At 45.1% G+C, this 143065-nt stretch overlaps 2 protein-coding genes and 1 long non-coding RNA gene across 8 annotated transcripts; 2 read left to right on the top strand and 1 right to left on the bottom strand.

Moving 5' to 3' along the window:
- The first annotated feature begins 30909 nt into the window (after positions 1-30909).
- PRKAR1A (protein kinase cAMP-dependent type I regulatory subunit alpha) lies at positions 30910-52389 on the top strand. 5 transcript variants are annotated; one of them, XM_059380439.1, is made up of 11 exons: positions 30910-30930; positions 34500-34682; positions 40003-40173; positions 41024-41115; positions 41317-41378; positions 45102-45148; positions 46060-46218; positions 47466-47526; positions 48704-48825; positions 49986-50067; positions 50385-52389. In XM_059380439.1, exons 2-11 carry the CDS (start codon positions 34506-34508, stop codon positions 50555-50557), a joined length of 1146 nt encoding a protein of 381 aa, XP_059236422.1. In that variant the 5' UTR covers positions 30910-30930; positions 34500-34505; the 3' UTR covers positions 50558-52389. The 5 variants fall into 5 exon arrangements, with proteins under 5 accessions (XP_059236422.1, XP_059236424.1, XP_059236423.1 ...); XM_059380441.1 differs by lacking the exon at positions 30910-30930 and adding an exon at positions 31134-31251; XM_059380440.1 differs by lacking the exon at positions 30910-30930 and adding an exon at positions 31459-31616.
- Positions 52390-56997: 4608 nt separating this feature from the next.
- On the bottom strand, positions 56998-104612 carry FAM20A (FAM20A golgi associated secretory pathway pseudokinase). 2 transcript variants are annotated; one of them, XM_059378995.1, is made up of 11 exons: positions 104211-104612; positions 66726-66910; positions 65953-66003; positions 64413-64560; positions 62357-62449; positions 61451-61566; positions 60764-60944; positions 60163-60272; positions 59693-59774; positions 59221-59280; positions 56998-57610 (listed from the first exon to the last, which is right to left on the bottom strand). In XM_059378995.1, exons 1-11 carry the CDS (start codon positions 104600-104602, stop codon positions 57346-57348), a joined length of 1683 nt encoding a protein of 560 aa, XP_059234978.1. In that variant the 5' UTR covers positions 104603-104612; the 3' UTR covers positions 56998-57345. The 2 variants fall into 2 exon arrangements, with proteins under 2 accessions (XP_059234978.1, XP_059234979.1); XM_059378996.1 differs by having other exon boundaries at positions 64413-64491.
- LOC132003452 (uncharacterized) lies at positions 87698-91518 on the top strand. Its single transcript, XR_009400202.1, has 3 exons — positions 87698-88442; positions 90202-90344; positions 91299-91518. It is a non-coding gene; the product is annotated as an uncharacterized LOC132003452 (long non-coding RNA).
- Positions 104613-143065: the final 38453 nt, after the last annotated feature.

Here is a 143065-nt window from a genome sequence, read left to right as displayed (position 1 = left end):
CTCAGACTAGGGTGCCTCAAAGCTCACAACAGAACTGGTGTCTTAACCTGTATTCAGTTTTCTAAAGGGACAGAGAGGCGGGAATGGAGACGTGGAGGCAGGATTGTGCCAAGAGGGCCACAAGCCAAGTGCAAGCGGCAGGGCATCAAGCCCGGAGCTTTTCAAAGGGGGCAGAAGCTTTGCTTAGTTTTGGCGCAGATACTACTAGACTTACCTAGAAACAACTTTTGCTCCTAGGCCTAAGGGTTAACCTGTGCTCATGGGCGAGGGTAGTTAGTTAATAAATGTTGGCTCTAGGTTTCTTCCTGGTCTGGAGAGCTGGTATGAAGAATGGTAACCACTCCTGAGAATTTTTCACCTCAGGGGGAAAGGTGATTTCAAAGGCCTTAGGGGAGCCCAGGAGAGGAGTGAGAATCTCATGTTTCTTGGTGAACAGTGCCATCTAGTGACCTGTGGTATTCGGGTCCAGGCTGGTGGGTAGACCTGGAAGCCGAGACTGACTTGAATGAGAAGATGCAGGGAGCGAATTCTGAAAGCCTGGAAGAGTCTCGGACTTTCCATGCGTTCTTCCAAAACCTCTTTACCACCTGTGCATGGAAAATACAGAGGCCTGCCTCACCCCTCTCTTGCAGAAGGTGCAGTTTGGAAGGGGTTGGGCCATTCATTCATTCATTTGATCCATTTTTATTCAGGGCCTGTTATGTGCCTGCCAGGTTCCAGGTCCTGGGGTTGCAACATGGAGAAAAAAAATTTTTAAAACAAAAAACAAAAAACAAAACCCAAAAAAACAAAACCTGCTTAAATGGGCAGAGAGACCACAGGCAAGAAAAAGAGAATGGAGAGTAGTTCAGATGGCCATGAGTGCCAAGAAGAAAAATAAAGCCTTTGAGGGTTTGGGGTGGGGGGGGAGGATTTCATGAAGAATGGGCAGGGAAGGCATCACTGGAAGGTTCCATTCAAAGGAAGACCTGAAGCAGAGAAGGGAACGTGTGGGGAAAAGCATTCTATGCTGGACCGCGGAGGAGGTGCGGATGGCTGGGAGAGAAAGAGGCGGGGTCCATAAACAGGAAAAGAGTCAGAATGATGGTGCCCGGGCAGGTGGGGGAGGGGCGAGAAACCGCTGGGCATTTTTTTTAAAAAGATTTTATTTATTTATTTGACAGACAGACAGAGATCACAAGTAGGCAGAGAGGCAGGCAGAGAGAGGAGGAAGCAGGCTCCCTGCTGAGCAGAGAGCCTGATGTGGGACTCGATCCCAGGACCCTGAGATCATGACCTGAGCTGAAGGCAGCCACCCAGGCGCCCCAACTGCTGGGCATTTTGACTTAGATGAACAGAATCATTCAGGGAGAATAAATGAAAGGTGTCTTGGTAGATTGGCAATTCCCTTCAGCATGTTTAAAAACTCCAGGAAGCCCAGTTTATTGTTTAATGAGGTTTAACAAATACTTTCCAGGCTTAAGCCGATGTCCTTCTTCTAGGGGGGCAGCCACTAACTTCTGGTGGGACCCGAGAAAATGAAAGTCAGCCCTGATAAGCAGACTGTGATGTTCCCAACAGTCATAAAGGAGGCCAGTGCAAAGTCAACAGAAAACTGTTTTTCCCAAGGCCACACCACAGCCACAAAGAAACTAACACTGAGTGATTAAGTCTTTCTTATCAGTGTCTTCCGCAGACGACCTCCATGCGTCCCACCTGCTAGACAAAGATTGGTGAGATGCCCAGTTGTTAAACCATCCCTCTCCGTGACCACCACCAACCCTGGCCTGGTGTCTGTTCCCCTACCCTTCCCACCTTAGAATCCCTTAGTGGAAACCCAAACCTTACAAAAAGCCTCTTCCTAGAGCCTCGTACTGAGATACCCCATGGTCCATTGGGTTTATGCTCTCCCTGGTTGCACCAAGTTAAAAAATTGGCATCAACGGTGCAAACTTGGGGGTCTTTACCTATAACTTTATCTGCCCCCAGTATTTTGGAGAACAAAGTTTAAGACAAGTCAGACAAGGAGCGCCTGCATGGCTCAGCCTGCATGGTGAAGCGTCTGCCTTCAGCTCGGGTCCTGATCCCCGGGTCCTGGGATTGAGTCCCACATCGGGCTCCCTTCCCAGCAGGGAGCCTGCTTCTCCCTCTCCCTCGGCCTGCCATTCCCCCTGTTTGTGTTCGCTCTGTCTCTCTCTGTCAAATAAATAAATAAAATCTTAAAAAAAAAAAGGAAAAGACTGATGAATCAGACCTGTATCCTTGAGACAAATTATACATATATAAAAATAAATAATAAAAAATAGATTAAAAAATTAAAAAAAATTAAAATTAAATTATATAAACTTATGTAATTTATATAAATTACATTAAAATAAATAAAAGTTTTAAAAATAAGGGGCGCCTGGGTGGCTCAGTGGGTTAAAGACTCTGCCTTTGGCTCAGGTCATGATTCCAGGGTCCTGGGATCGAGCCCTGCATCGGGCTCTCTGCTCAGCGGGGAACCTGCTTCCCCCACCCCTGCTTGCCTCTCTGCCTACTTGTGATTTCTGTTTGTCAAATAAATAAATAAAATATTTTTTAAAAATTAATTAATTAATTAATTAATTAGGCAGACAGAGATCACAAGTAGGCAGAGAGGAGGAAGCAGGCTCCCTGCTGAGCGGAGAGCCCGATGTGGGGCCTGATCCCAGGACTCCGGGATTATGACCTGAGCTGAAGGCAGAGGCTTTAACCCACTGAGCCACCCAGGCACCCCAATAAATAAAATCTTAAAATTTTTTTTTTTTTAAATAAAAGCTGACCAAAAAAAAAAAAAGGAAAATCAGACCAAATAATTACTTGCTGTAACATTATGTGACTCTAAAGCTGAGATCTTGCACCCTGCCTGAAATGTCTTGTGTACCAGTGTGTGATCAAAGTAAGCGCAGAGGACTATATTGTCAAATCTTTTTTTTTTTTTTTTTTAATGTTCTGGATGTTTCCTATAAATCAGGTGATATGATATGTGACCTTCTGTGTCTGGCTTCTTTCATGTAGCATAATACTTTCAAGGCTCATCTTACATGGATGTTATAGCCTGTGTCACCAGCAGTTCATTTTTTATGGCTGAATAATATTCCGTTGAGGGTATATCCCTCCCCTTATTTGTCCGTTTGTCAGCTGATGGACATTTGAGTTGTTTCTACCTCTTGGCTGTTGTGAAGAGTGCTACTATGAACCTGTGTGTACAGGTGATGATCTGAGTGCCTGTTTCCAGTTGTCTTGGGTATATATCTCTCTCTCTCAGAGTAGAATTGCTGGACTATATGGTAATTCCATATTTAACTTTTTAAAAAATTCATTTGTGAGAGAGAGCGAGCGAGCACCAGTAGGGGGAACAGCAGAGGGAGAAGGAGAAGCAAATTCTCCATCGAGCAGGGAACCCTATGCAGGGCTCGATCCCAGGACCCCAAGAGAATGATCTGAGTTGAAGGCAGACACTGAACCGACTGAGCCACCCAAGCACCCCTAATTTTTTGAGGCACTGAAAAACCGTTTTCCCCCTAGGCTGAACCATATTTTGTTCCCGTAGCAATGAACAAGGGCTCCAGCCTCTCCACATCCTTGCCAACATTCGCTAGTTTCCCTTTTTCATTTTTGCCATTACTAGAGCCATCCCAGTGGGTGTGAAAAACACTGAGTTTTATGCCATGTCTGCAAAGTTGCAAATTCTTGAGCACCCAAGTCGTTCTGAGTCCTTCAGTGCTTGCAGTGAGCCAAAGCCATGCTTTATTTTCAAGGCTCCCACACCCATCCTAGGTCACACTCTGACAGCTGGGCAATAAAGCTTTGTACCCTATAGACACACATTCAGGTTCAACATATAAAGGTGAAACATGAGTCCACCAGGTCAAGTCAAGGGGGCAATGTCTGAAGCAGACCCTGGGCTGCCCCTTCTGGCCTGTTCTTTCTGTATTTTATTCTTCTAGCTAAAACCTGTTGATGCTGCAACATGGTCTTCAGCTGGGGCCGGACATGATTATATCCCCCCTCCCTGCTTCAATTCAGCTGGCGTACGCCAACCAGGCTTCTTGTTAGGGTGAAAAGGGGTGCGAACCCCATAACTAACAACATGCAGGACAGAGTTGTTCCTTTGACTGTGAAGATCCCGTGTGACATCAAAGAGGACATGTCTCAGGGGCATATGTGGCATATCTTGGAATAGGGTCGCTGTATGGGACTGAGAGAGAGGGAGAGAGATCCAGGGTCACTGGTGAAGACGTAGTCGCCGAAGCCACGAGAGGAGGTCAAATGTAATGAAAACTGTGTCAGTTGGTGAAGAAAGGGAGCAAAATGTCCTGGTTTGATGTCTGGAGCATTCCTTTAATTTTAGGAACGCTACCGGAAAGGAGGCTGGAGTGTGCGCGCAGAGCCGGCAGCAGCTCTATGTTCCACATTGCCAATGAGTGAGAACCTCCGTTATAAATGGAAACCTGAACTGGCAAGCGCTCATTGGCTAAAGCTGAATGCACCAGTTTATTTTGGTACCTATCACCTCCACGATCTCCTATTTTGCTTATTGATTGCAAATACGCATGAGGATTAGAAAGCTGGCATGTTTTCCTAAAACGGGACTGAGAGTTGTCACTGCTGCGTATCTGAAGTAGTAGAACTCAGACTTTTCATCTTTTGTCTGTGGTCAGAGACGTCTTTTAGTGGGTTTCTAACTTTTTACAGAAGTTTGGCTTCTGAGGCTGTTGAAGATACCAAGTGGATGAGACTTACCTTAAAATATTTGAGAGAGCTATTTCCTAGACCCTCAGCTCTTCTTTCTCCACTTTCTCCCTGAGGCATCTGTTCCCATACATGGAGGTTGAAGTCAGCCTCTATCTATAGATGACCTTTGTCTGACCTCACTCTCTGGAATGCTCTGCCTGCCCCTGTCTTTCATCCCAGAGCACATCAACACCAACTTCCACTGGCATTCCTGATAGGATCTCTTTCTCCTGAGCTCTTAAAAGAATCCTGCCTCAGCAACTCCCAGGGAATGGTGGGAGAGTTCATTTTTTAAAAAAGAAATTTATCCCACACCAAAGGCAGGAGTCACTTACTTTGCACTATTGTGTGCATTGGCTCTGTGGGGTAGGCTACGCTTCTTCTTTTCTCTCAATCCATGAACATAGTATAGATTCTTAGGTCCTCTTGACCCAGGCATACAATTTCTCATGACACCGTAGACCTACTCCTTCTGTTCCCAAGGGATTTTTAAAAAGATTTAATTAATTAATTAATTTGGAGAGCACGAGTTGGGTGAGGAGAGGCAGAGCGAGATGGAGAGAGAGAATCTCATGCAGACTCGTCACTGAGCTTGGGGCTCAACACAGAGCTAGATCCCCTGATCCTGAGACCACGGCCGACCCAAAATCAAGAGTCAGATGCTTAACCAACTGAGCCACTCTTAACCAACTGAGCCACTGGATCCCCATTCCCAGGGATTCTGGTCACATTAACCTGTATATTTACTTCAAAACAGCCCTCAGATGACTGAAATTATCTGGTTTGTTTATTCATTTCCATATTTACCATGTATCTCCTTTATCTAGAAGGTAAGCTCTGTGATAGCAGGGTCTCATGTGTCTTCTCCCAGCATCTAGAGCAATGCTTGACCATATAGTAGGTACTCATGGAATATTTGCCAACTGAATGACTTAGACAATCAGTAATTGAAAAATCAGTACAAAATTAGCTTTCCATGAACTCTTCATAAGTGTTATTTTCTTGACTTTCTTGAACAATGATATTGCCCAAAGCTAACTAGTATTATGACCAAATGTCAATTAACTATATTAGTGCCTTTCAAAATTTTTGGACCCTCTTTATACCCTTAAAAATTGTTGAAAAACCCCAAAGAGCTGTTGTTCTTAAGAGTCGTATCTACCATTATTTAGTGTGATAGAAATGAAAATTGAGGAAGAGTTCAGAATATTTATTAATTCATTAAAAATAATAAACACATTACCTGTCAACATCAATACCGTATTTTTTTTTTCTGTTTCAAAAACCCCCAAATTAACAGGGAGAAGAGAGGCATTGTTTTACATTAAATAAAACATTTTGATGTCTGGCTTGATAGAAGGCAGCTGGATTCTCATATTGGTTTCCACACTCAATGAGTGGTGATATCACACATCACAAAGGCTTTGTGCACTTGTGAAAGAATAGGAGTGAAAAAAAGCAAATAATATCTTAGTGTTACTTAAAAAATAGTTTTGACTTCCCAGATGACCTGAAGTCCCAGGGATCTTTGCAGAACACTGTGGGAATGAGTGATTGATATTATTGGAGAAGAATACTTTTCTTTACCTTTTAACCATTAACCACATTGCCTTTAAGCACTATATCTCCTTCTTTAACTTCCTTTGCTTAGCTTACTATTAAAACGTTTATATTTCTCGAAACTGTATCATTGCCAAAGGCAGTCAAGATGCATAGTTAGTGATGAGTGATGGAAAAGCAAACCAAAGTTAATAATTTGTTACACTCAAAACGCATCCTCACACAAACAAGAATGACACTAACAAAAACGGCACTTTTACTGAGCACTTACCATAGGCTCCATATTTTCCAAAGATCATCTCTATTCTTTATAATAACACTTTCAGGTATGAATTATTAACCTCATTTCAAAGAGGAAGAAATGAAAGCTCAGGAAACTTAAACAATTTATTCAAGGTCACCAAGCTAATAAGTGACAGAGAAGCGATGGCTGTACTCAACTCTTTTACCCTCAAATGCTAGGTTAGCACGACATGGAAAAAATGAAGATTTCACTGTACAAATTAACCTTGCTGTTTTGTACAGATGAAACAAGGAATCAAACAATGCAGGGTTTTTTTTTTCTTTCAGTGATGTACAGCTAAAGAAGTTAATGCATTTTTTTTTTGTGATATGAAAGGAGTACATTTACAGCAAAAGACAGGAGAACAGTGACATATCCATCAGTAGAGGACAGGTTACATTAGTTGTATCCCATAGATGGAATACTACACAGTCATAAAAAAGAATAAGGCAGCCCCTTTGGTACTGAAACCAGCTTAAGATATGTTGTTATATGAAAATGTAGAGTGGCACCAGGTCTATTTCTATTTTAAAAATGTGTGCATGAAGGTACACATGGAACTGGTGTCTTCCATGAACTCGATGGAAGGATGAACAGAAGACAGTTTATTTTTCTGGAATCACACCACCTCGAAGGGAGGCAGGGGCACATCCCCTAACTTTTCAAGTCCTTCCAGCCAGGAGAGGGGATTAGCAAGAGAGGGGTGACGTTTTCATCAGTGACATGCCTGTACTCCTTTCTTGCCTAACACTTTCCCATTAGGACAGCTCTCTAGATGTCTCCTAAAGCCTGTCGCTCCCATGGGTCCCAGGTGTGGTTATTCAGAGGGCTCTCAGGGGACCCTCTGTGTTGCCTAGCTCCTGATTTGGGGATGTGCTCTCTGGTGGACCTCTGTGGCTCTCCTCCTAAGCTCCTTTACCCAGTGTCCACCCACAGACTCTGTTCTGTCACACTGGCGGGTGGCAGGTGAGGCTCTTCAAAGTGGCTCTAGCCTTGAGAATTCCTCCAGCCTCTGTTACTTGGGAAGATGATGAATCCTTACCTTGTCAAGGCTGGGGTAGACCCTTCCCTACTGCTACCCTCTCCCTTCACCCTGCTGGAGCGGAGTAAGCACTAGGTTCCACCTTCACATCTTTCCCTCCCACATTCCAGGGACACAGGACAAAATCCGCCCACCTTCCTGATATCTCTGCTCAGGGGCACTGGGCTGGGTCTGTGAGTCTTTAGAGGGTAATAGACCTTCCAACAGGGGCCGACTACATGATTTACAGGGTTCAGTGCAGAACAGAAACTCAGGGTTTCTTGTTCAAAAAAGCAGGAAAAAGTGATGCTAAACCACTTATATATATATATATATATATATATAATATTATAAATATACAAATATATCTATCCAAAATATAAATATAGATAATAAAATATAATATACAATATTTTATAATGAAAAAGTATATATTTTATAACTAAAATATGTTATTACTTATAAGATAGGCGTAAGAAAGATACTTGAGTACCAACATAAACTTACAAATTGCAAAACATAACATTTTGTATGTAACGAAATAAATTGTAATTTGTTTATGTGATTATCTTGAGTCATCATTCAGTTTTTCTGGCTCATTTTTATGCAAATTCATTTATTAGGTGACCAAAATGTATACCTTTAGCAACCTCCTTTTTAATCGATGGAAATGAAAATGATGTAGGTCACTCACGGCAAATGCCAGATTGTAAATAATTTTTAATTTTGAGAAGGACTGTTCTGTGGATGCAAGTTTCGTGTTCTTATATGACTTGCATATGTTACAGGAGATGTCAGAGGAAACGTTCAAAATGGCACGTACAGATTTACATTTAAACTTAAATTTGGGGCCGCCTGGCTGGCTCAGTTGGAAGAGCATGTGAATCTTGGGGTCGTGCGTTCAAGCCCAAGATCCAGTTAGGTGTAGAGATTACTAAAAAAAAAAACACAACAAAAAACAAAAAACAAAAACAAAAACAAAAACCAACCTTAAAAAAAACCTTCAATTCAGAGTTACACAGAATTTTTTAATATGAAGAGATAGAACCATTCATTCGGCTACTGATCCAATCAACTGATTTCTCTAGCAAATTTCATCGTCAGTTTCTGGAAAGTTGGAACTAGAAAGGGTGATTTCCCACTCCCAAAGCCTTTGAAATTGGGGGAATGTGGTAGGAAGGCGCTTACTCTGAATTTGTATAATTTGCTACTGTTTGGCTTTTTATTTTTATTTATCTATTTTTAAGGTTTTATTTTTAAGTAATCTCTACATCCAACCTGGGGCTGAAACTCCACCTTGGAGATCAAGAATCACGTGGTCCACAGAAAAAATGAAGTACATTTTGGGGGCCACACATTTACTTGAGTGGGTAAATAGAGATGAGAAATGTCCTTCTGACTGTCAGCTCCATGTTTCTTCCAATAGATGACAGAGCCTCAGTTATAAATTCCACATTTACAAACCAGGGGATATTTTCTTACTGTGTTCATGTGTAACAAAATTGAAATGCTATGTTTCTTTTTTCTGATACGTAGGTCCTAGTCCTTTCTCTTTCATTCAGCAATTATCTTATTTGGGGCAAATCATTGAACTTCTCTGGGCTCCCTTTTGTCACTTGTAAAAGTAAACAAGTTAGATGTCATTGCTATGAATTCCCTCTTTTACCTCCTATAATTTATTATTTTACAGTGCCTATCCTTTAGCTTTGTGTTTTTCTGCCTTCTTTCTCTTGTTACATGGCAACAACGTGCAAAATATCCTTAAAAACTTTGGGAGTGGAACTCTCTTAAATAAGCCTCTACAAAGGAAAATATAAAAAATGAGACTATAAATCTTCTGTTTTATGTAACAGAATATCATATATGGATATAGAGTAAGACAGGGTATATTTATTTGGAAATGTTCAGGATATGGAAAGTATTTTTTGGCTTTGAGTTGGGATTATACTAGACAAAAAGTTAAGAAGAGTTGGGGGAAATTGGAAGGGGAGGTGAACCATGAGAGATTATGGCCTCTGAAAAACAATCTGAGGGGTTTGAAGCGGCGGGGGTGGGAGGTTGGGGTACCAGGTGGTGGGTATTAGAGAGGGCACGGATTGCATGGAGCACTGGGTGTGGTGCAAAAACAATGAATATCGTTATGCTGAAAAAAAAATAAAAAGAATCACGTGGTCCACCAACTGAGCCAGTCAAGCGCCCCGTGCCCTGGTTTGGCTCTCTAAACACAGGCATGTATTCATCATTCGATTTTAAAACTTGTTAACAAGAAGAGGAAGTCTCCAAAGGGGAAAAAAAAAAAAAAAGGAATGCATGTCAGCCCTTGGTTGCTCATTGGTAATGTTTTAATTCTTGCCAATCTTTCCAAAGCTGTTCAATACATTTTCATATTCATTTTATATTATACACAGTTATGTATAGTTTAGCATTCTTCAATTCAGCTAGAGAATTTGAAGCCTGGAAAATGTTTAGATTTAGGACATGAAGTCGGATCCAGTCTGCTCTTTTTTCTTTTCTTTTTTTTTTTCTCTTTTTCCTCCCCTAAGTTTTTGGAAAGGGAGGGAGTCAGCTGTCATTTGTTGGCTGTTTTTAAAAAGATGAGGTGTGCTTCCTAAGGGTTGAATTGAATGCCAGCAGAATAGTACATCTTGCGTTGGACATCTGTGCATGAACAGGACGAGCTGAGCGCTGGAGGACTTGGACAGCAGTGCCCCAGGGGTCTGCTTGATCGCCTGCTGCCTGATGTTACATAGAGTGACAGCAAGCAGGCAGGGCTGCCTCCGGTCCCGTGATGAATGTTCAGCAGAGCGGGATGTCAGGTGGTGCCTCTTGTAGCTCCCCAGCCAGCTTCTCAATCTGCTCATCAGATAAAAACCAAAGAACACCAACGTTCAAAATCAAGACCTCCGAGTTTTCCTATGTACTTAGTGAAGGAACTAAGACATTTAAAAAAGGTCTTAGAAATTCCAAAATCTAAGTTGGATTTGTTTCTATAAAGAAAGGGTGGTTTAACACTCAAAAATCACTTTCTACATGTGATGTGATTTTAATGTATTAATGGATGAAGGAAGAAAACACAATCTTCTCAATAGATCTCTTCGAGGATTGACAAATTTCAAAAGCATTCACAATAGAACTTCTCAGCCAGCTGAGAATAGAAGGGAACTCCCTTCACCTCGTATGTAAACTCTACCAACAACTTCTAGAAAATTGTTTATGTATTGCTTATGTATTGCAGAAACATATCCTGTGCACCCTGCGTTTCTACATAGCACTTAAAGGGGGCAATTAAATCTTCACGTGCCAATAACATATCCAGAAACATAATATTGAGCAAAAAAACCAAAAACAACAGAAGGATATACATAGCATGAGATTTTTCCCTGGGAGTCCTGCTTTAGCGTCAGCCCAGCCATTCTGATGCACTTTTTTCATTGCTGCTTTCACCTACATATTTTCTAATTTCTGATTTCCACAATGGTGGAAGTGTCTGTGTGTGTGTGTGTGTGTGTGTGTAATATTTCAAAATTTCTGCATATGTAAAGTTTTTGTTATTGTTGTTACTATCCTTAAATTTGATTTCAAGTTTCCCAGAGAACATGTTGAGTTTTGGGTTATTTGATTTTGTCGTCAATGCTCTTCCTTTGCAACCTAATGCCTTTGTGTGTGTGTGTGTGTGTGTGTGTGTGCGTGCACACGCATGCACGTGTGTGTGTGTGGATGTGTGTGTGGCCTGGTCAGTTCTGGTAAATGATCTATAGTGGTTAAAGAATAATGTCAATGTAATAATTGTTGGATGCTGAGCTCTCTCCAGTTTCTATTAGATTCGACTTTTAAGTTATGTTGTTCAAATCTTGAATCTTCTTGATAATGGTTTGGGTCATTTTTGGATAATTACTGTCATTTTATTTTGTGCTTTTTCTCTGCTATGTGTGCCTATGCATCTGTTTATCTCACTGATTAATATTTTTTAAAGATTTTATTTATTTATTTGAGAGAGAGAGCGCGCGATTGGGGGTGGGAGTAGGAGCAGAGGGAGAGGGACAAGAAGACTTTGCACTGAGTGTGGAACCCAAGGTGTGGCTCGATCCCATGACCTTGAGATTTTGAACTGAGCTGAGATTAAGAGTCAGGTGCCCAACAGACTGAGCCACCCAGGTGACCCTCATTGATTAATATTCATGATTGCCTACCTCACCCCCCTTTTAACTTGTTTTGATTTGGAAGTTATACATCTTGACTATTCTTTTAGAGATTATCCTACAGTGGGTTTTTTTTTAAGCTTATTTTAAGTTTTAATAGAAGTGATACATGTGCAGAATTCAAAAATCAAATGATACAAAGTAACTTCTGAGAGGGAGCTGACCAGTAACTTACATTTCCTTGTCCTAAGCTCAACACACCATCAGCATTTACTTTCAAAGTGCTTTGTTTCCCAAAATTTCTCCTAAATTCTCAATATATCAAAATAACATGCCCTTTGTTATTTATTCATTTATAAATTTTAGACAATGCCTTCAGTTGTTTGGTGTGGTGATGGAATCTTTATCACACTCTTCCTCAATAATATAGTAATATGAAAATCCTCCCTGATCATCTTTGTATATAACAGCAATGGTCATATCATAAACCTTTATTTCTTTTCCTATTATCATAAAATCTCACAGACTATCAGAGGGTATTAGATACCCTTCCATCTACTACTTCCGGTTTGTCTCTCTTCCTTCACTGTAATTTTATTTTTACATTTTCTGCCATTACTTCATAATGACCATGTAAATTTTGTTCACTTCAGAACCAAAACTCATTATAAGACAGCATTTCCTATTATTATTCAATTTTACTATCTTAATGCCACTCAGTGGAGAACTATCCAATAGCTTAGGGAAACAGAGAAGCGTGTCTTTATCTGAGTTCTGGGTAAAATAGAAAATCTCTAGAGACACTGAGATTTCCAGACTGTACTACAAATGGGTTTGGGCCTCAAATGTACAGTAGCTGGGTTGTTCGTGAACCCTTGAACTGATGCATTAACATTTTTAAAAGTCCCAGGATAATGATAGCTCTGGGGTACCTAGCAGAAGAAACAAATAGCTTTCTGGAGGCATACACTGTAACTCAGACCACAAAGGATTCCCACGGACAGCTCTATTGTGAAAATGAGCTCACAATAGAAAATTAGCTCACAAGAGCTAATGATACAGAGTTTGAAAAAGAATTTCACGTATGCTTAAATAAGGATAGACGTTGAAGAGAGACTCAAAATGAAGGGAGTGGCCCCTGGGTGGCTTAATCAGTTGAATGGCCGGCTTTTGATTTTGGCTCAGGTCACGATTTTGGGGTCCTTGGATGGAGCCCTGAGTGAGGCTCCATGTTTTGCAAGGAGTCTGCATGGGATTCTCTTTGTCTCTCCCTCTCTGCCCCTCCCCCTGCTAGTGCTCTTTCTGTCTCTCTAAAAATAAACGAATGAATCTTTTTTAAAAAGAGAAGGGAAAATAGCCAAGATACTAGAATTTAAAAAGATTGATCTATGTTTAAAAGAATCGAGTAACTTCCAAAAACAAAAAACAGGGTCATTGAAAGTACAAGCTCATAGACTGGTTCAAGAGCATGTTAAGAGCAGCAAAAGAGAAAATTTGTTAATTTGAAGAAAAAAAAAATCATGATAACACTAGGTGGAACACAGCCCAGAGAGAGCTAAGAAAAAACTCAATTAATGTGGTCGAAGATGTCGGTTTTATGTAGGGGTCTCAGTTTAATTTCCTGCCACAGCTGGGTCCAAAGCTTCATTTCTCCTGTCTATATAGTGCAATCTGAGCCTGTCATTTACCAAGTCTGACGGCCGTAGCTCTCCTCACCCAGTTATGGCATCAGCTCACGTCCCCCGTAGGTCTGGTTTTTGATACTTTTTTGTTTGTACTTTTTCCCTGCCTATGTTTGTGTCTGTCTTTGCAGGTCAGGCATGATCACTGGTTTTGGCTCCTGAGGTTTCCTTTTCCTCTTGAAGAACTTAGCTATGCATTAAGAACCTTATTATATTTGATCCCAAACAGAATGTTTCCTCTTTATCACAGTCTCCATCTTTTTTTTTTTTTAAGGATTTTATTTATTGGACAGAGAGAGACACAGCAAGAGGGGGAGCAAAGCAGGGGCAGAGGGAGCAAAACAGGGGCAGAGGGAGAGGGAGAAGCGGGCTTCCTGCTGAGCACAGAACCTGACGCAGGGCTCGGTCCCAGGACCCCAGGAACATGAACCTGAGCCAAAGGCAGATGCCTTAATGACTGAGCCCCCCAGGCGCCCCTCACAGTCTCCATCTTGATAAAGACTCATCACACCAATCGCTCATTCATTTATTCACGTGGCATCGCTGAAGTACTTCCTATGTGTTAAGCACAGGTGATACGAAGATGACTAAAACATGTAGAAACCAATAACACCACACACACACACACACACACACACACACACACGTGCGTGTGCACGGTAGCTATGTGGAGTGATGTAACTAGCTTGATTGAAGCAATCATTATATAAGGTATACTTACATCAAAACATCACTTTGGATACCTTAAATGTACACATCTTTAAAATGTCTAGGATGAACTGTAAGTTCCATGCAGCTGGAGAGTCAGAGACCATGACCGAGTTCACCATCACAGAGCGTGACCAATGCCAAGTGACCTCCAGACCCAGCTCTGGCTGCACAGGATATTAACTTAGACTTCCGAGTTACTCAGTGTGCTTGGATTATGTTGTATTAGTAGAGCAGTAAGTTTGCTTTGTAAAAGGGGGCAAAGTAAAAAGAAGACACCTGTTACTTCCCCTGAGTTAAACCTTCTAAAAATATTTCCCTTCAAGTGACCGCTTGTTATTCTGACCCTTTGACCTTTTATTCTGGAGGCGAGATCTTCTAAACTCTCCTCCTTCTCCGTGTTTGTAAAACAGTGATCATGCCTGACCTGCAAAGACAGAGACTTCATTTTGTACCCACAGATTTTTGGGCACTGTGAATAAAGGGGGAAACATCATTCCAATTATTCTTGCAAAGTCTAAAAGAGCTACATCTTTTGTACTTAAAAATTCTGTTCCTCTCATTGATTCTAAACATATATGCTTTAAGCTCAATGATCAAGTGCTCTGGTCCATTGCACACTTAGTGTTTCACTGAAACTCTGATTGATCAAAATGGAAAAAAAGATTCTCTCAGGAAACAGCCGACTTTGCCATCAATTTTGCATTAGTCAGACTGACGTCTGGACTAGGCAGAAAAGACCCCGAGAGATTTTTTTCAATGTCTGCATGATTAGGAAGTCTTGAAAACTAATGGCTTTCCAGGGGACTGTTTAATGAAAAATCATCAGGCTGAAGTTTGCTCTACTGTCAGGGGACCCGAGCTCTGGATCCGGAGATATTTCTTCTTCTTCCACCTCCTCGCTTTCTCCTTCTCTTCCTCCACGTCCTCCGTTTTTCCTTTTATTATTGGTTTTAAAAATATTTATTTATTTATTCCAGAGAAAGAGCAGGTGCGAGCATAAGTTGGGGAGGGGCAGAGGAAGAGAATCTCAAGCAGACTCCTCGCTGAGCGTGGAGCCCGGTGGGGGGCTCTGTCCCACTGACTCTGAGATCTTGACTCGAGCTGAAACCGGGAGTCAAATACTTCACCGACTGGGCCACCCGTGTATTCTCTCTTTTTTCCTTTTAAATAAGCTTTTCCCTCCCTCTTCCAAAGAGAAGAAGAAATTAAGCTCACTATAGAAAGTAAGAATGTAGTGTGGCTGTACCTCTTCTCTGGAATCAAACCAAAGTTTGAAATCTGGTTCTACCACTGGGTACAGTAATCCCAGAGCTGATGCGTGCATTTCCCAAGATGTTCATGCACACGTGAATGGGCTGGGCATATGGTGGGAACTCAAAACACTGTTTTACTAATAAAAGTCAGAAAAACATAAATAACCAAAATGACCCACAGTTCCCCTGCTGGGAAATAAACTTTACCTCCAGGTACATTTTATACTCTAGAGCTTTCAAATGAAAGTCGCCAAATTAGTTCATCAATATTTTTTGGACCTACGCTATGTTCTACAGGGAGATGCACCTGGTTATAATTTAAGTCAACATTTTCTGACTTTCTCTTGTGCCAATACTCTTTCTAGTATTCATTCATCCATCATTGCATCATTCAAATATATTTCTTAGCACGTTTATATGCCAGATACTATTCTAGGTCTTGGAGGTTATACAGCGATCAGAGCAAAAGCTCTGCTCTCATGAAGCTTACATTTCTTTCTCTCTCTCTCTTTCATTCATTCATTCATTCATTCTTTCTTTGTTTCTTTCCTCCTTTCTTTCTTTCTTTTGTTCTTTTGAATTTTTTGTTTTTCTGGTAAATTCTACACTGCATGTGGGGCTTGAACTCACAACCCCAAGATCAGGAGTTGTGTGTTTTACTGACTGTACCTGCCAGGCACCCCTGAGGCTTACATTTCTGTCTGTGTGTGTGTGTGTAGGTGTGAGAGAGAGAGAGAGAAAAGGAAGGATAGAGAATAAACAAACAGTAAGATACATACAATATGTCATAAAGTGATAAATATGGAGTAAGGGAGAATATGGGGGGGTTAGGTGGCATTTGGGCACAGATCTGAAGGAGGTGGGGCCATGGGGCCTGAGGCTGTCTGGGGAAGTCCATGTTTCAGGGGGAGAGAAAAGCCCTGAGGTGGTGGGCCTGACTTGTTTGCTAACCAGCCAGGACATCATCGTGCCTGGAAAAGTGCATGATCAGGATGTTCAAAGGGTTCAGATCAGAGGCTGACAGCAACCACACCATAAGGTCTTGTGGGCCATCGCAAGTCTTCTCTGCACTATGTACAATCTTGTCATCCTGTGATTGGCCTTGACAGAGAAATGCAGGAAGGACTGAGATGTGTCCCTCCTTGGTGGAATCTTTAAGGGCCAGCGTGTGCTTCTCCAACATTTCTTTCCCTCTGCCACAGTGCTCGACTAAGAGGTCACTTTTTAAACCTGAGACTGGTGTGTACCAGATTTCAGGCCCCCCGCTGGAGAGGTGTGGTGAGAGCAAGGGGTAAATTTTCAGATGGCTCTTTTTCCAGCCTGTTTCTGGATTGGGCTTGTCTTGAAGTTATATTTGTGAAGCACTTTATATAATATTTGTTGAAGTTAAATTGCCCATATCAAAAATGAAATGAGGAGAAACTCCTGGAAGGGCCGAACTCCCCCTGTGCCCCCCCAGCCTTGCAGGGCCCCTGTCTCCATTATAGCAATAGCCGTCCAGTTGGTCTCCCTGCCAAGCTACTTTCTGCACCGACGCCAAAGTAACGTTTTGACAAGCAAATTAATAATATCCATTTCCTATCTAACATCTTTCAGTGGAAAAGTACAAAAACATATGGAGAGTCTGAAGAGATGGAACATCTAAAATACTGACAGAGAATTCTTCACAATGTTTTGTTAGTTTCTGGGTGGTGGGATTGTGGATGATTTTAATTTTTTTTGGTATTTTTCCATATAATGTTGAAAGAATCCACATAATCCCTTCACCCCCAATAAAGCCCTTTACTGGCTCCCCTACCTCTAGTATGGCAGATTCAAGGTGGTCAAGGAGCTTTGGTATTCCTTCACTGAAAGTTTGGGTTCAATGCCCTTCCCTTTGACTCCGGGCTGGCTGAAGACATTTGTTGGATGAAGAGAATGTGGCAGGAATAATGTTCTGGGACTTCAAGGTTCGGTCACAAAAAGCTATGCAGCTTTGGCATGGTGGTCTTGAGACTGTGGGGGCTCTGGGCTGTCATGGAAGACATCTTGAGACTTCCTTGTTGCCAGTGCCCCTGCCAATAGCTGAAGCGCGGTCCATTCACTGAATCATCCCCACCAGAGTAGCTGACACGTGAGGGAAAAACCATTTGAACCCTTCAGACCTGCCCACCCTCCAGCTGAATACCACCTGAGACCTCAGCTGATACCACATGGAGCAGAAGAATGATCCAATTGAGTTTTGTCAAAGTTCCTGATCCACAAAATCACGAGATGTAATACAGTAATTGTTGCTTTTAATGTTGGGTCAACTTGTTAGGTGGTAATAGATACCTGTAATTGTAGTAGATAAAGAAAGTCTTCTCAGTGGGGCTAAGGGCTTCCCAGATCTGGCCTCTGCCTACCTTTCCTCGCATACCCATCCCCTCCCATTGTGCTCTCCTGTAATCTCAGACTCCTTACAGGTTCCTCAGACCACCATGGTCTTCACCCTCTGTGCCTTTGTCCATGCCCGGGCTCTTTTCCTTTTCCTTTTTTTTTTTTTTTAAAGAGTTTTATTAAATTATAATTGGTGCCCAAGACCCCCACAAAACTACACATGCTTATATATGCAATTTGATGAACCTGGACTTACACACACACCTGTGGTGCTATCGCCACCATCGAGGTAGGAAACATAGCCATCACCTCCAAAAGTGTGCTTGGGTCCCTTTGCATGTATGAGAGTGTGTGGCAAGAATACTTAACATGACACCTACCCACTTGATAGATTCTTAAGGGCAAAATAAATACTCCATTAACTCCAGACACAATGTTGTACACCGGATCCCCACAACTTGTTCATCTTGCAGGACAGAAACTTCATACTCATTGAGCAGCGTCTCCTCATGTCCCCCTCTTGTAGACCCTGGACACCACCACTCTATTCTCTGCTTCTAGGGGTCTGACTATGTTAGAGACCCCGTATCAGTGGAATTTTACACGTGAAGTGAAATAAGCCAGTTTCAGAAGGACAAACGCCATAGGATTCCACTTACATGCTGGGCCTCTTTTCTCGTGTATTCCATTGGCCCGGACCACTTGTGCTAATGTTGTCCATCGTGCCTGCCCCTCTGGTGTTCCTCTACTCATCACATTTGCTCCCTGTCTGTCTTTTCTGCTAGTTTGTGTGTTAGTTTCCTCTTGCTCCTATAACAAATGGCCACAAACTTCCTGTCTTAGAGCCACAAAAATTCATTATCCGGAGCTCCTGACATCAGAAGTCTTCAGTGGGTCTTACTAGGCTGAAATCAAGGTGTTGGTTAGGGCTGCATTCTTTTTCTGAAGGCTCCAGGGAAGAACTTGCTTTCTTCAATCTTATGTTGTCTAGAGCTCACACATTCTTTGATTTCCCCCTCCCCCTTCGAAATCAGCAATGACCAGGGAAGTCTTTGTCCCATCACATCACTCTGACACCCGCTCTTCTGTCTTCCTCTTTCACATTTAAGGACTCTTGTGATAACATTGGGGCCACCTAGATAATCTAGGATAATCTCCCTATCCTAAAGTCATTTGATTAGCATCCCAATGCCATCTCCAACCTTAATTCACCAGGTAATATAGCAATCGTGGGTTCTGGGGAGTGCGTGGACATCTTTGGGGGCCCTTATTCTGCTGACTCTAGTCTGTGAACTCTTATGATACAGAGGCTGTGACTTATGCATGACTCTTTTCCAGTGTGTACCGAGGGCCTGCTATGTGCTGCGTAGCAGGATCTCAGGGGTAGGCATTCCAGAATATGGAGCTGTGAATGAGATGGGAGTTTTTCTAGAAGGAGCTTATACTCAAGAGCGCAGGTCAGGTCATCCAACTATGGTCCACCTATGGTTTTTCTACAGCTCACAAGCTAAGAATGATTTTTATATGCTTAAGAGGTTGAAAAAATTCAGTTGCCTTGTGAAATAAAAAAATCATGGAGATTCAGCTTTAAGTGCCTATAAAGTTTTCTGGAACACAGCCAGGCCCTTTCATCTATGCATTTATGCATTGTCTATAGCTGCGTTCATGCTACGCCGATGAGGCAGAGTAGTTACGACAGAGACCATATGGCTGCAAAGCCTGAAATAATCACTATCTGGCCCTTTTCAGGAAAATACGCCAATCTTTGCTCTAGACCTCTACTGTCCAATAGAACTTTTGTGATAATGGAAATGTCCTATATCTGTCCAAGGTGGGAGCCACTAGCTGCATGAGGCAGGCTAGTGTCACTGATACGTGAGTGTTTTTTTCTTTTTTTTACACTTTATTGATTATTCAAAAGATTTTATTTATTTATTTATTTGATCAAGCAAGGGGGGAGAAGCAGAGGGAGACATAGAGAGAAAATCTCAAGCAGAGACCGACTTAAGGCTCGATTTCACGACACTGAGATCACGACCTGAGGCAAAATCAAGAGTCCGAGGCTTAATTGCTTGAGCCGCCCAGACACCCCTAGACTTTTACACTCTAATGATAACTGATATCAATTTAAGGAGCCTGCTGTGGCTAGTGGCTACTGCAGTGGACAGCTCAGCCTTAGGGGAGATGATGATTATGAAGATGCTGTCACCATGTGCCATGTGCCAGGAGCCACGCTAACAGAGCAAGGGCAATGCTCTTACCGTTCCCACTTTACAGATGAGAAAACTGGAGTGTAGGGAGTTTGAGTGATTTGCTGACGGTCAGGCAGCTGGTGGGTGGCAGAGGTGGAACCCGGGTAGATAGACTCCAGAGCTGTCACTCTAACCAAGAAGCAGTACTGCCTCAGTAAGGTAAGACCTAGACACATTGAACTATGACATCTAGGAGAATATGACAGGTCCTGTGGATTTCATGTAGACAAGGCAGGGAAATGCATGAGAGAAGAACATCTGACCAGGGAGGAAAGAGACATCTTTGTACGTGCCGGACTCTTGAATCTGGTCTTTGACATTCAGGCAGGATTTGGACTATTAGCGATGCGCTTGTAAAGTAGGAGGGTCCAATGACCTGAACCTGGGTGTGACATTGGGAAAACGGAGGGGCTCTCAAAGAACTAGAGAGCAGTCCAGTTCGGAAACCCATGTCAGAGCTTTGTCAGCCAAGGACACAAACGTTTTCTTGACAGATGGGTGCATTTCCTCTTTTCTATCAATAGCAACCATGTAAGTGACCTTGTCTCTCTTTTCTCTTGCTGGGAAGCTTCGCCTCACACTTGAACTTGATGATAGCAATAGTTAGGAAAGTCTTAGGGCTTGAATATTTATGTTTCCTCTTCCATCCTGCCCCCAGCTTGATTTCTGCTCTTATTTATGTTTTTTTTTTTTTCTGATCTTACTATTTATTCTTATTCGTGTTTTAACCTAATTTTATTTTAAGCTTATTTATTCTAATGCTCCTCGGTCCTTTTATGAATGTGTCTGGGTATACATAAGAAAGTAGGTTCTGGGGGCGCCTGGGTGGCTCAGTGGGTTAAAGCCTCTGTCTTTGGCTCAGGTCATGATCTCAGGGTCCTGGGATTGAGCCCCGCATCAGGCTCTCTGCTCAGCAGGAAGCCCGCTTCCTCCCTTCTCTCTCTCTGCCTACTTGTGATCTGTCAAATAAATAAATAAAATTAAAAAAAAAAAAAAAGAAAGTAGGTTCTGGTCGGGTGAGTATCTCAGGTGAGTGCAGGCAGGTAAGTCTGAAAATATAAGAGGACTGTCTGAAAAGACATGGTGTTGGGCATTGGGCAGTCACGGTCAGGTGCAATCCCCATGCCCTCTTCTCCGGCAGCCTTGGCTAGCATCCTGGCAGCTCGTTACTCAGTTCTCGGAAACCTGGCAACTGACCTTAATTCCATCCCGTGCTGTTGCCCCCTCGCTTCCTGGACTGGCTGATATGTGTTGATATCTCCCCCGAGTGTTAACTCCCAAACATCCTTGGTGCCAGGAACATGCTGGCATCCTGTGACCTTTCTTTCTTTCTTTTCTTTTTTTTTTTTTTTTTAAAGATTTTATTTATTTATTTGACAGAGAGAGATCACAAGTAGATGGAGAGGCAGGAAGAGAGAGAGAGAGAGAGGAGGAAGCAGACTCCCTGCTGAGCAGAGAGCCCGATGCGGGACTCGATCCCACGACCCTGGGATCATGACCTGAGCCGAAGGCAGCGGCTTAACCCACTGAGCCACCCAGGCGCCCCTCCTGTGACCTTTCTAAAGCAACCTTGATTGAGGTCCTCTTCCCCTTGAGGTCTTCAGTTGCTCAGAAGGTAAAAACCCAGGTGCATTGGCTTGGCTCCAGGTCCAGGTTCACACCTCAGCTCTACCTCTTCCTATCTCTATGACTTGAGCAAGTTCCTTAGCATCTCCATGCCCCAGACTCATCTGTAAAATGGAAATGACAATAGCATCTACCTTAGGAAACTGTGGTGAGGGATGGGCTGAGTTAGTATGTGTAAAACATGGGGGTCGTTCCAGACACAAGTAAACACTGTGTGTGTGAGTGCTAGCCTTATCGTCATGAGCTCTTCAGACTCATCTTCAGCCAGTTGTCCTCATGCGGCGTCTGGGTTCCCATGTCTGGAGCTACTTGCAATTTCCTAAGTGCCATCCAGAATATTCCCTCGTACCTCTGGGTGTTTTGCACACGTTTCCTCTGTCTGAAAGCATTCCTTTCCCCCACTTCACCAACTCTTCCTCATTCTTCTTGCATTAGTTTAGATGCCGCCTCCTCCAGGAAGCCCTCCCTGCCTACCCTCCATCCTCCCTCCCCCACTTGTAATTTTCTTGTCTCTCTCCCTCAAGACCAGAAACTGTGTTTGGCTCACCCTTGGAGGGATAATCACAGTTCCTGGTAGAAGAGCTACACATTAATCTGTTAATGAGTGCTTGGATGACTCGGTGGTCAAGTCAAGACACAGTCCAGACAAAAATGTATGCAATTGGAAATGAGACGATGTCCATTTCCAGCCGCAGAATTTCAAAGCTGGCAGGACTCCTAACCCCTGTTTATACCACTGCCACTGGGTGGCGCCACTTTAGCCGTGAATAACGATCAGCCTTCCTCAGGATCAGTCTTAAATAATGAGTGCTTCTGGAACTTGTACTTTGCGTACAAGGCTAACGCCTTGTACTCCTGATCAAGGCTGAACGGCAAGTGCATGCTGTGATGGGTAGTAAGAAGATGGGGAAGGTCAAGGGAATACTGAGACAGGGAGTTCGACCCCATCAGGGGATGGGGAGTTAAGAAGGGTTTCTGAGAGCCTGGGGGTGTAGACAGGAGGCCCGTTGCAAATCCGGAATGCTGGACTCAGTTCAGAGAGCAAGGGTGTCATGGAGGTGGGAGAAAGGAGAGGAGAGGGATAGAAGTAGGTAAGGCCCACTTGGCAAGAATTGATGAGAAAACATTCAGAAATGGGGCACTGAATTCTATCCTGGAATCCAAATCTAGAAGCAGGCAGGGGTGGGGCAGCAAGCTAAGAGTTGGGCCAGAAGGACCAGCCTTAAGATCTGCTTCATTAAGCCTCACCAACAGCCATCATTAAGATGAGCGCAAATAAGATGTTTATTTCAAAGTGGAAAAGGCCCATAGGTTTTCCCAGTGCAGAAATTTGTCTATGCTTTTCTCCAGCTTGCAGCAGAGAATTTTTTTAATGGTTCTCTACAGTTGAGATGACCACTGCACTGTACAGTGTTGAGTTGTAAGTGATAGCCATGGAGCCGAGCCCCAGGCTCTGGGCTCCCACCTTCAGGCATGGCTGCATCAAGGTGGTCAAAGTGTGGCTAGCCAGCCTGGGCTTTCCACATGGCTGTAATTTTGACTGGGTGAGTATCTCACTCCCTGACCTGCTCACCCGCTGCTGTCTCACGGTCTTCCTTTCTTGAATGACATAAAGACTGCACTTGAAATAACATGTTGCTTTATAATTATCCGCACTTGATCTTAGCCAAAAGGCTGAGAAGTGATTGCTTTATAATTATCCAAATAGAAGTTTAGAGACTTTTATACTGTTGTTTTCCAGAAATTTATATCAGTCAGTGTTCTCACATGTAAGCAAAGAAATAAAGGCTGGGTGACCTAAGTAGGAAAGGAATTTATTGAACGGCTATTGGGTAACTCGTAGAAGTTCTGGGAAGGCATGACGACCAGGTTTGGGGAAGGTGCCAGTTGGGGCAACACTCAAAATGACACTGCGGAAATAGTTGGGTAAGGACACCATTCAGGATTCACTCTATGGGATGTGACTAGAAAAGCAGTTAATGAAAGCAATGCAGTCTTGACATTCTGTGTGGTTTCCTTGTGCCTTTGATACAGATCGCAAATGAACATTAAGTAGCCTGACGGCTTCCTGATTATTTATTCTTTAATCTCTCCCCGGCTGGTCAATGCAAATGAGTTCGTGTGGAGAGGCAGCCCAGAGCATACTTCCTCCCTGATGGCAGATCAGAAGTGGCATCTTGGTTTCCGGTGTCCCACCTGTGCTGTGAATTGTCTCAACTTTTCACGTCTCGCGCCATCGCTTTGTAGCCTTGGTTTCCTTCTGGAAACACTTGTTTCCTTCGGTTTCTGTGACTCCATTCTCTCCTGGTGTGCTGCCTGCTTTCTAAATGTTCCTTCTGGATCCCCCCTCTTCCCTAACCTCTCAACCTTGGTCCTTCTCAGGCCACCTTCCTTCTTCCCTTTCCTTCTCTCAAAACACCTCCACCCCCATGGTTTTGTAATGAATAAGCTGGTGATTTCCAACCAGCACCTGGATGGTCCCTCACAGGTGTCCCAAGGTCCCCGCACACTCCGTGTGTTCCCACACACCTTCGCTGTCCCACCTGTGTTCTCTGAATCAGTGAATGGCAACAGCATTAACCATTGTCTAAGTCAGAAACCTCGGCGTCATCTCTGGATGCCCTCCTGGGTTCCCACACATCAGTCCCTGGGTTCTGTGCCTCTTGTTTCCTTAATATCTCCGGAACCTGCCCAGCTCTGCTTACCTGTATCGACACTTTTTTTTTTTTAAGATTTTATTTATTTATTGGACACACACACACACACACAGAGATCACAAGTAGGCAGAGAGGCAGGCAGAGAGAGAGGAGGAAGCAGGCTCCCCGCTGAGCCGAGAGCCTGATGCGGGGCTCGATCCCAGGATCCTGAGATCATGACCTGAGCTGAAGGCGGAAGCTTAACCCACTGAGCCACCCAGGCACCTCATCAACTTTTTTAAAATTTAAGCCATCACCATCTTTCACCTGGATCACTGCAACAAAACCCCTAATAGGTGTCCTTGCTCCAGGCTCCTCATACTTCCTACTTCTTCCCTTGCTTCATTACAAGCAGAGTGATTAAGTGGATAGTGGGCCACTTCTCTTTACTGCACGTGACCTTTCAGTGAATCTCCAGAGGCTCTAAGAAGAAAACCCAACTTCTGCAGCAGAGGTTGGCCCATGCCAGGCCTGTGGGTTGAATCTGTCTCACCGCGTGTTTTCGTATGGCCCACAAGCTGACAATTACTGCAATTTTAGTTTATTTTTTATTTAAATTCAATTAATTAATGTATAATGTATTATTGGCTTCTGAGGTAGAGATCAGAGGTTCATCAGTCTCGTATAGTATCCAGTGCTCATTACGTCACCTGCCCTTCTTAATGCCCGTCACCCAGGTACCCCATCCCCCCCCACCTCCCCTCCAGCGACCCTGTTTGTTTCCTGATTAAGAGTCTTGTATGGTTTGTCTCCGTCTCTGCTGTCATCTTGTTTTATTTTTAGCTCTCTTCCCCTATGATCCTCTGTTTTGTTTCTTAAACTCCACATATAAGTGAGATCACACGATAATCTTCTTTTTCTGATTTTTACATTTTTAAATTGTTGAAAAAAAAATCCAAGGAATGTGACACGTGAAAAGGATGTGAACTTTGTTTAAAATATACAAAAAACTCTTAGAACTCAACAAATAGAAAACAAACAATTGAATTTAAAACTGGGCAAAAGGTCTTAACAGACATACCTTGCCAAAATACAAAGATGGCAAATAAACATACAGAAAGATGTTTAATGTCATACGCTATGAGGGAATTGCAAACACAAACAATGGAGAGATGTCGCTACACACCTAACAGAATACCTGACATCCCAAACACTGAAAACATGGAATGCTACTGAGGACATGGAGGGGCAGGAACTATCATTCACTGCTAGGGGGAATGCAAAATGGTGCGGCCGCTTTGGAAGACAATTGGGTGGTTTCTTACAACACTAAACATACTCTTATCCTATGATTCAGCAGTTGTGCTCTTTGGTATTTATCCGAATGAGCTGAAACATGTCCACATAAAAATCTACACAAGATGGGCACCTGGGTGCCTCAGTTGGTTAAGTGTCTGACTCTTGGTTTCGGTCCAGGTCATGATCTGAGGGTCATGAGATCTGCGTCTACCTCTGCGCTTGACATGGAGCCTGCTTGGGATTTTCTCTTCTCTTCTCCCTCTACCCTTGCCCCCCAAAATACCCTGTACATGAATGTTTATTGCCAAGTCATAATTGCCAAGACTTGACAGCAAGACGTCCCTCAACAGGTGAATGCATAAATAAACTGTGGTCTGGCCACACAATGGGAAGTGATCGGTGCCAAAAAGAAATGAGCTATGAAGTCATGAAAAGATATCAAAGAACCTTATGCATAATATCATGTGAAAGAAGCCCATCTGAAAAGGCTACATGCTGTAGGTTTCCACCTGTATGACGACGTGCAAAAGGCAAAGCTCTGGAGACAGTAAAAAGATCAGGGTTTGCTAACAGCTCAGGGAAGGCAAGGAGGGATAAACCGAATCTGGTGGACCTTTAGGGCAGTGAAACTTTCTATATGAAAACATTCTATAGGATACTATAATAGCAGACGCCTGTCATTATACATTTGTTAAAACCCATGGAATGTGCAACACCAAAAGTGAATCTTAATATAAACAGTGGATTCCAGCTGATAATATTGTATCAATATTGGCTCATAATTTGCTACAAATGTCCCACACTAATGCAAAATGTTGATAGGGGAAAATGTATGGTGGGTGGGGGTAAGATGCTATCTGGGAATTCTCTGGATTTCACACTCAATTTTTTTTGTAGACCTAAAACTCAAAAACTAAAGATTATGGATTTAAAAATTACATCAATTTCAGTGTTCCCAATGTATTATTGGAACCTGTGCATGTCATTCATTTACATGTTATCTATGGCTGTCTTTGGGCTACAAAGTCCACCTTGAGAAGTTACCATAGTGACCAGATAACTAGAAAAGCCTAAATCAGTTACTTCCTTGCTCTTTTTGGGAAAGAACGGGCTGACCCTTGGTCTAAGCCTTTCTGCGTGAGGCTGTCATTTACTCTTCCAGCTCCCTCCGCACCCTGCTGCCTCCCATCTCATCCTTCAGTCATCCGGAAAAATATTTTCCCTAAGAACCCAAACACTCTCTTGTCCATCAGTTTCCTCTACTGGAAAGACCAGGCAGGACTCCAGCAGAATTTTATGTGTCGCAGCATCTCTTTGGGGCAGCCTTCTCTGACCTCCTGAGTTTGAGTTAGGTGCCCCTTTGGTGCTCCTTACCCTCTCTCACAATTCACCCTGTCTTTGAAAAATGTTATGTTCTTGCTGATTCCATGAGACTGTGAGCTTTTGAGGGTGGGGCCATGGCTCATTCTTCTCTGCATCCTTGGCGCCCGAGTGCCTGCTGTGTGGATGCCAAGGGAACATTTTTCAAGACTTCTGAACCTGGCATGCATGCATGGATGGGCTTCAGAGTATGTGAAATCAGGTGGTAAATGTCATATGTGTGTCTGTTTAGGCATATTTTCTGGGCAGGAAGCCTGTTGTTTTATGAGCTCCTCCAAAGGGGTCAAGACCAAAAAATTTTAAATTAAAAAAATTAGATTTCCTGGAAGAGGTCTGGATACATGGTTAGCAAATTGCCAATAGGGATACATTAACAAGATTTGTTGACTTCATTCATTTGAGAGAATGAAAGTTCCTGACCCAACTCAACACAGCCAAAAGGTCTTTGTGGATGAAGGACCCACCACTGTTTTTTGTTAAGCCCCATATTCATGACCTATTGATATAAAGTTAGCATTAGTTAAAAATAACATAGGCATAGGAGATGGATGTCCAGAGGAAGAATATTTAGAAGAGATATATACAGATATCTGGGCTGAACTTGATTCATGTTTATGATGATTAATTTTACATGTCAAGTTGGCTAGTCCCTGAAGCCCAATTTTTGGCTAAACGTTAAGTCTGTTTGTTGTTGAGAGGGTATTTAAGGTATTTTCCAGATATGATTAACCTTTAAATTATAGACTTTAAGGAAAGCAGATTACCTTCCGTACCATGGGTGGGCCTCACCCAATCAGTTGAAGGTCTTCAATGAAAAGATTGAGGTTCACTGAGAAAGGAGTTTGGCCTCCAGGCTGCCTTGACACTCAAGGCTAAAACATCAACTTTCTCTGGGGGTTTCTATCCTGTTGGTGTACCCTGCAGACATTGGATTTGCCAGCCCCCCACTATTATCCAAGCCAATTCCTTACAATAAATCTCTGTACCTTACTTAATACAACTCTCTCTCTCTCTCATTGAAATTCATGGATTTAAATACACTACTTTGGATAAAGCTATGTTTTGGATGAAGCTGTTTTCACTTGGAAAACTCTTTATTAGACCCAGGATTGCCACTCCTCTGGTTTTGTGTTTCATTATTTTCAATTAGTGCTCAAGGTAAACACCCCTCCTGAGTTTACATAAGCATTTGCCAGTGAGAAAAAGTAGGAAAACTTTTGTCATTTGAATGCTTGCTGGATTTGGGTTATGTTTGAAATCACAACCTTGAGTTCTTTCGGAAGCACAAATACTCAGCCCTCCCGTGTACTACAAATAGGATTTTTTTAGTCTGAAAAGTTCTCCTTGGAGATCTGAACTATGTGGATCTGTCCTGAGCCACTGGAAACTAAGCATAAGAAACAGGAAGAAATGGGCTGCCAAAATATTCCTTCCTTCTACATATAGGCTTTCTTGGTTCTACTTCTGCTTCCTGAATGTACCACTGATATTTATTTTGCTTTTAAAATTGTTTGCAATCATTTTGCAAACATTGTAATGGCAACTAATGGGTTTTTCTTTTTTTAAAGAGAAAAATTTAACTGTAACTGCCTTAGAACCCGCTTTTTAAAATTTATTTTTATTTTTTAAAAGATTTTTATTTATTTATTTGACACAGAGAGAGAGATCACAAGTAGGCAGAGAGGCAGGCAGAGAGACAGAGAGGGAAGCAGGCTCCCCGCCGAGCAGAGAGCCTGATGAGGGGCTCCATCCCAGGACCCTGAGACCATGACCTGAGCCGAAGGCAGCGGCTTAACCCACTGAGCCACCCAGGCGCCCCTAGAACCCGCTTTTGTTGTATTTTTCAGGGACATAGGCCAATGGAAAGGCTGACAGACCTTGGAATCAAGGGCAAGAGGCCTCTGGAGGAGAGAAAGTGGCACAGAAACTATGGTGGGACAAGTGTCACTTCCGAAGTATAATTTACAAGTTGTTCCTCTCCCAGCTTCGTGGCGTCACCAAAAGAGCATTTGCACGATTTGGAAACCATGGATGCTGTTTAGTTTTTCAGAACAGCTGTCTCCGTGACCTCTCCCCAGGCTCAACTATCTACTGCCCGTTTCCCTTTTTGTCTTTTAAAGCCCCAGCATCTAAGGATTTGGCAGCCCGCACAGGGTTGAGCACCACTGACACAGGAAATGGTCCATGGCTGGACTGGTGCCTGAATGCAGCTGAATGGGGACACACACCCAGGCCTTAGCAAGGAAGCAGCTGTCACTCAAAGCACTCAGCGGCTCAATGTCACCAGCTTGCTCATCTCCCTGTTGGAAGTGTCTTGACTGTCTTAGGAAGGTAACACTAATGACGGGACGCAGGATAGCTTGGGCTTTGCCTTGTAGTTTGGGTGGCTCTTTGGATAGGAGAGAAGAACGTGGGAGATACACTTGCACTTATTCATTGTATCCCACACTGTGCTGGGCACTTAATCCCCTATGTTCTGCAAAGGCAGAGATCCTTGCCTGGGTGTGAGCCACAACAGCCGCGTGGTCTTGGGCATGTCACTGCACTTCTCTGGGCCTCATTTTCCTTCTGCAGCACAAGCACCAGCACCTACACCACAGAGTTATTATGAGGACTAAGGTAACTATCATGTGGGAAGCACTCAGGGCAGTGCTGGGAACATGTGTGCCATTATGAGCTTTCTGGGTTAATTTCAATACAGCCCTGCTGATTTGTTTAAGATTGGGGAAACTGAGGCTCATGGAGATTAAGTCAATTGCCGGAGGTGGCAAAGCCTGCAACCAAGCTCAGATTTATCTGCCTGCCGTGTTTTCTTCTCATAACATGACTGGGCCTGCTCGGTGCTATCGAATTCCCTCTCCTGCCTGCCAGCTCAGCATTCAGTTTATTAAGCCGTTCTTTGTACCGACAAGGGTGAAATCCTATATGACTGAAGCTCTGTCTTTAATCTCCCATTCCACCCATCCCTGGTGAAAGGCCAGTGGCCCCCCAGTGGGGGCCCTGCGGGGGAGGAGACACTTACCTTCTACATTTCCCTCCTGCAGGCCTCATTAGCCCTTTCCCATGGTGCCTATGCTGCTACGATTTTCTGAATAAAAGACATATTCTGATGAGCAGGACCCTTCCTTATCAGCCTGGTGGATTTAGGAGAGCGGATGGCCCAAACCAGAACACACACACACACACACACACACACAACACAAAACTAAATAAAAAGTAACAAACAAAGGTGAAATTAATTTTCATACTATTTAGTCTATCCAAAAGTTACCATTTCAACCTGAATCTATATAAAAATCATTGAGATCTCTGTGTATATTGTGTCAATACAGTTAAATCCACTGTATTTTACACACACAGCCCTAGAGCTATATACCATGTGAATACAACAGGTACCAGACAGGAGGATACGTGTTCCCCAAGGGCCTTCTTTATCCATTTACGGATTTTATGTCTAAAACTGCCTCCCACTGCCCCTTCCTTCCTCTCCGGGCAGATACCCCGAAGGAAAACATGGCTGAAGCGGTAGAGGAGGCGCCTTTTCAGCCCCCTCGAATCCGCATCATCCTTGATGAGTGGTTTTTACAGGCAGCTGGGATTTCTCGGGGGTTCACAGAGAGGGCTGCGTCTATCTGCTCCCTTTGTACTGGTCACCACGCCGGCTCAGGCGTCCTGATGGAGGGGGGCAGTGCGGGTTCTACAAGTGCCCTGACAAGTCCTCTGCAGTGTCTCGGGCCCACAGGGACGTTGAGACCTCCACTGGCCACAGCACCCCCGGAGGGGAGAGCGGCCCGATCGGCCAAGCAGACACTTGGCACGGCTCGGATTTCCTGGACCGGATGGCGGGCCCGAGCCCGGAGGCGGGCGAGGAGAAGGCCGGGCACAGGATGCGCTGGCCGGGCGTGCGCATCCTGCGCACCCGCCCGCGCTCGGCCCGCGCCGCAGCTGCCGCAGATCCGCCGGGGCCGCCGCCTCCTCCGGGGCCTGGAAAAGGCAGGAATCTCCCCACCCCGGCCCCGCGTCCTCCCCCGGCGGGGGCCGCCGGGCGGAGTCGCCCACCTGTCATCCGAGACGCCCCACGTGGGGCGGCCCGGCTGGGGGGGAGGGAGGGGGTGGGGGTTGAAAAGGGAGGGAGAGACCGAGGCCGAGGCGGCGAGGGTGGGGGGAAGGCCGGAGCGCGAGCGGGGCGGAGCGGAGCGAGGCGTGGAGGCCCGGGGCCGGGGAGGGAGAGCCGGGGGCTCCCACAGCCGCGCCGAGAAGGGGCGAAGAGCGGAGGGAGAATCAAGGGGACCCGCGGCGTCCAGGGCGGGACTGGTAAGGGGGCAGCGCCGGGCTGGAGAGAGCGGAATGGATGACAGGCGGCCGAGAGCAAGGGGCTGAGAACAGGGACGGGGTTAGAGGGAAAGAAGAGCAGAAGAACGATTCCAGGGCGTGGAGGGGCGGAAGGGGAGCTCGGGCCGCCGCGCCTTTAAGGTTGCCAAGGCGACGGCTCTGGCCAGAGCGAGGCGCATTGACGTCAGCAGCCGAGCGCTGATTGGCTGCGGCAGGGTCGTTTCCGGTGGAGCCGCCGCCGAGCCGCTATCGCTGAGTAGAGCTGGGCTGGGAGGGAAGCGCCGGGACAGCTCAGCTAGCCGTAGCCTCGCACCCGCTGCCCCGTGTCCGCCGCAGCCCGTCCCCAGGTGAGTGGGGTCGGTGGGGAGCCCCGACGCGCCCCGCTTCGCCACCCCGCCACCCGTTCGGGGGCGCTGGACCGATCCAAGATGGCGTCACGGGGAGCGACCTGCAGTGGGACGGCCGCACCCCCCTGCCCCTCCCCGGCCCCGGCGGGCGCCTCCCCGCGGGCCTCACGCCCCGGGCCGCGCCCCCGACCCCGAGTCCGCGGCCCCGAGGGCCCCAGGCCGCCGGGGCTGCTGCTCGGGTGCCGGGCTCACCGGCCGCCCGGGCCGTGCGCCCTCCCCGCGCTCCGCGGCGCTCGGGCCCCCGGCCCTCTGCGGCCCTCGCGCCCCGGCCGCCTCCGCCCCCGCGCGCAGCGGCCTCTGCGCTCGCCCTCCCCCATTTCCTGAAGGACATCCCTTCGATTTTACTGGAATCCGCCATCGTGTTCCCCAGCCCTGCTGGCTGGTCTTGAGACCCGGCTGTTGTCGTTTTTCTTTCTAGAGAGTGTCTCCTTGTCATCTCCAGCAGGGGCTTGGCCTCTCCTGCGTGGGGTTCCACCCCCCTCCCCCCCCCCCCCCCCCCGCCACCCCCCCCCCCCGGATTGCAGCCGGCCTCCTAAATTTGTCCCTGTTCGCCTCCCCTTTCCCGATCGGCCCCTCCCTCCCCCTTCTCCGTCCCCCCGTCTTTTCGCCACCATTGTGGCCGTCCGACTAGAGGAGGATGAAGGAAGGATAGGCCTCCCTTCTTCGCTCTGTGGCCACGACTGTGGCAGGAGTGAAGCGAAGGGCACTCTGCTGTCCTTCCTCTCGAAAAGAAGTACGTGGTACCTCTTAACCCCTGCAGCGCAGCGCAGGTGAGATACCAAACCGCGACTCTGAGAGGTTCTCAGGAGCCTGGGCTTTCCGACCGGAGGAAGGAAAAGAGAACAGTTCCTCGGGAGGACCCCAGAGGAGGTGGTCCTGGCAGGTCTGAAGGGGCTGCGCTCTGAATCAGCACGTTTCTCGAAAGTGTGCTAGGTATTTCCTCGCGTGAAATCCCTCTGCAGCTGATTCGGATCGCCGTTGAACTGACGAAAGAAAAGATCGGAGTTGTCCTCTTGGGAGTAGATACAATGCAGTGAAAGTTTGAAAGTAGTTACGTAATTTTGGGGGGGTTGGGGAGAAGCTACAATGTTGAGCTCTTTAGTTTTATGAACAAGTACGGAGTTTATCTAGGTGTATTCGATTAAAAGTATTCAGTCTGTTAAATTTGGATTAAGGGGTTCACATGATGACTGCGTTAATCTTGGGGCATTTTTTTGTTAAGGTGCTGCCTTAAGAAACCATTGTGTTCTTTTTTAATACATAATTTTGTTTCAAACAAAAAGCCAATTTCACTTCTTAGACACGGTTCTCTCATTTCTACCAGCACAAAACCTGATCTTTGAACGGTTTCTCTGATCAGTTGAATAAATGTATTGGTATTCGGGAAATACGTCTGAGTATTTTGAAGCATAAAAGGTCTGATTTATCATTGTTGTTGGTGGGCTTTGGTATTTGAAATGCAGAAAATTCTACTGAAGTGGATTATTAGTTCATAGGATTGTCTGACCTGGAAAAGTGTCTGGTATAAATCCAAAGTAAATGAAGCTTTTTTTTTTTTTTTTTTTTGATTGTATATTTTTGAAGTAGCATGATTCTTTTTCTGTGACTTTTAGTTTAGTTGCTTGTCAGGGAGCTACAGACTTTCTCATGGTCATTTAGTCTGTTATCACCTTTATCATGAAAGTTGTCAAAACAAAATGAGTAACAGTGTAGCACTTTGGCTTTTGACCCTGGTATTTTATATCTTTTTTCTTTCAAATTTACAATTTCATCTCTGATTTTGAGTGCATTGTATTTCGAAAAGACTGATGCGTATTGAATTCAGTTAGGGGGAGAGGACCTCACTTTTATTTTCTAATCTCAGTTGCTTAATAATAAGGAGTTGCAAGGAAGGTAATTTATGACTGTTAAATTATTATGTTTTTAATTCCAGGGTAAAGTCTGCTGCTCACTCTTCTATTTTTACATCAAGGTAGTTTGAATCCTCTAAAATTCATTAAATGCAATTTATCTGTTGACTCTTCATGTAAGTTTAAAATTTAACCTATTCTAGCATTTTTCTGTCCAGTTGAAGAAAATGTTTTGACATTTACCTCTCCAAATCTTTTATGATTTTTACTTGGTAAGGTTTTTTTGTTTGCTTTGTTTTATTTATTTTTTTTTCCCGTTAAGGATTTTTTTCTCTTACCAGTGTGTTAGTGCAATGTTATTTAGGGCTGGAATTTTATAGAAGTGTCTGGAATAAAAGGCTGCTTTTATTGGGGGTTCCTTTTTTGTTTTTAAAATTTTTGATTATGCTTGTAGTTGGCTAATCAGATCCTTTGCTCCAGTGGTTTGCTGGGTGACAGTAGGACACTCCCCCAGGATAGGAGGTACATACAGGGAATGTCAGATGCTCTTCATTGTGCTTACTTGCTTTCACTTAGAGCCAGCTTGTGAGCCCTTGTAATTCTCAGTCCTGTTTACCATTTACACACTTCCTACGTCATCATGATTTCTTTTGCAGGGGGAGAACTGAATGAAATTCCCTTAAGGGCCTCACTCCTCAGCAGTTCACCTCTGCAGGGGATAGTGGCTCATACTTCCTCCCAGGAGCTCAGGTTCTTGCCTTTTACTGTTGCTTCCTGCAGAACCCAAGTGAAACCCTTCTTTGGGAGAATGCTGTTTTCCCAAGTATTTTATTCCTGAGCCCCCACTTCCTGTGTTAGGAAAAAAAAAATCTTCTTAATCAGTTGGCTGATGAATTTATTAAGCCAAAGGCCAAATTGGCATTTGCTCTTTATAAATAGTTCACACAAGCATATGTGTGTTTCTTCCTTGTAGAGAACCATGGCGTCTGGCAGCACCACCGCCAGCGAGGAGGAGCGCAGCCTCCGGGAATGCGAGCTCTATGTCCAGAAGCACAACATTCAGGCGCTGCTCAAGGATTCTATTGTGCAGTTGTGCACTGCCCGACCTGAGAGACCCATGGCATTCCTCAGGGAATACTTTGAGAGGCTGGAGAAGGTAAAAATAAATGCTGGGAGAAGATGACCCTGGCAATTGTTAAACGTGATGCTGTAGAATGTTGTTAATCTGTACCATTTGGCAGAAAAGAATTCTGACCAAATAGGAAATCTGAAACAGAATTTCCAAAAAGAAATGCAGTTAAGGCATTTGTAGTGACTTTTAACTTTGTGATCAATAGAATTTATCAGAAAACAAACCCATATGCTAAGTTTAGTTGGGTAACAGAGGGCTTCTGCATGTAGTTCCTTGTAACTATTTTAATCCATAAAATTGATTAAAATAACTAATTAGATACAATTGACCAGAAGTAGCAGTTGTATGACAAGAAATTCTACAGTACTTGAAAGCAGTGAATGCTTCAGCAAAACAAGTAAACTGGGTAAACCTTATCTCACCTTTTAAAACCAATGTAATGAAGCATTTGAGTCCAGTTTCTGACTGATACATCAGAAATTCTGAATTAGAGATGTCCATATTAGTACAGATACCAATTTATCTCAGATGAGTCCACTCTAAGGCAGAGACGTTAAGATTGATGGTTGTCAGAATTTTACTTTATTTACAATTTGGGTCAGGACGTGATTCCTCTTGAAAAAAAATTAATTCAGTTTTTATTCTTTGTTCATCCTCATTGTGTGTATGTCACTGTGACCTAAGCATATAGCTTAAGCTTTTCTAAGCAAAATGATAATCAAGAGCAATGCTTCAATTCACTTCCCTTAAGAAATGATGAATGAGAAAGTCTGGAATGTTAAATGTTTTGAGTAGTTTGATTTGTTTTTTTGTGAATCAACAAGATGAAGTTTTGATGTGGTTCATAATAATTGTGAACCAATAGGGATGCATTTCTTAGGTATATGATCATTAATTATCTAATTGTATAATAGAAATGTTTGTAATACATCCGCTCTGTTTGGACAATCTTTTAAGTAGCGTACTTTATTACTGAAAGAATCTGTTTATACTGGGATTTAAAAAATGTTTGATAGCTCCCTGATCAGACATTTGCTACTGTTTTCTTGAAAAGCTGTTTGTTAAAATTGGTGTTTAGTAAATGATTAAAATAATTAACAACAAAAAACAACTATTCAGCCCCCATAAATATAGCCTTGCTGTCTTAGAATTGTGGTAGAAAGTCTGTTTTTCTCCTTTTTAAGCAATTTCCAAATAGTTAGTGAAATACTGTAGAGCCAGGCTGCAGTGGGCGTTCCCTGTTTTGAAATAAAGTGTGTTCCTGGAGATCTGGTCCTGAAATGGGTCACTGTAAGGTGATCCCTCTTCCTTTCGGACATCAATAGAAACCATTAAATGAGGGAATGAAGTTGGTGAGACATTAAGTGTGTGTCTTTTTATAGGGAGTGTTGAATGTGTGGTGCTAGTTTCAAAGCCTGGGCTTAACTAATGCTGTTTAAGCACTAACCAGCAGGGAAGGCAAGAAATCATTATTAAATAGTTTTTTTGCGCATGGGATTTTTACATTTAACGTATTTTATTTGGCTTCCCTACCTTTTTAACAAAAGTCAGAGCTGAACATACTCTTTCCTGTAACTCCAGGATCTTGATTCACTCGCGCACATTCCTTTAGCGGGGCTTGAATGTTGCTATCTGGGCTTTCAAGCAACCAGATTTTTAGCTTTTCAGCAGATCATTGTTCTGTACATTAGGTGTTAGGTGTATATGTCTGAAAATATACAATCACGTTCTTGTCCCCTCCTTTCCTGTGTTAGCCATGGGTCATGTACCCTCAGCTACTCAATGAGAACTGTGCCAAAAGAGTCACAGTTGGTCCATTGAAAGTGTCTGCATTTTGCTTTAGGCTTTCTCCTGGAATTTAAATTCTCATTTCCTCATATATTGGCACTTTGCCTGTCTGATAGATCAGAGGAATTTTAATAGCTGTGTCCACTGAGTGGCTCCTATGGGCCAGGTACTGTCTGAAGTGCTTTGCATACACACATACTCATTATTTTAAATGTGTGAGGTAGGTGATCACCACCATTTTGAGAGGTAGCAGTTAAAACTAAGAAATGAAGTAATGTGGTTGTGGTCTTGCGGTGTAGAGTTAGACCTTGTGGCAGCATACAGGCACCCCCCCCCCCCGCCCCCCAGTGGCTCACTACAAAAGATCTTATTTCTGTATCACGTGTAGCCCTTCTGGGCTCAGCCCATCCTGTCTTCTTGACTCCACAGGTCTTGTTCTGGGGCTGAGTGGAAGGAGCAGTCGCTCTATAGAGCACGCTGTTGTCAAGGCAGGGAAGGACCTGAAGCTCAAGGGGGCAGACCGTAGAAGGGGACAGTGTGGCATGTCTGCTTATATTCCATGGCCAAGGCAAGTCATATGGCCAAGCCCCAAGTCCATTTGGAAGTTTATTTCATCTGCAGGGTAGAGTGGAATGGCAGTGGCAGAGAGGGAACGAGTAATTGTTGAGAACATGTTAAGTGAGTGTTGAGGGGAGTGTGAACTTAGAACTCGAGAACTTCAGAAGTGCCGGTGTCTAGTTTGTTTGTGTCTAGTGTTTTTTGTTTTTTGTTTTTTTTATTGCTTTTGTTTTAATAAGTGGGACAACTAAAGAGGGAAGAGACTGACAGCCGAATGACAACAGCAAGAAAAAGGATATAAAAATGTATCATAATCTGTACTAGAATGTGCTCTCAGTTAATGGCTCTGAGTGGTCAAGATGAGGTTGTATCTGATTGCCGTTTAAAGATAATCCATGAAACAGTTAAAAATCACCATGCTTTCAGTACTTGAAAATTATTTTAAAAATTCACTTAGGTGTAGTTCCAAATGAGATGTTATTTGTATAATTTTTCATGATATTTTTATGAAATGCCAATGCCTGGTTTTGAGGGATAGAGTGTGTTTTACTTATGGTCTTAAACTAAATTTGGGGAAACTGGATTTTTACAGCTATAGCTACAGTTTTAGAGTATGAAATGGGAGAATCTTACTGGTGTTGGCATCACCAACATTGGAAAATGAAGTGAGTTTTCTGAAAAATGTATTTCAAAATATTGGTTACATATTTGCTCATGGTTCAGAATTTTACAGGTACAAAGGGTATGACAATTAAATAGAATGGAATATATGCAATATACTGCATTTTCTATTTAACTGTGTGTTAACATAGCATATAATATGTAAGATATGTTTTATATATGTACAAATTATACATTATTATATAATAATATATAAAATATTTTTAAAAAAGTCTCCTTCCCACTCCATTGTCTTCCTTGAATATAGCCAGTTTTCCATAGATTATATAAAGGCATTTACCTACAAATTCAGTTATAAAAGAGCTGCTTACTTTCCCAACAGGTGCATGGCATTCCATTGTATGGGTAGACTATAGTTTATTTAATCACTCCTCTGAAGATCATTTTGTTTCTACTGTTTTACTATTATAAACAACGATATGATGAATAACTTTGTACGTATCTTTCCATATCTTGAAATAAATTTCCAGAAGTAGAATTAACGGATTATTTGGTCAAAAAGTAGACTCAGGCATGCCTGGGTGGCTTTAATTTGTTAAGTGTGTGCCTTCTGCTCAGGTCACGATTCCAGGAACCTGGGATTGAGCCCTGCATCCGGCTTCCTGATCCGTGGAGAGCCCCCCTCTCCCTGTCCCTCAGCCTTTCCCCTCTGCTTGTGTGCCCCGCGCCTGCTCACTCTCTATAAATGAAAATAAATATCTTTTAAAAAAAGAAGTCAATGCATTTGTAATTAAGTAGACAAATGTATTAACTGTTTCATTATATGTTTTTCTTATGGTGGTTTCTTTTTCTTAATTTGAAAATTAGAAAATCCAGAGAAAAGAGAAAAATAAATCCAAACCTTCCTTCCAGAAAAGAATAAAAATCAGGCATGATTTTACTAATAGAAACTAACATCATTAATACCTTAATGGTTATCATCCTAGGCTTTGTTCCTGCATGTATAAGTTCTTTTCTTTGTCTTGATGCCTAAAGCAGGGCTAAATACCATGTAGGAGAAAAAGTAAGCATCTTAATTTCTTTTATTATTATTACAAGTTTTTTTTTAAAAAGACTATTAGAGAGAGTGCTTGTGCACAAACCAGCGGAGGGGTGGAGAGAAAGGGGAACCGATTTTGTGGCCGAGCAGGGAGCCCACATGAGGGGCTCGGCCTCACGACCGGGAGATTATGACCTGAACCAAAACCAAGAGTCTGATGCTTAACTGAGAACCCAGGCACCCTTCTTTTAATTTAAAAGAAATTAAAAAAAAATTTTTTTTTGTCAAAACGTTTTCTGAAATTATCAGTGAATGCTAGTAAGTTCATTTAGAATTTGAAAGATGGTTTAGAAATTCTGGAGAATGAGTTAAGTGAATGAGCGTATAGTAGAGAACATAATCTTATTTATAGGAGGCACAATAACCCGTTCTTTACTGCAGAGTTAAGAGGGATTTCTAAGCCCTAGATCTGAAAAAGAAGAATGTTAGAGTTTATTTCAGTTTTTATATGAATTGGTTTAATGAGTTCGAAGACAACTAAACTTCTCTTGGTTTTAATTTTGTCATAAACTCTGATAATAAGAAGGCTTCCAGTTCTCTAGGAGAAGTATTGGTAGATCTAATCTTATTTAAATTCTTGGTTACCATCACATCATTTCATTGTTTGTTTCTCTTTGAGACTCCAGCAAGAATATAAATTCCACAGGCTTAGGACTCTTTCCTGTTAGTTTTGACAATATTTTCCTAGCATATACTTGACATGGCAGATCTAGAGACTTCTTCCTGAGTTAATGAAATAATCCAGTAACCCCAACATTCTTCTATCACTTTGCTGTAGCTTAGTGGTTATTTCTAGGTAATATGCTTCTTGTGTGTGTGTGTGTGTGTGTGTGTGTGGTATGTGTATGTTTGGGGGGGGGTGGTTCATGCTTCATGCTGTCTGTAGCAGCATACAAAACCCCCAAGATTTTGTTTTCAGTTTTGTTACTATTATGTACATTATAAAGCCTTGTTGTCAATCTGTTACCATAACAAGTGTCCCATTTTTTATTTGTGGGTTGAGTCTGTATTAATGGCTTTTCATTAAAAAGTACAGTATCTGTTACTGTCTGAGGAAACAGTATGTCCTTTCAGAGTATCTCTTTTCAAACTTGACTCACTGTTTTTGCATTTGGAATTGGTATTTCCCGCTTTCACATCGGTAACAGAGGAAGAGCTTTGAAGTGATGGACATTGGTTCTTACTGTGATAGGAGAATACCAGGTTTACATCCTGAATGATCTTGTTTTATAAGCTGGCAATGTTTTTGTTTTGTTTTTTGTTTTTTGTTTTTTTCAGGAGGAGGCAAAACAGATTCAGAATCTGCAGAAAGCCAGCTCCCGTGCGGATTCGAGGGAGGATGAAATCTCTCCTCCTCCGCCGAACCCCGTGGTTAAGGGCCGGAGGCGCCGCGGTGCTATCAGCGCGGAAGTGTACACGGAGGAAGATGCCGCATCCTACGTTAGGAAGGTAGGCTTGCCGCCCTCGCCCTGGGGAGGCTTGCCCAGGACCCCGTGGTCTCAGCTGACCTCCGTGGGTGAATGCAAGTGCTGTTTTGAAGAGTAAAGCGTGGACAGGATGGGCTGTGCTTCACGCTTCACAGTTCTTGGGTACTGGCGAACAGGCTTGCTGTAATAACGTGCTGTCCGAGCAAGTGACTAACGGTGATGGTCAGACAGTGAGTAATGGCGTTTGGGGGGTTTCCCTTTCCATGTGAGGTTGCAGTAGAAGAAGCAGGCAGTACTCTTTTTTTCTCTTGAGTCCTGGTTGGTTTTTTGACATCCTATAATTCATGTTGTGACTTTTTTTTAACCGTTTATCATCTAAGTTTCATTCTTTTGACTCTGCTTTAGAGTTAGCCATCCATTTCGAGTTACGGTGTTAAGTCAAATGGGGAAGAGAATTGTGCTGGCAAGAGGCTTACGAAACTAGTAGTACGTGATCACGGTTAAGAAATGGCTAAGTGTCATAAAATGCTTAGTGCTGCTGCAGAATAGTCACCTTGGTTAAGGTGCCGATGGTTTGTTTATTTGTTGACTGGAACCCAAACATCAGCCTTTAAATACAGGCTTGGTTGTAGGCAAGGGGATTAATTAGTCAATATTTATTGAGTACTTTAATATTTAATAAAGTACTTTAATATTGAATAAAGTATCGAGTACTTTATAGATCAAAGATATTACAAGTGTGTTGTGTTAAATACTTAACACAAAGTGGAGTTGTTTAAATACCGTAATGTATCTTGACATTCAGTTGAAATGCATGTTCAAACATGCTCTGCTTTTGATTTATGGAATTGTTACTGGACCTTCTTTTCTAGGTTATACCAAAAGATTATAAGACGATGGCTGCTTTGGCCAAAGCCATTGAGAAGAATGTGCTCTTTTCTCATCTTGATGATAATGAGAGAAGGTATGTGCAGGTTCTTTTTATTTCAGTACAGTGGTGGCCCCACACTAGTCGCATCATTGTTGCAAGTTTTAAGACTCTTAATAATTGTTTTCCTGAGGACAGTCCAGGCTGAAAATCTGGACGCTTTAAGTCTAAAGTTAATATTTGCAATCTGTAGAAGACGCAGATGGGGTCTAACTTGAGGCCTTCTCTCTCTTGCAGTGATATTTTTGATGCCATGTTTCCGGTTTCCTTTATTGCTGGAGAGACTGTTATTCAGCAAGGTAAGGGCTTAGTGCCTCCCCTGTGTCCTGTAGTGCTGTGGGAAGTTGGTATTCCTCCTTCAGTCTACCATTTTCTTCTGTCTTAATACTACTGGGTTTTCCTATTTTTATTTCTTTCCTTTTTTTTTTTTTTCTGTGAGTATAGTTGACACACAGTGTTATTTTAGTTTCAGGTGTGCAACTTAGTGGTTTGACAAGTTTATACATGATGCTGTGTTCACCGCATTTATAGTATCATCTGTTCCTTTATCAGTATTATAGTATTGTTGATTGTATTCCTTATGCTGTCTCTTTTATTTGTATGATTTATTCATTCCTTAACTGGAAGCCTGTACCTCCCACTCCCCTTCACCCATTTGCCCAACCCCCCACTACCTTTCTCTTCTGGCAACCATCAGTTTGTTCTCTATTTATGGGCCTGATTCTGCTTTTTGATTGTTTATTCATTTGTAGGTGTGTGTGTTTGCTTTTGGTTTTTTCTTTTTTTAAAATCCCGCTTAGGAGTGGAATCATGTGGTATTTATCTTTCTCAGTCTGACTTATTTTGCTTAGCATAGTACCCTTTGGGTCCATCCATGCTGTTTAATATGGCACCATCTCATCCATTTTTATGGTTGTATAATATTTCATTGTGTATATACGCCAAGTTTTCCTAGTCCATTCATCTATTGATGGCCGCTTCGGTTACTTCCGTATCTTGGTTATTGTAAACAGAGCTACAGTAAATAATAGGGGTCCATATATCTTTTCAAATTAGTGTTTTCATTTTTTTCTGGTTAATACCCAATAGTGGGATTATTGGATTATATGGTATTTCTATTTATAGTTTTTTTTTTTTTAAGATTTTATTTATTTATTTATTTATTTGTCAGAGCGCGCGTGCTCGCACGCTGCGCGAGCGAGTACACAGGCAGGCAGAGCAGAGAAGCAGGCTCCCTGCTGAGCAAGGAGCCCAATGCGGGACTCGATCCCAGGACCCTGGGATCATGACCTGAGCCAAAGGCAGCAGCTTAACCGACTGAGCCACCCAGGCATCCCTAATTTTTTGAGAAACGTCCATACCTTTTAAAATAGTGGCTGTACCAATTTATATTTCCCCCAACAGTGCAGTGATATTGTGTCATCTGCAACGAGGGGTCCTTTTTCTCTGCATCCTCCCCAGCACTTCTTATTTCTTGTCATTTTGATTTTAGCTGTTATAACTGGTATTAGGTGAAACTTCCTTGTGGTTTTGATTTGTATTTCCCTGATGATTAGTGATGTTGAACATCTTTTCATGAGCCTATTGTTCATGTATATGTCTTTGGGAGAATGTCTGTTCAGATCCCCTACCCCATTTTTTAATCAGATTGTATCTTTTTTGGTGTAGAGTTTATAAGTTCTTAATGTATTTCAGATATTAACCCTTTATTGGAAATATGATTTGCACATATCTTCTCTTGTTCGGTAGATTGTTTTTTTGTTAGTGATTTCCTTTGCTGTGCAAAAGCTTTTTATTTCGATATAGTCCCTTGCTTTAGGAGACATATCTAGAAAAATGTTGTTACAGCCAATGGTAGAGAAATTATTACCTGTATTACACTCTCTTACAGGATTTTTATGGTTTCAGATCTCACATGTAGGTCTTTAATCCATTTCGTGTTTATTTTTGTGTATGGTGTAAGAAAATGGTCCACTTTCGTTCTTTTCCATGGAGCTGTCCAGTTTTCCCAGCGTAATTTTTTGAAGAACCTGTCCTTCCCCCAGTATACATTCTCACTTCTTTTGTCATAGATCAGTTGGTCATATACTTGTGGGTTTATTTCTGGGCTCTCACTTCTGTTCTATTGATGGGTGTGTCCCTTTTTTTGCTGTACTACACTATTTGGATCACTACAGCTTTGTAGTGTATCTTGGAATCTATCTGGTATTGTGATACCTCCAGCTTTGTTGTTTTTTTCTTCAGGATTGCTTTGGTTATTTGGGATTTTCTGTGGTTCCATACAGATTTTAGTATTACTTGTTCTAGTTTTGTGAAGAATGCTGTGTTGGTATTTTGATAGGCATTATATTGAGTCTGTAGATTGCTTTGGGTGGTAGGGGCAGTTTAGCAGTGTAACTCTTCCGGTCTATGATGAAATATCTTTGTTTTTGTCATCTTCAATTTCATTCATTAGTGTTTTATAGTTTTTGGAGTATAGCTCTTTCACCTCTTTGGTTTATTCCTTGGTATTTTGTTCTTTTTTGGTGCAATTGTAAATGGTGTTTTTAAAATTTCTCTTCCGGCTTTGTTGTTACTGTGTGGAAAGGCTATTTATTTCTGGCTTTTAATTTTGTATCCTGCCACTTTACTGAATTCATTTATTACTTCTGATAGTTTTTTGTTGGCGTCTTTAGGATTTTCTGTATATAATATTGTGTCATCTGCAAATAGTGACAGTTTAAATTTCTTTACCCATATAGATGCCTCATTTGTTTTTCTTGTCTGATTGCTGTGGCTAGGACTTCCAGTACTGTGTTAGAAAAAGTGGTGAGAGTGGACATCTTTGTCGTGTTCCTGACCTTAGAGGGAAGCTGTCAGTTTTTCACCATTGAGTATGATGTTAGCTTAGCTGTGGGTTTTCATATATGGCCTTGAATATATTGAGGTATGTTCCCTGTAGAGTTCATACCTCCTCAAACTATTCCAAAAAGTAGAAGAGGAAGAAAAGCTTCCAGATACATGCTATAAGGCCAGCATTACCCTGATACCAGAACCAGACAAAGACACCACCAAAAAAGAGAACTATAGTCCAATCTCACTGAGAATGTAGTTGCAGCAATCCTAAACAAAGTAATAGCATGAAGCAATGCATTAAAAAGACTGTTCACCACAATCAGATGGATTTATTCTGTGGATGTGAGGATGGGTCAGGATTCACAAATCAATCAATATCAGCAAAATGACGAAAGTCATATCATCAAACTAAGTGATCCTATTTTTTTTAAAGTTAAAATCCTTTGAAATAAAAGGTACAATTTCCCTTAAGGACTACTATTTTTCTAATATCTGATACAGTTTTGTTTATACTAACGCTTAAAAAATATTCTTATGTTTTAATTTTGAATGTCGTGTGGGATTTCAGAACCATATGTCTTCCATATATCCTTTATATTCGTTATTAAGCACGTACAGAGTAAAATAAAGTAGGAAGTAGCAAAGCATTTGCATTCTTAATCATACAGCCCATCTATTTATAAGGTTCTGGGCCTTCTACTGATTCTTAACCTTTTTGCCCGGTATATGGACATGGATCTAACTTTATGGGTATCTGCCTGTCCCCCTCCCCACCCCAGCCTTTTAAAATGCCTTTTAAAATTTATTCTCGAATACTTTCATCATGGGTCTCCGTAATCCATGTCTTCTCCAGGTTGGTGACAGTCTGATGTTTTGTTACTTTCTGAGTTGTTTCTTGTTTTGTGGTTACAAATGACGTAGCAATTAAAATATTTGTACACATGTGGCTTTTTTTTCCCCCAGAGATATTCTTCAATAGGAGATGACTAAAAACATTGATCAGTTTTATGGCTTTAAAAACATATTGCTGGACTTTTTTTCCCCTGAAAGGTTATGTTAGTGTATAACACAGTTTCTCTCATCACCTGTATAAAATAAGTTTATTTATTATTTTATATTAACTTGGTAGTTCTAATATATGTTTCTTTAATTTATATTGCACATCTGACATTTTTACTCTCTTTTAGGTGACGAAGGTGATAACTTCTATGTGATTGATCAAGGAGAGATGGATGTAAGATTTAATAATAGCAAAAATATATTGATGATTGTAGAAGTTAATGTGCTGATATTTATTACTATTAAGAGTTTCTGAAGGGCTTGTATAACTCTTACATGTCAAATTCCATCAACATTTTTGCTAAATATTTTAATGATACAGAGAAACTTTAAACTACTGAAGATAATTTCTTTAGCTAGACATTAGTTTTTTTTTTTTTTTTTTTGGAGAGAGAAAGCATGCATGCATGCTTGAGAGTCGGGGGAGGAGGAGGGGCAGAGGGAGAGAGAGGCAGATTATGTGCCCAGCACCTATGTGGAGCTCTGTCTCACAACCCTGAGATCATGACCCAACCAGAACTCAAGAGTCAGACATTGAACCAGCAGCCACCCAGGTGCCTCTTGGTTTAAATCTTGCTGGAGTCACGGTTGAGGTGTTTGTGTGTGCTCTGTGGTAAGACAGATGAGAGAGTCTCAGTCCTACGTGGTCATTAGCTCTGAGACTTGGTATAGCTTTCTCGATTCTGTGAGTCTTGTTTACAAGTGAAATGCGGATAATAACAGCATTGCTGTCAAGGATTATTAGACAGTTCAGTGCTTCCTGCAGGTGAGATGCTTAGCACAGTTCCGTGACGCAGCACTCTGAGTGTACGTGATGGTTAATGCTGTTTACCTTTTTGTCCTCGTCATCCCTATGGGAACCTTTTTCTTATCTGGTAATTAAACCAGGTAATTCACAGACACTCTGGGTTTATTTAATTCACCCTCAAACAGCAACTGCTTTGCTATGCTTTCTCAAAACCATATATTCTATTCTTTGAAACAAAGTTCAAGATTCTGCGCCCTTAGAAAGTTTTGTGGATTTTTAATAGTCCTTTGTTTGCTGTGTATGTGGAAAAAACTCATTCTTTGTCATTTGTGTTTTAGGTCTATGTCAACAATGAATGGGCAACCAGTGTTGGGGAGGGAGGGAGCTTTGGGGAACTTGCTTTGATCTATGGAACACCTAGAGCCGCCACTGTCAAAGCAAAGACGAATGTGAAATTGTGGGGAATTGACCGAGACAGCTACAGAAGAATCCTCATGGTGAGACAGCGTGGATTTTCGCGTGCAATTTAGGATTTCAGTCTGTGTAACTGATGTTTGAGTAATATCACCAGATCTTGTAGAACGAATGTCTGGCCAGAAAAGCATAGGAAACAATTGTGTAATGGCCAGGTCCCACTTGGAGGTCTGTCCAGTTGCCGATCTTTACTTATTTGATCTTTGCGCAGAGATAGCTTGATAGGTGTTACTTCTAAGTGCATCAAGTGACTTAAAGCTAGTCAGAAGTAATCCGCTTCCCTAAACTGCCAGTGAGTTATCTGTAGTGCAGATGTCCCCTTTCACTGAAGGAGTAAACAAATAATAAAACCACTGGAATATTCTGCTGATGTAGGCAGACTTTTTGAGAACTTCTCCGTGGATTTATAGAGTAGCTGTAGATTTAAGTGCCAGCTAATGGCATGAGTCCTCTTGAGTGATTTCTGTAAATTTGCGCAGTGCCTGTCTGGCTGTTTGACAATATGCACTTGAGTGTATTCTGAATATTTGTGTTTTTGGGGAATATGTGTGGACAGTTAAATGTATACGTGCGTGTGACGACGTTGCAGAGGACGGTGTTTCCCTCTCACCTTCCCCCAGGTGTATTTAACCTCACAGATAAGACACCTAGGGTTAGGTTTGGGTGATGGCACTGTTTTTGGTGGGAGGTCTAGAAGTGGTAGCAGTTTTATTTCCTCACTTCTGTGGAGGGTTGGGGTTGTGGGGAAGAACCCTGGGCTAGAAATATGTTCAGCTATAGTCACACATATAACTTTTTTTTTTTTAAACTGATTATTTATTTGGCATTTCACTAATTGGTGATTTTAGGCACCTTCTTTGGCCATGTGCCTGATGTTATACTTTTTTTTGAGGAGGGGAGTGATGAGGGGGAAGGAACAGGTAGAGAGAGAATCCCAAGCAGGCTCCCTGCCCAGCACACAGAGCCTGACCTGGGGCTCGATCTCACAACCCCAACATTACGGCCTGAACCAAAATCAGGAGTCGGACTCGACTGAGCCATCCAGGTTCCCCAGCTTGGTGTTACTTTGAAGAATGAGATACTAAGCTTTTTATTGAGCTGAACAGAGGATTTACCATCAGCAACCAGAAGAAAAATAATCATGTATCAAGAAGCAACAGCAAGTGTTAACTTTTTTTTTAAGTTTACTTAATACTCAGTATTTATTAGCTCACAGCATTATGTGATAATTAACACATTTTTGAGATGACTTTGTTTTTTTCGTTTATAGGGAAGCACTCTGAGAAAGCGGAAGATGTATGAGGAGTTTCTTAGTAAAGTATCTATTTTAGGTGAGTTTTGGAAGATTGCACAGACAATCAGTAAATTGAAGTGTTGGTGATAGTTAAGAAGAACCTATTGCATTTCATAAAAACTGCTCTGGTTATCAAGTCACCTCCCCCCCCCCCCTTTTTTTCTTTCTTTCTTTCTTTCTTTTTTTTGCTAATAGTAATGAAAAACACATGGGATACAAAGTTGAAGTTTGACTAAGTTAGAAGTAATTTTACAGCGTTTTTAATTTGATAGTATATGACAGACCTCTTAATTAGAAATGGTGGGCCTGAGAAAAGCTTCTTGGATTTGTGTGCTCTGCATTCCTCTAGGAGAGGCAGAGAGGCTGAAAGTGTCCTCCTTTGACAGTGGACACTAGTAATCGTTCCCCCTGCGGTGTCTGTCTCTTTCCCTCCATTGGTGAGTTTATTGATAGGTTCAGGACAGTGAGTATTGCTAAGAATGCCTTTTCCCTGTAGAAAGATTAGGTGCCATTTTTTGACTTTTCTCTGAAAAAGTGCTAGAATTGTGAAGTTTAGAGTAAAGCAGGTTAACTTGAGATAATTGTATATATTTTCTTTTGTGGCCTTAGGGTGTGGTTACAACTTGTTCTTCCCTGGGAGGGGTTGTGTGCTGATTCTTAGGTAATAGCCTTCTGCCATTGTTTTGTTAGAGCAAATGGACTTTTCCCCCTTATTTTTCCTTTCTCCAAAAGGATTACATTTCGTTCGTGACTTGAGTTTCAGTTTGGCCTTTGAGAGCTGATATCACTGTCAGTTCTCCTTGTTGGCTTCATAAGTAAATTCAACTTGGGATTTAAATAGATAAGTTATTTCCGTGAACCTTTGGAATAGTACAGTTGATACTTTCACTTCTGGGTCTTGTAGGTTAGATTCGCATTGATGGTATTCATTAGGAAGACTTACTGATTACATTTTTTAAACTCCTTTACCATTGAGTGCAGTTGGTACAAATTAAAATGGCCACTGGACTACTGAAGTAAGGGTCTGAGGGTCGTCTGTAAGTAAGAGGAAGATCTGGCTGAGATTTGAGGTAATTGAAGAGAGGTCCTGTGTTTAATCTGTAACACTGGATATCGAATGGGCATGGCTGTTTGATTGATTCTCCTTGTAGTTTATTTTTTGACATTTTTAGCAGTGACAGTGTAGAGAAATTCTTTTGATTCTTGCCTTTCAGAATCTCTGGACAAGTGGGAACGTCTCACGGTAGCCGACGCACTGGAACCGGTTCAGTTTGAAGATGGGCAGAAGATTGTGGTGCAGGGAGAGCCAGGGGATGAGTTCTTCATTATTTTAGAGGTAAAGGGATCTGTGTTTGATGCTTAAAAAAAAAGAAAAGAAAAATTGTAAGAGATTTTGTAAAATTATAAAATTATAAGAGAAAAAAAGGGCCCAATTCTGATTTATAGTTTGATTTTTTTAAAAGAATACCTGACAGTTTTATTTAAAAATTATCTTTCACTTTGAAGTGGTGCTGTTTGGTTTTCTTCCAGGTCACGACATTTTATTTCATTTATTAATTTTTAAAAAGATTTTTAAAAATTTTTTTGAGAGGGAGAGAGAGGGGAGTGGGGTAGGCAGAAGCTGACTCCCTGCTGAGCAGGGAGCCTGATGTGGGGCTCCATCCCAGGACCCTGGGACCATGACCTGAGCTAAAGGCAGACACCTGATGGACTGAGCCACCTAGGCGCCCAAGTCACCACGTTTTAAATGAGTTTGAGTCAGAATTCTGGAAGGGATATTCATGAAGTAATAGCCAAATTCTGACCTACTCAGTCCTTATGCAAGCCAAATGAAACTCAGCCATGTAGCTTAACTCTTACGGATCTGTACCATCCTTGTTAAAATCCTATGTTTGGACTGTTTGGCAAACAAGGATTAAAGGCAGGTATTTCAGTTGTAATAGTTACTGTGTTTTATATCTTCACAATTCATGGAAGTGTGTAACAGTTGCTCTCGCCTGCCAAGCAGAGCCAAAGAGCAGATTTTCTGTGACAGTGGCGCAGTAGGTGCTGACGGATAATTCAGGAGTTGCCCTCTTTCTCTGGAGGGCCAGTTGGGAAGTCATCGACGCTTTTGTGAACCTTCGGGTTTGTATTGCAAAGACTCCGCTCTTGTTAGAGTGCCAAAGTGACAGACAGTGTGTAATGAATGGGTATGCTGTTCCTTGTAACATTTTATTTATAAAAACTGACCTTGGTTCTGGCCCTCTGGCCGCAGTTTGCTAACCTGAGTCTGAGCCCCCGGGGTTCCTCCGTGTGATGAGGAGACCCTCCCAGTGGGGGCTCCTGGTGTGACGCTTCGCAGTCGTCTTTTATATGGGTGGGAAGATGGAAATCGCTGCTGAATCATTTTTTTGGATTTTTAAGTTTTTTTTTAACAAAGTAGCCGGAATTGCATTGGACATTGTCACCCTGGTTTTAAAGTATTTGTTTTGCTGTTTGGTGATTGTATTGTAGGGTTCAGCTGCTGTGCTGCAGCGTCGGTCAGAAAACGAAGAGTTTGTTGAAGTGGGAAGACTCGGGCCTTCTGATTATTTCGGTATGTGGATTTCCTTGAACTAAATACATAGTTAAGTCACCTTTCAGTGAGATAGCGGTCTTCATAGTCTTTCTTAGTTTTGTTGAAGTTTATTTTTTAATCGCAGTCTCTCAGAGAGAGGTTTTGGAGTGCCTGCCTTTAACCTGTTAATACTCAAGTTACTGATTGTCTTCTGTCTACCAGGTTGTTTTTTTTTTTAAGTGCAGATGTGTGGTTTGTCCTAGTTTACTGAGTCATTAAGACAGAGAAGCCTGGCTTTCTCACTGCTGGCGGTCCGTGTCGGTGCTTACCGGCCCCGTGTCTTCTCCCCTCGCCAGGTGAGATCGCGCTCCTGATGAACCGCCCTCGCGCCGCCACGGTGGTGGCTCGTGGCCCTCTGAAGTGCGTGAAGCTGGACCGACCCAGATTCGAACGTGTTCTCGGCCCGTGCTCAGATATCCTCAAACGAAACATCCAGCAGTACAACAGTTTCGTGTCTCTGTCTGTCTGAGATCGGCCTCCTGTGCCTCCCTTTCCTCCTCCCCCACCCCCGGTCCGGGCTTCACCCCTGCAGACTGCTTTCTCTTCTTCGCAGCGCCACGTGGCCGCTGGTACCGCAGCTTCTCGTCTGTTTCTATTCAAAGTTGCTTTTATTGCACCGTTTTTAATTTGGAGCATTGATTGAATGCTCAGGCACAGTTAAATAAATAGAAAGAGTTCTGTGGAGACCTCGCTGTTACTGCTTCTCTGTGTGCAGTGTTAGTGTTCGACCTAGGCAGCGCGTGCCCTGCTTTCCGGTGAGGGCGCAGCCCTGCGCTGCGCGGAGTACCGTAGAGTAACGGTGTCCCAGTGCAAGATTTGTTTTTTTAAGTGACATGATTTTCCAGTTATCATAAGCATATTTTAGACTGTGGCCATATATGCTGTGTTTCTTTATAGAATAAATGATTTCTCATTAAGCTCTGAGGATTAGGAAAAACAGATCTGGAAAAATCTTAGTATAGTAGAAAGACATCTGCCTGTGTTTAAACTAGTTTAAGGGTGGAAAAGTGCCCATTTTTGCTAGTTATTGGATGGATAATGGTCTATTGAGTTTTGTTTTTTGTTTTTGTTTTTTTTTTTCCTCTTAAGCAGAATTTTTGTCAAGCTCATCCGCCTGGTTTTGTCTGTCTCCTGTTCGTGTTTCCTCCAATTCTGAAACGTGTGGGTGTGGCTATCTGTGCCTGCCTTTGGAGTTTGAAACCAAATCGTAGACTGCAAATACTGAGTTGTGATTTAACTGTGTCTGCCTCAGCTCAAATATTGCGATTAGACCTTTCTTTATCCAGCTAGTGCCAAATATTGATCACCAGATGCTGAATCGGGAGTGAGAATTTGAGGTCTACAGTCTAGGTTAACTTAGAGCTTTGGCTGAGTGTATGACGTCCTTCAGTTGGCTCCAGGATTCTCTCCTGTGCTCCCTGGACGCTGGCTGCCGGAGATGGAGTTGGCTGGGAGAGGGCAGGACAGATGAAACAGACGTCCCAACAGAAGAATGGAGGTGATGTTGGTGAAGGAGAAATGCCGGGGGGACAAAGTTCAGTGTTGGGGACTCTGTCCCACTAACTTCATTGGGACACGAGATTTGGGAAGAAGTGTTTTATTTTGGTTTTCCCTTTTTCCTTTTTTATGTCAGCTAGAATTTGTGGTGGTTGGGGGGTGGGGGTGGGTGTGTCTGTGTTGTTTCAGAGTGGTCTACAAGGCCATCCTGCTGAAAAGGTCTGCTTTTCTATTTAGCGTTTATTTTCTGTGGCAAACTTCTTTTGTAAAAAACTTGTTTTGAGTCTTAATTGTTTTCCAGTATTTTCCAGCCTTATCATCCTTATATGTTACATTATTCCATGTGCACCAATGATACCCAGCAGTTTATTTTTATTATTGTTGATTTTTTTTTTTTAAATTTTCAAAATTTCACTGTTCTGTAACGTTAGGCACTTTTATTTTCATTATGATTTATATATAATGTAGGGGTTATATTTGGGAGTGACTGCAAGCATTTTTTTCCATTTGTGTGCAACTGGCTCTGATTATTAATCCTCTCTCCTACCCTGTCCTGGGTCATTTAAATTGGTCGTGATTTAGTTTCATAGATTTGAACAGTTTTAGGTTGTTAATAAGTTTGGAGGATAGATCTGGGAAAGAGGTTTTATTTACATTTTAGTGTGAGATAGAAAGCCGCCTTATTACAAATTCTTTTATGTTTCAAAATAATCTATATTAAATGAGGGTTTTCTGACCTGTACTTTGTGTTTAGCTACCTTTTTCTATTTAAAAAAATTAAGAATAAAAGTTATGTTCTTATTAGCTTAAAGCTTGATTTGATCTTTGTTTAAATGCCAAAACTGTACTTAAATGAATTATTTAGAATGCCATAAATTTGCACAGTTCTCATATGTGTATATAATCATGTTCATGTATATTTAGATACATTTAATGCTTTCTAAATGAGTTTTGCTCTTAAATCATTTGGCTTGCTGTTTACTCCCTTTTGTAGTTTTTAATCTAAGGAATTTTAAGTCTAAATTTAATAATTAATCACATTTAAAGCTTTCTCTTTGTGCAATCTAAGAAAATGTGAGAAATCACAATTGGTGTAGTTTGTCTTAGTTGATATTCAGGGCTTTAGAAGTCATTATTTCTGGGCGTGGTGAGTGAATTTAAGAGACCTACTGCTCTAGAAAGTATAGATGGCCAAAGGACCATTTTGTATCGTTTCCTGGTTACTAGTCTGATTATACTGTGTGTGCTAATATACTCTATTCTTTTTGTTATAGATTGTCTTAACGGTAGGTGAAGTAATAAAAAAAGATTAAATAATTTAAATCCTTAAATGAATCAGTTTTCTTCCCCTCTTCCTTTCTTTCTTGTCTTCTGCCCCTTCACCCCCAGAAACTTTGAATCTGGTGGGCAAGAATGAAAATCAAGAGTGAATTATGGGGTTAGTGTTTTGAAAGAATGTTTGTTTTCAGTGTTTTCCAATCCATTCCAAAGAATGAATCTCAGATCCTTACCTGAAGTGTGATTGAGTTGAAGCAGATCTCTTTACTAGTAATGGAAGGAAAAGATTAAATCAGAAGCCAAAAGAGTGCCTTTTTATTCCAGATGGACTGGTTCTCTGGTCTCAGAACTTTGCCAGACTTCATGGGAGCTGTCATTTCTGGATCAGCATACTTTGTGGTTTAAATTTAATACATGCCTTTGGGTATTTTTTACGTATATTTTACATTCATGAAGTCTTACTTCTGATAGTCTTTGTATTTCTGAGATGATTAAGTTGTACTCATTAGTTAGTTGGTATTCATTCCTTCATATCCAGTGAAGTTGGAGATGTGTCGTATTCTAGAACATTCTTTAATTTGTGCTGCTTTGTAACAGATGTACTTTTGTCTGGATTTAGTAGCCCCTTCCCTTAGCTCACTGGAGGGGGGAACATTCAGAGCCACCACAGAATATAACTGAGGAGAACTTCTTCAGATTGACTGTCCTGGTTCTAATTTTATTCTCCCTAGAACTCTGGCTCACGTGGAGTTGTTTTTTGTTTTTTAATGACTTAAATATTGACATTTATTTATTTATTTTTAAATATTGACATTTTAAAATTGAAGTAGCATGATGTTTATTTCCTTAGTACTGCTTTATCTCCATAACCACAAATTAATAACTGAACATTTTTGTATTTTTGTTCCGCCCAGGCAGAGTATTTCTAAATGGGCGAGGACACCATCGAGAGGCAGTGGCCAGAACACCATTTAATGTGTCCCCCAAAGTCATGTCATACCGCTGCCAGTGAAGGCTGTAGCTAGGAGATTGTGAAAGGGAGTCTTAAAGCTCCCTTCTAACCTTGTGGAGCTTACACGTAGAAATCAATATTATTGTGTACATTTAATGTTAGAATTTGTTAACATTAAGTTCAGAGCTGTGACTTCATCCTGAGTCGACCTAAATCTCAAACCCCTAATGAGTTTAATTTTTTCGTTGTGTGACAATTTCTGCCAATTTAGCTCAAGTAGCTTTGTGATTCTCGAAGCCACCACTAGATGGAGGGTGTTTGTTTTTATCCTCTTGGTGAACTCAAAGGAGTTACAGTTCATCATCCTCACTCATGGTGTTGTCTTTGCGAATTCTGTGAATTTGTCTACCTGCTAAAACTTATTAGTAACCCCCAAATCAGTACTCGGAGCACTTTCCCTGTTCCCCACATGTGGGCGGAGCGGCAGAGACTTTGATTCTCCGGACCTGACACGCGCATCCGTCTGCGCTCCGAACAGCGCCGCTCTGCCCTGTGCTTCCGGCGCTGCTGCTGCCATCGCGGTCCGCCTCGCAGCGGTCTGTCCGGGGCTACGCCAGCATTTTTGCACTTCCTGTTGGTGATGCCAGTACTTAAAATGGCTCCCCGAGTGTCGTGCTAAAGTGCTGGCTAGTGTTCCTGAGGTCGAGGAGGCCGGGATCTGTGTCTTGTAGAGAAAGTAAGTGTAGTAAGTAGCTTCTTTTAAGGCCTGAGTTATGTTGGCTTCAAGGTCAGTGTCTAAATCAGCAGTACATAGTGTGGTGTCTTGAACACACCCTAACACCTCAGACAAGGTTATGTACTGATTTAGGGCCAAAATTTAACTAGAGTCTCTCTGGAACCTCAACCCTGTATTTCCTCTAGGCAGACGGGTCTGTCTCCACTAATCTGGTGTCGGTGGTGACTTTACAAAACCACCATGAGTAAGAGAACCTGCCTGCATTTTTTACAGTCTTCAAACTCAGATTGTCCTCCTGGCTTTTGGGCAGGCAAAGCTGAGTTCCTTCATGCCTCTTTCCCCACCAGTTTTTGTACTGACCATTCCCTTTCATTTTTCATTTCATTGTCTGTAGTAATGTGGAAAGTTTTTTAGAGAGGAGAATTTTTATGTGATGGGAAGTTGAACGGCGGTCCAGAATGGAGATGTTGGAAGAACCTGACAGTTCTAAGAAAGTAGTCTTTTGTCCCCCGGCGTTTTTGACAAATGATAGAGTCTTAGTCTTTGCATTATTGAAAAAATAATGGAGTATTTAAGTAAAAAATTGGGTAACTTGGTACCTTACATATTGTGGTCAAACTCCATTCTATTACTCTTTGCAAAATACACCACAGCGTTTATTCTAGGCCGTATAAAAGCCAGTGCCTTGTCCTCCAAGTGGCTGGATTTGAGACAGAGCTGTGGCTTACCTTCCTGTCCTCAGGCTCAGCGGTTGACACCCCAGGCCACTCTGTGCTGTTCTTTGAACATCTCTGCCTGAATCTTTTTCTGCCGTCCCTCTGTGTGCAATTACCTGGTTTCTCCGCCCAAAGACAGTTGTCTGGAAGTAGGAGACCATTCCTGGAGTGGGAAGCCCTGATCGCGGCAGAGCCCGCAGGTGATGGAAGTCTCGGGGGGAAGGGTCTACCAAAGGGTTGAGTTGTTTTTTGTTTTTTTTGTTGTTGTTGTTTTTTACATAAACCACCATAGCTTCACAGACTGATTGAAGTGCTGTTGGGTTTTTATAGGACTGTGGAAGGAAAACTTGAGCGTACGCTTAAATCATTGAGTTGTGTGATTTTGTGAGACCGTTTTTTCTGTGACCCTCGGAGGTCAGGGATTCAGTGTGTGTGTCGGGGAGGCTGGGAGAGCTGTCTGCCGACACCTCGGAAGAGCCCCGCGGAGGGCACTGGCGTTACTGTCCCGGAGACGCAGGGTCGGGGTAATGCACCAGGGATGTGGGGTACCGGCTGGGTCAGAAAGACTCATGTCACTTTTCAGCAGATGACCTCTCTGCTCCCTGACCTGGCAGCCCCCTGCCTCACACTTCTAGAATTTGAGCTACTGGCCTTTAATGGGGAAGTGGATGTGCTGAAAGCGACTGTTTTTACTGGTTGATTGACAAGTCACTCCATAGTATGAATACATTCCTATCATTTGGGTTTTCAGACATGAATTACGGGATAAGAAACAGAGCCTGCTGTGACAGTTCTCTCAGATGTTGGCAGGTCAGTAGGGAGAAGGCAGAGGGGGTGGGATCCCTGATGTGTCCGTTTTTAAGGGGGGCTTCAAAAGTCAACTTGAAGGGCGCCTGGCTGGCTAAGTTGGTGAAGCATCTGCCTTCGGCTCAGGTCATGATCCCTGGGATCAAGGCCCCCATTGGGCTCCCTACTCAGTGGGGAGTCTGCTCTCTCTCCCTCTGGCCCAACTCTTGCTCTCTTTTGTTCACTCTCAAATAAATAAAATATTAAAAAAAAAAAAAGGTCAACTTGATTGAGTCCTTTTTTGATAAAGCCACTGAGGGGAGGGACATCTAGAGTGTCAGGCCTCTTCAGAGAGCCTCCTGCTGCTTTTGGGGGCAGGGGGGTGACCGTTCCAGGACCTTATGGGAAAGAGGATTGTGGTAGGTGGGCAGTGGGAGGCCCTGGCTTTTCTCCTGCCCGAGTCCAGGCTCATGCACCTGCTGGGCCCATTCTGCTGTTCCCCTTCAAGACTACTGGTTTTCCTTCCGGTACAATTCTTTCTCTCCTTGCTGGAGGCTAAATCTGACATAGTTGTTGTTTTGGTTGGTGTTTAAATATTCTTCAGATTGAAAACATCCCTTTTCAGATATTCTGAGCAAATTCCTCTGTTATTTTTACCCCTTGCAACAATGTTTCCAAGAAATTACTTTTGGACTGGTCAAGGGATTCCTGTATTCAGCTGGGCCACAGTGACTGGGGCAGAAATAGAAAGGGTGAAGTCTACTTCGGACCAGTTTGAAAGCTACCATATTTAGATTTTTTTTTTTTTTTTTTTTTTTTGGTCTGCTCCTGAGATGCCAAGTGTTTTATCTGGGTCAGAAATTATCCTTGTAAACAATAAAAAAAGAAAAGAAAAGAAAAATTATCCTTGTAGACACAGTAAGGATCTGGAGGTCAGCTAGGTGTCCATGATGTCCTTTAACTTTATTTGTTCTACACTTTCCTGGGACAAGGCTTCCAAACCTTCCAAGCCCGACTCTTACCCAGATTTCCCAGTGGACTCGGCATGGTCTGTGGCGTTGATGAAACAGGACTTTCTGGGAAAGAGGGAGCCAAGAAGGTCCACTAGAGAAGCCGCGCACCAAGGAAGGAAGTTCAGCGCAGCCCTCTTGCTCTTGTGGAATCATCCCAGTGCCCGACCTCTTCCAGAGCTCTAGACCCAGCCCCTCCTGGGGCTGTGAGGAAGCAGTGGTCCGCACCCGAGTCCATGGTTGGCTCCGGGGTAGTTCCTGAGGTCTGGCTTCATCCCGCCCCTAGCTTGTCAAGTTAGCCTGGCTAGAGTCTGGGGCGGACTGTTGTGCTGGGTCAGTGGCTATGACATTCTGCTCTCCGTGGGCCTCCACGCACCCCTCCACTGTCTGCAGGATGATTTGGAGTCTCCGGTCCAGGGCCAGGAGGTGGGGCTCTGCGAGGACGGGGCTGAGCTGGTCTTCTAGCAAAGACTCCCGCATCACGTCACTGAGTCTGTATTCGGCCTGGGCCAGCAGCTGCAGGTGCAAAAGCGTTTTCTTTTTTATCCTGGAAGGACAGAGCCATAGGAGGCAAGTGAGTCAATGTGAACAGAAAAGCTTGCCTGAACTTCTTTCCCCACAAACAGCTGCCGTAGCTGATGTTCTGGAAGCCTTCTCCCCCAGTGTCTCCTCAAGCACATGTTATTGAAAACCAGAGAAAGGAAATAAATGACAGTTAACGGCATTTGAAGGAGATTTAAAGCCACCGAGAGAATTTTCTCGTAGGCGAAATGATGAAGAGGTTTGCCATCTCAAAAGCCATAGGTACCCTCAGCCCAAGTTGGTTCTTGCCAGTTTTATATTTCCCTGTGTCAGACTCTTAGAGGGATGGAGATGGGGTGGAGCCAATCTCGACTTTATAGGATCTTGATTTCTTTTTGAGAGTCTGACTTGCACTCAGATCTGTAAGCAGCGTAAGTGTCCGACTTGTCATCAACAACCACTGCCTAGCCTACTTGTAGCAGGGGGCGCTGGAGGGAGGCACGTTTAAATGAACCAAAGAAGCAGATAAAGAACATGCTTTGCTCAGACTTTTCCAGCTGGAAATGAATGAGGCGGTTTTGCTAGGCGTACATCCCGTATTTCCAGTTAGCTCTGGAAACCGCACCTGAGCCCGCGGACCCATTCACCAGCCTGACTCCCAACACCAGAGAGGTGTGGGAGTGGGTTAGACATTCTCTAGAGTAGAGAGGCCACACTAAGTCCAAGTACTTCCTTTCAATCTGACATGAGTTTATAGGGCTTTTTAAAGATTTTTATTTTTTTTTAAAGATTTTATTTATTTGACAGAGATCGCAAGTAGGCAGAGAGAGAGAGAAAGGGAAGCAGGCTCCCTGCTGAGCAGAGAGCCCGATGCCGGGCTCGATCCCAGGACCCCGAGATCATGACCTGAGCCGAAGGCAGCGGCTTAACCCACTGAGCCACCCAGGCGCTCATTAAAGATTTTATTTTTATTTTTTTAAAGATTTGTTTATTTTAGGGGGGGGCGGGGCAGAGGGAGAGAGAGAGAGTCTTAAGCAGACTGTGTGCTGAGCCCAACGTGGGACTCGATCCCTCAAATCCGAGATCACGATCTGAGCCAAAACCAAGAGTCAGACATTGAACTGGCTCTGCCCCCCGGGCGCCCCTAAGGTTTTTATTTTTCAGGGATCTCTGTACCCAACATGGGGCTTGAACCCATGACCTGTAGTCAAGAGTCGCCTGCTGTACGGACTGAGCCTGCCAGACGCCTCTGGTTTATGGGACTCTAATCAGAATTTTACTTGGAGGGTGAACAAATGGTATTTACGAGCTGCTCTGAGTGCTGAGCGAAGCAGAGCTCTGATGAGTCGTGTGGGAGATGATCAGCCTCTGCAAGGGTGAGCCCTTCTCTGGGTGGGCTCGAGATAAAAGTTAGCGACTGAAGGGTTTACAAGATGAGGTCCTCATTCATCCTGTGTGGCCAGATGGAAGAGGGAGATGTTGCTGGGGAAAATTCTGTAGGTGGACAAGGAAGGAGGTCATGCCTGTGCCCCTACCCCCTGGGGTCCTAGACCAATGAACTCGAGGACCTCCGGAGCCTAGTTGCAAGTGGGATGAAGGGCACAGTTGCCACCTGCCCTGGCACTGGGAGCTCACCTGCAGCACTGGGACAGCGGCGACAGGATGGAGAGTTCGTCCTGGGAGTGTCGTCCAAACCTGGAAGGGGAGACGGGCTTTCAGGGTAATCCCCTCGCCCCCACACACCTTACTCTGAATGGTTTCCTCTCTCCTCTACCTCAGCCTTGTTCTGACTCACTGCCGGGCATAAAATGCCAGGGGTCAGCCCCTTGTCCTCAATCAGCTCCCCCAAGGCCTCTGTGCAAAGAAGCTACTACCAAGCATCCTTCGTTCAGGACTGAGCCAGAGAGTGAAAATGTGGAAAACTGACTAGCAGACTCAGGAAAATCCACCGTTCCTTGGCAGAGATCTGGGAAAAAGGGAATGGGACGAGGAGGGCAGGGCAGCTGGGTACGTGAGCATGGAAGGGCCTCGTCCTCGTGGGCTTCCGGTTGGCTTCGAACAGCCACACCTGGGCCACGGCAGGGGACAGCGGTGTTGCGACACTTACCCTCTGGCATTGTCAAGGTGAATGAGGAACCCATCATCCCCGAATTTGGTGAACATCTCGTAATGGTGCCGGTCCATATTTCCTGCAAAGGAGGGCAGGTGCGTCTGACCTCTCCATCCTCCCCGGGCCCGGAGGCCGGTCCGCAGTTGAGTTGGGAGTCTGAACCCAGGACCCCACGCCGTTTCCCACGGTTATTAGTGACGGTGCAGCGGGAGAGGGGAGCTAAGCGAGCAGACAGTCCCTCATGTGGACGGCTTTCCCACCACGTGCCCGCCTTCTGAGGTCCTCTCTAAAGAGGGGAGCGTGTTAACCTCTATCCCCGGGAACCCCCACCACTTCCGAGGCTGTGGGCCGTGCAAGGTTGCACAGGCTTCATGGTCCAGGCTCGAGCTCATGGCCCAAGGTCATGGTGAATCCCAGCCCCACAGCCGAGGCCGCTGCTGCCAAGCCGCCTGAGCGTGGGGACCTACCTATCAGGAAGTCGAAGATGGCCATGTCGATGATGTTGAGGAGGCGGTTGCTGCTGTTGTACGGGTAGATCTGCTTCACGGTGTCACAGTAGAGTGGATTGACCTCCCACCTGAGGGGGAGAAGAAGTCCTGGGGCTGGAAAAGCCAAGATGGCAAGGTGTTGGGGGCCCTCCTCATGCACCGCCCCCCGAAACCCCGCCTCCCTGATCCCAACTCGGGGGCCTGGGCTTCCCAGGGTTTACTCAGGAGGAGCAGGTGTCCCTCCTGCGGGCCTCCCACTGCGTCCTGTACGACAGCAAGTGTGACACCGTGTTTTCGTGATGGGCCTGCTCGTCTGACCGTCCCCCTAGGCCGGGGAAAGCCTCTGTCCCTGGTCTCCGTACCCCCAGCACGTAGGAGGCTGTTTATAACTGAATGCATGAGCCAAAGGGGGAGAACAGACACCGCTGGCCCTAGGATCGGTGTGAGATCAGGAAATGCTTGGGGCTTAGGGGTCCACGAGCCAGGCTGGCGGCAAGGCCTCGGTGCTGGGGTGCAGCTCCTCTCGGGGACCAGGCGGCCGGGACGTGGGCGTGGCATCGTGGCCAGGGGGCCAACTCACTCCTCTTTCCCTGCCAGCGAGTAGGATCGGATCCAGGGGTTGGGCACAGACAGCCTGGGGGCCAGGTTGAGGGACGGCAGGAACGCGGAGAGGGAGCCCTCCAGCAGGTGGGGGTTGCCGCACACGGCGTATTCGGTCTTGCACATGTACGGGCACTTGGCAAAGAAACACACGTTGCTGGCTGGAGGGCACGGGAAAAGAGAGAGAGAAGGAATAAGAGAAGGAAGCAGCAATGCCGTGTTCCTGTCCCCCACCCCACACCCCGGGCAAGTCCTCCAGGAGGGTGGGGAAGGCCTCAACTCAGAGCTCGGGCACAAGCAGCAAGGGCAAGACAGTACTGCCCTCCCAGATGCCGCGGCTTGCTACTGCTCTTACACTGAGCATCCTGGGTGCCACGTTTTCAAATGTCTCCGAGCAGAGGAAGTGTGGGCCCCAGCCTCCCATCCAGATGATGAGAATGCTGTGCTCGCATGGGTGACATCTGAATCCAGGGCGGGCCGGCCTTGTCCACGCCCACACAGGCTATGCGGCATCTCACCCGCGACCCTTTCCCAGGGTGGGAGAGTCTGATGCAGCATAGACCCACCCCAAGGAGGGCTGGCAGGTGCTCAGACCCCTGGGAATGCATCGGTGGCCACAGGGGCCGACCCTCCTACACCCAGAACGTCTCTCGGGCCAGTACTGTACCTGGAGACACGAAGAAAACACTCTGCAGGATTTCATTCTTGGTGACCTCTAGGATTTCCTTGGTGACATTGACTAGCCTCCCCACTGTGGGTGGCACTCGCCGGAAGTCCAGAATCCTGAAGGAGAGAGAGCCCTGTTCACGTCGGGGGATCGTTGAGGGGGTTGGATGGTTGCCCCTTAGGAATGGTTGGGCATTCCTGACCACCCCCAGCTCAGGGCGCCCTGCAGTACCGAGCTGACGGTGCCCAGGGCAAACCTGTGTCTAAGGGGCTGGGAGAAGGGGTGGCAAAGGAATCCCGATTCCAGCAAGCCTCCTGGATAAGCCTTCCTACAGTCCACACTATGTTCTAGGTCAGAGCTCTTCATACATCACTGGGCGTGCAAGTGAGCTGGGATCTCCTTCCCATGCAGGCTCTGATTCAGACCGGCCAGGGTGAGCCCGAGCTTCTGGATTTCTGAAAAGTTCCTGGTGTGGGGCCCTGGCTGCCGGTCCTTAGAACACCCCGGGAGGAGCCACGACGGGCAAATGGGAGGGGAGGAAGTTGAGGAATGTGCTTTCACCTCTGGGAGAAAGGGGGTCTATGGGAGTGAAAGCCTTCTCCCTGTTATCAATCAGGAAACTAGAGCAGAGGGCAGGGTCAGGTCCAAGGTGGCAGCCTGAGCAGCCTGGCAGGGTGGTTAGCTTTCTTCTGCGTCATTCTTTTCACTACATGAGAGGCCTTGTGTTCTTCAAACATGGGGCTGAACGGGAGATGTGTTGAATTCAAAGGCATCACTGAGGTTCGTGAGGAAGACGGGATGCGGGAAGGAAGAAACACCAGGGAGGTCCCGCCTGAGGTCCTGCCCGGCGCCCGTTGGGCCGTCGGCCCTCGCGGTCAAAGCCATGTCCCTGGGGCCCGACCCTACCTGTCCAGGTGGAAAGCTGCGATCTCGGCATTGTGTCTCTGAAAGTCGATGAAGTAGAAGAAGTCGGCGGGTGTCTCTTCATCTCGCTGCTGTCTGGAAGGAAGGGAGGAATCACGCCCTGGACCCAGACTCGGGGGGAGCCTGAGTGGAGGGCTGAGAAGCATGACTGGAGGGAGAGGGAAACAGCCTTTCGTGCTTTCAGCGTCCATGTTGCCTGATGGAACGACCTGCCAGGGACGGCCCGTGGCTCCCACGGCTGGGAGAAGATCCTCGGGGTTCCCGCAAGACCCGGTCCTGCAGACGCTCCCCGGACCACATCTCCTATCTGAGCCACTTTCGGGGACCGCGGCTGATGCTTCTAAAAGGTAGGTTAGTTGGGAAAATACACAGACATTCTTGGGCAGGTGTAGACAGAAGAGAGGCACTTTCTGGCCAACCAAAGGGGCAGAGACCCAGACATCCAGAGTTAGAGGTGGGGGAGGAGGCGGGCCTTTTCTAGAAGGAAAAGCGTCCTAGGGATGCAGTTTAATACAGCTGACATTTGAAGACCAGAAATGGTCCAGGTCTTAGGGTGACGGGGTGAAAAAATAAGCCTGTCCCTTCGGAGAAGCCTCCGGCTGGGTCCCGAGAATGAGCCCAGCCGGAGGCTTGAGGGAGGCTGGTTCAGAGGATAGTGATTAGAAAATCGCTAATGGATTCCTGAAAAGCACCAGGTCTGCCGGAGGGCGACGGGGCTGGTAGGTATGAATGTTCAGAAAGGTGCCTCCCAATTCTTCAGGGCAGCGTGGCCTCTGGCTCCAAGCTTCACTTGCCTTGCTGTGAACACCCGTGCAAGAGAGATCGGCCCTGGGGGGCAGCGTGAGGCCTGCAGAAGCAACTCAAATGTGCAAATATGCGTAATGTTGCCCAAAGCAGGAAACAGCTCCAGCGGTTGAAACAGTGACGTGCACTTTGCCAAAAAACACACGCACGTCCTGGAAACCACGGTGAGGCGCTGCCAAAGCAGGTGTCCTGTTTTTAAAAGGTGCGGCCACCTTGGAAGGACAGGCCTCCGTGTGCGGGTGTGCCCCTCTTCTCCTCACCAGCGTCGCCGCCCGGCGCCGGGGCAGCAAGGAGCGTGTCCATGGGGCCCCACCCGCACATTTGAACCCCTGGATTCCATCCATCAGGATCCACCGTCTCTCCGGCACCTTTGAGAATTTTCTAAAACATCATTTCCCCGTTTCTGTATGGCCCACCTAGATGGCACTTCAAATTTGAAAATCATTTTTACATCAGGGCTTCTCAGGCTTCGACAAGGGCTGATGCATTTCTCAGGGTCTCTAGTCCATAGACGGCATGAAAAATACAATCTTTAATTATGGCCATAGTTTATGTTCTCCAAAGATAAACTTGTACTTTCCCTTTTTAATAAGGGACACATTTGGTTTTTTGTTTTTGTTTTTGTTTTTACTTTAAATGACGTATAGAAAAAAAAATGCACGCTTTTCCAAGAAATACGTTTTTTAAAATGATGCTGTTTGGCTTTGGACGAAATTTTATACAAATGCAGATTAAAGTTTGTGTTATGGCCCCAGGATAGACAAAAGGGCTTCTGTGACCCAATGCTGGAAATTTTTGCATTCTATCCAGGAAGAAAACCAGTTGGTTTGGACAGGTTGTTTGTAGGTGACGGGTTGTTTTTCGGTGACGAGGTAGAGACGGAGGAGGGGCCGGCACTCCCGGGCCTCTCCCGCACATAAACCATGGCCAGTGTGAGTGGTTTTCCTGCCCACATCTGAACAATGACAGTAAAGCTCCCTGCCGTATAATTAGCTCTAAGTTTTAATAAAAACCACTGCCATCCTAAGGGGCCAGATAAGATGTTCCTCAGAGAATACAGCCCCCGGATCTGGTGAGGGGTGGTGAATGGGTGAATGTGCAGATTTATTATTGTTTTTATGCCCGAATATAGGAGGAGATCCCCTTCCCAGCCTGCCCACATTCACGGATTTTTGTTCCGATTCCCTCACGGCTGCCACAGCTGGACGCGGAGGTGAGGAAGGCGGTCACTTACCTCATGGGTTTGAACATGGCCTTCCCGAAGTCTGAGAACCTGAGGACCAGCTTGAGGTGGACCCCGCTGGGTTTCACAACTGTGAGGGGGGAGAACGGAGAGTGAACACTGTCTCTGAGCCTAACCTCAGGGATGCGACCTTTTGGTCCTTCAAAAAAAAAAAAAAAACCCAATTGGTTTCTTCTTTTTGTTCTTATGTGGTAAGATCCTGAAGACCAGCATTTGCTTTCGAAACCTGCAGGGTAAATTCTAGTGGTGTCAGGACATGGAGAACGTGTCCAGGGAGGGGCTCAAGACAATCCCAAAGTCGTTCTTACGGGAAGAGGGTAAATGCTGTAGGTTTCCCGAGACAGACCCTCACTGAAAACCCTAAACGATGTTTTCCTAAGAAGAACTGATGTCGTCCCCTCTGTGCTTCCCAGGGACCCCTGTGGATTCTGATTCTGCCACCTGTTACGTGGCATTGGACCCGTTTATCTGCATCTCTCTCTAGTTCCGACCGCACACCTGGGCTGGGACAGGGTTTGGGGACTGACACACCCGTGGCGCCCCTTCCTCACCCGGCTCTCGGCCCTGCCTCCTGATACTTTGCATTCTGGCTGCTTCGCTCGCTTTGCCCCGTCCTGGCCTTGCTGTGAGCCCCTCGTGGGTTGGGACAACACCTTACTCACCTTTGTGTTCTGTAACACGGCAAATGGTGGGCAGGTGCTAAGCCAAAGCAAAGGGAAGCCCCGGGCCCTACAAACGCTCTTCTTGAAGCCTTACCATCATGGCACATACTGGAATTTCTATGTGTGATCAGTGTGTTGAAGTAAATGGAGGAAGTTACTCATCACGGGCGGTGACTTGCCAGTGGGTGGCCTGGCCACTCTGGGGGCTGGGGAGCTCCGTTTCCAGGCACAACTGAACCTGACTCATGGCACCCTGGGAGCTGCTCTATCTCCTGCCTGTCTTTCTGATTCTATTCTAGTTACCCCAGTGGGTCTCCACTTCGGCTGCATTGGACTCACCTGGAGGGCTTTAAAATTCTGATGCCTGGACCCATTGAGCCAAGACCTCCTGAGGTGGAGACAGTCCTCAGTACTTTCTAAAGATCTCCAGGTAATTCTAGAATGTGGCCAGCTTGGGAACTGCTGCCCAGGGCATCTGCTTCTGAAATCTACAAATGTCCTCCAACTCCTTGAGGATTTGGTTAAAATCCAGGTTCTGATTTGGAACATCAGAGTGGGGACTGAGATTTTTCATTTCTAATAAGCTCCCCGATGATGCTGATGACGAAGGGGACCACATGCTCTCCAGCAGGACCCTAGGAATAGCCCCTCCTGAATGCCTTTTCTTCTGTGTGGGTGGCTATGTGGGTGGATGGGTGGAGAGAAATGTCGAGTTCTTAGAGACTGGGCAGAGAGACTCAAGCTCCTTCAGCTTCTAACCAGGACCACCACAGAGTGAACGGCGAGTTCCTCATGTTGCTGCCAGGTCCTGGGGTTTACGGGGCTGTGGTGGTGGAGGGGCTGGACAGAGGCAGGGTTGGGTCACTTACTCTGGGTGCAGTCACATGCCCCAAGCAAGGCCTTCTCGTCCTGACTATAATCTGTAAAGGAAGAGAAGGGAGTGAGAACGTCCAGTCTTGCTCCTAGGAGAGAGCTCACCACACAGCACCCTTAACTCTGGTTAGACCACAGAAGGGGAGATGGTGAGGCAGCCTGGGGCCCTTATCCATTCAACAGGGGATGGCTGGGGGCCCCAGCTGGCTACAGCCTCCACCCTGCTCCATCCCAGGCCCCATGCCCTCTAGCCCTTCAGTAGATGCTCCAGCAACTCCTGGTGTGTGATCGAGGCTAATCTGGTCCTTGTTAGTGACTAGGCTGTTTTGGAGTGCTTGAGAACACAGATGTGGCACGGTAGGACTGTTTGAATCCCAGTACCACCACTGGGTCTCTGGCCAGGTTGCTTAATCTCTCTGAGCCTCAGTTTCCCCACCTATAAAATGGCCATGATAACATCTATGTCATATTGTGATTGTATAAAAGAGAGTTGCCAAGTTCCTGAGAAGCTCACAGTAAATGGTAGCAACCACCATTCTTAATGTGTACAGAAACGCTTTCTTCTGGCTCTCTGATGCGGTGGTGATGAGATTAGAGTGATAAGATCTCATTCAAAGGCAAAAATATCAGGGTCTGTTTTTCTTCTTACAGTCTTACCACACGTCAGAGCCAACCCTTTAATATTTCACCCTAGAGCCCAGTCTGAGATGGTTTATGCAGCCTCTCTGGGAGAAAGTTAGTGCATCCCGCCTGACCCAGTGCATCTCACCAGCACTGATGGTGGGAAAGTGCATCATGTCCTTGAGGAGTTGGCTGACGACAGGACTGGACCGGGAGTACAGCCCGTGGCGGCTGATCCCCAGGTGGAACTGGACCCAGCTGGCCTCGAGTCGGAGCTGCAGGGGAGCGTCATTGGAGGTGATGTTGAGCTGCTCTTTGTACATCTTGTGTCGTCTGAAAGAGCAGGGAGAGTTTTGTTTTGTTTCCACTGGGGCTATGAGAAGTGCCAAGGCTTGCCAGCGCCCCTTGTCTGGACTCTCTATTCATTCTTTCATTCATTCAACAGCAGTAGTCAGCACCTATGCACCTGGCTTTATGCTGAGCTTAGGATACTATTGGGGGCAAAACAGGTACATGTCTTCCTTGCCCTCAAAGGGCTTATAATCTAGTGAGTACAACAGGCACGTAGATTCACAATGCCATCCACAAATACATAAATACCTAACTACAAACCATGACCAATTCATCAGAAGGAAAGGGCAGATGGTTAAGAGTAAAATTAGGGACCTCATATAATCTGGCATCTGGGTCTCTTTGTGCACTTCTCCATGAAAGGGTCTGTATGCTTATACTTCCCACTCTTTTCTGACCTACAGAGTGAGGAGTTGGGGGACAGAAAGGTACCTGGTGAGAAGGAAGTGGTTGGAGGGTGAGGATCCCTTCAGTAGTGCTGGGAGCCAAGTAGATTAAACAGTAAGTCATATAGGAAAAGAAGAATCCATTAGCCATTTACTGTGTGTCCTGCTCAAGAGCCTTTTCTGCTGGGGTACAAAGAAGAAAGCAACACCAGGGCTGTATAGAGGCTAAGAGTCTAGTTTGGGAGACAAGTTGTAGGTCTCTGAAATCATCAGAGGAAAATACAAGGCGGTTGTAGTTGATGGCTAGATAGGTCATTCAGACGAAAACACCCCAACATTTTGGAGATGGCAACAATGCCTACACAATGAAGTGGTCAGACGAAGACAACGGTAGAGGAAGGTGGGCTTCAGCTGGATCCTAAAGAATGGGTGGTGTTTCAACTGAATGGGGTGTACCAGGGTACTCCTGGGCGGGGGATGGTAGGAGCGCCGGGAGAGGCTGGCAGGGGACCGATGTACGTGAGGATCAGAGAGGCAGGTGCGGTAAGTAGGCGATTGAACAGAAACATGGAGGCCTCCAGCTGGAAGGCAGAGCAAGCGCACGTGATGTCATCTGGCGAGGTAAAGCTGACTGTAGGGCAGGTGGGCTTGTGGGGGGAGGGAATGGGTGGGTGTTCCTACCCATCTGTGTTTCTCAGACTGGTACCGGACCTCTGAGGTCTGTGATGGGACTGAGGTGTTTTTTTTGCTATAATTTTTGAATTCTGAATCTATCATTTTGAATTCTGCTAAGCATAAAGTATCTCATAATACCACCGAGTCAATGTTGACTCATTGTTTCGTAAATGTTTAATTAGATATGAATTCCTTCTGATTTTGGAGTTTTCGTTTTCGAGCCAATACATTTTCTTTGTTCAGGTCTTGGAGCCCTTTAAAAGCTCTTGTGTATTTTCGGCACTGTGTCCACATTGCTAACGGATAAAGACCCCCGATCTATTGTCTCCGTCGGCTCAGGACGCCCAAACCAAACACCACTTCCCCGGGGAGCTTCAACACCAGCCATTGATTTTTTTCACCCTCCTGGAGGCTGATGGTCCAAGATCAAGTGTGGCCGGGTTTGGTTTCTTCTGGGACCTTCCTCTCGGGCTGACAGACAGCTGTCTTCTTTCTTGTCTCCTCACGTGGCCTTTCCTGGGGGTGTCTCTCCCTCTTCTTATAAGGATGCTAGTCTTGCTGGTTTCAGGCCCACTCTACATAGGAATCTTGAGGGAACACTTGCTCACCCACAAGCTTTGCTGGTAATCACCAGGAAGGTCCACTCCAGAAGACTTTCCTCAACTCAGTCCAGGGGGTCAGGAGAGAGAAGGGCTGGGACAGCAAGGCAACTATCCATTGCTGAGGTTTCTGACCGGAACACATTTCTGCCCACGTATGGAATTTGATGAGATTCATTGCTGTCAGGCAGGGCTGCGTACTTCCATTCTCTCTCTCTCTCTCTTTTTTTTATTTGACAGAGAGAGATCACAAGCAGGCAGAGAGGCAGGCAGAGAGAGAGGAGGAAGCAGGCTCCCCGCTGAGCAGAGAGCCCGATGCGGGACTCGATCCCAGGACCCTGAGATCACGACCCGAGCTGAAGGCAGAGGCTGTAACCCACTGAGCCACCCAGGCGTCTCCCCATTCTCTCTTTAATCAGCTTCTCTGGGGCTTAAGAGAAGTACTTGGTAGTAGTCTTCTCAGGCTGCCAGAACAAAATACTACAGATCCGGTGGCTTAAACAACAGACATTGATTTCTTGCAGTTGTGTGGACTGGGAGGTCCAAGATCAAGGTGTGATTTGGTTCTAGATGAGGGTTTACTTCCTGGCTTGTGGATGGCCACCTTCTCACAGCGTCCTTAGGTTACGTCCCTGTCCTTAGGTTACGTCCCTTTACCCCTTTACGTGGAGACAGAAGCAGCTCTCTTGCTTTTCTGATAAGAATACTAATCTCATCATGGATCCCTACCCTCCTGACCTTATCTAAACCTAATTATTTTCCAAAGACCCCACCTCTAAACACCACGCCATTCAGAGGTTAGGCTTTTGACATATGAATTTGGTGGTGGGAGCAGGAGGAAAGGAAGACTCACAAGTATTCAGGCCATAAAAAGATGAGCCTGTTTTTCCACCCTTAACTCATCTGTAGAGAACACTTACTTAACATGCGAGGGAGAACAGATGCCCCATCTAAAGGGGACAGCTGCTATTAAGTTTCAGCTAACAGTAGTCATGCCTTGTCAGTGCTCATTCATTTATTCATTCGTCAAATATTTGTTGACTGCTAGACGCTGATCTCCATCCTGGAGCTAGGGCTGTGTACAAAACAAACTCTGTGTTGTCAAGAAACTTACGGTTTCCTGGGAAATCATTTATTCTGAGTGTTCAAGAGACGCTAGAAATCCAGATCTTGGTCAGAATGTCGAATCTTCCTTTTTAAAGCACGCTGGCTTAAATCTAAAAACATCCTGTATCAGCTGCGTATACACAAGGAAACGAAACCAGTATAAACCAGTATCGTGACGAGATTCGTGACGAGATTCCTACATTCCCTCGATCATTGCAGTATTATTCCCAACAGACGCGGAAGGGACTTACTTAGGTGTCTCCCAATGGATGAGTGGATAAAGGAAACGTGGTATATATACAAAGGAATATTATTCAGCCTTAACAAAGAAGAGAATCCTGCCATTGGCAACGTTGTGAATGAACCTGGAGGACGTTATGCTAAGTGCAATAAGCCAGACACAGAAAGACAGACCTAGTATGATCTCACTCACAGATGGAATCTAAAACAGTCCAGGTCAGAGCAGCAGAGAGTAGGATGATGGTTGCCAGGGTGGGGGCTGAGAGGAAGGGGAGATGGGGAGCCATTCATTGGTCAAAGGGTACAAAGTTTCCATTACACAGCATGAATGCTTTCTGGAGATCTAACGTACAGTAGTGTCACTACAATTAACAATACGGTATTATATGCTTGAAAGATGTAAGAGTCGATTTTTAGTGTTCTCTGTACACGCGCAGTAACTCCGTAAAGTGATGGATATGTTATTTAGCTTGTTAATTGTTAATTAGCTTGATGGTGGTAAATTATTTCGCAATCAATCAAAATGTTAAGTGTGTCAAGATATTGAGTTGTACACCTTGCAAACAGACAGCTGTTGTCAGTTGTACCCCCGTAAATCTGGAACAACAACAAAATAGCCACCCATTCATGTTCCTGTCCCTGTGCGGTTAAGGCACACTCAGATGTGATCTGACTCAATGCAGGGACATATTAAGACACACACGGCTCTGAGGAAGTCTGCGCAAAGAGGCGACAAGGCTAGGCTAGGGAACTCTCTCTTAAGTCTTCGGTCTCCAAGAGCAGAAGAGAGACGGATGGCGGAGACTTCCCTCTCCCAAGTCAGCGAGCCCACTGCAGCCATCCAGCTAGGGGTGGGGGGAAGATTTGAGCTCCCGGCATCATTCTTTCAAATGACACACTGTTGAACTGCTTCTATGAAAATCCGAGGAAAGGACAACTTGTTGACCAGGTCTGTACGGCCCCTGCCAACTTTTCCTTACGTTATTAACATTTATTTTTACTTTAACAGCGAGTCGGGCCAGGCTCTCGTTCCCAAGCCTACTTTGAGTTTAAAGCTAAGGGACGGCTAACCTCTCTGGGGAGTCTGGTGGAAAGATGGCACAGTCCCGAGCTAAGCCAGTCCCCCTGCACTAGAGCAGCGCCCAAAGCAAGTTAGGAGGAGAAAGAGATGTTGGGGCCGAGCTGGCTTTTGGCAGAAGGGCTTGGCGGGGGGGGGCGGGGGAGGTTCTCTTAAGTGGCGCTCTGAGCTGATGAATTCCAGCCACCGTGGCCGTCTGGGATACAGCATCCAAAGGAAAAAGACACATGTGGCAAATTGAGTGTCGCTTCTGGATGAGGGCAAATTGCTCTTCAAGGCATATGCATTTACCGTGAGGCGGGGGACACATGGCTCTCTGGCTAGCTGTTCTGCCCTTGCCGGAGCCAGCGTGACAACCTTGGGGAAAGGGTGGGGAGGGGAGAGAAAGGTATCAGGTACCCTTTACCGGCTTTTATTTTATTTTATTTTTTATGGTTACGATAGAGCTGTCAAGACTAATTTATTTCTGGTTAGAAACTTTGAGCGCCCTTCGTTCCTTGGGGACAACCAGCAGGGCGTGCTGGAGCTGGCTTGGACGGGGAGCTCAGGGTTGGCCCTGGTGGGAGCTTTGACACCATGGCAATTGGCAGAAGTGACCTACCAGGGTTTAAAAGTATAAAAGTGCTGAACACAGAATTTACCCGCTTTCTTTCCTGTTGGCAATACTTAAAAAAAAAAAAAAAAAGTAGTTTTCTAAAAGAGCAGTTCAATAGGGCAAAGGTAGATACCGCTATGTTGGGGGTCCCTGGGTGGCTCATTTGCTGAAGCGTCTACCTTCAGCTCAGGTCATGATCCCGGGGTCCTGGGATCGAGTCCCATATCGGGCTCCTTGCTCAGTGAGGAGTCTGCTTCTCCCATTCCTTCTGCAACTCCCCCCCTGCCTGTGTTTGCGATCTCTCTGGAATAAATAAGTAAAATCTTAAGAAAAATACCACAGTGTTGTTAAAAAGCTATATGTATGTGTATGTGTGTGTGTATACATCTCTCTCTCTCTCTCTCTCTCTCTCTAGTTTGAGGGCCTGGGTACAGCCGCCATGTTTGGATCATCTCATCGGGACAAGTCCCCTTCCTCTCGAGGGGGTGGGTTGGGTTTCCAACACTTGCCCTTTGAAAGCCGCAGATCCTGCTCCTATGTATCGTATGCTTGCTCTGGCTTTGGGAGATGGGGTCAGGTCCCCTGTATGTCACCTGCACACACTACAGAGGGATCGAGCCTGGTCACCTCACCTCCAGGTTCCAGTCGGGACTCTGGAATTCATTCCCGATGCCCACAGTCATTAGGGACATTTTTATTTTTTTAAACTGTAAACAAAACTGCTTCCCCAGTTCCATCTTATATGTGGATGACCTGATAAATGCCTTTCTCAGTGCCTTTGTTACTCAATGCCTAGTTAAACCCTTGCGTCATTTCCAGACTCCGTTCTTGGCTTGCCCGGTTGGTTGTTTTCTCCATAACCTTAAATCTCTTCCTAACGATGCTTCCCAGACTTGCAGCCCGCTGGGACAGAAACCTTCAGCCACAGAACTCCTTCAAGCACCATCTCCAATGCCCCCATCTCCAGAGTGAACATTTCCTTGACTTTCCCAAATAAACACTAAACACAAGAGCAAAACACGAGGCCTGTTCTGCCGGGTAATACTGACAAAGGGAAAGTTCTCTCCCTGCTAGAGTGAGATGACGGGGTCACTCAGACATCAGCGCAGTGAGGCAGACCAGCAGCTAATCTGCAGCGTGACAATAGAAAAAGACACAGACTTCTGTGTCCCGAAGACCTGGTCCTGCCTCTTACCTGCAGAGTGAGTCACCTTGAGGACCGGGCTATACCTACAGGACCTCCCGTGAGCCTATGACCAGTGCATGAGATACCTATTCTCATCCCCAATTCACAAATGAGAAGACTGAGAACAGGGCATGGCCTTCAAAAAAAAAAAAAAAATGTAGTTTAAGCCTTCTGAGCCTCAGTTTACCTATGGTGGAAAATGGGCATGCTGACATTGAGCCTCACTGTGTTGTAAGAATGAAGTGTAGTACCATCCAGCCACAGAGAAGTCATCAAAGAATGGTTGCTTTTCTAAATTATTATTATTACTGTTTATAAAGACTGGAGATCAGGAGAGTAGGATTTCAAAAATACAGCTGTAGTGGGTAAGCAGAAACAGTGGCTTTGCAAGCCAGAGCGGAGTCCTTGGAACGTCCTTTGCGCAATGGAAGGACCTCTAGGTCATCTATTGTATTAGATAGCGCCAGGGGCATGCTCTCACCCATCTTTGAGGTCAGGGACCATCCACGGGACCTCAGAATTCCTTTGTTAGTTTGCAGTCTTGGGGTACAAATGGAACCCCAGCCAATGCACCTTGGAGGTATTAAGGCGATACGCTGTGTTCTGCCTTCTGAGTGTTCTGGCAGGTCTGGCCTTGGAACATCCAGCTCAGTGGGAGCCTGGATCCGCCTTTGCTTGCTAGCAGGTGGGCAGACAGCAGCATGTGGAGGGTGCCAACCTCCCCTGTTCGTTCTGAGATCCTGAGGGCACAGCCACCCCGGGGCGGGGGGCGGTGTGGGCGTGGCATTCATTAGCCAGGTGCTGAGGGTGCGTCAGGCAAGGAAGGGAGACAGCTGTGACTCAGAGGGCTCAAGGAGGATCTGGAAGGTTCTCAGCGCTTGGGTGAACGCCCCACGCTCCCAGTCACTGACCCCATGGCTTCAGATCTGAAAAACCTTCCCGACGCCTAAAGTTCCTCGTCTGTAGGAAATAGAAGAAATAGAATTCACCACCTTGGCCCTGCCAAAAGGCATAGATGCCTCGATTATGTTTACAGAGACCCCGTGGGTTGGGGTCAAGTGCTTCTGGGATAATTTTGGCACCAGGCCATGCAAATGCAAATAATACTTTCTTTTGGCCGTTGCAGTGGAGAAGCCAGGGTGACATCAGAAGGGAAATTTGAGGCCCTTGCTTATTCTCCAAAAGCAAAGAGCAAGCTATTCGTCCTCAAATTTACCAGTGGCAAAGCCCAGGCTTCTGACTCTTTTCCCCTCCAATTCATTTCCAAAACCTATAATGTTACCTCCACACCCTCTAAAATTTCCATTTTTTTCCTGCTGCCCGCGCCAGCGCAGCCCTCGAACCTCTTACCTAGACCCTGGGATGTCCTCTCTCTCCCCTGATACTCGTCACTCTGTCTCTCCCTCTGCCCTCTGGGGCGCCCTGACAGTCAGACGGACAGTAAAACACAGCTCCAAGTGTGTGTCTCCCTACAAAATCCTCCTCTAGGTCTTTACTGAATCCTTCCCAGCCTTCTGGGCCAACCCCCCACGGAACTTCCTCTTTGAAGCTTTTCCAGTCCAACCACCGGATATGATCTCTCTTTCTCGTGCCCACAAATTTCCACTCAACTCCCGTTTCTTCTGCTGTGCTTGCCATTTTCTGGGTAATGGCGATTTAGACACATTTCTCATTCCTTCTAGCACATCGCGGATCGGGGCAATGTCTTGTTTATCGTTGCGTCCCTTCCAAAGCCCAACGTGGCCCCTTGCCCATGGAGGACACTTCACGTTTATTATTGAAAGAAGTCAGAAGCTCTCAGCTACCACCAACACGTGCTATGACTTGAGTATATTTCTGGTATTAACATGCTGCAAAATTTTTCAGCGATTCGAAGGTCTCTAATTCGAAACGAATCTGGTCTTTCCTAGATTATTTTACCCCAACTGTCCACAAAGAAAACTTTCTAACTAAGGGAACCCCATAGGAGTGGGGCATTGACATCCAGGAGTTAGAGAGGGTAACTAGCAGAAGGGTGAGCGAGGAGAAAAAAAAAAAAAAAAAAAAAAAAGAAAAGAAAGTTGAGTGAGGATGGGTCATCTCCTCCTGAGTTTAAACATCACAGCATCCTTCACAACTAAGACCCAGCATATGGGGATCTCTCTCTGTTTTTAGCTGCATTGGGCCAAACTAACTTCCAAACAATGTTTTATAATTTATTTATTTATGTGTGTGTGTGAGAGAGAGAGAGAGAGAGCAGGGAAAAGGGCAGAGGAGACAGAGAAAATCTCAAGCCAACATCATGCTCAGAGCTCAATCCCAGGACCCCAAGGTCATAACCTGAGCTGAAATCAAGAGTCGGACGCTTAACCAACAGAGCCACTCGGGCGGCCCTTCCGAAGAATTAAATGCAAGATCATTTTGAAAGTCCTGGAGAGAGCACATGTCTTTTGATGGATACTTCAAAAGGCTGATTCTCCAGAAGAAATTCGATATCCCAAGACATAAAAATGAGTGGGTGGCATAAATGATGTTTTCCTGGTGTTTGGAACTTTAGGGAGCTCTCTGGGTTTTCTCCGACCTTTCTGGTCTCTTGGTCTGGTTCCCACTCAGGCTTCCTTGATCCACCATGAAGTGCTAGAATCCCAGAAGGCTCTGTTCTGGTTCTCTCCCTCTAGCCTCACCTTTGATATCCTTGTCCCCACACCCGTAGGTTTACTTGCTACTCATATGCCGAGGGCTCCCCAATTCTTACCTCCAGCCCTTTGAGCTGCTGGCCTCTACATCCAGCTGTGTATTTCTATAAAGGACCAGACAGCAGATATCTTGGGCTTGGCAGGCCGTGCCGTCTCTGTCTCGACTATACAGCTCTGCCACTGTAGCGTGAAAGGAGCCTCGGACCAGGCAGAGATGAATGGGGGAAGCTGCATTCCAGTACTTAGTCTATCGGTGAAAACAGGTGGCCACGGGCCAGTTCGGGTCTGCGGGGTGTCGCTTGCCAAGGCTGGTTTTAAAAGCATCTGCAGGGCGCCTGGGTGGCTCAGTGGGTTAAGCCGCTGCCTTCGGCTCAGGTCATGATCTCAGGGTCCTGGGATCGAGTCCCGCATCGGGCTCTCTGCTCAGCAGGGAGCCTGCTTCCCTCTCTCTCTCTCTGCCTGCCTCTCCATCTACTTGTGATTTCTCTCTGTCAAATAAATAAATAAAATCTTTAAAAATAAAATAAAATAAAATAAAAGCATCTGCAGTCAACAAGTTCAAACCAAGCTCGCGCTTTTCCCTCCAGCCCGGGGCCTCTGCTGTGGTTTCTACCCCCAAGGGCTGCCTGTCAGGGAGAAGCTGACCCTGGGCTTTGGGTTTCCGAGAGGACAATGGGCTAAGGAGACGCTCCCTGGAGAAGCAGGGGAAGGTGTGTGGGAAGCAGGATGGGGGAGGAAGAAGCCAAAAAAAGGGGTGACTTTAGGGGAAGTCCCCTCCATCTGTCTGATCCTTTGGGAGACTGGCGTGGGCTCTGCAGCTTGTTACATTCTGGAAGTTTGTCCTACAGTGCGAGGCGAGGGAGCCAGGCTTTTGTGCTCTTACCCGGGTCAGTCACTGGCTCCGCTCTTCCCAGGGCAAGAGCTTGTGGGGTCATGAGGCAGCCAGAACAAAGCACCACAAACTGGGTTGCTGAAAACAACAGAAAGGTATTCTTCCATATTCTGGAGGCCAGAAGTCCAAAATCAAAATATCGGCGCAGCGGGTGCCTGGCAGGGGCCAACTCTTGATGTCGGCTCAGGTCATGATCTCAGGGTCCTGAGATCAAGCCCCGCATCGGGTTTCAATCTCCGTTGGGGGGTAAGTTTGCTAGAGGTTCTCTTTCTCCCTCTCCCTTGACCGTCCCCTGGCTTCCCTCTTTTTCTCTCTAAAGTAAATCTTAAAAAAAAAAAAAAAAAATTGGCAGGGTTGCTTGCACTTCTTCTGAAGGCTCAAGGGATGAAGCCTTTGGGTCTCTTCCAGCTGTTGGTGGCTCCAGGCGCTCCTTGGCCTGTGACTACATCACACCAGTCTCTGTGGTCATGTGGCCTCCTCCTCTTCTCTCTTCCAAGGACACTTGTGACAGCATGTTGGCTCCATTCAGATAATCCAGGATTAGCTCCTCATCTCAGAATCCTTAACTTAATCACATCTTTGCAAAGATCTGTTTTCCAAATAAGGTAGCATTCAAAGATTCTAGGGATTTGGTGTGGATATCTTTCGGGAGCTATTTTTTTTTTTTTTTTTCCTACCTAATGCAAAGAGTAAAACTCTCAGGGACTTCTGGCCCCTCCTAAGGGTGAGGCTGGTAGCAAAGCATGCAGAAGCTGGAGGCTGGAGGCGAAGCTGGAAGGGGCCCAGCCCAGTGGATTACACCGCTGTCCATCTGGATGAGCCAGAATCCTTGGAAACATTCTAGAAATTTCCCTCCCCCTCTCCACAATGTCCACTCCATCACTAAGTCATACAGACTTGGCGCAAAATGCTGACATGTGTTTTTTTAAATGTGGAAGGTAAGCATTTCTTATGGTCTCACTATAATAAATGTGCTCATAAAACCCATTACTTAGAATGGGGCATTTCTGTCATTCCTGAGTATCATGGCTTACTTTTTCTTTTTATAGATTTTATTTATTTATTGAGAGAGAATGAGAGAACAGGGGAGGGGCAGGGGAGAAGGAGAGAGAGAGAGAGAAAGAGAAAGAGAGAGAGAATCCCAAGCAGACTCTGCGGCTGGCATGGAGCCCAATGCGGGGCTCGATCTCATGACCCTGAGATCATGCATGACCTGAGCCGAAATCAAGAGTCAGACACTTAACCAACTGAGCCACTCAGGGGCCTCATGGCTTCCTGTTTCATGGCTGTAGTTAGCAAAGAATCCTGAATTCTTAATAATTAAAAAGAAAAAAAAAGCCAATAGCTCTTGAAATCAAAATGATTGTTTTTCAGAATGCAAGCTGATGCCCTCAGCCTCCTGCCCAGAAGCATTCCGTGTTTCCCTACTGCTGTTTGATAAGCTTCTTTACCGTTGCTGCCAGCCTGTGTTGGCGCATGGGATAGCTACGAGCCACAGGAGACTATTTTGATTTAAATTAACTAAAATGAAATAAAATTAAACGTGGTTCCCTGGCTACATTTCAACTGCTCGGTAGCCACATGTCACTAGTGGCTACTTCTGTGGACAGCACAGATCATAGAACATTTTCAACACCGTGGGAAGTTTTATCGGATGCCATTGGTCGACAGCCATGCCTCTCTACTCCAACCACGAGGGTACGGATCCGTCCCGCCACAGGGACTTGGAACATGCTATCTCCTCTGTCTGGGGCACTCGTTCATTCCCTCTTTTCCCAAATCCTTCTCCTCTGGACTCCAGCTCAAGCCTTCCCTTCCTTGAAGGTCAGCATTGACCCACGTCAGGTCCCACGTCACTACCTCTGTGTTCCATTGCAGAATATCTTCTCCTTCGTTCATGTCAGTCTTACAATTTCACACTTGTTTCTGCTTATCAGACCCAAGCACTACAGCGGTAGAGTCTTTTTCTGTTTTCTTCTTGACACTGGATCCTGAGCATTTGGCATGTAAGAGGGGCTTAAGAGATCTTTGTGGAGTGAGTGGAAGTACTCCGCAGCTCACACGGAGTGGGTGCACAGCTCTAAAAGGAACGACTTACTGTATTTTTCTGGAAAGGCAGTTAACAGAAATCACAAGCTTATTCAAGGGAAGCTGCTCTGTATGCTTCTTTTTGGATATCACATGTTTGCCAGAACATTAAAATCTCCAGCCATTCTACCTACCCTCCTTCCTTCTCCATCACTGTGTCATCTTTGGAATTTCCTGCTTCTCCTGCATCAGGACAGACTGAGCTGATCTGGGGAGATAACCTCCGTTCTTTCTGCTGAAATAAGTCTCCCCTTGGCATCTGGACACAGAATCCCTTCCAGAAGCAGTACAACGATGCCAAGCCCTCTCAAGCATAGCTATTTCATTTGTGCACCACCGAATTTATATTTGGGCTAAATTTGGTGGTTATGAAGCTGTTATGAGAAATGACACTCCCTCCGCCGTGAAAGCTCACATGGAGGTATGGAGGTCCCCTGCAGAGGAATTTGGTGATAGTCCATTAATTATTTTCTAACGACTTGAATCCCTGTTCATTTCCTGGAGCTGTTCCTTCCTGAGCAATTCTAGAAGGTGCTGTACCAGGTGCAGAGGCGTAACAAGGTTCCCTCCCTGTCCCATCGCCTATGCTAGGGTGGATGGTATTCGAGCGTTCGTGGAGCCCTGGCCACCTGCACCCAGATCCTGAACGGAGGGAGGGAGGTGGGAATGGGGTGTCAGGCCCCCAGACAAAACCCTCTCTGTTGGGGGGCACCTGGGTGGCTCAGTGGGTTAAGCTGCTGCCTTCGGCTTAGGTCATGATCTCAGGGTCCTGGGATCGAGCCCCGCATCGGACTCTCTGCTCAGCATGGAGCCTGCTTCCTCCTCTCTCTACCTGCCTCTCTGCCTGCTTGTGATCTCTCTCTGTCAAATAAATAATAATAAAAAAACAAAAACAAAAAAAACCCTCTCTGTTGGAAACTCAGGGTAGTGGTCCCTTTGCTCCAGCCTCAGAAGAGAGACCAAGGGTGCCTGGGTGGCTCAGTGGGTTAAGCCGCTGCCTTCGGCTCAGGTCATGATCTCAGGGTCCTGGGATCAAGTCCCCCATCGGACTCTCTGCTCGGCAGGGAGCCTGCTTCCCTCTCTCTCTCTCTGCCTGCCTCTCTGCCTACTTGTGATCTCTCTCTGTCAAATAAATAAATAAAATCTTTAAAAAAAAAAAAAAAAGAAGAGAGACTGAGCAGGAGTCACATATCAGAGTCACATTATTTTCTTCCCAACTAAGAAGCTTTACGTTTCTCAAGGGGAAGGATCTGCCTTGGATTTCTTTTGCTTCTGCCTCAGTATTTGGCAAAGTGCTGTGCACACAGTAAATGCTCTATAAATAATGATTCCAAGACGTCTGAACAAGTTTCCTGCTGCAAAGACGCCGTCTCCAAAACACTAGGATCAAAACTTGGTAGGGGGATTTCTTGAACACGGGAATTGCACTGGATTTTGCTCTCGGTTAGAACGGAACTCAGAAGGCTGGTTCTCCTCATTTTATGAATTTCCAAAAGCATTCCGTGAGGAAGAAAATTTAAAAAGCATTAGAGTGAGCCTCGATGGGGCTTGGCTTTCCATTTAAATCTGTGCACCTGCTTGGTCCATATGTCTGTTTCAGTATTCTTATCCTTGACACTGGCCTTAGAAAGAACATTTATTCAGAGTTGTTTATTGTGGTGGTAATGAGTTTGGAAAACGCTTCTTCTTTTTTTTTTTCTAAAGATTTTTATTCATTTATTTGATAGACAGAGAGAGATCACAAGTAGGCAGAGAGGCAGGCAGAGAGAGAGGGGGAAGCAGGCTCCCCGCTGAGCATAGAGCCCGACGTGGGGCTCGATCCCAGGACCCCGAGATCATGACCTGAGCTGAAGGCAGAGGCTTAAACCACTGAGCCACCCAGGCATCCCCGGGAAAACGCTTCTTTGGATTGTTCTGTATCTCCGGTGACCAAGAAGGATCCAAGTTTAGTGGGGCCTGACATTTACATATTTGGAGGACCATTTTTTAAGAAAAAGAGTACAAAATTACGAATATAACATTAGACATGAAGAGTGGCTGTTTGTTTAAAATGAGAAGAGATATCAACGAATTAAGAGTGTCTTGAGGATTTAGAGCCCTTTCTTCTGAGATGCCCTATTTACCTCGAAATACGTCTTGACTGGGACCCGGCTCCCTCCCTATCTGGCTTTCCTCCACACCCTATGGCAACTAGCACCCACAGGGGAAGTCGGGGAGCCTGGGCTGACGCTTTATCAGCATCCTGGTATATCTTCCCTGGACAGGCCAGTATGCAAATCACAACCCAGAAATAATTACTTAGCACCTAGCACGTCACTTTTCAAGCACATTATCTTAGGGCAGTCTTTAGGGGGCTTTATCTAACTGGACCTTCTGGATCCCCTTGGCCGGGAGCTGAGTGTGAAAATGTCAGAACAATGGCATCAAGCAGAAGTGGCTGAGGCCGAGAAGGGCGTGGGCTTTTGGAAATGGCCTTTTCTGTTCACCATTCGAATGGACTTTATTCCTGAGACCCAAGCTTTGAGCTCCTGCTGGCGGCCTGTGCTCACCATAGAATTATGTAGAATGACCAGCCTTCGGCAGACTGCTGGACTCACCGTCCAAAGCTGTACACAGGTCATGGGCTGCTGACTGATGTCTCCCCACCACTGGGTCCCATGGGTTCGAAGAGGACATTTCCCATTTCTTCCCTTTCTACTCATCCTCCTCCTGGTCTGTTCATCTCTGTGCCCTCGAGGCCAAGGGAAGCCTACGGGAACTGTGATGCAATAATAGTGGTCGGGAGCCTCAGACCCCAAGGTGACGTCCCCAAGTGCTCTTCATTTCCTCGTTTTTCTTCCCAAGACAGACAAGCACTCACCCCTGGAGGCTGTCCTCCAGCTTGGAAAAAGTATCTGCTTCCATTAGCTCGTGGATCAGAGCTTGATTTTTAGGGGTAGGAGATGAGTGGTGATGCTGCTGTGTCTGTCCATTAAGAATGAGTTTGCAAATCCAGAGAGAGGGGACTGGAGAGGCAGGTCCCAGGTCCTGAGTCCTGGCTCTACCACTCACAGCTGTGTGACCTGTGGCAAGTTACCTGACCTCTCTGTGCCTCCCTCCATCTGAAAAGCAGGGATGGCAAATGTACCCACCTTTATGTGATTTTAGTGAAGATTAAATAAATTCATTGTTATTTATGTGCGTTATTATTACTATGATTTTTGAGACTCCATTATCACAGGGCTCTGTATGCCTCATGCTGGTGGGGAAGGAGGGTGGTGAAGAATTCTGCACAACAGCTGCTTAATTTCCCAGTTACCTGAGTTGCGCTCACAAGGGTGGAAGCAAGAGCTTATTCTATATTCTCTAGGACGGCTCCTGCAGTAGGCTGAGCAATGGCTCCCCCCAAGGAGACCCAGATCCTAATGCTGGAATCTGTGTACTTTTCCCTCTATGACCAAAGGGACTTGCAGATGTGATTCAGTTGGGGATCCGGGGAGGGGACGATGATCCTGGATTGCCTGCCTATCATCCCAGTGTCCTGATAAGACGGACACACAGACGAAGAGATACAGAGAAGAGGAGGTGGCGACGTGACCACAGGGGCAGTGATCACAGTGAAGGGACCTGGAATTACCAGAAGCTGGAAGTGGCAGCAAATGAGTGCCCCCCCCCAACACCCCCCCGAGCCTTAGGAGAGAACATGACCTTGCCTACACTTTGACTTTGCACTTCTGGCCTCCTGGAAAGGAAGAAAATACATTTCTGGTGTTTTAAGCCACCCAGTTTGCGGTCATCTGTTTTGGCAGCTCTAACAGAAGTGGCCACAGGCAGGTACAGCCAATGGAGCCAACAGAAACCACCAGCCACACGGAGTGGTTCTTGGCTCCATGGTTCCTGAGAGCAAGTACAAAAGGCATTCCCCTAAGGAAGCCCCTTTCCCGCGCTCGGGAGCTGGCACTGGAGGCGGGGACTGCTAATAGGCTAGAGAAAGGTAATGCTTCTCCATTCCGTCCTCGATTCTGAAACCTGGCTGAGTGCTAAACTCCTTCTACAGATCTGGCCGGACAAGGAAACAAGCTCCCACAAAGACTTGAGAGCCCAGGGGCGCCTGGGTGGCTCAGTGGGTTGAGCGACTGCCTTCAGCTCAGGTCATGATCCTGGAATCCTGGGATCGAGTCCCACATCGGGCTCCCTGCTGGGCGGGGAGTCTGCTTCTCCCTCTGACCCTCCCCCTTCTCATGCCCTCTCATTCTCTCTTTCTCTCAAATAAATAAATAAAATAAAATAAAATTTAAGTCTTCTTTTAAGAAGACTGTGGCTCCCGAGAGCCAGCCCCTCAGCAGCCCCTCACACCTGTCGCCAGCACCCTTCGCTCCCTCTGGTGCTCTTGCATACGGTGGTCCACAGCGAGCACAAGGAGGCTCTTGCTCTGGGCCGGGCACTCCCCAAGCCCTGGCTCATTTCTCGTCACAACTACCCGATTACCAATGAGGCAGGCCCACCGCTGGCCCCATTTCATAGGGGAGGAGACCCACCCGAGTTAGGGGCCTGTGTGGAGTTGCCTCAAGGTCACCAGCCTGGTGAGCGTTCGCTGCAGAACAGGGACAGAAATCTCAGGGACTGCCTTCTGAGGACACCTCCTCAACACCACTCTGGTTGTCTGTCATTTTTGCGGCCATTGACAACCCTCTCGCTCCCTGTGTCTCGATCCTTGTGAGCAAGGATCATTGATGACTCCCCAGGCTCCTCCCCAGGGAGAGGGATCCATAGCCCCACGCGTGCAACCAGGAGCCCATCCAAGTAGGGAGGGCATCACCGTGCACAGCCTTCACCCTTGGGGGCGGGTAACCACGAAGGACATTAGCTACATGCAGCTGGGCATGTAGGCATGAAATGACTTGCTTAACTGAGGTGGACATCTAAGCTAAAATAAGAAACCCTCGGTCCTCATGCTCCCAAGTGTGAAAAAAATAAAGATCTTGTCAAAGTGGCTAGACTTACGCATTTCACGCAGACTCTGTTGGAATTTGCCTCACAGAATGGGCTAGACACCCGTGGCAATGAGGAGGAACATTCCAGGAGCTGAGACAATGACCTCAGTGGGGAACCTGATTCTTGATCTTCTTAACAACCTTAAGACCGATCGCCCAAGATGTGAGTAGACTGGACACTCTGGAGAGGAAAGCAAGAGCCATCCCCAGTCTCCAGGATCCCCAGACTCAAGTCCAGGAAAGCGCAGACCCCTGCTAGTGGGGCTACGTTTCTGCCTGGGTGCAGAGCTGAACACCGACATGACTCCCAGACATTACGGGTAGCACACAAAGAAATTTGGAAAGAGCCGCACGCTGAAACCTCTCTGGGCAAGTCACAGTGGTGGGAGAACAGGAAAGGCTCTGGGAAGTCCTGCAGCCAGCCCTCCCGTCCCGAGAGCCCTTCCTGTTCCCGGCACGTGTCGGCACCCCCTGGACTCCATGGTGCACACGACACATTTGGAAACATTAAAGATCCATACTGGACCAAGGAACCCCTCCACCCAACCATGACGTGATGATTCATAGAGCTGGGGTCCCACAGCTGTTTGTCCATTTTTTCCACCGGACCGCTGCCTCTGGCGAAGACCAGAGCTTCCCAACCAGAGGCCATTTCACTCCCTGGGGGTGGTGATACTTGGAGAACTTTTTGCAATAGGGGTGGCGGGGGAGGTGCTCAGGGAAGTGTTTGAACTCCCTTTGGTACATAGAAAAGCCGAGCGCAATGGAAAATCGACCCGAAATGTCAGGAGTGCTGACGCGGAGCGACCCCGGGCTGCAGCCACAGAATCACGAGCAGGCAAGACACTGAATCCTCTGGCCATGACCTGAAAATCGCCAGGATGGGCTCTGGACTCTGTGCAATTGGATATTTTCCATAGACAGCGTGCAAGTCTTCCTCCGGGCCTCCCACACTCCTCTGGTATCTTCTGCGCAGCAAAAATTATAAATGTTTCTTAATGGTTTAAAAAAAAAAAACGCCGAATGGGAGTCAGCATGTCCGGAGCTATCAGAGTTATCCCACTTCGCAAGCCCGTGGCTAAAATGCTAACACACCTGTCCCCCGCAAGAGATACGGGACGGGTCTGTTGAAATGTCATCATTTTGGTTCTTCCCAACCTCCCATTGTGCGGTCCCCAGATAAACAGAGATGGCTCATGTACACAGGACGCATGCGTAAGTGTTACACACACACACACACACACACACACACACACACACACACGCTGTGAACAAATGATACTGACGTTGGCTGGGCGAGGGTCTTCTCTCTCCTGGACTGTTTTTCCTGACTGCAGAAGACAGAAATGAGGTCTAGCGGCTGTCCTTGGAGCGGACCCAGAAAAAGAGAAACCTTAAAAATCCACACCCGGGGGGGTCCTCTGATAATCAAAGGTCCATCAGAACGTACGTACTTTCAGAAAATGTTTGAGCTTTGCCTGGAGGTCTGGCACACAAGGCAAGGGCATTTGAAGGACAGAGAAGTCTGAATGCAGGGAGATCGAAATGCAGGGGGTTGTAATCGGGGGTTAGGTGAGGGCCGGGGGGGGGGGCGCACAGTACATGATTTCATGGTTTGTGGGCCAGTTTCCTTGTGGCTCAGCCACGGACTGAATTCTTTCCAGTCCTTGGCCTGGAGACCTAGCTTGAGTTAGGGCTCATTTGCATGGCATTCTTTTTTCCATCTGATTTACAAACAGAGAGTGATCGCCGACCTTGGCCTGTTTTCCTCCTCTGCACGCGCAATGACCCATGGGGTAGGATAATTTATTGATATATTTTTGTGTGTTTTTTTTGTTGTTGTTCTTGTGGAATTTTTCCCAACTCTGTTCCGAGGAGGTGGCTGGGCTTTGAGTTTCCCTGTCCCCGAGGCTGTTGATGACCGAGGACCAAGCAGGCAAACTTGAGACAGGCTTCCTCACTCCTTCTCTGGACTTTTTTCATTTTTGGTTTTAGGAAAGCCTGAACTCCATGAAGGGATACGCTGGACAGTGGGGTTTAACAGACTGTGGGATGTGCCTACCGAAGCACAAACTATTGAGGGTAGTAGGCAGATTCCGAAAGCTGCTTAGGAAAGGGAAATTGGCTGGGGGGTATATGTCTGGTCTGTTTCCTGGGGGCGACCCAGGGTGGCAGAAAGTGACTGCATGGTGTGCCTAGGAAGGTGTGTTTCAGGTACTGGAAACCCACCCCAGCAAATAGTCCTGTGCTTATGTTTGAGCTTGGCATAGACCCAACAGAGTATCCCCAGCCACCTGCACAAGCCCAAGTGACAAACATGAACTAGGGGAGCCTCCTCACCTGTTCTGTCACCTGTGACCTTAAGCACGTCCACCCAGCATGAAGGGGTTTGGGAAAAAGAGCTTCCATGATGACTTCGAGTAAATAAATGTCCAACCAACCTAACAGGAAAGGGGGCTTAGAGTTTCATCTTAGACTGGATTCCTCGGAGAAAGAAACCTATCTCTTATTTCTTTCACCCTTGTACTGGTGGATCAGAGGCAGGTTCTGCTAGAATCCCAGGGTAATCCCGGGATCTCCGTGGCTTCCCACAACAGAGGCTCCTTTCTTACTCATGCTACTTGTTTCGTGAAGGTCACAGCGTGCTTCAGGGACCTGGCCTTGGGGATACGCCAAGATCCCAGCGGGTGGCCTTCTGAGGCCATCAGGGTCAGGAAAGAGAGGCCCCGGAGTGTTCACTACTGGCCAGGAAGTGACATAGGTCATAGGTCACGTCTACTCTCCTGCCACTGGCTAGAACTGATCCTATGGCCCCACCTGGCTGCTGGGGGGCTGGGACCCAAGGGGAGCACGTGGATGCTGGTGCCTCACTCTCGTGCTATTAGCTCACATAGGATGTGTCTTTACTGAGTGTCACTAACTTGCGCTTGTGAAGAACTTATTAGACATGAATCGTGGGGGTCCTTTGCGTGGCTTCTCTTCTTCTAGCTCCCCCATGCCCTGTGAATCGATCATCCTTCTAGTCTAGCAGGGCAAGTGATGCTTTGTCAAGGACTTACTCGGCCAACCGATGGGGTCCCCATAAAGATCAGGGAGAGGGTGGCGAGAACACCAGCCACACGGGCTTGTCTGTCCGCTGTTGGGAAAGCAACGGTATCAAGATTTCAGTGAGACTTTGCTGAATGGGCTGATTTCTCAACACAAACTCGTTTCTCTCCGGCTGAAACACAATCACTTCCCCCTCTCCGAGCTGGGTTCATGCTATGTTGCAACAGACCGCTTGTTTCCACTCAGGGCTGACTGGTCCCCCACCCCATCCTGACCTCCCGGGGTCACTGCTCTGGCTCAGCGGTTGAGTAAGACCTATCCAGCATGACAGGGGCTTCTGAGCTGGAGGGGACCCGAAGCAGAGGAGACCTGAATTACATGGGGGCAGATCGGTGACCGTCCCCGGTGCTGCTGCGATGAAACCCAAGCCTGGAATCAGAACACGGGGGAGGGATTCAACCATCACTGATTTTTTCCCCCTGATTATAAAAGCAAACATTTTTTTTGGTGGCGTAAAAGACAACACAAACAGGTCTAGAGGGCATCACAACGGATGAGTTGAGCTATTTTTACAGCTTTTGGTGCTTACCACCAACTCGCCCTCCGGGAAGCCCACACGATCTGTGTGTCCATGGCCGAGGGCTGGGAGCTTTTCGGCCTGGCCCACCCCCAGACTGCGACGCAAGGGGTCACTCTGAGAACACAGCCCCCAGGCCTCCTGCTCTTGACTCTAGTTTCAGCTATGCTGCCAGGACCCGATCTCAGATAGGAGGCGAAGTTCAAGTCAGTGTTGAATTTCTGCCTTGGAAATCCAGTTTCTGGTGTAACCTCACCCCCCTGAGCCTTTCTCCTCCACCGAAGATGCGTACAATAATAGTACCTCTCTTACGGGGTTGTTGTGAGGATTAAGTGAGAGAGTTTGGGAAGGAAGCAGCGCGGCTACCCTCCCCCCACCACCGGAGTAAGGATTTCTCGGGTGTCAGCTAGGACCACTGTCACCGACCTGTGGGAGGCTTTGTTGCAAGGAAAAGGTCTGCAGTGAGCAGAGAGCAGCCTGTTTAACTGGCTTAAGAAATGCTTGTGGAAAGAGCAAAGGAGAAAAAAAATAAAGTCATTTCTGGAATCCGCAGGATTCCTGTCATTTCAAGTCCTGTCCCTGGGCAAACATTAGCTGACCGGTTTCTACTCTGAAGCGTGTGTGGGGGGCGGGAAGCCATGTGATCTCTGAAAGACGTAGACTAATGGCACCGAGACCCAGTTCCGTGTTCTGTCCGTCCGCAAGCACTAGGCGTCCGACGTCCGGGTGACCGTGGAGAAATCCATCCATGCATTTTCTGTCTCCGGAAGCACCAGATGTGGCCAAGGCAAGCCAGGGCGCTGGCTGGGCTGGAGGCCCTGGTGCTCTTCCCGTGGCTGTGGGACCTGGCCAAGGCTGCTGTTGCTTCATCAACTGAGAATCCCACGTAACTGGATAAGGCTGGCGACCGACATGTGGCAAGTCACCCACATCGAACACAGAAGAATAACCAACGAGCGGGCCTTCCCCTGTTGGAGACTCTGTGCTGTATGCACCAAGCATCATGCTCAAGACGTTACGTATGTGACCTCACTCTGCCCTCCAGTGCCCTCAGGGTGGGTATTCTGGGCCACACTGCTGATGAGGACACCCGATCTCCAGAAGACAGGCCTCTCGGTGACCTGTGGCAGAGCCAGGATTTCAACCCAGAACTGCCTGCTCACAGAGCCTCTGAAGTACTCTTTTTCTCATTCATGCACCAAACATTTATTAAGCAACTACTGTGTACAAACCAGCCTTTTGGATACTGGCTTACATCATCAAAGACGCAAGCAAGCCTCCATCCTTCTATTAGGCTCTAGGATGACCATAATAGATGACCACAAGTTTGGTGGCTTTCCAGAAATTGAGTGTTCTCGCCGTTCTGGAGTCCAGGAGCTTGACAGCAAGGTGTCAGTAAGTCTCTGCTCCTTCGGGGGGCGGGGGTGCTGCAGGGGGAGAATCAGTTCTTTGCTTCTTCCAGCTTCTCGCGGTTGTTGGCATTCCCTGCCTGGGAGCCCCACCACGCTCTCTGCTTTCTTGCTCACGTTGTCTCCTCTTCTGTGTCTACTCTCCCTGTTTTTCCTTAAAATGACACTTGTTTTATCCATTCATCTGTGGATGGACATCTAGGTTCTTTCTATAGTTTGGCTATTGTGGACATTTCTGCTATAAACATTTGGGTGCACGTGCCCCTTCAGATCACTACATTGTATCTTTGGGGTAAATACCCAGTAGTGCAATTGCTGGATCATAGGGTAGCTCTAGATGTGGTATATATATATATATATATATATATATATATATGCATATATATACACAAAGGAATACTATGCAGTCATCAAAAAATGACATATTGCCATTTGCAACGATGTGGATGGAACTAGAGGGTATTATGCTTAGCGAAATAAGTCAATCAGAGAAAGACAACTATCATATGATCTCCCTGATATGAGGAAGTTGAGATGCAATGTAGGGGGGTTGGAGGGTAGGAAAAGAATAAATGAAACAAGATTGGGAGGGAGACAAACCATAAGAGACTCTTATTCTCACCAAACAAAGTGAGGGTGGCCAGGGGGAGGGGCGTCAGGAGAGGGTGGTGGGGTTATGGACATTGGGGGGGGGTATGTGCTATGGTGAGTGCTGTGAGGTGTGTAAACCTGGTGATTCACAGACCTATACTCCTGGGGATAAAAATACATTATATGTTTATAAAAAAATAAAAAAAATTATATATAAAAAAAGGGAAAATGTAAGAACATATACAAGTTCTAACAGATTGTTATCACTTGGATAAAGTAATAAAGTGTGAGAATAAAAATAAAAAAGGACACTTGTTTTAGGATTAGGATACACCCAGATTACCCAGGATGAATTCCTCATCTCCAGATCCTTCACGTAATGGCATCTACAAAGACTTTTTTCCTTTTCCAAGTAAGATACCCGTGACAGATTCAGGGGACGAGGACGTGAATGTATCCATTCAATTGAGTACAACGCTTAAGAACCTTGTGATCTAGTGAGGTTAAATGCTGAGCTTATCAATAAGCGAGAAGGTGTTAAGTCCTGTTAAGAAGCCTGATGAAAACAAGGCAGGAGCCAGCAGAGGAGGCCCTGGGACCCCTTTAGGTCACTGGGACAGGAAAGCCCCCTGTGGGTGGGGAGCTCTGAAAGGAGACCCAAAGGGCAAGAAGAAGCCAGCTGGTTTTTTGGGGCCCAATCGTTCTGGTCCATCTGCTTGATTTTTTTTTTTTGTTTGTTTGTTTTTTTTAAATACATAATGAAAAACTGATGTTTTTGGCTGAGTGGATCCTGCCAGGGAAGTCAGGAAGAAGCATTTTCATAGATGCAGATAAAACAGTTTTCCTAATCACAGATGACAAGGAACCTTAACAGATCACTAGCTCCATCATTGCCAGAAAGAAGGGCGGCCGCCCGATTGTCATAAACCCAAGCTCATCGTTTCTGGCTGACCTCCTCAGACCTTTTAATGGATTTACAGCTCATAACAGAACAGAAGGCCACCTCGTTCGGTGACATTTTGCAATGAGTTTAACCCACAGGGGCCACCACTAAATTCTACTGCTCAGATTAGGCGTACCGTGGTGGCTTTGTTGATGGTTTTTTAATATCGAAGGTGGCCATTCGGTTATAATGTCTTTTAATATTTTTCCAGCCCCCAATTTTGCAGCCACATGCCACGGCACAAGGCTGGGTGGCACTGATTACCCTGATTACAAGCTGTCACTGCAGCTCCCGAAGTATTGTGTGAGGAGGATGCAGCCCGCCCTTGGACCTTTGGCTCCTCGCTGGACGGAGGTCAGTGGCTTTGAATCCACTCACCCATCCCTCTGGACCATGCGACCTTCCCACAGAACCTTCTGTTCCTACTTCCAGGTCTAGCCAACTGCCTAGTCTCCCTCTCTGCGCTGAATGATAACCCTGAGAAACTCCCCCCCCCGCCCGAGCTCCTGGGCAATTTATCCTAAATATAATGCCCCTCGACATCGAATAGAAGCTTTGCTGTGGGGCTCTGCTGGGTGGCTCCGCCGGTGAAGCGTCCGCCTTCTGCTCAGGTCATGATCCTGGGGTCATGGGCAGGGAGCCTGCTTCTCCCTCTCCCTCTGTCCCCACCCCCCCGACCCCCCACCCCACTGGTGCTCTCTCTCTTGCTCACTCTTTCAAATAAATATATATTTTTTAAAAAAACAGCTCTGCTAAAACATCAGGCTTGTTGGGAGGCTGCCCAAAGGAGGTGTCTTTTACTTGTTTCTCTGGAACCTGTCGGTTTTCTCCTTCGATAACACAAGCCAGCAGGCCTGCGAGCCGGGCCTGGGCCGCACAGGGCCCGCGGGGTCATGACCGTAATGGACTTGCTGGGGGACACGGCGCCACTTGTGCTGGGGAAGGTGAAGGCTCTGGTCCTTCTAACACATGGTGTCCTCTGAGGTGCCGGACGTGAGGGAGGAGGAGAACAGGGAATTTCCAGGAATCCCTGGGTCCTCCCTGGGCTATAGGCTAGCTCTTGCCCCTAGAGACAAGACACGACTAGCAGCTCTCCTGAGCACAGCTAGCTCGGGGGCGGGCAGGTTTTCACAGAGGTGTTCTGAGACGTTCCTCCCTCTAGGCCCCATGGGTCTTATTTTCCCTCTGACTTGTTTTGTTCAACTATTTTATATTTATTTGACCATGAGACATATCGTAATTGTCTTTATGATATAGTTAAAAGATTATCCACTAGATGATGTTTCATTTTTAAACATTTTTTTACAGGGACGCCTGGGTGACTCAGTGGGTTAAAGCCTCTGCCTTCGGCTCGGGTCATGATCTCAGGGTCCTGGGATCGAGCCCCGCATCGGCCTCTCTACTCAGCGGGGAGCCTGCTTCCCCCTCTCTCTCTGCCTGCCTCTCTGCCTACTTGTGATCTCTGTCTGTCAAATAAATAAAATCTTAAAAAAAAATTTTTTTTTTTTTTTTTTTTTTTACAATAAAACCATGGTCACTCACGGTTTGTATTCATATCAGAACGGGACTGCAGTGGCCTGCAGGGTGGTCTCCCAAAAGACCTCATGTCCACGACCTAATCCCTGGGACCTGTGAACAGGATCTTATTTGGAAATAAAGTCTGTGCAGATGTAACAAAGTTAAGGATTTTGAGAGGAGATGGTCTTGGATCCCCCGTGGGCGCCCCAGATCCGATGGCACGTGTCCTTCCAGGAGAGAGACACAGGAAGCAGCGAAGACCCATGAGCACAGAGACAGAAGAGGAGGTGACGGGACCACGGAGGCAGCGTGGAGAGGGATATGGCCACAAATCAGAGAACGCTGGCGGCCGCGACGAGTTGAAAGAGACAAAGAACTGGTTCTTCCCCAGAGCCTCTGGACAGAGCACTGTGCCCTCTGCCAAGTGACCCCTGTGTTTCAGAGTCAGCCTCCAGAATTGCGAAAGAACACCTTTGTTACAGGACACGAATGCCAGTGACTGAATCCCCTTCTCAGAACTTGCTCAGGAAACGCTAACATCCAGTGGCTTAGCGATGTGACTTCCCCAGGAGTGGGAGATGGAGCTTTCCAAGTGTTCTCTGCCAAGGGGGCCCGGGCCACTGAGCGACGCCGTGTGTGGCATGAAAATCCGTCCTTGATGGTCTGTTTCATTTCCTGACAGCAAATTATCCTAGATGAACCTCCTTCCTCACTCTGACATTATAACGACACAATGATTGTGATGATGATAAACACAGCGCAGACATTTTTCCCTGTGTTGCTTTGATGCCATTGCACTGAGGGAGTTTGTGTAAATTTCAGCAGAGGGTTTTCCAGAAGGCGTGGCCTCTGAGGGTCCCGGCATAAGACAGCACTTTTCTTCCCAGGGGTCGGTGGTACACGGAGTCTGCTGCCCGAGGCTGGTGCCAAGGATACCGCTATATATCCAAAGACAGACTGATTGGGTGTCTTTCCATGGGGACACTCAGTCAGCCTCTTACTGGCTGTGAAGACCCATCCTTTTCTACAGTGAACTAATTACAGACTGTTGAAAAGAGCTTCAAGAAGGGGCGCCTGGGTGGGTCAGTTGGTTAAGCGTCTGCCTTCGGTTCAGGTCATGACCCCAGGGTCCTCGGATCGAGTCCCGAGGATCGAGTCCCGAATCGCACTCCCTCCTCAGTGGGGAGCCTCTTGTTTTTCTCCCTCCGCCGCTCCCCCTGCTTATCTGCTCCTGCCCTCCCTCTGCCGAATATATAAATAAAATCTTAAAAAATAAATAAATAAAAGAGCTTCAAGATGCAGAAAGGATTCTACACACTCATGCCTCTAATCATATCAACAGTTATTATCAGAAATGCCCTAGAGATAAGTGAATGGAGAAAGGTCTTTGGAAATTTCCTTCAGGCTCTTAATACACCTGAGAAGTGAAAACAAATTTTCATCATTGTTCTAAATATTACATTGGTTCATAGAAAAGGAAGTGTTTAAAAATTTTCAAAGCAAGGAACACCTGGGTGGCTCAGTCGGTGAAGCGTCTGCCTTCAGCTCAGGTCATGATCCCAGGGTCCTGGGATCGAACCCCTTATCCGGCTCCTTGCTCGGCGAGGAGCCTGTTTCTCCCTCTCCCGCTGCCCCTCCCCCTGCTTGTGCTCTCTCTCTTTCTCTCTGACAAATAAATAAAATCTTAAAAAAAATTTACAAAACAAGTTTTAAACACCTGGTGGGAGCATGCTGTGTCCTCAATCCATTCAATCGGAGTGTCCATGGTCTTGGGGGTGATTAGGACCCTCGTGGGAGAGTTGCAGGGAGACAGAGAGACCAGTATCTGCTTCAGACCTCATAAATGGTCTCCAGAACAAGGGGAACTTCAAGTCTGTCCGTAAACAGGTCTGAATGAAGAGCCAAACAAGCCCTTGACCGTAAGCGGGGATGGAGGCTGTGTCGTCTGGAACTGAGGGAGTTTTCAAGGGCTTGGAAAGGGAGACCCAGAGGCTTCATGAAGCTGGAAGAACTAGACCAGGAGGTGGGGACCATTTCAGCGATGACTGCCGGTGTCCCAGGAGCTGAGGTGGAGGCAGGCCCAAGGCAGCAGATCAGCCACAACGCCTCCCCATCAGCTGGCCTCTGTGTGCGTCTGCTCAGGCTGCTGCCACAAAACACCTCAGACTGGTGTGGCTTAAACAATAGATGTTTATTTCTCACAGTTCTGGAGGCTAGAAGTCCAAGATCAATGCGTCAGTGGACGTGGTTTTTCCCAAGGCTTGTCTCCATGGCTTGAAGGTGGCCGCCTTCTCCCTGTGTTCTCATAGGGCCTTCCTCTGTGCATAAGTATCCCACCTGTCTCTCTGTCTTCCTTCAAGGACACGGGCATAGTGGCGTAAGGCCCCACCCTTGTGACCTCATTTAATCTTAATCTTCATTATCCAGTCTCCCAAAAACAGTCACGTCCTGAGGTGTATGGCAGGTTAGAACATGAACGTATGACTTTTGCGGGAACATGATTCAGTCCATAGCGGCATCATTCGGTTTTGGGGGGTTACGTTAGACGTCTTTCTCACTGACATATGGGGCAGATTCTTGCCACTTGGAGCCACCGGCGCACTGCCCGACAACTGACCAGCAAAGGGGACCTGCTCTGAGCCTTGCTCAGGGGAACAGTACTAAGTTATTAGACTGCCTCTTCTCCAATGGCCAGGAGACCTGAATCTCCCCAGATGGCCTGAGATGTATCTAAGCAGAGGTGATACTTAGGAAGCTCTAGCCAGGACTTCCAGGGGCCGTGCACACATCTCCTCTCTCTTGATAACCTGCTACCACCATGTGACGAATCCTGGACTAGCTGACTGGGGGATGACAGGCCGTGGACAGCCACAGTCATCTCAGCCAAGGTCCCAGACAGGGAACCCCAAGGAAGAGGACACATCCAGGATCAGTAGAACATACACAGCAGCAGACCACGGATGTCTCAGGGAGCCCAGCAGAGAATCAGAAGAAGGCTTAGCTGAGCCCAGCCCAAATGCTGACTTGCAGAATCACGAGCTAATAAATGGTTCTTGTCATTGTTCTTCTTCTTTTTTTTTTAAATGGTTCTTGTTTTAAGTCACTGCATTTTGGAATGATTTGTTGTGCAGCAAAGTAAGCAGTGTACAAGCCCTAAAAGATGCTCTCTTATGCTCCAGTTGCCGGAAGCATTGGCAAAGCTGTGGTGGGAGGCGTGGTCATTAGCAAGTGCCTTGATCTCATTACTGACAACAGCTGGGGGTGGGGTGGGGTGAGGGCAGGGGCAGGGGGCTTGGGTTCTAGGCACACCAATTTGAGAGAAAAGAAGAAAAGACATTTACTCTATTTCCACACATTCCAGATCAGTGGTTTTCAAAATTCTTCCACAAGTGGAACCTTCCTTACAAAAGAAATCTTACCCAGTATTGCCAAAAAAAGAAACAATATTTATAATTTATCATTATCAATCTAATAGGGTAAAATATGTAAATTCATTTTTAAAAAGCCAACCAATAAAAATGAGAGGGATAACAGGATTATGAACTCAAGCATTCAAACTTGGGGGCAATGGAAGTCGGACATCATCTTATTTCAGAACCTGATTAATTTCTAACACCTTGTTTTGGTAACAGTACAAAAAAAACCTGATACACACACAGATTTTAGCAGCGCACCTTGCAATCTCAGAATACTCCTCAATTAAACAAAGATAGAAGAAGCCATCTGTCCCCATGAACCACCTACCACAGGCTCCGTGGGCTGCCGTGTGCAAAACACAATCGGTGTGAGTTTTCTCATGTTAAGATCATCTTGAAGTACGCTCTTTCAAGATGAAAATTAATCAATCATTTCCAGAACCCAAGAAACGCCTCCCCAAACTCTAGAAGCTCATGGAGCGCACTTGGAAAATGCCCCATATTTTCACTCTGACAGACTTTGAAGAAGAAATCTTGGAATACTTGGAATACTTGGAAAACAGAGCAGCAAAGAGCCTTCAGGGACCACAACTCAACTCTCTTCCTTTCTGAAGGAAGGCAGGATCGACACACTGGTGTCGTGGCTCCAAGCGGAATCTCTTGTCGGGAGACAGAAAATAAGCCCATGAATGAACAAGGCCACATCAGTTTCTTCCTCGGGCTCCCGTGAGGGAGTAAGGTTGATTTGCGCCCACATGCAAAGATGCCTCACTTCTTGGGAGGATTTTAATGGTTGGTATAAAAAGTCTGCACGTGTTAGGAATTTGTTATGAATGAATTTGGTTTTATTTTTTATTATTATTTTAAAAGATTATTTATTTGAGAGAGAGAGAGAGACAGCAGAGCACGAGAAAGCAAACACCTGCTGGGGTGGAGGGGGTTTGAAGAGCAGAAGGAGAGGCAGAGGGAGAAGCAGACTCCCCGCTGAGCAGGGAGCCCTCATGCGGGACTCCATCCCAGGACCCTGGGATCTGACCTGAGCCAAAGGCAGACCTGAGCCAAAGGCCTGACCAACTGAGCCACCAAGGAGCCCTGAATTTGATTTTAAAAAGCCTTAATTAAAACTCCAGAACAGTGTCTACAGGAGTCAGAAAGTGCCCTATGCTTAAGCGGAGACCCTTTCCAGAATCACTGATCAGGGCAGTTCCTCCAGGACCCCTGTCCCCTGTCCACCCAGGGTCACTCTGGGGGACTGCCCTTCCCCACACTGAGCCACCTGGCTGGCAGGTGTTTCCAATAGCTCCGCCTCCCTGACATCAGTGATTGGTTGAGGCGTGGGCAGCCCCCTCAAAGGTGGGCCCATCACAGCCTTCTACAGCCGGGTGTTTTCTCAGAATGGGCCAATCGGCATCTCGGCTCAGACTCTTTCTTTTTGGAAATCGGAGAAACTCTTTTCTGTCTGGTCCTAGGACAGACTGTGGACTGTCGGGAGGTGAAGCTGCAAGAGGAGATCCAAACTAAGGAGACAGAAAGGAGCTGCCCTTGCTGAGTTTTGGTTACTGGAGTCTCATTTTCTTTTCTAGCTTGCATTACTTTGAGTTGGGTCTCTGTCCCTTGAAACCAAAGTGTGCTTTCCAAAAATAATAATAAGCATTTGCACAGAATGCAAATTCGGTGTCAAATTTAAGGGAAACACAGACTTCATCACTTGAACTCAGTGGGGCCCAGTGACCCCGTTAAAAACCCCCAGCAGCAGAACAGCCGGTTAATAAAGGGGCTTGATTTGATGGTGGAGCTGCCTTTGGTCCTTCTCTAGCATCTCTGACCACTCCGAGGGGCGCAGGATACGTAAAAAGCAGCTACAGGTTGTACATCATCTTAACTCAGAGCGAAAACCACGAGCTGAGCTGTTACATGCAGATAAATACAGTATTGCTACAGAATTTGCAGCTGTTCACCCACGGAAGAAAATGAGTCAGAAAGAGAAAACTCCCATTTGAACTGATGAAACAGAGACCCCGTGGGCCACTTGGATCGGCCAGGAGAGACCACTAGTCCCTGCGTTTAGACTCTCCATTGCCCTCAACATCATCAGACGTATTTCCCTCCAACCCACGAAGCTTGCCCAGGTACCGACAGCACGTTTGCTCTCTGAGCTCCGTGCATGGCTTCTGGGGGCCAGACAGCACGGATGTTCTCCTGCCAGCAGAGATCTTCTCTAACCTACCAACCTCTTCCAAGTTTTCTAAAATCCCACCTCTTCCCGGGCCAGCCTTTTTTTAACAGCCCCGCTTCTCGGTCCACGGGCCCCTGTGCCAACGCTCCTTAAGCTTCTTTTACTCTCCGTATTTTGCTGAGTTTTATTACAGGTTCTTGGCTGATTCTCCGCTCTTCTCGATTCCCTGTGGCTTCCCAAATGGAACTGGTTTGTTACCAGGGGATCCAATAAATTATACATTTTTCTGACTCTTAACTTTGCCTCTTGCCCAAACCAAATTCTACTGGCTGCCCCCAGGGCTTGGCCTCCAAAGTCCTGGACGCCAGCATCTCCCCAGCTCTCAAACTCAGTCTGTCCTGATTTCACGTTTAAACCCCAGGACATTCTACCAAGGGACAGGGCACAAGAAGAGAGACGCCTTGCTTGTTATTTTCTCCTCGCCGTGGCTTCCATGGCACGTGTCTATGTGTGCGCCTCTAACAACAGGCTCACAGTTGCTCCATTGCCTCGAAAATTCTGTCCCACTCTAGTGGCAGCCGTTGAGAATGGTACCCCCGCTCGGCTTTCTGCTGCGTGCAAGCCTCCTTCAGTGGAAACCATGGGCTCTTGTCAGCCTTGCGCTTAATGAATAATCACAAGAAAAACACACGTCAGCATCTGCCAAGGGGCAGTGCCAGGAATGAGTTGGCGAAGTCAGGGTCTTGGTGCTTCCCACGTGCTTTCAGGCAAGACTTCTTGGCTGCGCTTCCTTAGAGAACAGGAAGCTAAGGAAATTCCCTCTTCCTGGCACCTGATGCCTTCTCAACTTTCCTTCAGGGCTTTTTTTTTTTTTTTTTTTTTTTAAAGATTTTATTTATTTGACAGAGAGAAATCACAAGTAGATGGAGAGGCAGGCAGAGAGAGAGGAAGGGAAGCAGGCTCCCCGCTGAGCAGAAAGCCTGATGCGGGGCTCGATCCCAGGACCCTGAGATCATGACCCGAGCCGAAGGCAGAGGCTTTAACCCACTGAGCCACCCAGACGCCCCCCTTTTAAAAATTGACTTTATTTAAGGTATTGCAATGAAGAGAACACCCAGCCCAGATCCAAATTTTAGGATCTCTCAGTAGGGTGGTTTTGTCTTAGACCTCTATAGGGAGGGGTAGGAAGTTACAGGTGGAGCGATTTTGCAGTCAGTGTTGTTTTGGTTCGAGGCCTTTTCTTTATGGGATGCAATAGGCCATTTCCTAACAGCCCCCCAATACTGCTATTGTCTGTTCCCAATTATTTGCTCTGCAGTATTTCCTCTGACTCTGCCCTCCCCCCCCCGGACGGACCCCATGGGAAACCAGAAGACCACATGCAAACTGGGAGCTTTTCATGCCAGGAGCAACAGAAGCATGCTGTTCACTCCCACAGGCAGCTACAGTCATAAAAAATAATGTGGTGCTCTAAGTGGAGGGTGCATACAGTCAGGGAGGGACCAGAGTGGCTTCGGAAAAGCCTTTCCAGAAGAGGGAAATTGAGGGCCTGTGGACTTCAAAGGATGCACAGAAGAGAGCTGATGGTTGGGACCATATTCTGGATCCAGACCCTCTGGGTCCAAAGCCCATCTGTGGTTTGCTGGCAGCGTGACTTTGGAAGGCAAGGTAAGCAATCTTCTTGTCCCCAGTCTCTTCTATGAAATGGAACAAGCAGCCCTACTGTATATTCGTTTGCTACCACTGTGTAACAAACTACCATGAACCCTACTGGCTTAAAGTTGCGCCCATCTGTTAGCTCATGGAGTTGGAGTTCAGCTGTGTTCTTTGTGCCAGCTTTGCAAGGCTGGTGTTTAGCTGTCGACCAGGCTGAGTTCTTGTCCAGAGACTCTGGGGCAAAATCTGCTTCTGAGCTTATTCTTGTTGTTGGCAGAACTCATTTCCTTGTGGTTTGGGGACTGATGGCCCTGTTTCCCTGCAGGCCATTGCCTGAGGACCAATCTTAACCCCTAAGTGTCCTCTGCCATGAGGTCCCTTTCATTGTCAAGTCAGCAATGGTCCATCAGACCCGTATTATACTCTGAATCTCTGACTTTCTTTTCTTCCATCAGCTGGAAGAAACTCCCTCCTTTTTAAATCTTTTTAAATTAATTCATTTATTTGAGAGAAAGAGAGTATGTGTGTGTGCACCAGCTTGGGGAGGGGCAGAGGGAGAGGGAGAGAGAGAGAGAGAATCCTCAAGCAGACTCCATGCTGAGCAGAGAGCCCGATGCGGGGCTCGATCCCAGGACCCTGAAATCATGACCTGAGCCGAACCCTCAACTGACTAAGCCACTCAGGTGCTCCAAAGCTCCCCACTTTTAAAGGGCTGCTGTGACCAGGCCAGGCATACTTGGATAATCTCTCTATCTCAAAGTCAACTCATCAGGGACCTTAATTACATCTGTAAAATTCTTTAGAGCAGTTCCCAGGTTACTTAGTTGAATAATGAAGACAAGTGTGTGTACACCAGGACTGGGGACCTAATGCGGCCATCTTGCAATTCTGTCCACAGTATGCACTTGCTTCTAAGGAAACTGTAAAGCCCAGAAAGTCAGCAAGTTTCTGTGAAGTACTGGGGCCAGATCAAGCACGTTTCAGGTAAGAGGTTTGTGGGCAAATAGTTAGGCAGTTGAGTTCCCCGGACTGATGAGAACTTCCCACTGTGAAAAGAGAGTGTTAAGGGCTGGGAACAAGAGAACAGCTGACAAGCATCCTCCCGTGCTTGGCCGAGGGTTTCATTTTGATACATTCGGGACACAGGAAGTGCCTGTACTCCTCCGACGAATACCACGTAAGTCTTGGCTGCAGTCAGGGCTGTAAAGACCGAGCTCTGGAAGGAGGAAGAAGGGACCCAAAAACGGCCTCTGGATTAGCCCTCTCAGAAACCATCTGTTTGGAGTTTGTGGCTCTGAGGAGAGTGGAGAGGTTTCCTCCAGCTACAAGTCCAGGGATGCAGAAACCGCTAAAATAATAGGTCTTCCCAAATCAGTCAAGCAAAGCCCTAATTGGAAAAGAGAAATGGAAGTCAGGGCCCCCACTCCCTCTGCTAACCACACACAGGTCTGGTCGAGGTCCATGTGCTGCCCGAAGGAGGCCGTTTCCTTTCTTAGCCGGGCGGGCATCACTGATGGAAGAATCGGACAAGGGCCCAAGATCCTGGTGGTTCTGGGAGAAACGCAAGTGGCCACTATCCAGAAGGAAAAAGCTGGACACGTAGCTGCTTTGCAAGTTGAGTTGCCTGCTCCCGATCTATGTTCCTTATGGTCTGGGGCCGGCCTGAGACCAGCAGGAAGGAGACAAAGGGGCAGGTGAGGGGAGACACCGAGCGGGTGAAATAAAGTGATTGTATTTTTCATTCCACCGATGCCATGGCGGGAAGCAGCTTGGCCTTCAAACCCCCCTAGACCAACCAGTTCTCATTTCCAGCTGACTTCTTTTTCATCACCCCTGGCTCCTTCTCCCCTCCCTCCCCCTCCCCTCCCCCTCTGCCCCTCCTCTATCTGCCCTGCCTGCTGGATCTTCTCAAAGCTTCCCCGGAAAGACTTGAGCCAATTTACTCCCTTTAAACAACTGTCATCTTTGAAAAGCTGCCCAGTCTCTTTGCTGTGATTTTTCAAAGGGAAACTCAGGGCGAGGCTTTGCTTTTGGTGACAGCAAGTAGGCAGGAGGAGAGGGAAAGAAAGGTGCTTCCTGTCCCTGGGCTGGTGGGAAAAACACAGATCCACACACCCAGGCTTCTGAGAAATGCTGACGCTGTAATTGTAGGAAAAGACAGCCTTCCCATACCCGAGAGATCGTCAAGGAAGAAAAGCAGAGAGTAGGGAATTTGTTTCAACACCGGTGGGGTTGGAGGGGGATGACCCTGTTTGACCTTGACTGTCAAGACCAGAGGGTTACGGGGGGACCAACCAAAGATCCGTGGGCAAAGGGCCAGGCCAAGCTGGCCACTTGTGACATGTCAAAGGACAGATGTTGTCCGGCTTGGGCAGCCTGTCGGCAGAGAAGAACCCCAGCCCACCGGCCAGGAAGCCGCATTTCTAGAAGGTAGAGGAGAGCAACAAGGTGAGCGGTTACCTGTGCCCCAGGTAAGCCCTGCCTTCCGGCCTCATCTGGCTGGTTGGTGCCCGGCCTGAAGTCCTGCAGACTACACTCCCCTCGCTCCTCGATCAGTCTTGGCTTTTCGCTACTCAAGACAGGTGCCCAAGGGGTCATCGTGCCTGAGAGAGCCTGGAGTTGCCTCCCTCGTTGTGATCAGCGACCAACGACTCGGCAGAAACACTTTTTTCCCTGGTTGCATGTTTAGCTTGGATTGTGCCACACTTAGTTCCGTTTTTGAGGGAGGAAGGAGAGGACGGGAGGGCGGAACAGTGGGTAGGGGAAGTCTGCAGAACACCCTGAATGTCAGCCCGGGAGACTCTACGGGACACACAGCCTATCTTTTGCATTTGAACTTCACCTTATCTTGACATGCAATTAACAAAGACTGATGGAAAGCCTGAAACATTCAAAATGATGTCTAAGCTCCACCTTCCACCAAAATCAAAAAGGAATGTGCTGGGAGGAAAAAAAAAAAAAAACAAAAACCAAAAAACAAAAAACAAACAACAACCAGGTCATTCCCTACCTTCTGTTGGTAATGAGCTCACGTTGTTAGAAAGATACCTTCCAACTTCACACCATGCCTTATTGGCGTGGCGGTTAAGAAAAACATATATTACTCAGAGTAACGGTCGCTTCTGGGCAAGGGGTGAAGAATGCTGATTTGGCTTCTCTCGCTGCCTGAAACCCTCCTGGTGTGGCAGATGGCTTGCTGCTACAATTATTTTGGATAGCAGTTAATGGTAGGTAATTATTGGCACGGTGGCATCCGTATAGGTCTATAACTCTCTAGTTTTTAAATACTGGCTGGGTTGCGGCTGTAAACAAGGAAGGCTTGTCCGTGCAAGAGAGACACAACTAGTAAGGTCATTCGCTGTTTCTTCCTTTGCTGTCTAAATATTTGCTTGCACAGAACTCTGGAGCCTTCCTTGTCCTGGGGTAGTCAGAGAAGCACACAGCAGCATGGGTGCGGGCTTCATTGAAACTTCCACTTGCTATCTAGTCATTAGCCCACTCTCTGGCTTCAGGTAATGAGTTACTCTCTCTGACAACAGAACTCTAGGTGTGCTTCAAGTTCACACTGGCCACTGAGTCCTCCACGTTTGTTCTTAACCTTGATGCACGTAATAGGGCATAGGCTTATTAGAATCCTCCCGTTTGCCATACAGGTCTGGTGAAGGCAGGTGTTCTTTGCAATTCTAGGTCAAGTTTCAACCCTCGAGAATGCAGCTTCCTCTCCTGCTTCAGCCCACAAACCTCGCTTGAGGTCTGGAGGTAGGAAAAGGAAGAGGAAAAGAAATATCCCAGCTGTCGCATTTCAACCAACCATGCGAAACTACCCTGTTAGCTCCGAAGACAGCAAGGTCAGCAGCCCCCATGGGTCGACCCCTCTGTTAAATGACCAAAATCATTTCTGTCCAGGAAATGTGTTTTTATGACACACGATGGCGTAGAAGTCAAGCTCAAACATCGACGGTGGGAAATGTCGGTGAGAAAGATTTTTGTGTTTCTGCCAAAAATATTCTCCTGGACTTTCCTTCAAGATCCGGAGGAACATAAGGAAGTGCAGGGCCACAGAAACGAGAATACATGAATGCTGATTATGAAAGCAAACGACTTCGCCCACAGTCCCCTCATTCTGGAACCTTCCGCAGATAGGTAGACGATTTTCTAAGGGCACAATTTCCTAGTCCATTGATCCCGACGCCCACATTACTGATGAAATCAAGGTAATGTTGAACAGGACAGTGTCTGAGAAACACTCTCAAATTGCCTTTTTATTATACCCAATTAGCAATGAAATGGAGAACCACCTTTTTTCTAATCTAAAGTCATCAGCCACGGAGCTGCAAAATTCACCACAGCGATTTCAGCCAAGGGCTCCCCATTTCATCTCCTTTTGCTTTCTGAAAGTCCTTCCCTCCCTCAAGCCCCAGCGGACCTTAGCGCTACAGAATAACGAGCAAACAGTTAAACTGGGCTAGCCCTGGGCGGCCACTGAGATTTATGGTCGATCCATTCTCCGCAGGGACTATAAAACCCTCTGATGACATCTCATTTTGAAATCTCTTGTAGTAAGAAAAGTAATGGGTGTGGTTCCAAATGAACTCTGGATGCCAGTGATATTTAGACAAGTCTGTACTTCGAAACAGTTCTAGTTCATGTGAAGATCTCTGTCATTAACCCCGGTCTCAGTATTGACTATTCTTCCCACTCCAAACTACCCCCTTCCTGCCCTTTTACGTCTTCTTAAGTGAGTCCTAAATAGGTTTGGGCTCCCCACCCCCCAACCTCCAGCTACATTTTGCTTTGGATTTTTAGAAATTTCCAGGTAGCTTTCTACCTCCTCTGTGAAAGTATCAAGCCTCAGATCCGTGTCAGCCCAAATTACCCCAATGCTAAAACCACCTTCAAGTTAGAGCACCGGCCAGAGGGACAAGCCGGGTTTTAAAAAGAATAGGTCGGTGACCAGGTCAGGGAACTTTCCGCCCCAGCTGACCTCTTGCAATCTCTGACCCGGGCAGAGGAGTAAGTTAAAAGAAAGAGCTGGGTGTTCAGGGAGTAGCATTGCTTTCTGGAAGGCACCCGGGTCCAAAGCGGAGTGCGGAATTCGAACCAGCTCTGGAGTTGCTCTCTTTGGGAACCTTTTCCGGAACACCCGAGTCCAGCAGCGGCTTCCCAACATCAGGACAAGGAGAAAGAGGGGGACAACGGCCCCGGACAGTGCAGCGGGGCTAAGGGGTGAACAGGGAGCTGGAGGAAAGAGGCTGAGAGCATTTCTCCGCTGTGGGGCTGCACTGAAACTTTCTCCCCCTGAGATGCACTCGGGCTGGACTGTGCCGTCCGCCAACAGCTGGTGGGGTCCGGGCGGGGAACACGAGCAGCGCCGGGCGCCCAGCGGGAGCTCCGGGCGGGGGCGGCGAGGCGGGGCAGCGCGCGCGGGGGGCGCCCGGCGCCCGGGGTCCTCACCTGTTCCAGCGGGCCACCTTCCTCCGGTAGTACCGCAGCGCCTCCTGGCTGGCCAGGAGCGAGTCCTCGGGCCCGAGGGGCGGCGGCTCCTCTGGGACGCGGTACAGCGGGTGGGCGAAGAGGGCCTGCAGCTTGGAGCCGCGGCCGCCGCGCCGCTCAGCGCCGGGCCCGGCTCGGGAAAAGTTGCGCGCGGCCGCGCGGGGGTTCGGGGAGGCGGCGGCGGAGTCCGGGGCCGGGGACGAGGCGCGCCGGGCGCACGGGCAGCCCCGCGGGTCCTCCCGGGGCCGCAGCTGGCGCCGCACCTGGGGCCAGAGGTGGAAGTAGAGGTCGGCGGAGAGCAGCGCGCCCAGCAGCAGCAGGGTCAGCAGGCGGTCCCGGCGCAGCCCGGGCATGGCCCCGCCGGGGCGCGCGGGCGTCTCCGGGGACCCGGGCGGGCGCTGGGCGCCGAGGGCCGGCCGGGGTCGACGGGGCCGGCGTGTTCACCGCGGAGGATCGCCCCTCCTCCTTGGAGGGATGTCGCCCCTGAACTTGGGGACCCGCGGCGTGCGGGCTCGCGGGGCTGGCGGGCGTCCCTGCTCCGCGCGGAGTGGAGACCAGAGGATGGTGCCTCTGGGCCCCTGTCTCTGGCACCTTCTCTCCCCGCGCCGCCCGCCCGGGAGCCCGCTGCAGGGAAGGGCTGGGGGGCGCGGGTGTTTGCTGCCCCCCGCGGGCGCACGGGCGGCGGGGCCGGGGGCGGCGGCGAGCGGGAGCTCGGGGAGCAGGCGGCGGCGCTCGCCTCCCGGCGGAGGAAGGCGGCTGCGGAGCCTGGGGCGTCTCTCCAGAGGATGCTGTCGCTGGGCGGCTGCGGCGACCGTTCCCGCGGCTCCTTCCGCGGATGGCGGGGACGCCCGTGCCCCCGGCTGCTCGGGGCGAGCTCGTCTGCGCGCCCGAGTCCTCGAGGCAGAGGTGACGCCGGGCCTCCCCCGCCTGGCCCCGCGCCCGCCCCTCCGCCCACTCGCAGCTGGCACCTGCCTCTGGCGCAAGCTCGCCAGCCAACTCCCGGGGCCGCTGCCGGCTCTGCCCTGGCACCTTGACACCCAGCCGGCACCTCGCGCCCATCCCCCTCGCCCCAGGCCTCCCACTTTCCCTGCTCTGGGCTCAGTCTCGGCACTTTCGGGGACGCAGGTTGTGTGTGTGTGTGTGTGTGCGCGCGCAACCTTTTTTTTTTTTTCATTTTCTTTTTTTAGAAAAAAGACAATTCCCCGAAAGTGTTTCTTTAGTAAGATTTGTCACATATGTATGTGCGTGTGTGTGTTGTCTGTTTCCTCTTCCTATCACCGCCCCCCCAACCCTGGGCACACACTAGGTCTACAACACCTACGTGTCCCGTGCCTGGCACCTAGTAGGCACTCGGGAAACACCCACTTAAAGAATAAAAAAGTTTGTCCTTTAAAAATAAGGCACCGATTTTACCTAGAATCTTGGTGATTTCCTGTTTGGAAGGAGTTTGATTCCAACTGTGCCTGCTCTTTACAAAGAGGAAATTTCTCCGGCACTCAAGGAGGGAGGGGCCTCCCGATGACCCCACTCTGAACTTTTGCATTTAGCTTGGTGTGAAAGTAGTCCACCCAAATGAATCACTGGACAGCACATGTTAGACTTTCCCCTGATAGTTTGAGAAGTAATTTATACTCCCCCACCTCATTTCCCTTTTGAGGAAGAGGGAGGGGGAGGGGGCAGGCCAGGCCTGGACTCCTGGCTCCTCTCTTTAATGGGGGAGGGCGGAGTGGGGAGGAATTGAAGTGCAAGTCAGTTGGGGGAGGGAGCCCCACTGAGCTGAATGTTCCGGAAAACTCATGTTTGCCACTAGCCGCTTGCCCAGAGAGTGAAGCTTCCCATGTAGGCCAATCCTACTCTTTAACCGCCTCCTTCCTTTGGATGGAGTCAGGAATTCTCAGACACACTTTGGCTTGTAGGTTCAGAGCAGAGTTCCTTCCCCTGTGGTTCAGGGGAAGAGTCTTTAATGTTTGCCATACCCTCATCTGTAACTGAGTGAAATAATAGGACTGACCCAGTAGGGTTATTGAGTGCTTGGAACACCCCTGAGCACGTGGTGCATAAGTATGTGATATGTGTATGCTAGAAGTATTATGACTTCTCGGTTCCTGTAGCACACTGGGTTAAGTTAGATACTATTTATGAATGGGACAAGATTGATAAATCGTGAGAAAGGAAGATATTGGACAGGGATCTCTTTCAGGAGCATATCATGGCCTAAAAACTCAGTCCAAGTGAGAAACCCCACATCGATACTCTTGCCACCTACTTTCCTCTCCTGGGTATTGATGTGGGGAACAAAGGCGGAAGAAAAATTATTAAATTTCCTCACTACCTACAGCCTGTTGACAAGTTCTTGAAACAGGCAGAGTGACCTTCCTCTAGGGACTCAACTGCCTCGAAGTTAATACTTTGCTAAGGGCAAAAGGCAATCTTAGCCTGGCTCCCAGGATCCTGTAAATGTACTTTAACATATCAAATTTCCTTTAGAAGTTTCTAAACCCCGCAAGATACATGTTGGCAATCATTCCCCAAGCATAGGACAGACTGATATACATCACGACTAAGGTTTTATTAGATGGTAATGAATGACCTTTTTGCAACAATAGCTAGCCCCCTCAAGGTCCTGCAAACCTTGCTTCCAAAATTCCTTAGAGACTTACACTACCCCAGACCCCCTCCCAATTTGAAAGTATATAATGCGCCACTCCTTGTGACCCCAGTGCAGCTCCTTCTGCCTACAGGTCCTGCCCTCTGCTTTAATACAACACCTTTTTGCACCAAAGATTTCTCCAGAATCCTTTCTTGGCCATTGGCTTTGAACCCGAATGTTCTTTCCTACATCAGGAATGGTGGTGGGCCTTTGTCCATCTTGTTGCATGATCCCCTTTGTTTTATCTGGAATCAAATTTCAACTGCTTCCCAGTTTCTGAGAAACTTTGCAACTCCTGATGGTCTAATTAGGCATCATGGCCCGAGGATGAAGAAGTCAGGCACTGACCAGGATCACAGCTGCACTGGCTCTGTGGCAAGCTGGTGTGCATTCTTCTGGGCTGGCAAAGGACGTGGGTAGGAAGCCATCCCCATCCCACGACTCTAGTCCTCCGCTACTCATGGGGTTACGCTCCCTTCCTAGACTCTGTTGTCTGGCCTCAGCTCAGGAAACAGTATTTCTAACTTGATTAGGGATTATCTTAAGCACTTTTCCTCTGCTCTATCAAGGTCAAGGGCAAAACTGCACGTGGAAGTCAGATGTTAAGTGTAAATGAGGTTGGGGCAGGAGAGGGGAAATCCTAGGGGCAGAATTGGCCAGTCGGTTGCGGGTGGCCTCAGTGTCCTCTTCCGTCTCTCAGAAATGGGTCTTGCCCTTCTGCTCCTGCTCTGACTCTCCTCATCTTGGCCCCTGGCTTCCTCATCTACATCCCTTCAATCCACATCCTAGTTATCCCCAACCACTGTTGACCAGAGCCTGACATGCTGCGTCAAGCCTCCCCTCGTAAACCCATCCCCACCTTTCCGTTCCCACGGGACTTCAGTGCCGTCAGAGTCTCCTCATTTGCTGCTCAGACTCTCACAAATAGGTTCCTAACTGGTCGCCCAGATTCCAATATGGCCCCATCGCAGTGCCCACCTGTGTGAGGATAGAATCAAAACGTTTGCCAGAGTGAGCTTTCTAGCACGCGGGTACAACCACGATGTCCTGTTGGAAAGCCCGCACGGCTTCTCATCGCGTCTGGGTTAGGCTACTCACTGTGACGTGGTTCTTCATGGTTTGGCTTCTGCCTCCCCTTCCTGCTTCATCTCTCAGCTCTCCTACGTCTTTCCGGTTTCACCCCATAATACTTTCTGCATTTCCCCCAGTGCTTCATACGCTAGTAGACATGCCTTTATTCAAAAGTTCTTTGGCATTTCCCCACCTGGAGAATGTCTGATGTCTGCCCAAGCTATGGCCACGTGTCCCAATTTCTCTGATGGTTTTCCTCATGCCTGTTAAGCTCAGTACCGTGTGCTTTCAGGGACCCCCATAGCTCTTTCATTCACTCCTATTAAAGCATTGACCAGGTCACATTTAGCTGTTTGTATGCATTAGAGGTTGAAGGACACTCTCCCACCCCATGCTGTCAATTTATATGGTGAACTCCTAACCCTTAATACCTCAGAATGTGATCTTATGTGGAAATAGGGTCATTGTAGATATAATTAGTTAAGATGAGGTCATACCAGATTGGAACGGACCCTTAAACTAATATAACTGGTATCCCTGCAAAGAAGGGAAATTTGGACATGGAGCTAGGCACGCCAGGGGTTCTCCATGAGAAGATGAGGACAGAGGTCAGAGTCATGCTTCTACACGCCAAGGAACACTGGAGAGAGCCAGCAAACCACTAGAAACTAGGTAAGAGGTAAGCAGCTTGTTTTCTTACATAGTCCTTGGTAGAGATTATCCCCATCAACATCTTGATCTCAGACTTGTGGCCTCCAGAACCAGGAGACAATGCACTTCTTCTTCTTCTTCTTCTTTTTTTTTTTTTTTTTTTTTTAAGATTTTTATTTATTTATTTGACAGACAGAGATCACAAGTAGGCAGAGAGGCAGGCAGAGAGAGAGGAAGGCAAGCGTGCTCCTTGCTGAGCAGAGAGCCGGACGCCAGGATCATGACCTGAGCTGAAGGCAGAGGCTTTAACCCACTGAGCCACCCAAGTGCCCCTACACTTCTGTTTTTTAAGCCCCCAGTTTGTGGTCCTTTGTAACAGCAACCCTAGACACTGACGCAGTACCCGTGTCTGCCTTCCTCACTCGAGCACAGAGAGGGGCTTCCTTATCTCTTGGCCCGAAGCTCCGAGGACTGGGCCTATCACTTATGGGAGAAGTTTGAGCTCAATGAATGCAGGGAAATCTTTGAGGTCAGGGACCTCACTCAGGCTGTCTCTGCAACTGTCGGGTATCACCTAGAACCTGGGGCATGGGAGGGGCTTCATGATGGGTGACAATAAAATAAAACATGGTTCCTGCCTTCAAACACCTTTTATGATTATTAGAGGAAAGAGATCTGTCCGTACCTACAAGACAATTGAGAAAAAGTCTGAGGCTGTACACTGGCCTGATGAGGGAATCTGTGCCTTTGCGGCATTAAGGGAGCAAATGGAAAAGGCACTTGTGTTTCCTTTCAGTCTAGCTAAATATCAAGCTCGTTACTTCCAGGAATTAAATCACAAGGACAACAGAGTCAATATTTAAACACAAGAGTTCCTCAATCTGTGAAGGTTACACTCTGTTTTTATCTTGCACATGTCTGCATGCTGCTGAACACACAACTAGTTGTTTCTTGTTTGTGTGGTTGGTTTTCCAGGCCGGATTGTAATTCTGAGGACAGGGCCAACACGCTTTCTTCTTTTTCCTGCTTCTATGGGACCTCGTGCCTAGCATGGCAACCAGCTGAGAATGAATCCATTCCTATGGGATCAGTGCTGTTTGTGTGTGTGGGTCTAGGTGTGTTTATGTGTGTGTGGGGGGGATGATTGTGAAGTGTATTTAAAGTAAAAATCTGGACTTATAAAATCTGGCCCTAGATCAATGTTGGCTGTTACATTTAATTGGAATAGTTAAGTTTTAGGAATCTTAACAGACCTAGTGAAAGGACAAGAGGTAAGAGACATGAAATAAACTATGCTGACTGCCGCTGTCTGTGTCTCCAAGAGTTATTGTTACCATACAGATGTGTGAGGGCTGTGCTGCTGCTAACTTCTAGCTGTCCCAGCTGTCCCTGAGAGAGGAGGACAGCCGCTCGAGTACTGGGAATGGCGGATCCTGAATGCAGTGAGAATAAGAAATGATTTGGTGTCATACCCAGTCTCTTTGAGCTCGAAAGAACAGAACTTTCTTTACATGACCAAGACATAATGTTTCAAGGTAGACCAGACATTTCTCCCAGTGCAGCCTATGCATCAGAATCACCTGGGTGGGGGAGGGGGGGGTTTTACAAAAATGCAAATTCTAGGGTCACATGCTAGATCTGGGGAATCAGAATCTTGGGAAGAGGGCCCAGGAATGTAAAATTTCGACAAGCTGATTCTTAACAGCTTATACTTTTCTGTGTACCCTGAGGTCCAATTCTGATAGACGCTGAAGTTGGGGAATCATCGGTTGAGAGGATAGTGCTAATGAGAACAGGACATCATAGAGGTCATTCCACATGACCATCCAACCTGGGTCATGAGGTTGTGAGGGAGCTCCTGGAGAGAGTGTGTTTGGTCCAAGACGAACTAGCTCAGCTACTGCTGCCGGAGAAAACAAAAGAAGCAACCCCCGTACCAAATGATGGATACGTGGCGTGATCTTACTATAAGTGTCATTTCTTTGCTTATTAGTACATTTCCTTTGGGATACTGAATTACCTTCTCTGGCCTCAGTTTTCTCATCTGAAACATGAAACACAGAAATGAATGATCTCTGAGGCCCCATTCAGTTCTAAAAAATGATGATTTTACCAGGTTTTCTTGTATTAAGCATATACTAATCAAGCTTTTTTTCCCCCCACAACCTATTCTCACTATAAACCAAATAATAAACCAAATATTCTCACTATAAACCAAATATAAATCAAATAGCGAGCCGGCACATTGTGCAGGAAACACTGAACTGAGAATCAAGCTTAGATTTTGGTCCTGGATCAATGACATAAGGGCAAAGTATTTACTGTCTCTGGGCTTCATTTTCCTCACATGTGCGATGAATATTTTAAGTTAGAAAATTTCAAAATCTCTTTCCAGAATTAATTTCCTCCAGGAACGATGATGAAATGTCAATGAAAACTGAGAGAATCCATTGCCAGCAGACCTGTTCCAACAGAAACACGAAAAGCAACTTTTTCAGATGGATGGCAAATACTACCAGAGGGAAACTTAGAGCATCAAGAGTGAAGAAAGAATAACAGAAATTATAAAAATCTGAGTAAATAGAATAGCAACTTTGTTGCGACTACAAAGGAAAAGCCTGAAGGTATCACTTCCAGTGATGGAACAGTTCTGTGTCCCTGTTGTGATGGCGGTCCCATCAATGTGTACCTGTGTTAAAATTCAGAGTTACACTTTTGAAAAAGGTCAACTTTTTTTAAATTTAATTTTTTATTTTTTTTATTAATGTATAATATATTATTAGCTCCAGGGTATATGTCTGTGAATTGCCAGGTTTACACACTTCACAGCACTCACCATAGCACATACATTCCCCAATGTCCATAACCCCACCCCTCTCTTCCTAGAAAAAGTTCAACTTTATTGGTCATTTTATTCTTCTAACTCTGTATTAAAAATAAAATTAAATTAAAAAAAGCTTGTATGCATTTATTCAAAAGAATTTTCCCCACAGTCTGACTTATGATAACAGAGAATGGATGGCAAAATAGTTAATGGTCTATCCACAGGAATATGTAAGTAAGTTGTGGTATGCTTATACAATGGGAAACAGCAGTTCACAGGAAGGAACTATAACTATATTTTCTGTGCAGGGACACACCTTAAAGTTGTAAAAGGATATGGATACCTTCATATGATATACATATGTGTGTCTACAGTGTATCTGTGTGTGTAACTGCAACAGTAGGATACTATTTAGATAAGCTTCGAAACTGGTAGAGTACTTCTTGATATTACTTATGGATAAATATATACATAAAATGATTAAAAACATGCATGAGAATAATGAACACAAAATTCAGCTTCGTGGTTACTGGTTATATATGGGATTGAAGTGGGGGGTGGGATTATTGCCGGTTATATGTGAGGCTTTGAGAGTATCCATAATGATTTATGTCTCAGAAAAAAGAGCTGAAGGCTATTTTACAAACTTAAAATTTGACAAAGTTGGGGGGCAGGTACATGGATCCTAGTCGTCTTGTTCCTTCTACTTCTCTGTATACTTAGAATATCTCATTAAAAACGTGATGTGCCTTGTGGCTTCCTATCCTGCCTGGGTCAGTCTATCTTCTTAAAGAGACCCATGAGCTAAACTGTTGGGCTTTGATATTGAGGTTAGGCACGTTAATAAAGGTCAGCAGTCAAGAAATTTGCACTGTTTTCTTTTCAAGGGAGATACATGATAGAGGTCAAAGAATATGTAGAAGCACAGTCTTGACTTAAATGAGCTGTGTGTGTATCTTGAATTGGAAGAAGTCTGTACCCTCATGTGTGTAGCTGCCTTCAGATGAGGTTATTCTTCTAGGCGGCACCCTTGTGTCTGCTCTGTGAGTTTCATCCACCCGACTGAACAATAACAGCTGCGTGTTCTCTGTTTCAGTTTTTACAACACAACTATTTTCAGAAGGCAGGGTGTTGGGATTTTGTGGGGGGGGGGAGTGATTTTTAGACAATCATGTCTTAAAGTATTTTAATTTTGTCTAATCCACTCCTAATCCACGCCATGAATTCACATCCATTGGGTGAGACAAACACGAAACCAATGAAACCCACATAAATATCTTGTTCTGGCTCCAAGTTTAGTCTCAGACCATCAATACAGCTAAAACAAGTAGAAATGACTCCAAAAGGCTTTGAAAATTAACACTGGTCTTAACTCAATAACTTTCGAGGGAGTGGAGCAGTGAGAATCTGGTTACTGAGCTCCATGATGGTTAGCGTATCTTTCTAAACATCCCGAATGCACGTATCTCTCTTCACAAAGACCACAGTTTGTGGTCTCATATTCTCCCTTTCTTCCCATCCATCTCACACCCTGCAAACTCAAGCCCATTATGCCCATCCTCTGCTCTTTATTCTATCCACCCTAGTCTTTCCATCGGTAGGGCTGTTCTTGCTGGCTGTCATTCTCCTAGATGCCTCCTGCACAATTCAGCCCAACAGAGGGTTGCTGGCTGACTGGGTCATTAAGGATGGCTCCCTTCCTCAAAGGAGCATTTCAAATATTTGTAGCACAATATTGTACTATTGTAGTCCTGTCAGACAAAGAAGGATAAATTTGTCAATTGTGAGAAGTACCATTGCATTATCTCAACTCTCTTCATGCTTTAAAAAAAAAAATGTGGAAGCAAAGATGTAAAGTGGAAAAGATGATTAATTACTTTGGAAGCAGGTGGATGACGATAGCCCATCTCTGTGCTGACCTGGTCATGCGGTTTTCTCTCTGGGTCCAAGTCCCACGTGTCACAAGCTTCTACCGCGTTCCCCTGATGGTAAGGAAAAGGCAAATGGACCCTATGGTCTTTGCACCTACCTCTCTTTCTTCCCAACTTCTATGAACTAAAAATTGGAACTGAGGGTCCAGCTCATGGTTTTACACATGCTCTCAAAATGAGACAGGGCATAGAAAGACACGGTTCTCTTATCTTTGAAGATACAGGAACTATAGCGGTCATGGCTGGACACATGTGCTGAGCACTCTTTTTTTTTTTTTTTTTTTTTTCATTTTTTGGTGTTCTAGGTGCAACCTTAATGAGATGAATCTGTGGCCAGGACTGGGACCTGTGCTTACAGATAGATAAGTCCTCATCAAAGTTGGTTGCTCAGCTGTGTTAAAGAAGGCATCAACTCTGACTAGCTGAGGTCCTGTGTAGTCAGAGGGAGGGCTCAAAGCACCTTAGTTTCATTATATCTATATATATATATAGATATATATATATACATATATATGCACATAAATAATGTATGAATGCTTTTCCTTTGTAAAATATGTGGACAATGTGCAAGGTTTTAGAGCAATAGGGGAAAGTCCCCCTTCCTTCTCCCTCTTCTCTTATTCCCTCCCCCGGAAGGTAAACATTGTTACTCTGATATGACTCCTTCCAACGCAACATATACTCACATGGTGTTTCCTCTACCTTACTAGTAATCAGAGCAATGCAAATGAAAACAACTGAGGAGGGACACTTACTTTCCTATCGTATTTTCTTTGGTGAAAGTGAATGGAAATATTAGAGTCAGTTAGGGCTTGGGGAAGGGATTGTAAATCGGAGCAATTGTTCTGGAAGTTAATTTGGTCATGTAAAGGCGCCTAGACTTTGTCTCAGTTGGGTCAGAGTCAGGTGGGAGATTGAAAGTGCGCAGGTTATTTAAACAGAGAGATTTAATCCAAAGAAGCTGTTAACTAGCAAAAATGGTGAGATGCCTTTAAAGGTTCCAGAAGTAGCCTGTGCAGGAGCCATGACATCTAGGCTAAGAAAGGACTAGGAGGCTGCTCCCATCTACAACCTAAGGTACAGATTTAAATCTCTTTGAAGGGGGTGTCTGGATGGCTCAGTCCATTAACCATCTGCCTTCGGCTTAGGTCATAATCCCAGCCCTGCATCGGACTCCCAGCTCAGTGGGGAGTCTGCTTTTCCCTCTGCCTCTCCCCCTTCGCCCTGCTTGTGTACTCTCTCTCTTTCAAATAAATAAATAAAATCTTTTATAAATAAATAAATCTCTTCGAAGACCATGTGTTTACCACTGGAAAACTTCACCACCACTGGCCATGGGTGGTGAAGAAACTTTCATATGGCAGGCCATATTGATGCATAGACATGCCCATGGGATGAAGAGAAAGTGCCCGAGGCCATGCTGGAACTGCTTAGAAACCACTGCTGGTGGTGTGTGTGTGTGTCCCGAGATTGTGGTAGGAGCTGGGTCTCCCTTGCTGCATTAAAAAATTGAGGACTGGCACCCAAAAAGGGAGTGTCTTCCTGCCACTACTGTCTTGCCCAGTGCCTTCCACTGACGAAGCCTATCATGTGCCAATCCACAGCAGAGAAAGTTTTGCAGGATCCAGCTCCAGGGTCACAAAGCAGGGGAAAGAAGGGTCAGTTTGGAACCGAGACACAAAAACTGGCAGATTTTGACCTCTGAATTCCATTTTTTAAAATTTAAGGGGGATAATTAAAAATGTGTTCAAGTATTTAGTTAAAGAATGATTATTCCAGTATAGGAAAAAAAAAAAAAAAAAAAGGGAAAGCAGTCCAGTCTCCAAATACTGAGGATGGCTTGAGTAAAATAGTGGTTCATCTATAAGATATATAGATATTCATATGTGAATATCTATATATATTCTATATATTCATTTATAATCATGAAAGATGTTTATACTATTAGGTTAAAAGTGCATTAATAATGACTTTTATATTGTGGCCTATTAAAATATTTATCCGTATATTTCCATGTATTCATAAAAAATCTTGGAAAGGCTTGGTATCTCATTTGTCAACTCTTTGGTATGATATCTGGCTCATAGTTGTTTAGTAAATATTTACTGAACAGATGTACTGTTTTAGTTTCCTGGGGCAGCTATAACAAATTGCCACATGCTTGGTAGCTTAAAATATCAGAACTTTATTCCCACAATTCTGGATACCAGATAGCTGAAATAAAAGGCTATGTTCCCTCCAAGGCTCTAGAAAAGGCTTCCCTCCAAGGCTCTAGAAAAGGCTTCCTTGTGTCTTCCAGCTTCTGGAGGTTACAGTATTCCTTGGTCTGTGGTGGTATCTCACTGCTCTTTGCCTCTGCCTTCACGTGCTCTTCTCCTTTGTCTATGGTTTTCCTCTCTTATAGGAACAATCGGCTTTGGCGTTAGAGCCTACCAGATAATCCGGGATGACTGGTGAAGAACCTTTTAACAGAAGGTCACTTTCACAGGCTCTGGGCAGATTTATCTTTTGGAGGGTTGGAGAACCAGCAGCATTCAACCCATTACGTCTCTGCATGAATATATAACATTTTATAGTGGTTTCTTTGGGTGGTAGGGTTTATGAATGATCTGAATTTTCTTTTCTATTTCTTCTCCTCCTCCTCTCCCTCCCCCTCCTCTTTTTGCTTACCAGTACTTTTATGACATTGATGCAAAGATCTTTATATTACTTTTGAAATAAAAAGAAAGTGAAAGAGCACTTGGCATAGGAAAAGTAAAGAAATACACGGAGAAGTCCTGATTTCATCATCTTCAATATATGGGTGAACCCATAGTTCACGAACTCCCAAACAGCTATACCCACTTAGTGAAGGGAACAGTCAGAGAAAATAAGCCTTGGCGGAGGGGCAAATTCATCACAGGAGACCTTTGTGCATTAATGCTCGGGGCAAAGCTAAAGAGTTCCTAGCTGAAATCCTCACCTCCCCTTCTGGGCATCTGAATTGAGCAAACCTGTGGTCTGTGTGGCATTCACCTTCTCTAGCCACAGACCGAGTCTGGAGTCTCCACGCATTGTTCTATTTCAGTGCAGACCTCCCCTTCCTCTTTTTCCTCCTTGTTCTCATGCTCTGATTCATTGACGAATTCCTAGGAAGATGTTGCTCCATTAAAATAGGAAGATCTGTGACGTCAAAAGGCATTTTAAAAAAAGCTCTCATCTTCTTTTACTGACAGAGGCAATCTTTCCAAAAAGGAAGCAAGGAAAACAAGCGAGTTTGGGCGGAATTTGCCCTTTTATTTCTCTTCAAGTTGTAGATGTTTTGTTTCCAGCCTCTTTTGAAAAACTCACCTTTTAAAAACAATTTTATTTTTTTTTAATATTAAGCATACAAGTTTAAAGCTAGCCTAAAAAAAGGTTGAAAACAAGGGCTGAACTCAAGATTCGAAGTGTCTCCTGGGTAGGAGATTACTTTTTAAAATTCAGGTTAATGAAAAATAATAGTCATCTCTTACTGTAAAGAAAAGGAGAGCCTTTACTGTAACCCTTAAAGTCATTGACAGTAGTGACATTAACATGTTGCGATGTCAGTAACATATTATGAATGAATAATAATGAATGTGTGAGTATCCAAAATGTAAGAACGGATCACTTTTTTTTTTCATTATTGAAATATTTTTGTTTTATGTACAAAGAGTTAACATGAAGGTAGGTATTTTGGAGAAACGCAGTAAGGCACAGATCTTGGATGACCCACTCAAGGAAGTTCACTTAATCCAACATAATGAACCTGTGTCCTTCGCCTACCAGTGAAAACACTGGCAGCTCACATTGGGACCGTATTTCCGGGTCAGACTGTGCTGGTTTGAGCAGATGCGACAAGAATGAGAAACTTGGCTGAATTTTCTTGACTCCAGTAGAGCTGCTGGTGACCCATCTTGCTTTCTTGGGAGCGATGAGACAAAAAAATGGTAGGATACTAGATTCTAAGAAAAACGAATCGTTTTTCTGTTAAAGGCCAGATAGTAAATATTTTAGGCTTTGTAAGCCAAATGGTTTCTGATGCTATGATGCAGCTCTATCATGGTAGTAGGGAAGCAGTCACTGATAACACATAAACGAAGGCACATGCTGCATTCATTGGAACATTCCAATAAAACTTTATTTACAAAACCAAGATGTGGGCCAGATTTACTTCATGGGTAGTAGCTTGCTGACCTCTGAAAGAGGACCTCAGAGAGTTGCAGTAATATACCAATAATAGTTACTTTCCAGAACTGGAGAAAGCAGATTTTTATCTGGTCTGTTGTTTCCTTGTAAGAAGGAAAGGCCAGTATATTGGCAGATCTATGTGCTTTTTGGGAAGATTAATTTGGGTTAAGTGGTGATTGACGCAAAAGGAAGAATGGGAAAATGAGCCTCTGTATTTGTGAAATAAATGTTTTGATTCTCAGAAACAAGAATCTTTTCAGTTAATCCTATTGGCAATACTTTTGGCCATTAAACTCTGGGAACACGTTTAATATTTGCCTTATAAGTTCATCTTATTATTACTTAAAAATTTTTTTTTTCAAGTAGGCTCCACACCTAGCATGGAACCCAATGTGGGGCTTGAACTCACAACTCTGAGGTCAAGACCTGAGCTAAGATTGAGTTGGATGCTCAACCAATTGAGCCATCCAAGTGCCCCATAAGTTCATCTTATTAAATAAAGCTTTTGCCATACAGAGTTATGTGTTGAATGATTGTGGTTTATGCAATAATATAGCTGAGTTGGGAAAATAATCAGTTAATCACGTACACAAGGGATTTAAAAGGAATCACTTTACCTATGATTTATTCATTCTTGTTCATTGTCTCCTATGTAATATTTGATTGCAAGATAAAATTGAAGAGGAGAGTAAGACAATAGAAATGAGTGATATTTTGGAGGGATTGTTGATGGAATATGGTTATATTCTGGACTAAAAGTGATTAAAAAAAAAAAGAAAAAAACAAAGCAAAACAAAACAAAACCCAGGGAGGACTGAGCACATTATTTGGAAAGTGAATTGCTCTGAGTACAAATACTTGTATTTGGTGGCATCAGTTAGTTGAGAAATCCCTAACTTCCTCCATCTTCACTTTGAAATTGGATGATTTAATGCTCATACAGCCAAATCAAATAATGCACATTAACTCATGTAGCCTCTTAATATCCTTTGTACCAGTTGGGTTCTCTTTGATGCAGAAATGCAGAGATAGGTGTGCAAAAGATTTACTACCCAGAGGGAGCCATCTGACTGCAATGCGGATCTGACAGTCTCTACTAGTTGGGTGAGGAATTCTGTAGCCAAAAGTGCTTGTTAAGGGAGTTCTGTGTTGGTGGGGATTTTGGGCCATGCATTGCTCAGTCACTGGCAGGAAGTGGTTTTGGCTACCGTTGCCTCACTCAGTTAATGGCTTTAGAAGCTGAGATGGAGCCAACAGCTGGAGGCTGTCAACTAGCCATATAGCTAGGCAGTGAGTCCTTTCTTGATGGGAGACCTGAGTGGGCACATCTCTATGTTTGACACATTCTTTTAACTTTAAACTTTCTCTTCCCTTCAAGTCTCATTAGCTGATTTGTCTTTCTCTGCCCTTTGCAGTGAGGTTCCCAGAAATCTCTGCTTGTTCCTCCTCTCTCTCTATGCTATAGACCCTTTCTAGAAGATTTCTTCTGATAAAGCTTGTTATTCTCACCCATGCCAGGGATTACCTATATATTTATAATAAGTTATAGCTGGGGGCATAAAACAGAAAGGTCAAATAACAATGGTTTAAATGTACAATGAATTTGGATATTCTCAGTCCAGTGGTGGAATGGCGGCTCCCTGTCCAGAAACCCAGGATCCTTCTATCATTCTACCCTGGAATCCTAGCGTATGGCTTCCATATTCAAGATCACATCATCGTCACAATGACTTTCCATATTCAATCTGTCTCATAGTCTTGTGAAAGCTTTCCCGGTTATTTTTCAAATAGGTCCTTTTTTCCCCATTGTCATTGCCAGGATCTTGGTTTAGGACCTCATTATTTTTTGGCTAGAGGACTTCTGTATTGCTTTATTCGTCTCCATCTTGAATCTTCTGATCCATTCTTCATGCTATTGCAGAAGTTGTTTTTGCAAAATGTAAATCTGATCTCATTGTTCCACAGCTTAAAATCTTATGCTGTTTACACACAAAGGCCAAACACTTTAGGAAGGCAGATCTCATGGTCTGATGACTGCTCTCATTTTGGCTTTATCTCTGGCCACTTCCTGTTATATGTCCTTTGTTTCATCCATGTTGTTTTAATACCTATACACCCTTGCAAAGTAGATAGGATAGCTAGACAGCCATGAGCCCCCTTAAGACCTAAATCTCAAGTTCTGTCTTTCCTTTTCCTAATGCCTCACTCTTCCCTGGGAGCTCTAAGTTAAAACTCATAGTCTTCTGATGATGTGTTCAAAGGGGTTTTTAATCTTTAGAAAGATTACAAAAGGCTGGCTGATTTTAGGGGAAAGATGATGAGTTTGGATTTCAACATGTTGCATTAAGCTGCTTATCTGAAACCCAAATGGAAACATCTAGAGTTAGGAGATTCTGGGAGTGGGAGAGACATTTGGAGATAAGGATTTTAACGAGGTCAGCAAAGACTTCACAATTTGTTCTGTGAGTGTGCCTGAGGTAGAGTTCTGAAGGAATGCTTCAAATTCTTCAAATGCTCCAAATGATGTATCTGGCTGCAAAAAATGCAAATATAGCCAATAGTTGTTCACATACACCTAGATCCATTGTTATTCAGGCGTCTGGGTATTTGTTGGATTGGCTTGGCAGTCCCTTGATATCAGGGTAGAGTCTTGGCTTCTATACTCTTCTCCTGACCTGCTGTCATGGAGGCAAGGTGATGTTGCTCAATGGTTCTTGGTCTTATGTGGCAATATCCCAAGAAAGAAGGGATGGCCAGGAAGAAATGATTTTCTCCTTACATGACTCTTTTATAGGAAATACGAGATTTCCCAGAACACCTCAGAGGTCTTTCCATTGTCACTGTTGAGAAACAGGCCACATGCCCAACCCTCCACCAATCACTGTTAAATGGGAACAGTTTGCCATGATTGGACTGAGCTCCCTGTTAGTGGGATAGCAAGTGAGAATGGCAACCACAAGTGCTTGCCACAGAGTCTATCAAGACCCAGGCCTCAATCACAGTTTTGAGAGGATGAACATGGACCTAAGACTGGTGGTGTTGGTCAGGTAGCCCTCTTAACATAAAAAGAGGGGACAGAAAATGGTCAATGGTGTCAAATGTAGTGATGACGTCAAGAAGAATGAGTGAACAGAGACTGAAGAATGTGACACGCGGAAATTGTTGGTGAACTTTAGGAGCAACGCCTTCTGTTGGATGCTTGGGTTGGAAGCAGAAAGTCATGGAGTAAATGGAGGAAACAAGTGACGTGAACATACGGGTAGAACATGTACAATGATGCCAGGTGTTTGATGGTGGGTGGAAGGCAGGTGAGAAGGCAAGGCAGCCAGCGATGGGCAGCAAACACAGTGAAGAGTGAGAGGTATTCCACAACACGAAGATCCGGGTTTGTGGGTAGGCGGGTGGGAGAGAGTCAGTGGGGAAAAGGAAATAGAAATCATGGAAGAAATGGAAAACAAGTGATGTCCCAGATGCTATGGAGGATAGAGGTAACAGGTTCACTTTTTAGAAGAAGAGAAGGACATAATCAGAGGGTGGAGGGAAGGATGACAAAAGCTAGTGGATATTTTGAGATGCTGACAAAAGAAACACGAAAGCTTAAAATGGATCTTAGAGAAGCAGGAGGTTTGGTCATCTCCGGAACTTACTGAGGACTAAACGTGGAGGGTAGATAGAAGGAAGAAATGGGTTAAAAGTGATGGACTGAGGAGAGAAGACAAGGCGATCTGGAACATCCAGAACTGGGAACAGTTTACAAGTCTAGAACAGAAATTAAAATAGGAAGGAAAAAAAAAAAAACCCTCCTGGGAAATTAAATTTGATGACCAAAGGGAAAAGGAAGCCAGAAACCTATAAATTTCCCTGAGAAGGGAAGGATTTATAGATGAAGAAAAATTTGATGTGAAAAATCCATTTTTGGCTTTTCCCAGCTTCCTGCTGTTTGTGAAACAACAAATAACGTTTCTCCAAACGCAAATGTTTCAATTTCCTCAGCTGAAAGACGCCATGTTACTGTGATACTATTTATAAAATGAAGCTTTGTTTGTTCAATCTTACTCAGGATGACAAAGCTGAAAATAAGTCTCTGGGACAGAATTCAAGTCAGCTAAATCAAGGACACATCTAAGGTACACATCGTCTGTACCAGCCACGAGGCTTTGAGATGACCTAAAACATAATACCCTTTAACCCGCCTTACTTGGAAAGAGTTAAAAAATAAACATAAGAATCAGACAGACGGAGATGAAAATATCACCTTTTTCCCCTCATAAACGGAGGGTAGAGGGGTTAGTCTGGTCTGTAGGTTTGTCTACGCTCCCCTGGATCAAACTTGCATTCCTCTCCCAAGCTGGAGGTCTTCTTCTCTGGAATGGTCCTGCCTCAGTACACCTCCTGGATGACCAAGAAGACGTGAGAATTCAGTGAGAATACAGGTAAACAGTAGGTGGCTGTTTCCTCAAACTGAAAATGAGCCAACTCAGATCCTTTTGCCAAACTCATGAAATCAAGGAAGTCATCTGCTGCTTCCCTGGAAGGGGGAGTCATTGAGGGGGGGGAAGAGAGAGCCCTGAGTCTAATTAATGTCTTCCCCACAGAATGCGTATGAAGCATCCCTGCCCAAACAAGGCACTGTGTCCGGCCCAGGGGTACGAGGGAATAGAAGGGCACATAAGACATGTCCCAGGATTCAAGAACTTACGATCTAGCCTGAGGGAGAAGAAATAACCTGGTGGACAGACAGAAACACAGAGACTTGGGAGCTTAGGGCGGGTGGCATTTGGTGTGGGGGAAGGGAAGAAGGAAAAATGGGAATTGAAGGGACCCAGAAGGTCAAAGCCCTCCCAAATTTCACTAAGGAGTTTGGTCTTTATGAGACAGGACCTAAGAAGTGGGGAGGGGAGTGGACGGTGGTTGAGAGGGGAAGACAGGCTCAGGGTGAGAGGGAATGAGGACTTGAACGAGGTGTAAATCAAGAGAAATGTTGGAGATAGAAACCACAGTGGAGGGTTGGATATAGGGTATCAATAAACGTGGGGCAGTTAAAGTGTCTTCCAAGGCAACGCAGGGAAAGGGGGAGAAGACTGAGTTTGGTTTTGTATACGTTGAGTTGGAGAGGTTGGAAAGGTCTGCACTTTTTTAGAAGGGAGTTAGAAATAAAGAAACACACACATGGACAACAATAAATAAGTGAGTGTTTACTATGTGGTGAGCCCTGTCCTGATTACCGGAGACCCAGCAGGAAACATGTCAGATCTTGTCCTCGTCCCCTTAGGGCTTACGGTTGGTCCACACCGTTTCCCTCTGTGAGTGTCCACCCCTCCAACCTCTTCTGGACTGTTTGCAGGATATCGGGGACTCTTTAAGCAGAGGAGCCCTTTTCTAGCCTATGCCCTGCAACTGTCACGATACCCTTTCCCACTCACAGTCCCTTGCACCAGACTACTTGTTCATGCTATCCCCGTGGCCCCAAACCCTGCGCTCCCGAGGGCATCTGTGTCATTGGCAAGGGTAAGACTCTGCACTGGGTTTTGTCTGTATGCTGTGTCTCCTGGGCTTGTCGAGTTCCACGTTTTCCATCTGGATTTTCACAACTCATGGTTTCTCCCCACCCACACCCCCATCCCCATGGAGTTCCAAGGAACCCAGTGCAGGGGGCGGGGCAGGCAGTCACAGACCTTGCTCTATTCTTGAGGCTTCCTTTAGCACTTCTTTTTGGTTCATTTGCAAAATTTCCTCTTTCAAATGCCTGCTACAAATAGAGAAATCTCCCATGCCTATGAAGGGAGACAGTAATGGGGTATGTTTGTATGTATGTCATGTGTGCACATGTGTATGTGCATTTGTGTGTGTATATACGTGCATACGTGCAGGTGTGTATCTGTGCATATGTGTATATGTGCATGTGTGTGTCCACACTAATGTGTGTGGAAGGGTGTATATGCGTACATATGTATGTATGTGTATGCATGTGCATGTGAATATCTGTATGTGTGTATATGTGCGCATGTGTGTGTGTGCCTGTGTTCATGTCTATCCTAGCAGCAGGCGGATCAAAATACTTGGCTACTCAAGTAATTGCAACAAAGTAGTGTGAGTGTGGTTTGCAGAGAGGTAGGGGAGCTGTGGAGGCCGAGGAAAGGGGCACTGCAAGATTCTAGAACAGAGATTCCCAAGCTTTGAGGGTTCACAAAGTTCTCAGTGTCTTAGTAACCCTTTCCTAGCAACATGGGGCAAATACCTAGGAGTTCTGTTTATTTAATGGCCAGGTCCAAAACACTAAGAATTCAGGTCCTAATGATTTGGTAGCTGTTTTTTTGTTTGTTTGTTTGTTTTTTGTTTTATTTGTTTTTTGTTTTTTTTAAATACACATCCTAGAAAACATTTTTCTTTTATTCTTAAAAACTATTATAATTGATCCTTGAGCAATATGGGTTTGAACTGCATGGGTCCATTTATTTGTAGTTTTTTCGCCAATAAGTTTAAGACTGCAAATGTTTTCTTTCTTAATGATTTTCTTAAATTTTCTTTTCTCTAGCTTACTTTACTGTAATAAGACAGTATATAATATGTATAACATACAAAATACATGCTAATCATTTATGTTCTCAGTAAGGCTTCTAGTCAACAGTAGGTTACTGGTAGTTAAGTTTTTGGAGAATAGAAGTTAGAGGGAGATTTTTGACTGTGCAGGGGTCATGCTATCCCCGTGGCCCCAAACCCTGCGCTCCCGAGGGCATCTGTGTCATTGGTAAGTGACCCCCATGTTGTTCAAGGGTCAGTTGTTCTTATTCACGACATACGTGTGCCTGTTGAGCTGCACAGCTTCTAGAACCTTGGAATCAGACTGGACACTGCCATTCTCATGAGCTCTCTCCACATTGATTTCTCTATGGTGGTACTTGCCTTTTTACATCACATCAACTGCCCCAAATCTAACTTCTCTCAAATGACGTCACCGAAAGGAATGCAGTGACCTAATGTTGAAACTGCAAAGTATCTTTGATTAGGAACTCTCAAGGTATCCAATACATGTCAACCATCATTGGATTTCCCTTGAAATGTAAAGATACCCCAGAGTTCTCCCTGTGAGTTCCTTACAGAGCCCTGGGGCCTCTTGACCCATTAGTATAGGGGGAATCAGGGAAAGCCTCTTAGGACCCAAGGAGGTTTGAACCAAGACACTAACCATGAGAAGGAATAGTCCAGGCAAAGTGGTGCTGGTGACAACCTCACAAGGAGGGCGATGTTTTGTGAGAAAGTCTCATTCATGAAAGAATGGGATGACCTTGAGCAACTTACCTGCACTTTAGAGTACTTATCCTATCTGATTTTTAAAAAAGAATTTATTTATTTATTTGATAATGAGAGAGGGAACGCAAGCAGGGAGAGTGGGAGAGGGAGCAGGGAGCCTAATGCAGGACTCGATCCCAGGACCCTGGGATCATGACCTGAGCCAAAGGGAGACACTTAAAGACTGAGCTTCCCAGGTGCCCCATCCTATCTGATTTTATACAAAAATACACATTCTTTGTAATATATATTATAATTATATTGTAATATAAGAGACATTATTTGTTTTATATATTATGTAATATAAGTAGTGTAATATATAGACACACATATATAAATACAGTATACATATAAATATATACTCATATCCAGTTGTTTTCTCACTGCTGTGGGGGACAAGCAGGGTTGCTCATGGACAGAAGCCATAAAGGGTGTTCAGTGGAGGCTGTGAATCTTGGATTTGTAGCAGAACTGATTGGCATAGTTTTAGAATTTCCTCCAGCCGTATTTGGCAGTCTGGGGACAGGAATAGAAAAAAAAAAAAAAAGAAAAGAAAAATGGTTGGCATTATTCAGTGCGAGGAATAGGCAAAAGAGATGTGGCAGAGAGTCAAGGGGTCTGAGAATGGGAAGATTTAGAGCGCTCACTGTCCTAACCTCAAAATCTGATTTCCACAATGCTTTGGGGAAGATATTGTTGGCAGGGAGGCCCTCTGTGGCCCTTTATCCCTGATTTGTAGTATCTTGTGATGACGTGCCTGGATGTAGTTCTCTTTTTGCCTCTGATGCCGTGCCCTAGTATGGTCTTCCGCATGAGAGGCTCTTTTCGCTCTTGAAAATATATATTTTTCTACTTGCTGTTTTCCGTTTGGAACTAGAACTCGTGTTCGCATTATTTGGCTGTTGGACCTTCTGGATTGATCTTTTCTCTCATACCTCTTCCCTCTCCACCCAATCTTTTTCAACTCCTTATTTCTGTTTTTGTCTTTTTCTGGAAAAGAAATTGTGATGATCTTGATCTTCAAGTTCCTTCATGGAAATTTTTATTTGAGGTACTTTCTATTTACTTTTTTTGTTCTCTGATAAATAAATTCTTGTTTTATGGGTACATCATCGTCTCATAGGTCTCCAAGGATGTTATTTAACATTTAAAAAATCCTGAACTCTGTTTTCCTTCCTTCCTTCCTCCCTCCTGTCTTTCCCTCTCTCTCTCCTTTTTGCATCCTTTCTCCGTTCCCTCTGTCTCTGTCTCTTTGTCTCTATCTCTGTCCTCCTTCTCTGTTCTTTTTTCTTTTTCTTTTTTCATAATTATCCCAACTTCTCAGCGCGTTGAGAAATAAGGCAAAAAAGTAACGTAGCCGTGAGATCAAAATACCACTTTTGTTAAACTATTGGACGCTTAGGTAGGGATATGGCTTAGAATGAGAGCCAAGTGGACCTGACTGAACCCCAGAATTGTAGACTCCCGTACGCAGTCACGGGCAATGCTGGACTGAGACAGGCCTCCTCTCATGGTAAGACTTACATCGGGGAAGAGCAGGAGAAAACACTGTCTCTGCTGGACAGATTCTCCTTCAAAATGGAAGCGATGCTGAACCAAGCCTGGCCAGTTCTTCTTCCTCAATTTACCCTTCTTGCTCTGTAGGAGGATCAAGTCAGGGATTGGGAAAGACCAAGCATGTGTCACATTTCCAATTAGAAGGAGACACCAGAGCTTGGTAAGTTTCCCTGCTAATGTCTCCTTGGAGAAGAGGGTCATTGCCTGGCTTCTGTCCTCCTGTACCTAGGAGAAGGTGGAGCAGGTGAAGGTGTTGACTGTTATGAATATTGCCTTCCATCTCATCTCCAGGATTACTCCTTGTGTCCCCCTCCCACCCTCTGTGATATCAGGTACCCCCGTTTCTGAGTCTCTCTGAGGTTCTCTCCCTAGTCCTCTGTTTTTGTTTTTGTTCATGGCCTCCATGCCCTGTTAAAGAAGTTACTCCTGCTTGCTTTCCATTCTGTACAACTTTGTTGCTCGTGGGTTTTCCTTCTCCTGGAGTGTCTTCCCTGGAGAAGTTACACTTTTATTCCTTTTCTTTGTAAAGAGGTGCACAAAAGCAAAAGCTCTGGATTTTTATTCTCACTGGGCCACGAACTAACTATATGACTTTGGACACTTGTTAGAAGGTCTGAACATTATAATATGTGTAAAATGCTCAGATCCATGACTGACACAGTAATAACCATTAGTTTCATCCTCATAACCTCATTTTCTTCTTAGCGGAGTTTTGGGAAAGGGAGGGCGTAAATGTGAGTGTTCCCTCGCCATCTTTGTAGGTGGTCTTCATAGTTCTCACTTTTATTGGTGTTTTGTCCGGATTATCATTTCTGTGAAGGCAAGGGTCCATGTTTCTCTTATCCTTTACTGTATCATTACAGTAGGCATACCACAGAGCGTGGAGTATTGAGTTCAGACAATATTTGTGAGCAAATTACTGAAAACAGATTCACTCATAATGCTCGTGTAGGAGGCAAGATTGTACAGGACATAAGAACAAGAGATTTTGAATCAGCCTTGTTGAACCTGAATTATTGCTGAGTCATTCACTTGTATAATCTTGTACATGTTCTTAATTCCTCCCATTCTCAATCTCTTCAACTGTAACCTGAGGATAAAAATAGTGCAGACCTCTTAGAGCTAATATGAGGACCAAAAGAACTATATTGTGTGAAGCACTTAGCATGATGCCTAACACACAGTCATCACTCAATAAATACGGGCTGCTGTTACTGCTGTTATTCTAATTGTTTCTTTTCTACATGCCATTATGGGGCTGGGCACATGTAGACACATCATTTATTGAGTGTCTAGGGTTTGGTGTTTCCTGTACTTAATCCCATAGTAGTGATGAGTGTGGTTTCTAGAGTCTGATGGCCTGGGTTTGAATTCAGGACTCAGCTGAATAATTTTGAGTGAGTTACTTAAGCCTCACTACCAATGTTTGGAGAATGAGGGTAGGCGTGAGGCAAACCCCATAAAGCTCTTAGGACATAGCAAGCTCCTAGCACGTAGTAAATAAATGCTCATAAATGTCAGTGATGATGATGACAGAGAAGGTGGTGATGATGATGACAGTGATGATGGTGATGGTGATGACAACAATGATGTCAGTGGCCATGTTGACCACGATGCCAGTGGTGAGGATGCTTATCCTGTTTTGGGAAGTACTCGAAGGCAGAGGGGTTGGATATCCATCTGTCCTCCTGATTGTGTGACCTTGGACAAGCTACCTTCTCTCAAATTTTAGCATCCTCATTCGTAAAAATAACAACTAGTCCATGCGGCTGTTGGGAAGTTCGGGTGGGACACTATATATCATTAATTCCGGGATGCATATGTTTCTGCAACCAGGGATGCACCTTGTGGTTCCTGCCAGATAGGTGAGCGTAAGTTTGAAATTTTATTCAGCAAGTACTCATCAATGGAGAAATGACCACAGTGCCATATTTTTTCTTGCAAAACAATGACTGGTTCATGAGATCTAAGAAAGATATTCAGGAGTAGATAAAGGCATGTTATTTATTTATGTTTTCCTCAACTACGTGCAGGAGGCTTTCTTATCCCCTGCCAAGCAATGCAATTGAAAGCAGGAAAAATTGTGAAAGCAGATGCGGATGAAAGACATGTCAAAGCTGTGAGAAGCTGTTGTGATTGATTGTAGCAAGATCAAGGCAGCATCAGCATCAAAACTTGCAGAACGGGTGTCAGTGTTAAAAGAATAGCCCAGAGGGAGAATCGTTGATAGCGTGAAGGATGATTTTTGTGTGGGAAGAAAGTGGACATTGATGACTTTAATTTGAAAACCAATTTAAAACATTCAGACTCTGAATGTTTGATTTCTCTCATATTTTTTTCTCATTAAGACACAATATATAGTAAACAATTGTTAAATTGTAAGTCTAAAGCAGCTCTTTCAGTAGGTAGACAGTAAAAATTCATCTCCTAAATTTGCCGATGTCTTATTTATTTTAACAGGTGTAGAAAATAACAGTATGTCCTTTGGTTGATGGCATTTTAGATTTGATGAAGACTAGTCAAACATGGAGAATTCTCTGCACCATGCCATAGTTACTGTATTTTTGTCCCATTTTACCCCAATAGGATTTACAAAAACTCAGAAAAAATACATATCAGTGGTAGCCAGCATTCAAGAGGTTTCATGCCCTTATGTGATTCCCTTCCGCACTGAATAGGGCTCACGTGTGTGGCTAATAGGACATCTCAGCAATGACAGAGCATGGCTTCGTAGGTAGGTCATTCAAACATTGTCGAGTCCGTCTTGTTGGCTTAGATCACTCACTCTGGGGGAAACCAGCTCTGGTGTCATTAGGCAGTCCTAAGCAGGGGGTATAATGAGGAGGAAATGAGCCCTTTTGCCAACAGCCGCAGCGGTTATAAATATTTATGTAAATAGTATCATTCTCTTTGTGTGTGTTTCTATAACCCACTTTTTGATACAATAAGCTTGTGGATCACTTTTCATGTGAATAAATAGAGACCATCATTGGGAATGAATGCAAAGTACTCCTTAGTGTGCACCTGCTGTATTTTGCTTATCTAATCCCCTACTAATGGACTTTTAAGTGACTTCTAATCTTTCTCTCCTGTAAAGGAGGCAGCAATAAACAGTCTCGTATAATTGCTAGTCTTGGGACTGCTGATGGAAAGGTATGCTCATCCACATTTTGATACGTGTTGGCAAGGCACCTTCCAGAGGTCTTGCCCATCACTGTTTTATTTTTGTGTAACAAAACCGACCTCTTTACTTTTCGAGTCCTGTTATCTTAAAACCTAGTAGCCATTTGTTTCAAAGACTCGGCATCGCTTTGTGTCATTTTTCTATAATTTGACTAAAAAGATAAAACTTTAACTGGAACACACAGGTTTTTTTATTTCCTTCTTTATTAGGAATAAAGTGACATCTTTTCTTCAGGGGTCAGGTGGTTGAGGTAGGGCTTATTCTGGATAAATCTGTATTTACTAGTCTTATTCCTCAAGTTATTCATGACTCATTCTTGGAATAAAGGCAAAAACAAGCACATAGAAAGAGACAAATTAAAAAAAAAAAAAACTCATGTTCTTCAGTGGCTTCTCTACCATCAGTTCCACCCCAGAAGGGTTTGGATTTATGACTTTGGTGTGTACCCTTCCATTCATTTTCTTTTGTATTTACCTATGTGACATGTGCATAGACAAAACATATAGACAATAGAACATAGTTCTGTTGTGTGTTGGCTTTAATAGAAATGTGATCCTCATATATATTTTGCAGAGTACTTTTTCCATCCAGTACTATGACATGGTGGCCTCTGACAGCTTCTTTCTTCTTCCAGACTTAATCTCATTCCCCATAACGGATATGGAGTATCTCGTAACATGGGTGTAACCATAGCTTGTGGAACCATTTCCAGCTGATGGACAGTTAGGTTGTTCCACTAGTAAAAAAGATAATGCAGTCAGCAACTTTGTATACATGTCTCTTTAGGGGACTCTTTCCCTAGGAGAGACAATAGAAGTGGAAACTCCATCAAAGGAGAAGCATATTTGAAATATAATTGCATTTATATCAGTGTTTCTCCACCATTTTTTCATTATTACCTTCTGCTAAGAGGAAATTAATTTAAACAAAATTAGTAAATTTAGGACGCCTGGGTGGTTCAGTTGGTTAAGCATCTGCCTTCAGCTCAGGTCATGATCCCATGGTTCTGGGATCCAGTCCCACATCCGGTTCCTTGCTCAGTGGGAAGCCTGCTTCTCGCTTTCCCTCTGCAGCTCCCCATGCTTGTGCGCTCTCTCTCTCTTTCTGCCAAATAAATAAATAAATCTTCAAAAAAACCCCTAAATTAATAAATTGACTTAGATGAATTAAAATAAGAATAAATTAAACTTCTTTCTGATGAGACAAATCAAGAGCCAAAGAATATGATTTTGTGGGGGCAGAGTTGAACATTGTAGCATCTAAGATATTTTTTGCCTCCAAGAACCACTTTTGCCCTCTTAAGAGCAATATTGCCCCCACTGAGAATGCATGATTTGGATAAACACAAGCGGACAACTTTTTGGTTTGGTGAGCCCATCGAGAAGACATCTCTTTTTTGAGGGAGCTGTAAGATGCCACATTTAGGTCTTAAACTCTTGCAGCAGTTAGCACTTGTGGCTTGCTGAAACTCTTAAAAAATATTTACCGAATTGAGCCAAATGTTGACAATACAACGTCTAAGAACTCATCGTCTTTACCATAAAGCACAGCAGAGAGACGCTACTTAATTTGTTCTCCTTCTTCAGCCACTAATTGATATTGTCAAGAATCACTAGAATATAGAGGGAAAACACACGGAAAAGAAATAATTGGGCTCCAGGCTGTCACTCCTGGGAGCTTGCTCACACATTCCTTTTGTAGTAGCTTTGCATGTTTAAGGAGAATGGAATCTGGCCCAGGAGGCTCCTCCTTTGAAATACACTTTGCCACAAGTAGGATGTCAGGAAAGCCAAGCCCTCACTTTGGTTATGTGAGAAAAACCTTGATGGCTTTGAAAGAAATCGGGGCCCTTCAATATTGGAAAGCTGCAACACGAGAGCCATGGCATTTAGAAATAATTACTCCTAGCTCTGTAGTGTGAACCTAACAATCATACCTATGTGAAAGGAAGGGGGGCTTTCAACCATCACAGGAAGAAGACTGAAGTCATTAGCAGGGAGTCTTGGAATAGGGGCACAGACACAGCTGCTATCTGTGTGTGTGTGTGTGTGTGTGTGTGGTGGTGGTGGTGGCGGGAAGGGAGGGAGAGGAGGCTTATGCCTCTGTGTTTCAGAGAAGCTCTATTCTCATCTCTCTGCCCTACCCCGGCTGTGTTATCTTGGGCAAACTGCTTGGGGACTCTGGTCCCCAGCTGAGCTGGAGGAGCCGGGAGCCAAAAGGTTTTGCTCAAATCACTTGGGTAGAGAGATTTAATGTCAAAACATTTAGAACTGCAGCTGAGAGCTAATAAAACGCTAATGTCGGAATGAGGAGGCTTCCTGGAGTTGTAAGGAACGTTTTTATGCATCTGTGAATGTTTTTATTTCCATAGTTATGGTTTCACTTTAATGTGGATTAGGAAAAAAATACAAGCACATCAAACTACTGATTTCACAGACAGTATTTATTGCTTAGGATGTAGTTTTTAAAAAATAAATTTGTTGTGAATTGATTTAAGTAAAAATAATATGTAAGGGTTGTATATGATTTTTTTTTTTTTGAAGAGTGTAGATGCTTCTGGAATGAATTAAGTTTGGGAGCAGTGATTTATGCCGTTCCTCTCTGCCACTGGCTACACTAGCCACCCTTCAGCGTGCACCTGTCAGAAGCAGTTAAAATCATTCACTATGTCTTCTGTAGGTGAAAAGGAAGAACATGGAAGGAATTTCCAAGATGAATTTCAGCGCCCTTGTTAGAAACCCAAAACGCAAAAACACTTCTTAAAAATAGGGTGCACCAGGCTGAGCGCTATTCTAAATGTTTTATATATGCGGTTTCATCGAATCCTTAAAACCACCTTGGGAACTAAATTCCATTTTGATTATCATTGTCCCCATTTGACAGATGAGGAAATGGAGGCCCAGAGAGCTCTTTGCTTAAGGGTCTGGAGCTAATAAGGAAAGAGGGCAAGATGTGAACTCAGGCAGACGAACCCCGTGTTCTCCATGCTTATTATATGATTCTACACAACACCCACCATGAGACATCCCTCCTGCTGGAGCAGTTGGGACCTCATTTTTTTTTTTTTTTAAGACTTTATATTTTTAGAGAAATTTTGGGTTTAAAGCAAACTGAGAGGAAGGCTCAGAGATTTCTCATAACCCCCATAACTCCCCTATGACCCCGCCACTTCCCCAAAGCCCGCCCTCTCATCACCTCCCTAGAGGGGTCCGTTCGTTACACCTGAAATATCCACAGTGACGCATCATCATCACCAAGAATCCATAATTTACCTTCAGGTTCATTCTTGGTGGTGTGCGTTTATGGGTTTGGCCAAATGTCTAGAGACACATAGTCCTCATGATAATATCACAGAGACTAGCCTCACGGTCCTTGAAATTGTCTCTGGCATTTTCGCCCTGCCTTGAGGGGGGGTGCCCAAGATCCAGCATCTCTAACAAGCTCCGGGTGACATTGTTCCGGCGGTCCTTGGACCGCACTTGGAATAGAAAGAACCTTCTGTTTTTGCAGGAGGCATGGTTCCTGTCCTGTCTTCACTTACACTGTCTCTGTGGCATCAGCTGAGCTCAGCCTGTGCACGAAGCTGGATACAAATTCATGGCAGGGAAACATGATATTTGGCAATCGGTGGGGATCCAGATTCAGCACATATGCGTCTATGGATTTCTCCCTTCCTTCGTTCGTTGGCTAAAAAGGGATCATTTTTAGCGTTTCTCCAAGAAAAACGCCAACAACTCCCTCAGGTCCACAGGGCACGAAGGCGTAGCCCTCTCTTTTTAGGGAAAGAGGGTTCCTAAGGCACTTGGAGAGGGTTCAGCATTGGTCTTGGGCTGCAAACTGGGTTTTTACCTTTATGTAACACTTTGGCCCTTTTCCTAAGTGGAAGTGTTTCGAAATTGTTTGACGTCCCTGCTCTGGGATGTCTATAAAGAGACAAATTGTCCTTTCATATGAGCTGACTTGGCAGGAGAGCGTGGCCTGTCCCTCTCGCTGTCCAGAAATCGCCTAACCCTGTGGCCTGTAAACTCTTCCTTTTTTGATCCTTTCCCAGGGTCCACTTGGAGACCGGAGTCTGCCAGTAATGCTCCCTTGGTCTGCATTTAACTGTAGGAAATTGTCGTAGGTGTAACTGTCAGCCCAGGATCCTCCGTGTACGAGAAGAACAACTTACATGTTTGAAATTCAGGCTCATTTCCATTTCAAGCCCCTATGTCACTAGAGTGGAAAACATTTAATTGCAGTTTTCTTCCTATTTCTTCCTATTCTGGGATTGGATTTAAATGTGGGGGAGCTAGATGTCTGATGATCTTAGCTACTCTTTAATGTACTCTCTCTCTCTCTCTCTCTATATATATATATCTATATCTATCTATCTATCTATATCTATACAATTTTTATTTATTTACTTGAGAGAGAGAGAGAGAACACAGTGGGGCAGAGGAACAAAAGGAGAGGGACAAGCAGACTCCTCTTGGAGCAGGGAGCCAGGACGTGGGGCTCAGTCCCAGGATCCCAAGACCAAGATCTGAGCTGAAGGCAGATGCTTAACCGGCTGAGCCACCGAGACACACCAATGTACTCTTTTTATAAGGGTGTTAGATGAGACATCTGCCACCCATTCTGGTCCACCCTCATTGGCCCGAGCATGTCACCATAGAGACTTCCTTGTTCCCATTCATATGCTTCCTACATGGCTTTACTTGCGTTCAAGATTTCCAACAAATATTTTATCTAAGCTGAGAGTCCTTTCTAGGCTAGACTTTTAAAACATTAGAGCCAGGAAAATATTATTTTTCCCTAGTTTTGAAGTTCAGTCTCATTTCCCTTTCAAGCCCCCATGTCACTAGAGTGGAAAGCATAGCATATCTGTCTCATGGCTGATAAAATAAGTGAATAAAGAAAACCAGCATCCATATACAAAATTTGAAAAACACAGTTAATAAACTTATGTATGTATAGATCTAGGGACCTGTACATAACATGTAGTCAACAACTAAAGAATGCAGATTTATTTCAAGTGCACAATAAAAATTATATGTGGAAACATAGAGGAAATCTCATCAAATTTAAGAATGCACATCAATGTTTGACTTCTAAACAAAATGCAGAAAAGTTAAAAATCAAGAACAACCAATGATGCTGAAATAAGTAGACAGGCATATCCAAGAAGTGAACTCTGCCCTGCACATCACATCATATATAAAAATTAATTCAAAGTAAATCTTAGACCTATTGGTAAGAGCTAAAGCTATAAAATTCTAGAAGAATCCATGGAAGAAAATCTTCATGGTCTTAGGGTAAGCAAAGATTTCTTAGGATAAAAAAGTGTGCTAATCATAAAATAAATGAATCTATTAGACTTCATCAAAATTAAAAAATTTAATTCAAAAGACGATGTTAAGAAAATGAAAAGCAGACCATAGACTCAGAGAAAATATTGACAATGCTTACATATGACAAATGATTTATGTCAAGAATAAAGGACTCTATATAGCTCAATGATAAAAGGACAATAACCCAATGAAATTGGGTAAAAGATCTGAATGGATACTTTATAAGAGATACTGTAATGGTAAAAAAGCAATGAAATGATGTTAAACATCCTTAGATAAATGCAAATTAAGACCACTAGGATGGCTAAAATTAAAAAGGTTAACACCAGCAAATGTTGCTGGGATGTGGAAAATTTAGAACCTAATTTATCACTGCTGGGAATGTAAACTTGTAGAAACTCTTTCAAAAAAAAGTTGGACAGTTTCCTTTCTCTCTTTTTCTTTTCTTTTTTAATTGAATTTTTTCCCCTTTGTCTTTTTCACTCCTCACCCCACCCGCCTCCCTTCTGGCAACCAATTTGTATTAAAGGGTCTGTTTAATTGTTTTTTTTTCCTTTGTTCATTTGTTTTGTGTCTTAAATTCCACATATGAGTGAAATCATGTGGTATTTGTCTTTCTCTGATTTTACTTGGCATTATACCCTCTACGCCTACCCATGTTGTCGCAAATGGCAAGATCTCATTCTTTTTTTATAGTTGAGTAATAACCCTCTTTATATATATCACATCTTCTATATTCATTCTTCTATGGTGGATACTTGGGGTGCTTTCATATCTTGGCTATTATAAACAATGTTACAATAAACATAGGGGTGCATAGATCTTTCTGAATTAGTGTTATTGTTTTGGGGGTATAAATATTCAATAGTAGAATTACTGGATCACACAGTAATTCTGTTTTTAATTTTTCAAGGAGCCTCCATATTGTCTTCCATAGTGGCTACACCAACTCACATCCCTACCAAAGAGTCCACAGGATTCCTTTTTCTCCACATCCTTGCTAATCCTTATTTCTTGTGTTTTTGATGTTAGCCATTCTGACAGGTATAAAGTAACATCTCATTGTGGTTTTGATTTGCATTTCCCTGATGACTAGTGATGTTGAATATCTTTACAGGTATCTGTTGGCCATCTCTATGTCTTCTTTGGAATAATGTCTGTGTAGGACCTCTGCCCATTTTTTAATCAGATTATTTTTTTTTTTTTGGTGTTGAGTTGTATAAGTTCTTTATATATTTTAGATATTAAATTTCTTATAAAGTTTATACCTTTTTTATATGAATCAGAAGTTTCATTCGTAGGTATGTTCATAAAATAAACGAAAACATACATCCACAAAAAGGATTGGACAGGAGATTTTCCCTGACTTATGATGGAGTTCTATCCCAATAAAGTCATTGTAAGTTGAAAATATCATTAAGTCGAGAAGGATACCTAACTTACTGAATATCATAGCTTAGCCTGGCCTACCTAAACATGCTCACAACACTTGCCGGGCAAAGTCATCTAACATAAAAGCTATTTTAGCTCATGTAACTTACGGAATACTGTATCGAGAATGAAAAACAGAATGAGCATGGGGGATAGAATGGTTGTTCATGTATCAGTTGTTTGCCTTTCTGATTGCTGGGTTGATAGGTTGCTGCAGCTCACTGTCCCCACTCAGTATCATAGAGTAGATCAGACCTCATATTGCTAACTTAGGAAAAGACCCAAATTCAAAATCTAAAGTATAGCTTTTATTGAATACATATCACTTCTGTACCATGGTAAAGTCTAAACACCGTAAGTCGAACCATCATAAGTCTGGGACCCTCTGTACGGAGAGATGTTTATTGTAATGTTATTTATAAGAACAAAAACATGGATGTAACCCAGATGTTCGTTGGTGAATGGGCAGATTGTGACATGTCCATTCAATAAAATACTCTTTCAGCGATAAAAAAAAAACAAGCTACTGATCCATGTAACAACATGCCTGTGTCTTGAGAACATTATGATGCATGATAGAAGATCAAGGGTTTATGACTTTATTCATGTGAAATCCTCTGGTAGAGGACACTAGTCTTGCAGTGACCGAAAGCAGTTTAGCAGTTGTCTGGGGCTGAGGGTAGAGACAGAGAATATTTTCGATTGAAGAAAATGGTCTTTAACTTAATTGTGGTGGAGGTTACATAAGTGTCTACATTTTTCAAAACTCACTAGACTGTATATTAAATGTGTTCATTATATGGGAGGCAACTATACCTAAATAAAATTGATTTAAAAAGAAAAAAAATCAATTAAAAATATTCAGAAATGTGCTTCTAAGTAAACCATGGGAAGAAGAGGCTACAGAAATAGAGTAGTAGGAATCATTAAAAAAAAAAATCACTGTTCATATGGAACCTAATTTTTCATGGAGTTCTAGGGTAAACTAGTGTAAATTTAGTGGGAAATAAGATTGTTTCCAAATTATCACTGTTGTTATTAAGTGGGGGACAAAATCTACAGCGATGTGAATAATTGGAGAGAGGTGCTGTTAGAGTTCTAAATGGTTGAACCAAGCATCAGCTCTAGTCTGGGCTGGAGAGCCCATATCACCTCTCCTAGTTTAAGCTATAGATGCCTCTCACTGCAATTATAACTCTATTAGAACAGGCACGTTATAGGTCCTCCATAATGCTTTGCATTTCGCTCACGGGGTGTACAACGTTGTGTGCTGTTCCCATTCCCTGACTTCCGGGAAGCGGGGAGAGGGAATATTTGACTCAACTCCAAATGATGGGCAATACTGACCTTTGGAGAGAAGAAAGCTACATTCAAGGTATCAAAGAAACCCCTGCCAAGGTTTGCCCTAATGATGCTACATCCGTTAAATCTGCCTCTCCTTCAATTCATGTTTCTAAAAATACATGGAACAACAGAGAAAATGCCTGTGAAAGAATGCTAAGTTAAAAAAAAAGAAAAGCAGATTAAGAAATTCGGTAGACGTCTTCATCACAACTGTATATAAAGCAGATGGATAAGAAAAAGGATGGGAAAAATGTAGCAAATTCCTAACCCTGGTAGAGCTGGGATAGGAGGATTCAGGGTGAAATAAACTTTCGTTCTCCGATTTTTTACCAAAACAAAGGAAATTCGAATGCATCAATTCTGTTCCATGGCAGGGCCCACGTCCTCCCTTTCAGAAATGCCTGTTTGCGAGGCAAGGTGGGAGGGAAGATTGAGGGTGTTGACTTTTGACAGACAGGAAGGACTGAAATTCACCATTTGCTTTTCAATCTTTAAGTACATAATCAAATTATACAAAGGTCAACAGCAGGCATCCTTTCCAGCCTTGAGTCTCAGAAGAGAGGTACCAAAAGCTCTCCTTCCTAAATTCCCTCTCTCACTGACCCGCCATGACCTAGAGATTTCAGGGCTGTGGCCGGGAACAGGGTTCTGGTCTGGAGCAGACAAAAAACCAGGGAAGGCACATAAGCCCGAAGGGAGCATAGGAGCAGGGAATGAGCGGGGTTTTCTCATGAGATAACTTCTTGCCTAGAACCAAGAAGGAAATCAGCAAGGCCATCCACCCTGATAACTCAGTCGGCCATGGGCTTGGACACATCCTGTCCACCACAGCCCAAAGAAAGCTTGGACTTCCGACTTAGATAAACGTGGGAGAAGAACCATTTGACCTTGGACAAGTTACCTTTGCTGACCCTCAGCATGCCCCTTGAAAAAGGTGGGTGGTAAAAGCTATCAATATTATCCAGACTTATTCCCCCCCCCTCCCCGCCGATATTTTAAACATCAGAATCTCACTCAGGCCAACTTCAGCACAACAATGGAGACCTTATCTGATGGCTGCTGGAGTGACCTCTAACTGAAGAAGAGAAAGAAGGAGGAGTAGAAAGCCACCAGCAACCCAGAAAACGATGATGTCTGCTTTCCTTTCTTACTTCTCTCTTTGTCCTGTCTTCATGCTTCCACCCCACCCTCCAGGCCGGCTTCTGAGCTAATTATGGGGGCGGGTGGGTGGGTGGATTGCTGTATAAACTTGGCTGTGAAAGTGGTTATTTTAAAAATACTTGCTTGGGGACTTTCCGTGTTGGTGACACAGGTCCTCAGAATTGTCTCTTGTATTGACTGAAGGGCTACAGTTTCTGCTTCTTGTCTTGGCTGCTACGAAAGGCTGCCTGAAGGGCCTGGAAACAGCCACACCATGTTTTCCACTGCATCAAAGTGGGCTGTTGGCCTAGGATGAGATGTGTCCGTGGCCTTCTTCCGCACACTAATTTGTCCTCCACAACCTGGTTTTGCTGGGTTGTAAAATTTCAACAGCTGGTAAAGAGTGAGGGGAGTGGATGAGAAAGCCCCCTCCACTCTTTTTTTTTTTTTTTTTTTAAATTTGCACAACTGCGGAGGAAATTGTTCATGACAAGGACTAATGTTTTGTGAATTAATATACCCCATTCTTCGTAGGCATGATTGCAAAGAAATTGACCAGAGCAGAGAGGGAGGGAGACTAAAGCCAGGAATACTAACAGATTGATTTTCATCTTACCTCTATGGAAAAATTTTACCCTGTGAGTCAGGACATGCATCCGTGAAATATAAATTCTCACTTTTAATGACTATAAAGAAGGTCATTCTACTGTTTCAGAGTTAAAATCGACAGCCTTGATCCGCAGAGTGGCTGGCCTTTTCCAAGTTCCAAGAAGAGACACTGACTGGACCAGCTTGGGCAAGCTGCCCCTTTCTAGACCCATCATCTGGGGCCACATCACACAAAATGGCTTCCAAGGGTTTGCCACTCTGGATAAGGGGCACAGCGACAGGGGCATGGGACGCTGGACCTCCCCTTTGTGAAGCATCAGCCCCACATCCTCAGGAAGTGAAGACTGGATTTATGTTAAAACCCCAGCGCCATATTCGACAAGAAACAAAATGAGCATTTGTTTCTTTTCCTGAAGCATGGCCCTGTTTCCTGAGAGCTCAGAATGACGGAACCAACTCTTGGTTCTGCTGATGTCTCTATGCTGGGGCGGGGGTAAAATGGTACGTGTTTCTAAAAAACCCCAAGAAACTGTTGAAGTAAGCAAATAGCTGTCAGGGGTATCTTTTAATTTCCATTTTATTCATGAAATAGTCACTCCTGGTACTATTTCAGGTCTACACAGAGCTGAAGCTCGACCTCCTCAAGTTATTTTGAGAATCCTCACGGTAGTCCTTTGGAAAGGGGGGACATCATAATCCCCATGTCACAAACATGTTCAGTGGCACTCAGGGGAGGTCACCTTGGAAACTTGTCCAAGGTGATGTGAATTGGGGTGCAATTTCACTCAGGTCCCGGCATTCCTGGCCTAATGTCATGTTCACTAGACAAGGCAGGGTCCTTTTAAGAGTTTCACCCTCTCCATAGCTCCAGACATTTATTTCAGCAGAACTTGGTGTCTGTTCGAGCTTGGCAAGGTTTGTTCGGTCCATAATGCTATTGGGTGAGAGCTTGGCGTATGGGTCCTGCCCTGAGTTAAGCTTAGGGGGCAGCTTCAGGATTATAATATTGAACAAATAGTTCTAGGGCTGTTTAACTTATTTTATCCTAAATCCTACTTAGAAAATGTATTGAGTATTTTGAATTAGACCAGAGAGAAGGGAAACTCGAAAACTTTCCTACCCTTTGACCAAGCGTTTTACTTGAAGATGTTTCTAATTTTTTCACCAGTATAAACAACTTTGCAGTGAACCTTTTTTTCCCCTTCTTCTTCCTACACACATCTTTGTAGTACGGTTTCTGGTATTTTCTGAGGATAGATTCTTAGAAATGGAATTTGGGGGTGCCTGGGTGGCTGAGAGGGTTAAGCCTCTGCCTTTGGCTCAGGTCACGATCTCAGGGTCCTGGGATCAAGCCCCGAATCGGGCTCTCTGCTCAGCAGGAAGCCTGCTTCCCCCTCTCTCTGCTTGCCTCTCTGCCTACTTGTGATCTCTGTCAAATAAATAAATAAAATCTTAAAAAAAAAAGAAATGGAATTTTGGATTCCAGGTATATGGGATAATTAATTAACTAATTAACTAACCAACTAATTAATTAATTCACCAATTAATTACTATTTAAGGGTTTACAACCATAGCAACAGTATGAGAGTGTGTTTGGTCTTGCTTTCGTACGAACAGTGCATATTATCAACATCTGATAAATATTTGCTGTAATAATTTTGATCTCTTTAGAGTTTAAATGAGGTGTAGCGTATTTTCGTGTTTGTTCATGATTTGTGTTTCTTTTCCTATAGTCTGTTTTTACCCTTCACGCAGTTTTGTTTGTTTCCTATTGAGATGTTTGCCCATTTCTTATTGATTTGCAGTAACTCTATATTTGATATTATTTCTTTATCTACTGTAACAGCCGAAAATATTTTCTTCCAGCCACTATCGGTCTGTTTGTTTTTAACCTTGTTTTTGGTGTCGTTTGTAGTATAGATTTTCTATTGTTGTGTTGTCAGATCTATCAGATCTGTTCATTTACACCTTCTCAGTCTTATATCTTGCTTAGGCAGGCTTTCTTAGCCACAAATCAATAAAAATATATTTCTGTTTTTTTTTTTCTCCTAATGCTTTTGTGGTTTTGTGGTTTATCTTTCGGTATGTAATCTATCTGGAATTTGTTTTTGTGTATGGCATGAGGGAGGGATCTAACTGGTTTTTTCAAAACAGAAAATCTTGACACAATTATTAAATACTGTTTCTTTTTCTCCTCACTTTATTTTTTTTTATTTTTTCTTAAAGATTTTATTTATTTATCAGAGAGAGAGGGGAGAGAGCAAGCACAGGCAGACAGAATGGCAGGTAGAGGCAGAGGGAGAAGCAGGCTCCCCGCCAAGCAAGGAGCCCGATGTGGGACTCGATCCCAGGACACTGGGATCATGACCTGAGCCGAAGGCAGCTGCTTAACCAACTGAGCCACCCAGGCGTCCCTTCTCCTCACTTTAAAAAATGCCACATCACCTACAATATGCTCACATACTCGTGCTTCTGTTTCTGGGCCGAAAATAATAGATTCTCATATGTAACTGTCACCCAGTCAGGATTAGACAGATTTGCAGTTTCCGAATTATCAAAACCAAACTACTTTTCTTTTCTTTTCTTTTTTAAACTTTTTTTTATTTCTTTTCAGCGTAACAATGTTCATTGTTTTTGTACCACACCCGGTGCTCCATGCAATCTGTGCCCTCTCTTATACCCACCACCTGGTTCCCCCAACCTCCCACGCCCCCGCCCCTTCAAAACCCTCAGATTGTTTTTCAGAGTTCATAGTCTCTCCTGGTTCACCGCCCCTTCCAATTTCCCTCAACTCCCTTCTCCTCTCCATCTCCCCTTGTCCTCCATGCTATTTGTTATGCTCCACAAATAAGTGAAACCATATGATAATTGACTCTCTCAGCTTGACTTATTTCACTCAGCATAATCTCTTCGAGTCCCATCCATGTTGCTACAAAAGTTGAGTATTCATCCTTTCTGATGGAGGCATAATACTCCATAGTGTATATGGACCACATCTTCCTTATCCATTTGTCCGTTGAAGGGCATCTTGGTTCTTTCCACAGTTAGGTGACCGTGGCCATTGCTGCTATGAACATTGGGGTACAGATGGCCCTTCTTTTCACTACATCTGTATCTTTGGGGTAAACCCAGTAGTGCAATTGCAGAGTCATAGGGAAGCTCTATTTTTAATTTCTTAAGGAATCTCCACACTGTTTTCCAAAGTGGCTGCACCAACTTGCATTCCCACCAACAGTGGAAGAGGGTTCCCCTTTCTCCACATCCTCTCCAACACATGTTGTTCCCTGTCTTGCTAATTTTGGCCATTCTAACTGGTGTAAGGTGGTATCTCAATGTGGTTTTAATTTGAATCTCCCTGATGGCTAGTGATGACGAACATTTTTTCATTTTTATGTCTTCATTGGAGAAGTGTCTGGTCATATCTTCTGCCCATTTTTTTATATGATTGTCTGTTTGTGTGTCCATTTACTATAGCACCAAGAACCATAAGATACCTGGGAATAAACCTAACCAAAGAGGTAAAGGAACTATACTTGAGGAACTACAGAGCACTCATGAAAGAAACTGAAGAAGACACAAAAAGATGGAAGACCATTCCATGCTCTTGAAT

Source organism: Mustela nigripes, chromosome 16, assembly GCF_022355385.1.
Source record: "Mustela nigripes isolate SB6536 chromosome 16, MUSNIG.SB6536, whole genome shotgun sequence".
Lineage (NCBI taxonomy): Eukaryota > Metazoa > Chordata > Mammalia > Carnivora > Mustelidae > Mustela > Mustela nigripes.
The sequence above is the reverse complement of the archived record's forward strand: the minus strand, read 5'-3'. Positions and strand labels throughout refer to the sequence as shown.

Excerpts from the sequence above, each read along its gene's own strand:
- PRKAR1A (XM_059380439.1), top strand. The coding sequence starts at position 34,506 with ATGGCGTCTGGCAGCACCACCGCCAGCGAGGAGGAGCGCAGCCTCCGG. Across the intron at positions 48,826-49,985 it reads AGTTCTTCATTATTTTAGAG|GGTTCAGCTGCTGTGCTGCA; the intron begins GTAAAGGGATCT and ends ATTGTATTGTAG. Across the intron at positions 50,068-50,384 it reads CGGGCCTTCTGATTATTTCG|GTGAGATCGCGCTCCTGATG; the intron begins GTATGTGGATTT and ends TCCCCTCGCCAG.
- FAM20A (XM_059378995.1), bottom strand. The coding sequence starts at position 104,602 with ATGCCCGGGCTGCGCCGGGACCGCCTGCTGACCCTGCTGCTGCTGGGC. Across the intron at positions 66,004-66,725 it reads CTTTCCCACCATCAGTGCTG|ATTATAGTCAGGACGAGAAG; the intron begins GTGAGATGCACT and ends CTTCCTTTACAG. Across the intron at positions 62,450-64,412 it reads GCCATGTTCAAACCCATGAG|ACAGCAGCGAGATGAAGAGA; the intron begins GTAAGTGACCGC and ends CCTTCCTTCCAG.